A 144,179-nucleotide genomic window follows, 5' to 3' on the forward strand; every position below is an offset into this window, starting at 1 on the left:
ATTATATATCAACATTAGAAATAAAATAAGAATGCTGTTGATGTTAAGAAGTAAAACTAGTAACAACGTAAAATCATATACTTAATATATATAAACTTTAATTCAATAGTGAATAATGCTTTTGTTAAAAATGCTTATTTATTTTAATTTACCTGAAAGGCAGAGAGAGCAAGCTTGGGACCTGGGTGTCATCTCAGCCATCTGTTGAGGAGAGAGATAGGAACACCGTGGCTGCATCCCTCAGAAGGTCAAGGATGCCGCTGATATCTCGAGGAGAGAGATGTCAGCATTCCTTGGAAGGCCAAGGATGCCAGGAACAGTCCTCTCTTGCCTTAGGTAGTGGGAAGGCTCAAGCCACCCAGGCCTTGTACTTCTTGTTCCAGGAAAACACCCAAGATAACTCACAAGAGGTTCTTACCCTCCTCTTTAGAGATCATCTAAAACAAATGGGCAAGGGTCTTTTGGTCTCACAAGATGTTCCTCTCCTGCTAATCAGAGATAGCCGGATGCATACCCCAACATAGGCAAAACTGTGCTGATGTGAACAAATAAACATTTGTTGATGCAGCAGTGTTATCTGAATGTTATCTGGAGAAAATAAAAGCCACCAGGAGAGGCTCCCTTCTGCAGAGAGACTCCCTCTGGCTACCCTGATTTCCTCCATAATCTCTTACCTTTGTCTTTATTCATTGTGCTTCATCCCTCCTTTACCCTGGAAAAGTTGCTGAGCAGATCTTGGCAGATGGGAAGAGGGGAGAAGGAGAGAGGAAGAGATGGAGAGAGGGGTAGGGGAATAGAAGGAGAGAGGGAAAGGGGAAGAGAGAGAGAGAGAGAAAGAAATCTTTCATCTGCTGGTTCACTTTCCAGATGCCCACAATAACCAGGGCAAGGCCAGGCTGAAACCAGGAGCTCGGAACTCCATCTGGGTTTCCCATGTGGGTGGCAAGGACTTATGCACTTGGGCCATCATCCTCTGCCTCCCATGATTCATTAGTGGGAAGCTGGATGAGAAACAGGGGCTTTGACTGAAACTGGCACTCCACTATGACATGAAGTTGTCCCAAGCAGTGGCTTAACTCAGTGTGTCATCATGCCCACCCTAGAGAGTATTTTTAGTGTCACTGACCTCAGAAAGATTAAGTACAATGCTGTAGTTAGCAATAATGTCAACAGGATGGTAACTATCTGTGTTATATCTTTTTTTTTTTTTTTTTTGACAGGCAGAGTGGACAGTGAGAGAGAGAGACAGAGAGAAAGGTCTTCCTTTTTACCGTTGGTTCACCCTCCAATGGCCGCCACAGCCGGTGCGCTGCAGCTGGTGCACCATGCTGATCCAAAACCAGGAGCCAGGTGCTTCTCCTGGTCTCCCATGGAGTGCAAGGCCCAAGGACTTGGGCCATCCTCCACTGCACTCCCTGGCCACAGCAGAGAGCTAGCCTGGAAGAGGGGCAACTGGGACAGAATCCGGCACCCTGACCAGGACTAAAACCCGGTGTGCCGGCGCCGCAAGGCGGAGGATTAGCCTATTGATCCACAGCGCTGACCCCATGTTATATCTTAATGTTAGCCGTCGGAAAGCACACCGGACACCGGAGTAAGGGAAAGGGTTTATTGGGGAACACCCTATAGACCGGAGTGAAGGGGCAGCGAAGGAAAAAGAGAGAGAAAGAGAATATAAGAGAGAAACAGAGAGGAGAGTAGCTAGCAAGGAGAGAAGATAGAGCAGCGAAGAGGAGAGAGGAGAGCAGAGCCAAGAGATCAGAGGAGGAGACTAGAGAGAGGAACCCAGAGAGAGCAGGAGAGAAGGGCAGGAGAGAAGGGGCAAGAGAGAGCATGTGTTCAGGAACAGGCCCTTTTAAAACTTTGCCTGAGGGCAGGTGTCGCTCCCCCTCTTCGTGGAGGAACAACACTAAACCCTGCCTAGGCTTCATATCCAAGTCACGGCACCATTATGTCGCTCCCCCTCTTCGTGGAGGAACGACACAGGACCCTGCGCTGTTCTTTTGTTTGCTCGGCCCTCCCCGGGTTTGCTGCTGTTTCTTCCCGGGTTGGCTACTGTCCCTTCCACCTCCGTGGAAGGGCGGTTCCCCCTGCCACTTTCCCCACTTCCGCGGGGGAGCGGCACACCGCCGGCCGGCTCTCTCGGGGGCTGCACAGGTGTTCCTCAGGTGTTCCTGGTGCATGTTGTCTCTCTCCTCCTTTATAGTCCTCTTCCACCAATCCCAACTCTGCTACCCACACGCCGAGTACGCTGCTCTCCTCCAATCAGAAGCAGGTCCTGCAGCTTGTCAAGTTGGTGAAAGGCAGCTGTGTAGAAGCTGTTACTCCCTTCTTAGCACCATATTGTGGGAGAGCAGATGCATAGAATAAGTCTTGATTCCAGTAACAGTCTAGTCCGAGTTGCTCCCCACAGGCAGGCAGGGAAGCAGGAGCAGCGAATCCCATTAGGATGGGGGTGGAGCCTGGCTCAGGTAGCTGGGGCCATGTGGCCACCTGGCTACAACTGCACCAGTTTCCTAACAATCCAGATGATAGAATGCAATGTTTGGTGATTGGAATGAGTGAAATGTAAGTAAATTCGTCTGTGTACTTACTTTCATGGCTCTTATGTACAAACTGCTTCAAAAAGCCCATGGAAAAGTGAAATGAGAAGATAAGATTTATTTCTTACAAACATTTTGAAATCTATATATCGTTTTTTCATAATATGAATTTTCCAGGAAATTTCTGACAACCTCTCATATGCAGATTTCAATTTTTTCACCAAAATTCTTTAAAATTCCATTTTCTATGAATGTATCAAAATATTTTCATCTATCTGTAAAATTTTCATATTTCCATGATACCGTTATGATAGCATCTTTAAAACTGATACTATCTGAAAAGTCTCATGTCTCTGTCAAATGTCCCTTTAAAAACAACCATGCAAGCTATCAATTAACAGATATGTGATGTCAATGTTATAATGAAAATTAAATTATAAAATTAAGATTCAAAAAATAATATAAATTTGATTTTAGTATGTTGTTAGTTTTTTAATGTACCCAACTGCTTATTTCCTTATTCTAATTCCCTGGGACCATAACAGAACAAATTGATTATAATATTAGTGTTTACATTTTTATTCCATTTCCGAAGGATTAAGCTCACTCAACAACACAAAATTATTTATGCAATCTCATATCAATTAATAAAACAATTAGATCCATTTTCACATTTAGATTATGGATTAAGACATCATATGGTACTCTAGACCTATAACATATTACTTTTAAATGATACTTCATATAAAAAGAAAGTGACTGTGCTCTTTTGTCCTTTCAGATTGAAGAATTCTGAAGTTATTTTTCTCTTAGTATTATAATTATGTAAAATCTATCTGAAGGAAACTGTTATGATCAATGTTTCTTTGTTTAGTGACAATATTGAGTATCATGCATATGTCACTATATTTTTAAGGACACTGCTAAAGAACATCCTTTTGTATAATATGGGAAATCTACTGAATCTTCACAATGTAAGTTACTGTCCAAAGTTTGGTTATTATTGCCAAAAAATTCTTACACCAAGGCTCTAAACAGATCTGCTTACATCATGAATCTGTGTGATTGGTCCATGTCCTTGCCCATGCAGTACCTGTGACATTGTGATTGCTATTATTTTTATTTTATTTTATTTTTAATTATGTATTTGAGAGGTAGAGTTACAGACAGTGAGAGGGAGAGACAGAGAGAAAGGTCTTCCATCTGCCGGTTCACTCCCTAAATGGCCGCAGTGGCCGAAGCTGCACCGATTTGAAGCCAGGAGCCAGGATCTTCTTCTGGGTCTCCCATGTGAGAACAGGGCCCCAGGACTTGGGCCATCTTCTACCACTTTCCCAGGCCACTGCAGAGAGCTGGATCATAAGTGGAGCAGCCAGGACTAGAACTGGCGTCCATATGGGATGCCAGCGCCAGCAGCAGATGATTAACCTACTGTGCCATAGGGTCAGCCCCTATTGCTATTATTTTAAGAATCATTATTAAACCAACCAACTACAAAAAAAACCTCTACATTTGTCAACTTTATATCAGAAGCATTAAAATTTGGCTGGCAATCCTCAACTTAAAAATTTGAATTAGAATATTTCAACTCTGTGATGGTTTAAAGCACACCTATACAGTCATTTTGTTTTTCACTTTCAGCATAGTTTTCAAGTTATGTGAGGTATTCAATGCTTTATTACAAAATCAGCTTTGTGTTAAATGATTTTGCCCAGCTGTAGGTTACTGAGAGGTCTGAGCATGTTTAAGTAAGCTAGACTATATCATGATGTTTAGCAGATTAAGTGTATTAAATACATTTTTTCTCATGATTTTTTAATTTAAAATGGAAATATTGGGACATAATACATATATATATATTTATATACATTCAAATACATTTACACATTTGTATATCTATAGTAGAATGTGTGTGTGTGTATGATTGTGTGTAAACACACATAGACAGTAGATTCCATATGGAAAAAATGATATATGGGTGGTGACTTGGCCTGGTGGTTAAGACTCTGGTAAGATGCCCACATTCCATAGCAATGTTGTTTGTGTTTAAGTCTTGGTTTTCTCCAGATTCCAGCTTCCTGCTATTAAAGACAATGTGAGGCAGCAGCAGTGATGGCTCAAGAAGTTGGGTTCCTGCCACACATATGAGAGACATAGGTTGGGGTCCCAGGCATTGGAAGAGTGAAGCAGTAAATGGGTGCCAAAATGTCTGCCAGTCTCTGACTATCCAATAAAACAAATGAACTTCTTAAAGAATTAAAAATGTATATTATATGTACATGCAAATATATGTATGCATACATACACTTATTTTTGCTTCTGAAAAGATATGCACATTTCAAAGAACTCATTCAATAGCTATGACAAACAAAATTGTTAGTTAATGATATTTAATGGAATATGACTTAGTAAACTGTGCAGAAAATTAGTGAAAGTTTAAGAAATGAAAATAGATTTTCTTGAGATAATTTAATTTGCTATTACATTAGTGATTAATTGGTAACTTTAACTTGATCTCCAATTTAATCTTAATATCACATTTTGCAAAATACTTGCTAGTGTACAGTTGTCAACAATTTAAAATTTACTGAATCACTTAGGAATTTTTATGTTCTACTTAATAAAAATGCTGAAGAATAATAAAATGTAGAAAGTCACAGCTGGGAGTTGAGCCAAGATGGCAGAATAAGGAGGGAGCTTACCGATAGTCCAGGAGAAGACAGATTAATACAAGTGAAGATAGTGTAGTCTAAGGGAAGAATTAGGGAAAAATGGCAGAGGAAACTCTTCTGTAATTATAGGGACATGGTGGATCTACGTGGAAGGCATGGGCACCCACAGCTTGGAACCCAGCTGTTGATAACCTCTGCACCAGTGCTGGAAAGAGAGGTGAGATGAAACCACAAGTAGCCAGAGATAATGGTGGAAAAGGGGCAGGAAGAGCATAGAGGGAACAAGGCTTGAAGCCCCATGGGTAAAGTACACCAGCCTAACTAGAGAGAGAAAAAATAAAAGGGATGGTACGTACATGATTCTTTCCACTCACCTTACAAAGGCATGCGAGACAATAGAGCAGGTGCCATTTTGGACAGATGTAACAGCTGTACCAGCTCAGGGCTGCACCTGCCCTAAACCAAGCAGACAAATATGACAATGGTGACAAGTAATAACAGGAGACTAAGACCTAGTGAATGTGTGGAGATATGGACTGGGACTGTGAAAAAAAAATTGAGGGTGTGTGGGAGACCTCATGGTGTGGCTGAGACTTGAGTAGTCTCAGTGGGAGATGCCACAAGCTCAGGCAACACTGGCTACCCAGTGAGAGACACTGAGGGGGATTCTGGCTTAGGTGGCCCTGGCTACCTGATGAGAGAATGGCAGGGGAATCTGAGCTTACACTGAGGACTACACAGATCCTTTATGTGGTCCCTGGGACAGAGCAGATGAATATTATACCCACTGGGCTAGTGCTCAGGCACTGATAACCATAGAGGAGAAGAGCTCACTTGAGCAGAATTACTTCCCTTCTGACAAAAAAAAAAAAAAAAAAAAAAAAAGAGAGAGAGAGATTTATCACGCCAAACCTGGGTGTGTCACCTTAAGCACACCCTTAACCTTGAAGAACTGAACAGAGCTCTCTGGCCACACCCACCATTTTTTCCCTAGAGACTCCCTAGAGAGTCACTGAAAGTAGATAGTCCAATTATAAATGCCAAACAACAAATGCAACAACCAAGGAAACAAGAATAGGAAGACAACATGATGCTCCCAAAAGAACATGACATATCAATACAAGATTATAAAGATGAAGAGATAGAAGAAATGGAACTCAAAAAACTTGTGATAAGAATATTTAGAAGTAACCAAAACCAAATGCATGAACTACTGAAATCCATGCAGGACATAAAAGAAAATCTCTCTCATGAAAATGAAATCTTAAGGAGGAATCAAAATGAAATGAGGAATTTAATAGAACATGAAATTGATATATTGAAGAGTAATCAAAATGAAATGAAGAATTCAATAGAACAAATAAGAAACACAGTTGAGAGCCTTAAAAACAAAATCAGTGAGGCAGAAGAGAGAATATTGGACTTAGAAGACAGCACAGGAAAGTATACAGTCCAACAAAAGACAAGAAGAGAAAATTAGAAATCTAGAAAATATTGTTGGGAATCTACAGGAAACCTAACATTCTGGTTCTAGGAGTTCCTGAAGGCATGGGGAGAAAGGATTAGAAGGCCTTTTTTAGTGAGATAATCGCAGAAAACTTCCTGGGTTTGGAGAAAGAAAGAGACATCCAAGTACAGAAAGCACATAACTCCCAATAAACATGACCAGAAGCGATCCCCACTGACACATTGTAATCAAGATCACCATGTGAAACATAAAGAAAAGATTCTAAAATGTGCAAGAGAGAAATGCCAGATTACTCTCAGAGCATCTCCAATTAGACTCAGATCAGACTTCCCATAAGAAACCCTACAGGCTAGGAGGAAATGGCGAGATATAGCCCAAGTACTAAGAGAAAAAAACTGCCAGCCCAGAATATTATATCCTGCAAAGTTCTCATTTGTTTATGAAGGTGAAATAAAGACCTTTCATAGCAAACAGAAATTAAAAGAATTTGTTGCCACTCGTCCAGCCCTGCAAAAGATGCTTAAAAATGTGTTACACACAGAAAGACAGAAACAGTCATCAGTACAAAAGAAGTTAAAGGAAGAAAATCTCTCAGTAAGAGATCACAGGAAGTTCAAAGCATATATTAGAAATATTTTTGGGAAAATGGCAGGGCAAAGTTACTACTTATCAATAGTCACATTGAATGTTAATGGCCTCAACTCTCCAGTTAAAAGACTCAGGCTGGGGAACGGTGCTGTGGCACACTTGGTTATACCTCCGCCTGCGGCACCGGCATCCCATATGTGTGCTGGGTTGTAGTCATGGTTGCTCCTCCTCTACTCCAGCTCTCTGCTGTGGCCCAGGAGGGCAGTGAAGGATGGCCCAAGTGTTTGGGCACCTGCTCCCACATGGGAGACCAGGAAGAAGCTCCTGTCTCCTGAATTCAGATCAGTGCAGCACCTGCCATCACAGCCATTTGGGGGGTGAACCAACAGAAGGAAGACCTTTCTCTCTGTCTCTCTCTCAGTGTCTATAACTCTACTTGTCAAATAAAAAAATTAGAAAAAAAATTTAAAAGACTCAGACTAGCTGAATGGATTAAAAAACAAAACCCATCTATTTGCTACTAATAAGAAACACATCTCTACAACAAAGATGCATGCAGACTGAGAGTGAAAGGTTGGAAAAAGATATTCCATGCCAAAGAAACCGAAAAAGAGCTAATATAGCCATCTTAATATCAGACAAAATATACTTTAACATAAAAACTGTTAGGAAAGACAAAGAGGGGCGCTATATAATGATTAAGGGATCAATTCAACAGGAAGATGTAACTATTATAAACGTATATGCACCTAATTACAGGGCACCGGTTTATTTAAAAGACATGTTAAAGAACTTAAAGTTTTTAGAACTTAAATATTTAGACTCCAATACAATAGTACTGGGGGAATTCAATACTCCACTTTCAGCAGTGGACAGATCAACCAAACAGAAAATCAATATGGAAACAGAAGATTTGATCGACACTATAGACCAAATGGATCTAAAAGATATCTACAGAACTTTTCATCCCACACTTGAAGAATATACATTCATCTCAGCAGTGCATGGAACTTACTCTAGGATTGACCACATACTAGGCCATAAAGCAAGTTTCAGCAAATTCAAAAGAATCAAAGTCACACCATGCACCTTCTCAGACCACAATGGAATGAAACTGGAAATTAGCAACTCAGGAATCCCTAGAGCATATGCAAACACATGGAGACTAAATAACATGCTCCTGAGGGAACAGTGGGTCATAGAATAAATCAATAGAAAGATCAAAAACTATTTGGAAGCAAATGAACAACACAGCATATCAAAAATTAAGGGATACAGCAAAAGTTGTGTTAAGAGGAAAGCTTATAGCAATAGGTGACTACATCAAGAAATTGGGAAGGCACCGAATAAATGAGCTATCAATGCATTTCAAGGATCTAGAAAAAATACAGCAAATCAAACCCAAAACTATAGGAGAAGAGAAATAATTAAAATTAGAGAAGAAATCAACAGATTTTAATCCACAAAACATTCCAAAATATTAGCAAAACAAAGATCTGGTTTTTTGAAAAAATAAAATTGACACACCATTGGACCAACTAACTAAAAAAAGGAGAGAGAAAGCATTTGATAAAACGCAACAAGGTTTCATGATGAAAACTCACAGCAAATTGGGCATAGAAGGAACATTCCTCAATGCATTCAAAGCAATTTGTGAAAAACCCATGACCAGCATCCTATTGAATGGGGAAAAGTTGGAAGCATTTCCACTGAGATCTAGTACCAGACAGGGATGTCCACTCTCACCATTGCTATTCAATATAGTTCTGGAAGTTTTAGCCAGAGCCATAAGGCAAAAAAAAAAAAAAAAAAAAAAAGAAAGAAAGAAAGAATACAAATTGGGAAGGAAGAAGTCAAACTATCCCTCTTTGCAGATGATAGGATTCTTTATTTAGGGGATCCAAAGAACTCTACTAAGAGACTATTGGAACTCATAGAAGAGTTTGGCAAAGTAGCAGGGTATAAAATCAATGCACAAAAATCAACAGCCTTTGTATACAGAAGCAATGCCACGGCTGAGAAAGAACTGCTAAGATCGATCCCATTCACAATAGCTACAAAACAATCAAATACCTTGGAATAAACTTAAGCAAGGGTGTTAAAGATCTCTACGATGAGAATTACAAAATCTTAAAGAAATAGAAGAGGATACCAAAAAATGGAAAAATCTTCCATGCTCATGGATTGGAAGAATCAATATCATCAAAATGTCCATTCTCCCAAAAGCAATTTATAGATTCAAATCAAAATACCAAAGACATTCTTCTCAGATCTAGAAAAAATGATGCTGAAATTCATATGGAGGCACAGGAGACCTTGAATAGCTAAAGCAATCTTGTACAACAAAAACAAAGCCAGAGGCATCACAATACCAGATTTCAGGACATACTACAGGGCAGTTGTTATCAAAACAGCATGGTACTGGTACAGAAAGAGATGGATAGACCAATGGAACAGAATAGAAACACCAGAAATCAGTCCAAACATCTACAAATAACTTATATTTGATCAAGGATCTAAAACCAATTCCTGGAGCAAGGACAGTGTATTCAACAAATGGTGTTATGAAAACTGGATTTCCACGTGCAGAGACATGAAGCAAGACCCCTACCTTACACATTACATAAAAATCCACTCAACATGGTTTAAAGATCTAAATCTATGACCCAACACCATCAAATTATTAGAGAACATCAGAGAAACCCTGCAAGATATAGGCACAGGAAAGACCCCAGAAGTACAGGCAGTTAAAGCCAAAATTAACAACTGGTATTACATCAAATTGAGAAGTTTCTGTACTGCATAAGAAACGGTCAGGAAATGAAGAGGCAACCGACATAATGGGAAAAAATATTTGCCAATTATGCAACTGATAAAGGATTGATAACCAGAATCTACAAAGAGATCAAGAAACTCCACAAAAACAACATAAAACAACCCACTTAAGAGATGGGCAAAGGACCTCAATAGACATTTTTCAAAACAGGAAATCCAAAGGGCCAACAGACACATGAAAAAATGTTCAAGATCACTAGCCATCAGGGAAATGCAAATCAAAACCACAATGAGCTTTCACCTCATTGGTTAGAATTGGCTCACTTACAGAAATCTACCCACAACAGATGCTGCCAAGGATCTGGGGACAAAGGGACACTAATCCACTGTCGGTGGGAATGCTAACTGGTAAAACCACTATGGAAGACAGTTTGGAGATTCCTCAGAAACCCGAAGATAGCCCTACCACATGACCCAGCCATCCCACTCCTTGGAATTTATTCAAAGGAAATTAAATTGGCAAATAAAAGAGCTATCTGCACCTCAATGTTTATTGCAGCTTAATTCACAATGCTAAGACATGGAATCAACCTAAATGCCAATCAACAAAAGACTGGATAAAGAAATTATGGGATATGTACTCTATAGAATACTGTGCAGCAGTAAAAAAATGAAATACTGGCATTTGCAACAAAAAGGAGGAATCTGGAAAACATCATGCTGAGTGAAATAAGCCAGACCCAAAGGGACAAATATCATATGCTCTCCCTGATCAGTGACAACTAACTGAGCTCCTAAAAGGAAACCTGTTGAAGTGAAATGGACATTATGAGAAACAATGACTTGATCAGCCCTTGTCCTGACTGTTAAGGAACAACTTACTACTTTATTACTTTTAGAATTTTTTGTTCTATTTAATACCATTGGTTGAGAGTTCTATTTAATACCATTTGTTGAGAGTGACAGAGAGAGAGAGAAAGAAAGAGACAGAGAGAGAGAAAAGAGAGATTTGCAATCCACTAGTTCATTTCTCAAATGCCCACAATAGCCAGAGCTGGGGAAGACTAAAGCCAGGAGCCCAAAACTTCATATAAGTTTCCCTTGGTGACAGGGACCCAAAGTACTTGGTGACCTGCTGCCTCCCAAAGTGAGCATTAGGAGGAAAGCGGATCAGAAGCAAAGAAACAAGGGCTCATATTATGCAGTGACTTAACCACTTTGCCACATGCCAGTCCCTGACATGATGTTTTTAACTTAAATACTAACCAAATTTTAAAATGTCAATGAAAAATTTTAATAAAATTATATTTTCTTATAGATGATGTATTTTTTTTATTTGACAGATAGAGTTATAGACAGTGAGAGAGAGAGACAGAGAGAAAGGTCTTCCTTCCATTAGTTCACTCCCCAAATGGCAGGGACAGCAGGTGCTGCGCCGATCCTAAGTCAGGAGTCAGGTGCTTCCTCCTGGTCTCCCATGTGGGTGCAGGGGCCCAAGCACTTGAGCCATCCTCCACTGCACCCCCGGGCCACAGCAGAGAGCTGGACTGGAAGAGGAGCAACCGGGACTAGAACCCCACACCCAAATGGGATGCCGGCGCCGCAGGCAGAGAATTAACCAAGTGAGCCATGGCGCTGTCCCTAGATGCTATATTTCAACATGAAAAGAAGTATACAATATTTTTGTTCCTTAGAATAAGAAAGACTTGATAATGCTGGATTGAGTAGATCTGCTTTAACAGAAGCCATGAAGAAGAGGTAGCTAGGCATCGTAAGCAATGTAAAGATAGGTGTCATGCTAATTAATGGCTGCTTTACACAGTGATCTGCCATCATAGAGACTCAACAGGCCAGTTCACTGCATTGGTTTTTGATGTGCAAAGCCAGGGCTTCAGCAGAACTCAGCTTATGAAGAGCCTTGGTAGCTCTGCCAACCAAGAGTTGAGTCACTGGAAGCAGAACTGCCCTAGAATCTATGGACTCCCATGTCAGAGCTGCAGAGCTTGTTGGCGCTAAGCTAAAAAGCCCTTCACCCAGCTCAGTTTCCAAAAGCAACCACTGCTGTTGAGTGGATGGCCAAGTAGGGTCAGCAACACTGCAGGCATAGTTAAACTTCCTTTTATAGATACCAACTTCCTCCTCTTCTCCCAAGACAGCTAGGGGATGAAAGTCAACAGGGTGCCCTCCCTAAGGAGGTTCACACCTCTTTATGATGTCTCTTCCTGCACTCCATGTGAAGAGATAGATAAACCTGGGCATCATACCTGGCCAGGCCTTAAAGTCCACCTGATTATTGCCCCTTCTGTCAGTTTCTATTGCCTCTCAATGGGAAAATTTGCTCATGGTTTAGATAGCACCTTCTTGGGTTCCTAATAATGACCCTGTCATTTATTTTACACCCTGTGAGTTTGCACTGCTTGTTAGTTTTCTCCAGAATTGAAATGGTGAAATTCTTGATGGCCATGCACATGAAATCTCGGATGGAAGCCGTTTCTGCAGGCTGGCACTGAGTCCCCCTCCAGAAGCCATCTCCTGCTGGAACCCTGCTTGACTGCCATTCCCAACCATGCCCCTTTTCAGCATGAAGCACCCAGAGTGGTGACTGCCCAGCTTCCCTAGCAGAAGTTAGGGTCCATTCTTCTGTGGGGGGAATGTAAGCAGTCATGGTGGTCCCAAAGGAAACTGAGAGTGCTTGTTTTTTTTCCCAACAGTTACCTTTAGCAAAGTCAAAAGTGCCTGCCTGCCCACTTCTTGGGAGCTTCCAGTGTTATCATGAGAATAGCAAGGTAATGATGACTCCATCTCCTGCACTCAGTTTACTATAAACAAGTTACCTATCCCACCCTTCTGATGGCTCTTTGCTTTATTTTGAACAAGCCAGATATGATAAGAGATTGCAAATCAGATTCTTTTATGTGTTTTATCCCTGCCTTGTAACTGAATGAAAAGGGTTTTGTTTTTGTTTTTGTTTTTGTTTTTTTCCCTAAAATTGTGCTTAAGAAACCCAGCACCACTGGCCCCTTCAGGTTTTTCCTCTCTTGGAGCCCCCCTCCACGCTGCTCTGGCTGGAGGCCTTTGACGCTATTGAATCTTGCTTTTAAATCTCAAAATAAAAAAAAATTAAAAGTACAGTAAATAATGAAGTTTTAAACCGTACATTATTATATGGAATAGCACAAACTTTCATGTGGAGGACATGAATATATTAAACATGTAAGCTCCAGTGACAATATATTTTGTCTTTAATCAGAATGTTATAGAGTATGAGATATTTGAAACATAAATAAGAAACAATCATCATAATAATAATAATAATAAATACTATTTCTGAATACCTTTTGTTAAGAAGAAAATATTCATGGCTCTTAAAACTGTACATGACCCCTATCACAAGAGAATACAAGACATCAACAAAGCATTTTTCAAAAGGTTTCTGTAGAGTAAAATCTAATTCATAAAATTTATAACTACAATAAACTTTGAAATGCAGACTTTTACAAGTACAATTCAAAAATACTGTAGCTAGAGGAATATAGAAAGCCACAAAGTGTAACCTCTGAGTAATTGCAGACATATGCTTTGATGACTACAACGAGCATTTCAGATTTGATATGAAAGAGCAACCAGCTCTGTGTCGGGGCCTAGGAAAACGTGAATAGCAACACTTGGAGACCCAGAACTCAGAAAATGAAAGACAAACAGAACAATACAACCAGAAAACACTCCAGGCAGCTTCTGGGTGAAGGTTTGTAAATATGCCTGAAGAGAGACACATACTTTCCATGTCAGCCAACTTTTATTCTTGTTAAGCATTCAGCACAGCGCATATAGTGTTTTCAGCTTTTTTTAAATTTACAACTGGGTAAATAATAAAGTAAGTTAACTTGACTGCTAGACTTTCTGAAAATGTTTTGGTAAATATACTGTATCTTTTAAAGTTAAATTATATTTTCAATACAAATTCTCATTTTATTATTTCCCTCCAATACTTTATAAAGGGAATGACTTTCCTTTTCTGACGAATTGAAAGTCTGTTTTTATAAATAATGTCAGAATGCATTGCTTCTTGCCCTTTTGGCTAAGATGAAGTATAATAATGTCAGAATGCTTATAACATACGCATGATTGTTATATTTTCTCTTCTAATTCATCATTTTTGATTTTCCTAAATGACCAAATTTCAATAAAAGAAATTTAAACACAAAAGATTTAGTAAACAATGATGTTACCTCTAAAATTGTTTGAAAATGTTTTTACTATATTTAATGGATTATATTTTCAAACTTTATTGAGTCTTAATACTTTTGCAAGTACATAATAAAATTAATGATGTTTATTCTTTAAGTCAATTTGTTTCCTCTTTTCTATTCTCAGTACTTGATTATACACATTCAGGTTTTAAATCCTTTTATTTTTCTTCTGAAATCCTTCATTCACTGTCTTTTCCATCTCAGATGAGCAGAAATTCCGTAGTCCATATTCAAGTCCATGTCTTTGACTTATCTGAATCTCCTGCTGAATCATGTCAGTTCTGTCTTCAAAATATATCCAGCATAAAATATATCCACCTTTACCATTCATGACCAATATGCATCTCTTGCTTGGATCATGGTGAAAGCCTTATATATGGTCTCTGTTTCAACCTCTTGACTGGTATGTTTTATCATCAACAAGATAAATTCTCAACATGAAGAACACAGAAATCCTCTTATAAACTCTGATCAGGTTGCTCCTCTGCACATAACTCTCCAATGCTTTCTCATGGCAAAATGAATGTCAATGTCTTAATAATAAGTGGGCTACAAGGCCCAACAATAACTGGTCTTCTTTTAGTTTACAACTTAATCTGCCATCCTTCCCTTTACCATTCAGCATGAGGGCTCAATGAATTCATTGCTGGTGCTTGAACAAGGCACATACGTTTGTACGTCAGGGTTCTCACATTCATGGGTTTTAAAGAAAGGATTATACAGTTATACAAAGTGGTAATAAAGTTATACACTCCCATCAGTTGTATACAAGATTTTCAGTATCTATACATCTTAACCACATTTGGTTTGCTAGACTTTTTAAAAATTATTTTAGCCATTCTAACAGGTGCATGGTGATATATCATTGTGGTTTCATTTGAGTTTCTTTGTGACTAGTGATGTCAACCATATTGCTTTATTCATTTCAGTGATACCTGTATTTCATCTTCATGGAGTATCTATCAAAATATCCATTTTAATCAGCGATATTATTGTGTTTTAAAAGTTCTTTGTGGGACTGGCACTGTGGCACAAGGGTTAAAGCCCTGGCCTGAAGCGTCGGTATCCCATATGGGCGCCAGTTCTAGTCCCGGCTGCTCCACTTCCAATCCAGCTCTCTTCTATGGCCTGGGAAAGCAGTAGAAGACAGCCCAAGTCCTTGGGCCCCTGCACCCATGTGGGAGACCTGGAAGAAGCTCCTGGCTCCTGGCTTCAGATCGGCGCAGCTCCAGCCATTGCAGCCAATTGGGGAGTGAACCAGCGGATGGAAGACCTCTTTCTCTGTCTCTGCTTCTCCTCTCTCTGTGTTATTCTGACTTTCAAATAAATAAATAAATCTTTTTTAAAAAAGTTATTTGTATATTAATAATACAAGTTATATATCAGATATATGATGTGCAAATATTTTCATGTCAACTGTAAGGAAAGATAGCTTTACTTTGTCTTTTTCAATTTGTGTGTTTGCATCTATTTTTATTAGTTTTTCACCTGCTGATAGTTTGTGAGAGAAATAGATATGAGATTAAGTCAAAGTAGCTCTTCTGAATTGTTACAATCACTATCCATCATTATCTGATGTCAGACACTGAAAAGCACTGCCTTTTGTTTGTTCATTTGTATTCTTTTTGCATTGTTTTACTTATTTTTGTTTATTCCAGCAAGATGGACTGTGTGATCCTTGTTGCTTCAACTTGCACAGAAACATAATTCCCTTCAAATCTTATTAATAATGAAAAAACGTATCATACACACACACACACACACACACACACACAACAGTAAGCATGCTAGCCAGGTTTAATGAAAAGAATACCCCTACCACATCAGGCAGGCATCTTAGGAAAGAATTGAGAGTCCAGTCTGCATGCAGACGGGACTTGTTATGGATATGAGCATGAGCCTTGCATTTCTCCTCCCCTCTCCTGTTATGGGATATTGCTGGTGGAGGATTTTCTCAGAGTGGAATTCCTGAAATTAATACCACATCTTCATTAGTGCATATTATAGGAATCTATAGCCACCTTAATGCAAGGCAAGGAAGAATCCCATAAGCTGCTCCTGAGAGAGGGCTGAGAAACCTCTACCAATTGTTTGGACAAGGGGAATACTTTCTTTTTTATTTTTTTAAGGGATGGATGAATGGAGGGCGAGAGAGAGAGAGAGAGAAACACATAGTCTTATAGGCTAGAATGGGTGAAGGTCCACCGTCTGCATCTTCTTCAGGCTAGCATGTGGTCATAGATCTGGCTGTGGGTATTCTCTGCTGCGTGTCCTGTGGTGTTCAGAGATGGCCCGGGAAATGACAGTCTGGCAAGGTCCAGAGGGCTGATCACATCTTACAGCAGAAGAGGCTTTGAAGCCCTGCCTCAAGACCATCTGGTAGAGACAAAATGAACAGTGCATTAAAGACACACAGTCCAAACAGAAGCATTAAGAACATGGGAGCTATGGAGTCAAGGAGAGGAAAGAGCCAGAGTTACCAATGACCCAATGCTGCACCTGAAATTCCAACCCTGTTTGGCCTGATCTTAGAATTTTTTTGTATAAAACTCTCTAAATTTCCTTTGGTGTCAGAATTCCAGGTATTACACCATCTCCTACAACACACTGAATTAATAGTGCATATGTACCTCCTCAATCTTATCTCTTCTCACATTTTAGATTGTCATATCGGTATTTGGGGAATTTTTTCTGTCCCTAGGGGAAGCCAAAGGCTTCTTAGATTTATGGTTTTCAGGTCCATCCCTTCTGTGAAGAGCATCTATATGTTCTTGTGGTTCACTAATGCAAAAATCTTTAGGTATAGCTAAACTGCAATCTTACTGTTTTATTCCCTGATACCATTTACTAAGAGCTGAAGCTGAACTTTGCATTTGTTTTACCACTTTTTGGTAATTTTTCTGCTTATTTTACAGTTTGTGAGGGTGAGGGTTTTGTCCTGTTCACATCTGCAATAGTAGCATACAAAATGCTGCTGGGCACCTGCAAGAATGTGTACAAATATCTATTATATAAATAACATGAAATTGCTATATTTTTAAAATTCATAGTTCTAAAATTTGTTACTTCATTATTCCATGATTACTGAAGTGAGGAACTTCTAATTATTCCATTATTTTATGTACTATTTCTAACTTGCTTGTCTGAAACAATAGACTATAGACTCTTCAGAGACCATAAGTCCATTGTATTTCTATCAATCTTTTGAAATTATTTTTAGAGATATATTTATTTGGAGGAAAGTTAGAGAGATAGAGATTTTCCATTCAATGGTTCACTTCCCAGAAGACCTCACAGGTCCAAAACTGTGGCAAGATTGAAGTCAGAAACCAGGAGATTCATCTGAGTCTCCTATGTGAGTGGTAGGAGTCAATGAACATGGGCCATATTCTGCAGTTTCTCAGGCAAGTAGCCAGAAGCTGTATCAGAACATGAACATGTATCAGACATGAACTGGAACCCACATGGCATGGTGGCATCACAGGTGGCAACTTTATCTGCTATGTCACAATACTAGCCCATTTCAATGTGTATTTTTTATTAAGTGTCACTTCTGTTCTTATATGCTATGTAATAACAGACAGAACATGGGCACTGGAGTCAAATTGCTTCTTCATTTCCTAGATATTTGTTCTTTTCATAAGCTAATTAACACTTTTGCACCATAGTTTCCCAATTTATTCCAGAGAGGTAATAATACATGATGTTCTAGAATTGTAAAACTTAATTAAAATTATAGTAATACCACCTGAAACATGGAGCATAGATACCAAGATTCCCAGTGGATGCCTAAAACCAGAGGTAGTGTGGAATTACATACATGTATAGCAAATTATATATAACAAATATTTTATATATTAGTTATATATAATGTTCTGCATATTGTATACATATATTGGAAATCATATTATGTTATATATACACAAACATATACATATCACCAAATTTAATTTATAAATTAGGCACAATATGAGATTAATAACAATAAGTAATTGTAAAATAGAATAATCATAGCAAGATACCATAATAAAAGAGATGCAAATGTGATCTCTCTTTCTTTAAATATTTTATTGAACTATAGACACCCTTATTGTGACAATATAATATATTAGTCTACATGATGAGTTGAAGTAAAGTGAATGAGGTAGGTGTGTAACATAGCAGTAGGCTACCATGTAAGATTTATTCAAACATAGCACAAGAATACCACTTTTAATTCGTTAATCCAGAAAGCTACTACATAACTTGTAGGAGGGTGGCCCATACAGTGTGGAAACACTGGCAAAGGGGTGATTCATTTTGATCCTGGCAGGTTAGAAGAGGATGGTGTAATATTTCATCATACTACCCATAATGAAAGCCAATTTATTACTGATGAATTTTTTATTTCCAGAATTTTTCATTAATTATTCCTGGATGATGATTGACCATTGTTAAGTGAAATGACAGGAAGCAAAACAACAGATAGAGTGGCCAACATTTGCTATGTTTCCCCACAATTAATGCTTTTTAAACATACAGGAAGAGTTCACATTTTAAAGGGAAGCTATAGATAATAAATGCTAAAATTAAGCATTTGAAAATTCAAATGACTACAATCTCATTTATTACATCTTTGAAAATATGTCGATCAAGTTCCAAGATGGCGGAATAAGGAGGGAGCACACCATTGGTCCGGAAAGGGAAGGTTCGAAGAGGGGTGAGAATTTGTAGTTTCGGGGAAAGGGAAGCTCTTCTGAAACAGGGGAGACAGGGTGGACCTGCGAGGAGGATGTGGACGCCTGAGGAGCAGGACACCAGCAGGAGTGTGTACGCACCAGCGCTGGAAGCCGAGGTGAGACAGGGCGCCCGCCCAGCACTGCTGTAGCAGCGGCCACTGCCCCTCCCCCAACCCACCCTGGGATGGACACTGAGACACGCACGACTGAGTGGGGGAGGAAATAGAAAACGGAACAGAGTGAGTAACGCCTGCGGAAAGAGTGAGCGATTCAGGGGGTCTGATTGAGGGACTGAACAATCCAGGATCCCTCCCCCAAGTCGGAGCTGCAGTGGGCGGGAAGCAGCCATCTTGTTTGTTTACATTCGGGCTTAAAGGTGAACTGCCTCTGCTCCAAAGGAGGAAGCAGCAGGGGCAGAGTCCAAAGGTGGTCTGGAGCTACTTGACACTCCTCACGCAGGAGGTACAGTGAAAGAGAGTGGCTGACCAATGAACCCCAGGCACAGACACGTAAGGGCGAACATAGGAACAAGGAAACCTGACACCAGTCCACTCAAGTTACAAAAAATAAATAAATAAGTAAGTAAGTAAGTAAGTAAAAAATAAACAAACAAACTCTAGAAGGCAGAGCAGCCTGCTTACACTGGATATTGGTTCAGACTCACAGCAGCCCATAGCAGGGGGAAATCAACCTGAAAAACCACCCAGACGGAATGCCAAAAAACAAAACAAAAACACACAATAAGAATATAGAAGAACATATGAACTCGCCAATGGAGCAGGCTAAACCAACCATAACAGAGGCTGAAGAAGAAGAAGAATTTGAAACCATGCCAGAAAAAGAATTCCGAAAATTAATAATCAGAATACTTAGAAATAATGAGAAACAGTGTCGAGAGCTGAACGAAAAACAAGCCCAAGGATTAGAGATCCTAAAGAGAAGCCAGAATGAAATACTGGAAATGAAAAACTCAATTGACCATATAAAAAACACCGTGGAATCCCTCGGAAATCGAACAGATGAAATAGAAGACCGAATATCAGAATTCGAAGACAAACTTCCAGAAATAATACAGTCATTTCAATCGCAGGAAGAAGAAATTAAAAAATTAAAAAATACGGTCGGAGACCTACAAGATTCAATCAAACAGTGTAATGTTCGGATAATAGGAGTCCCTGAGGGGGTGGAAAGAGAGAATGGATTGGAAGGTGTCTTCAATGAAATAATATCAGAAAACTTCAAACAAAGGCAGCTGGATAACAACATGCAAATTCAACAGATAGCCAGGACTCCGAACAGGGTAGACCAGAAGAGAAATTCACCACGACACATTGTGGCAACACTCAGCTCAGTGACACACAAAGAACAAATCCTAAAATGTGCCAGAGAAAAATGACAAATCACATTCAGGGGTAAGTTAATCAGACTCACCCCAGACTTCTCATCACAAACACTACAGGCAAGGAGACAATGGCATGATATATTTCAAGTTTTAAAAGACAAACAATGCCAACCTAGAATACTATACCTTGCAAAGCTATCATTTATGAATGAAGGGGAAATAAAGATCTTCCAAGACAAACAGAAACTGAAAGAATTTGTATCCACACGTCCAACCCTACAACACTTGCTCAAAGACGTGCTGCACACAGAAATACAAAAACAAGAACTTCACTACAAAAAAAAAGCGAATGTAGAGTAATCTAAAAACAAAGTTCAAAATATATAAATAGCTCGTTTAGGAAACATGAATGGGAAAAGACAGTACTTAACAGTAATCACATTGAATGTGAATGGTCTTAATTCTACTACCAAAAGACATAGCCTTGACTAAACAAGTTCAGAGTTGGTGAACTCAAGGGGCTTCCATCGCCTAGACAGCTCATAGCAAGAGTCTCGGGTGATTGCTGACATAATAAATAAGAGTGCCAATTGTTAAATCAACAACGGGAGTCACTGGGTACATGCTCCCCACGTAGGATCTCTGTCCTTAATGTGTTCTACTATGAAACTTAAAAACAACACTACTAGTCAAACAATGCCCTATACCTTGTGCGGTTGTGTGAGTGCAGCCTGTTGAAATCCTTGCTTAATATATACTAAGTTGATCTTCAGTATATGAAGGTAATTAAAAATGACTCAATGAAGGGCAGGATGGGAGAGGGAGAGGGAGAGGGGAGGGCCACAGGAGGGAGGAAGGTTGGAGGGGGAAGCCACAACAATACAAAGCTGCACTTTGTAAATTCACATTTATTAAATAAAAAAAACCAACTATATAACAAACAAAAAAAGAAAAATAAAAAGACTTTAAAAAAAGAAAATACTTCTTCAAAAATATGTATTGTGTAAATCAATGTGTATTGATTTCAAAATGCTTTGTACCAAAATAAAGCTTATCTCTAAATTTTCATTTTCTTTTTTTGTTGTTTTTCAAAAGTTCCTTTTTCTTTTTTTTTTTTTTTTATTTTAGTGGGCCAATGCTGTGGCGTAGTAGGTTAAAGCTATGGTCTATGACTCCCGCATCCGATATGGGTGCTGGTTTGAGTCCCAGCTGCTCCACTTCTGATCCAGCTCCCTGCTAATGCACTTGGGAAAGAAATGGAGGATGCACCAAGTCCTCGGGCACTTGCACCCACATGGGAGACCCAGAAGAAGTTCCTGGCTCTTGGTTTCAGTTAGGTTCAACTTCTGTTTTGCAGCCATTTGGGGATTGAACCAGGGGATGGAAGCCCTCTCTCTCATTGTCTCTACCTCTCTCTGTAACTTCTTTCAAATAAATAAAATAAATCTTTATAAAAAATGTATTTAAGGTATACAGATTTATTTGTATTTCATATTTACAGATTCAGGAACATAGTGACACTCTTTACCCTGCCCTCGCTCCTGTCCATGCTCCCACCCTTCCTTCTCCTCCCTCACTTACTCCCATTCTTATTTTTTTTTTTTTACAAAGATCTATTTTCAGTTAATTTAACAGCCATAAGATTAACCTTACACTAAGTAACGAGTTTAACAAATAGTATGAAGAGAGAGAGAGAGAAAAAAAAGCACTGCTCCTCAACCATTAAGACAGGGCTGCCAAAAATCATCACATTTCAAAGTGTCAATTTCAGATCTATAGATTACTTTTTAGGTACTCCATTAGTTACCACAGATCAGGGAGAAAATATGGTATTTGTCTTTTCAGGACTAGTTTATTTCATTCAGTGTAGTGGTTTCTAGTTGTATCCATTTTGCTGCAAATGACAGGATTTTATTTTGTATTGCTGCGTGGTATTCCACAGTGTGTATATACCATAATTTCTTTTTCAGTCATCAGTTGATGGACATCTGGGTTGATTACATATCTTAGCTATTATGAATTGAACTACAACAAACATAGGGGTGTGCTGATTTCTTTTGGTTTGAGTAAATTCCCAGGAGTGGGATGGCTGGGTCATACTGTAGGTCTGTATTCAGATTTCTGAGGTATCACCATACTGTGTTCCACAGTGGCTGCACCATAGGGGTCATGTTGACTTCCTTAATCTTGTTTTTTTGAGTTTCTGTATTTATTTTTAAGCATTTGTAGAGATACTTGTTGTTTTTTTTTTTTTTTCTCTGATGGCTTTTATCTTTGAACCATACTGCTGTGGCTTAGTGGAGTGTTTACTGTTTCAGTGAATACCTAGAGGTGTGTGCTGGATGTGGCCAGGGAGCTCTGGCCAGTGCTCAATGATCAGGCAAGTTTCTAGGTGACACCAAAGTTATGTGTGGGAGATATCTTGTTAACAGAAGGGAGGGTATGGTTACCTCTATTGGCATAATCACAGCCTCACAGCCTCTATTCCAAGGTGACCAATTACTGGGTATTATCCCTCAGTGGGTGGAACACTCACCCACACTTCTACTTGAAATGCACAAAGGATCACTGCAGTTCACAGTGTGAACTCGGATCCCAATGCAATGACCCACCAAGGCAATCAGGGAGCTCTGAGCATGTAGAGCCACCCACTGTGATTGCTCAGAGACCCAGCTACATACACTCTGTGCCCTCTCATGCAGTTACAGTCTCAGTATGCAGGGATCTCACCATCATAGGGCGCAGAGGATCCACTCTTCCCCTTAAGCCTGTCCCATCTACAGACATGCTGAGATGTTCCCAGAGCCAGCTGCCTGGGAGTGCTCCTCCTAGGTGGTTTGAGCCCCAGAGCCCTGGAGCCTGTGATATGTTCAGAAGCTTGAGGGCACCTCACAGTCATCTGTGTGCCCAGTCCCCTGTCAATCCTCCCAGCCAGACTCAAAGTCAGTGCGGAGTGCAGATTTTTCCCTCTGGAAAGATCCCTATCACACATGTGCACAATACCTGTCTGCTGCAGCCATACTCATTTTCATAATCGTTCTGGGCATATACAAGACTCTCTACAGCTGCTACTAATAGTGGAATGGCTCCTTCTCCCCATCTGTTGCCAGGTGGGAGCACCAGAGTTACTGCACTTGCCTCTGCTGGTGAGATAGCGACTGTACTGCCAGTTTCTGGTTATTTGGCCTGCACCAACTGCTCCCTACTTATATTCAAAATGATGCCCACCCACTCTCTGCTGGTGGTCAAGCACCATTATGGGGGAGGAGGGGATGGAAAAAGAGAGATGTGCCTCTTCTCTTTCTTTCTTGGTGAGCAGTCACCCCATTACCCTCAGGACTCTGTGCTAGACTCAAAGACAGTGTCGTCTGCTAGGCTGTCCCTCCAGCAGTATCACCAGTGGCATGGGCCGCTGCAGTTGGATCTCACCTTGCTCTCCAAAGCTGGCCTTTCTCTGGATCAGGACTTCTGGGGTCATTTGTTGTGTCCATGCTCACTGCTGCACATTTGTACCTTCCATACAGATCCATGATGTCTCTTCTCCTCCTGCAGAACCCCCACTGCAGTTTTCACTCAAACTCTCCCGGGAGAATACACATTCTCCTGTTTTCTTTTCTTTCTTTCTTTCTTTTTTTTTTTTTTTTTTTCACTATTTTCTCCTAGCCTAGAGCAGACTGCTCTGTTTCTAGTCAACCATCTTGGATTCTCAATTTTATCTTTCAAGGAAATTTTTGAGGTATCTTCACACGCTTCCACTTTAAATCCATTTTCACCATGGCTTCCCTTTTTTGCAATGTGAAAAGATCTATAACTATTTGGAAGGTAATACTATCCTGTCTCCAGAGCAAATAGATACTCCCTGTATTACTCAGTCACTGATTGAAAATTAATCTTTTTTTAAATTAATTTTTTGGCAGGCAGAGTGGACAGTGAGAGAGAGAGACAGAGAGGTCTTCCTCTTTCCATCAGTTCACCCCTCAATGGCCGCTGCGGCCGACGCACTGCGCTGATCCGAAGTCAGGAGCCAGGTATTTCTCCTGGTCTCCCATGGGATGCAGGGCCCAAGCACTTGGGCCATACTCCACTGCACTCCTGGGCCATAGCAGAGAGCTGGAATGGAAGAGGAGCAACTGGGACAGAATCCGGCGCCCAGACCGGGACTAGAACCCGGTGTGCCGGCGCCATAGGAGGAAGATTAGCCTAGTGAGCCACGGCGCCGGCCCGAAAATTAATCTTAAAACCCAATATTTAAATTATACATGCCTACATAAATCATATATACAATATACGATTTATATAGGTAATATATAATATATAGGTTATATATATATATTTATATGGGTAATATATATATACATGCTTATACTATTGGAATGACCTGTCTCAAGAATTAAATACTGCTTTTAACACTTTTGAATTTTATTTTGTCACTTTCTATGTGGATCAAAACTTTATGAATTGGAGTAGATGAAGCACTTAAAGTGCTCAAGAGAGAGGATGTGTAGTGCATTGCTAGGAGACCGCACCACATCCTCCATAATCACAACAGTAATTATGTGCTTCCTGGTGCAGGGCATTAAAAATGCTGCCAGTTATGTCTCAGCATGCCACAGAATTAACTCACAGTCTTGATCATCTATTTCAAGCAGCTCATCTGCCAGGCTGACCTATACTGTAATCAAACAAAATTGTGTATTTTTGCTACATTTGCACTTTATTTCCAATTTTCAGACCTACACTTCTCATTCATTTTCCAAAACAGCCTTGCTGTAAGATTCAGTAAATGAATTCTCCTACATGTTACAGTTGAATGAAAAGCATAAAGTTTTTGAAAGTTGAAAATCCCAGTAAATGTAATACATGTATGTTTTCTGTATTTTGGTTGAAATATTACATCATCTTAATCTGTATTTCCTACAGTAAAGATGGAATTAATAAAGCATTTCACTTATCATTTAGATTGTTCAAGGAATCTGGTAAATTTTGACCTATAAAAATCAAGTCCAATTTTTTTTAAATGATGCATTTCAGTGCTAGCAAGTTTAGCTCAAGTTAGAATTTTGAAGCCCTAAATGTCCTGTCAGATAAGAGATAAGGCTATTTTCTTGTAAGCATGTCATTCCTACTTTATTTCAGGAAAATATTCAAAACCCCCCTTAGCAGTTCTGTATTTGTAAATTAATTTGTAAAATGAAATCTACTTGTAAAATGAAGACCTAACTCTTAGGGTTGATAAGATGTTGATTTGAGAAACATGTGAAGAGCTTAGTACAGTGTCTAGAATCACATAAGTGGTCAATAAACAAATATTATAATAATTCTATTTTTCTGATGAGGAACACCTTACACATGATATGCAGTCTCTCCCTTTTATATCATATATATGATTATTTAAACTTTTTATCAGCTGGTAAATGTCAAGATGTAAACGGAATCCTTGCATTTTGGAAATAAAAAGTATGTGTGTAAAAATTATATGTATATGGTAACTTACATAAATTTCTACCACTTCCCTATAGATATGTGTTGCTTTACACTTAATACAGCATTGAGTTATCAATCTACATTATATAAAATGTTTAATGGGCTTATAGAAAAGATCTGACTTTCATGCTTGAAATAGACCTCCTTACTGTGGCTGATCATAAATCACACAAAACAGTATATCCTTTAAATAGAAAGGATAATATAAGGGCAGTAATGTTTAACTTTATAAAATACTAGAAACTTCAGACAAACTCATACTTACAGACAGCAGATCTATGATTTCCTAGGATTGGAGAGAAGTTGGCAAGACATGCAAACGAGGATTTCAAAGTAACAACATGAGGAAAATTTTATGGTAGACGTACATATGTATAATAATGATGTTATCAATGGTTTCACAAATGTATATATTTTAAAAGTATATTAAGATGTTTGTTGCACTGTAATTTTTGAAACTTGTTGCCAGGAAGCCTCTGGGGTCTGTTTGTGGAGTGTAAATTTGGGTCTTCATCTGTGGGGCTGGCCAAAGCACAACAACTCACCTAAGAGCAGGGGTTATCACTCTTGCAAGGCTGCACCGAAATTGTGGCAGTGTTCTCACTCGTTATCAATCTTATTTTCTATCATTGTGGCATAGTCATCTGAACTCTTTACTTGAATGCTGACATATAGACACTTTATTTGCAACTACTGATTCTAAGCTCATAAAGCACCTATACTGTGTTGGAACAACTAAAAAATTGGTTATACAAGTGTTCAGTTCAGAAACAAGTGGGAATCATCTCAAATACAGCAAGTGGCGAGGTCCTTGAAAGATGGCATTTTGACGTGAGAGTGACACTACAAAAGATGGCAGTGCTCCAAGAGAAAAATCTCATAAAGCTATCCAGGGCAAAAATCAGTTCAGTGATCAGATGGATCACAGCTATGATGACATTTCTACCACTGTTAGAAGTTTTACGGTCAGTTGATCTATTAATTTATAGAAAGATTTGGTTGTACCCGAGAAATGAGAAGAGTCTGCAGCACAGTTCATTTCTAAAATTCTGAGGAAGTCCATCTTCATTCATTTTACCAGTACAATCTGTAAGCAGAGATGGCTGGAATATAGGTACTTGTCTTCCCGTAAGAAAAAGGGGTTTCAGGTGAGAGACAGAGTTGCGGTAAGCAACGCTGCAACATTAAATGAGGTAGTACATCCATCTGGCCAGATGGGCTGCTCTTTAGACATATCAGAGAGAGAGAGTGCCCATTCTACATTCTACCTGCGGCTTATGTGGGGATGGGGTCCACTTCTTCCCAACATTCTTTCCCCCACTCTCTTCTTCTGGTTAAAGGATTTCCTGACTGTGAAATACACGAAATTTCTCCAACTTTGTTTTGTTCCCAGTGCTTTCAGACTGCGGAGCCCAAGTGGCTTGGGGCAGCAGGGATTCTCTGGGGGTGTTTTTCATGGAGGCAGACTGGGATCACATAGAAAGTTATCTAGGATATTGGACGGACTTTGTGATGTGAAATTCTGGGCTCTTCCCAGATGTCCTTCTGAAACAGACACACTCTTTTCTTTTCCTTCCATCACCCTTCACACACATAGACTAATGGCTGCCTTTCAGTTTAACAAATACACGAAGTGAATGGCCTGGCAGTCTACAAAATGCCTGCCAATGACTGAAGATGGGAAGAGGGAAGTGTAATTATAATTCTCAATTGTAATTTCTTCAGACCAGGATAACTGTAGTGATGTTTTATTTCATTGGTTCATTTTCAGATGCAGAAAAACATTATGCTTTAATGCACTCTGCATAACTCTACCACTTTTTGGGTAGCTGTCTGACTTACCATGGTTAATGTATTGAATTTTTAGCACATTATACAACAGGAACTGGCAGATTTCATCAGCATGGTAATGCAACTTGTTTTCAAGGTGACAATTGTAGCTAAGAAAACATTTGTTATAAAGATAAATATTTTCATAAATCAGGTATTTTGGTCAAGCAACTTGGCTTGGAATATACTTAGTGAGGGCCCAGTTGTGATTCAACAGAGTAAGCTGCCACTTCTGATGTTACTTTCATCACCAACGTCCCATATCAGAGTGCCAGTTCAAGTCCCAGCTGCTCCATTTCTCAACTAACTTTTGGCCAATATGTCCATGAAGCTGCAGATAATGGCCCAAGCAGTTAGGACCCTGCTACCCATATGGAAGTCCCAGAAAGTATTCATGTCTCCTGGTTTCAACCTGGCCTAGCCCTGGCCATTGTGGCCATCTGGGGAGGGAATCAGCAGAAGAAAGATTTCTGTCACCCTTTCCCTCTGTCTTAAATAAATGAGTAAATATTTTTATTAAAAAAATAATGTAGAAGGGAGATACACACACACACACATACATATATACACAACAAAATAAGCTTGAATATTCAAAAACTTTGTTTCTATCCAGAAAATAACTAGTAATCCAAAAGCAATGGATATATATTGGGGCACTTTGTCATTCATTTCACTGTATATTTCTGTATTGAAAAATATCCTAATTATTTCAATTTAATTTATATAAGTTGAACCCATGAAGTAATGAATATTTCTAGTGTTCACTTTCTTGTGATTCAAAAATATTCTTTTTTGTTTCATAAAGTCATCTTAATTGACAATGACAAAATTAAATATGTATGTTTAATAAATATATTAAGATGTATGCTTCAACTTTCTGCAGTTTCTTGTATTTTCATTTTGTTCTAGTAAATTTTTCATTAAAACAAAAGACTGTGGACAATATTACTCAGCAGAGATTTTTTTTAAAGATTTATTTATTTATTTGAAAGTCAGAGTTACACAGAGAGAGAGGGAGAGAGATCTCTTCCATCTGCAGGTTCACTCCCTAATTGGCCGCAACAGCCGGAGCTGTGCCGATCCAAACCCAGGAGCCAGGAGCTTCTTCCAGGTTTCCCACATGGGTGCAGGGGCCCAAGGACTTGGGCCATCTTCTACTGCTTTCCAAGGCCATAGCAGAGAGCTGGATGGGAAGTGGAGCAGCTGGGCCTCGAACCTGCTCTCCAGGCCAGGGTGTTAACCTGCTGCACCACAGCGCCGGCCCCCCAACATCAGAGATATTTTAAGAAAAGCAAATGGGATACTACTACATATTGCTTAGAATAACTTAAGCTCATGACTGGCCATACCAAGTGTTATTGTTGTTATTCCACAACAATAATTCTCACACCTTTCTAAAATGAGAAATGATGCAGCCACTTTGTAAAACAACTTGTCAGTTTCCTCAAACGGCAAATGCATGTTACAGCTTTTCCTATGCTTTCACCATACCCCAAGTTGAAACATAAATTTGCAAAAAAATGAAAGAATAATTTCAAAACTGTACAAAGTAATTATATTTGTAGTAACTCTGAACTGGAAACAACCCATTTTCTATTATGTCGTGAATAAACAAATTTTATATACCCACTAAATAAAACAATAGTCAGCAACATAAAGGAAATCACCATTGATGTTAGCAACAACACTAAGTGAAAATAACTAGAATGTGTTAACGCATACTGAATGAATTATTCATATGAAATTCTAAGAAAATGCAAACTAATACACAGTGAAAGGAAGCAGATCAGTCCTTTCCTGGGAGCAAACAGAAAGGTGTGGAAGACACAGAAATGAAAGGGCAGTGAAGAAATTCAGTGTGCCAACAGCGATGTTTATCAACTTGATTTTTGTTATGATTTTATGAGTGTGTGCATTTAAATTATACATGTAAAGTATATATTGTTGGTCAAAACTTCATTATTCTTTAAAAGTACTCAGTAATTAGTGTCTTCTTCCCTTTCCAGCAACATTAATGATTACACAACATTAGTGTCTATAAATAAGTACATGATTTGTAAATGACATTGTATGTTGTGCCTCTGTTGAAATTATTGTTCTTCTGCATCATAATTTCCAGTATTGAGAAAGTACTATTTATCCTTTTAGCATAGAACTGTTACTCCCCTGGAAGCCAACGATTTTCTGATATTTCTCCAATATTTCTAGTATTTTATGTATTTAGGGAAAGCCAACACAAACTCTGAAATTTTGTCAGTTCTTTAGATGTCTAATTCTACATCAGTGTTTACACCCAATATTAAAAAGTGAATAATGTGATAATACAGAAGTACACAAAGCAAGCATAAAGCTCAAGCTTTCATGTCCACATGTAACTATCATGTGGAAAGATTATGGCTACATTCAGACCTCTGTTGATTAATACATGTAGTCCGTATTCTGCGTGGGAGTAGTAAGGAATGGGAAAGCCAACTGCTACCAAGGTAAAGTTTATATAATTGTTATGACAATGATACAAAATAGAAATTTCTCACTTTATATATTATAAAATTGTATCCATCTATACATACTTTTAACAAGTCTTATTTATTCATTTACTTATTTATTTTGTCTGAGGCAGAGAGAGAGAGTGAGAGAAACCTCCAATATTCTGCTTCACTTCCCAAACGCCTGAAATGACTAAGGTTGGGGTAGGCCAAAAGTCAGGAAGTCAGGAACTGGAAATGTAATCTAGGACTTCCATATGGTTGGCAGGACCCAACTACTTGTCCAATCATTGCAGTTTCTTAGGTCTACTTTGATGGAAAGCTGGCATCAGGAGCCAGAGCTGGGGTCTGAGATGAGATGATGGCAGCCAACCAACTACACCTACTTACTAAACATTTCTCTCCTGAATTGTGCATACTCTAAGAAAAAATATTTTCCTTCGTGGACAAAAATAAGCTATGGCATTGAGAAGGGAATTTTCAGTACAATCTTTCTTTCTACTGTCAGCCAGAACAAGGGCCAAAATAATCGTAAATGATAAAAGAATAGACAAACCATGTAATTTGTGGAGGACAACTCTAGTTCCTTGGAAATTGCTTTATGATTGAAAAGTAGATGAAAATGCTAAATGATCTCAATTTTCCTTTAAATTTTTATGATTTATTTATGTATTTAAAAGGGGGGGTGGCGCTGTGGCATAGCGGGTAAAACCACCACCTGCAGAGTTGGCATCCCATATGGGTGCTGGTTCAAGACCTGGCTGTTCCATTTCTGATCCAGCTCCCTGCTATGGCCTTGGAAAGCAGTAGAAGATGGCCCAACTCCTTGGGTTTCTGCACCTGTGTGGGAGACCCAGAAGAATCTCCTGGCTCCTGGCTTTGGATCAGCGCATCTCTGGCTGTTGTGGCCAATTTGGGAGTGAACCAGCAGATGGAAAACATCTATTTCTCTCTCTCTGCCTCTCCTTCTCTCTCTGTGTAACTCTGACTTTCAAAGAAATGAATAAATCTTAAAAAAAAAAAAAGATTTATTGGGCCAGCGCTGTGGCACATTGGGTTAAAGTCCTGGCCTGAAGCGCCGGCATCCCATATGGGCTCTGGTTCTATTCCTGGCTGCTCCACTTCTGATCCAGCTCTCTGCTATGGCCTGGGATAGCAGTAAAAGATGTCCTAAGTCCTTGGGCCCCTGCACCCACATGGGAGACCTGGAAGAAGCTCCTGGCTCTGGGCTTTGGTTTGGCGCAGCTCTGGCCATTGTGACCATCTGGAAAGTGAACCAGTGGATGGAAGACCTTTCTCTCTCTCTCTGCCTCTAAGTAACTCTGAATTTCAAATTCAATTTCTTTGAAATTCAGAGTTACAGAGAGAGGTAGTGACAGAGAGAGGTCTTCCATCCACTGGTTCACTTTCCAGATGGTCACAATGGCCAGAGCTGTGCCAAACCAAAGCCCAGAGCCAGGAGCTTCTTCCAGGTCTCCCATGTGGGTGCAAGGGCCCAAGGTCTTAGTCCATCTTCCACTGCTTTCCCAGAGCATAATAGAGAGCTGGATCAGAGAGGAGTAGTCAGAACTCGAATGGGTGTCCATATGGGATGCCAGCACCACAGGCAGTGGCTTTAACTACTATGCCACAGTACTGGCCCAATTTTCCTTTAATTTCAAAATTACACAGTGCATCTTCAAAACATTTGTGAAAAGAAAACTATGATTGGCTTTCTAAATTTATTTTGTGCCACAATAAAATTATCTTTAATTCCAATTTTATGCACACTTTCTGACACACCCTCATATAATCCTGTAAGAGAGGACAAAGTAGGCATTAGAACTGGTGTGAAAGTCAGTGAAACACAGCGGGATCTCACTAGGGAAGAGGTACCATCTCAGTCAAGGTAAACATTTGAGTCTCTGCTGTATAATCAGGCATCAGTGCATTCTGAGTGTTGTTTCCAGAGTCAATGCTGGCACTCCAGAAATTTTTCTTATTCATATTATAATGATCATTAGGGTATTCATTAAATAACATAATTATTCACACAAAAAATGAATTCATGTCACACTTTATAAAGCATAATTTATCTTTAATTAGGGATAATCTGTTATAACTCAGTTTACTAAAGTATTAGCCTTTTATTGATATAAACCAGCTTTCTATTAAGCCCCCAAGTCTAAATTCCCCATTCCATAATAAAAGCTGTTCTAAATGAACAGCTTATTGAATAGAGTGTTCACATCCCTACATGTCAACTTCACAAATCATTATATGCAATAAAATAATATATTTTAAAATTAAATTAAATTTTAGTTCTTTATTTTCATTTTATTTTAAAGGTAGCGAGAGAGAGTTAGAGACAGACAGAAAGCCAGATCTTCTATCTGCTGGTTCACTGCCCGGATGTCTGCAGCAGTTAGGGATGGACCAGGACAAAGCGACGAGTCTGGAATTCAGTCCATGTTGGTGGGGGCACCCAAGCACTTGAAGCATAATCTGCTGCTTCCCGGGGTGCTCATTAGCAGGAAGTTGGATCAGAAGCAGAGGAACAGAGACGCAAGCCAGGCACTCCCATGCCAGATGTGGTGTCCTAAGCAGCGTCTTAACTGCTGCACCAATGCCCAGATGAACAAATTACATTTTGTTTTAAAAACAAACAAAAAGAGCAATTCAACAGTTAAAACTGTATGCTGCTAAACATTTGTATGCATTTGTTAATTAAATGGCTGATAGTGAATTTATGTACATCTATTGTATTTAAATGTTATCATAAGAGTTCCTCCCCAGAAAAAGGTGCATTTAAACTTCACCATGAAATTTGAAGTCTTCAGAAAATCGCCTAATAAATCTTTTAATGCTTTCCAAAGCAGCATGAGTTAGTGACAGAGAGAGATTGAAATCTGGAATTCTGATGTTAGTTTTTAATTCACCTACTGGGTGATCCTGGGTAAGGCACTTAACCTCACTGGTCAATCATCTGTAAAATTAGATTGGTAGAAACACAGCTGAAAAGAACTGTAAATAAATATAAGTAGCTATTAAAGAATCAGTTCCAATTTTTGCTGACAAAAAAGGGAATCTAATTGCTATTGTTTAGCATGAAACATCATCCCTGAAGCTAGCAGTTAATAGAAGCATTATGAGTCATGGATCTTTTTGTGAGTGTTTGCAAAGTCATTAATCTGACACAAAACTGATGAATTAAATAAAAGACTATATTGATTAAAAATGAGTCACAAAAAACAAATGGAATTCAATACTAAGACAGAACATAAGTTCCCCAAGTATCAAGAATGCTACAGTCTATAACCTGAAGCTATGCTTGTGCTATTGCTATAAATATGATTTAATGCTTCTTGTACTTAGCTGGGGTGAGTTAGAATAATAAAGTGAATATACTATAGCAAGGCATTAGCGATGACTGTCAAGATTACAGAAAAATAAATTTAATCTCTGTCCCCACAAAATAAACAATAAAGAAAAATGCATTCTTATATTTCCTTAGAACCACTCTTCCAAAAAAAATTTCCTGTGCAAGTACAGTGGACGTGCAGGGAAAAAAGAGAAGTGTGATCCAAGGTGCCTCTAAATAGAATTGTATATTAGTGTTCACTGAGCATAATTCTGCTTTTAGTCAACTCAAGTATTTGCATTGTCTATGGAAAATCCAAAAACTGTGTTGTGTATTTTCTTGTAAGGTTTTAAAATATGAAAACGAATGCATTGAGCAGAGTGGTTCAGACACCTGCGACCCACCCAGGAAAGCTTGGCTCTGGCTTCTGATTCCTGCTTGCCAGTACAGACCCTGGCAGACAGTGATGATGGATTAAAGTGGTTGGGCCCCTGACACCCACATGGAAGATCTGGATTGTATGGTCCTTCAAAGGCTTCTTCTCAATTCATCCTTGGCCACAGAGGGCATTTAAAGAGTGAACTTGTGGGTGGGAGCTCTGGGTCTCTCTCATTCTGTCTCTCTCTTTCTCCACCCCCACCATGCCTATCTCTTGCTCTATCCCCCGTCTCCTTCTCAAATAAATAGAAACAAATACTTTAAAATGAAAGGATTGAACCAGAAGAAAAAAAATCTGATTGTTTTTCATGGTTTAAGTCATGTCTTCCCACATCAACTTCCTATAATTTATTACTATTACAACGTAGCATTCTAATTTACTAGTATAACATGAAAAATGCATAGGATTTAGTTATACTAAGGTTACTAAAGCCAGAATAAGGACAAATCCTCTTCTTTCTCATATACTTCTCTTAAAAATTTCAGAAAGATATTATTACTTATCAGAAAAAAATCCTTACTTTCCACAATGAAACATACCAAAATCCACATTAGTTAGAAATCTAACATTTCTTTTTTCAAATGGCAACATATTCAACACCTCATACTTTCCTACCATTTAGCACTATAATTGTCCTGATTTGCATGTTTTTCATGATACAGGTTTTAGCCACAATAATGCTGGTTGTGAGTTAACAAGTAGGAAGTAGGAGTGAGACTATGGATGGACTGGTAAAATTCCATCACCATTGAGCCTCCAGAAGGGACAAACCTTCTATAAGCTTTCCTGTCATTGGAGATGGAAACCAAGCTCAGGCCAGAGTCTTAAGTACTCAACTATCACACTGTAGACAAAGCCAACAGTACTTTGGTAACACTCCATCTCCAAAGCAATTTACACCTTGTTTAATACAATGGTCTTCAACTCCAGACATTTAAGGAATATAGAATCCTAATTAGGAATGCATTTGAGATTATTTACCCATAAGTTAAAAAAAGGGAAGAAAAAAAAAAAAAAACTGTCACCACAGTAATACAGCATCAATTCAAACACAATATAATCATTTAAACAATATGAGGAATAAACCAGAGGGTGAAAGATTGGAAGATGTCTCTGTATCCCACTCCCACCTCCCTCTTTGTTTCTTCTTTTCTTTTTTTTAAAGATTTATGTATTTTTTGAAAGGCACAGCTACAGAGAAAGTTAGATCTTCCATTCTCTGGTTCACTCCACAAATGGTCACAATGGCAAGAGCTGTGCTGATCCAAAGCCAGGAGCCAGGAGCTTCTTCCGAGCCTCCCACGTGGGTGCAGGGTCCCAAGCACTTGGGCCATCTTCCACTGCTTTCCCAGGTCATTAGCAGGGAGCTAGATAGGAAGTGGAGCAGCCAGGACTCAAGCCAGTGTCCATATGGGATCCTAAGCCAATTGCCAGCCTCTCCCTCTCCCTCTCTCTCTTTCTCTTTCTCTCTCTCCCACCCTCACTGTCCCTCCACATTTAAAATAAAGAAATTCTAAATTTTCCACTGTAATTATAATCAGCAAATACTATACTTGTTTTGAAATCTATAGTATTATACATTGTTTGAAGTTCTGTATTTTTTAAAGAAAAATTCAGCACAACTTGATTTTGGGAATCTTAACTGTTTTGCGTGATGTAATAGTATGACCATGTATTTTCTTACAAAACTAGCTTAAAATTCATTATCTTTGTGCTTAAGAGTTTAAGAAGAGGTTAAGTACAAAAATAGCCCAATGAATGATTTCCTGTAAATCATAAACCAAACACTTGTCAGTTTATTAGATAAAGCAGGAAGATACAGGAGCTCAGGGTTGCAGGCAGATGGGTTCAAATATCATCCTCTTCCTGACTTTTTAGAAGTAGTCTATATCTCTCAACTTATAGCATTATTGTGTTAATTAGACATAAAAAGATGACTGAAGTATCCCAGTATAGGTCACAAAGAAGACATTATGTAGATATTACTGACCCTCTTACAATTAATGCAAAACAAGGTGCTCATTTAATGAGTTTTGCTTAAGTTCTCAAAAAGGCTTATAAAGCAGTAGAGCAAGCCTGTACATGAAGATTAGCACTTTGTATCCTTCTTTTTGGCTTATTGCAAGTATTTGTTGGCCAACAAGAAAAGCTTGAGAGAGCCTGGGGCCATAGCCACTTCCCAAGAGCATTCTAAGGGCCGGAGTTGTGGTGTAGCTGGTAAAGCCACCACCTGCAGTGCCGGCATCCCATTTGGGCACCTGTTTGATTTCTGGCTGCTTCACTTCCAATCCAGCTCCCTGCTAAGGCCTGGGAAAGCAGTAGAAGATGGCCCAAGCGCTTAGGCCCCTGCACCCAAGTGGGAGACCTGGAAGAAGCTCCTGGCTCCTGGCTTTGGATTGGCATAGCTCTGAACATTGCAACCAATTGGAGAGTGATCCAGTGGATGGAAGATAACTCTCTCTCTCCCTCTCTCTCTGCCTTTCCTTCCCTCTCTGTGTAACTCTGACTTTCAAATCAATAAATAAATCTTAAAAAAAAAGAAAACTCTGGTTGTTACTGGTTTTCTACCATAGGGAGAAAGTCTAGTGAGTCCTAAAGAGAATAGATGGCTATATGTGTTTGTTTCTATGTTTATATGTGTGTGTGAGTGTGTGAAGGAGAAAACATCAATTATCCCATTAGTCACTTGTATCTGTTCCCTCCCTGAGATTTAATCATTCACTATTTCTTTAAATTTGTGAACCTGGCAGTTAAGATACCCATATCTCACATTGAAGTGCTTGGATTTGATTTCCAGCTGCAACTACTAACTCAGCTTCCTACCAAGGCAAAAATGTGGGAGGGGCAGCAGTGATGACTCAAGTGTCTGGGTTCTTCTCCTGCATGTGGGAGAACTGGATTGAATTCTTAGCTTCCAGCCTTGCTCTCCATGACCTTGGTAATGCAGGTATTTCTGGAGTGAACCAGGACTATCTCCCTCCCTCTCTCTCTGCTTCTCAAGTAGAGATAAAATAAAACAAAATAAAATTGGTGAAACAACAAAACCCTGGAATTTTAACATAGTTCAAATTCAGTTTCTATCACTTACCAAGGTTAAAACTCTATTTCTATTATGTTTATGGTATACGAACTTGGAATAGAACTACATTTATGTACTGGCTAAATTTTTACCCAGATTCTGACACAGAAAATGACAACCTCTTGGAATCCATCTTTAATATTTGACAATAGCTATATCAGCCTCATTGCACTGTGTTTTGTCAAAATCAGACATTATTCCTCTCATGATTTCAACTACTAATAATTTTCAATCCCTCTTTCCCTAGTTACATGAAGGTAGCCAGGGGGCTTGTTTCATAGATATGTGTGTAAACAAATGCAAATACTGTTAGACAAAGCCCACTTAACTAATTGAAGCATATGACTTATGACCTTCTGGGTTAAAATTTTCTCTCCTTATGTTTTTGTGACATCACATGTAAGGAATGCAATCTTTCTGTTTTGCTCACAGATGAAGACAGCCTGTTATAACCCCACATGCATTATGAAATGCATCACAAACTCTTAAAATAATTTATTCATATTTAGTATTTCTTTTGTCTAAATGTAAAGTGCTCAGTTCAAGGATATTAGATTTACATATAAGTATTGTTCATTAATATTATATAAAATGTTTCTGTCAGGTAAATTGTGTGTTTCGATTCCCTTAAGAATATTTTTAAATATTTATTTATTTATTTATTTGAAAGGCAGAGTTCAGAGAGAAAAGGGGAGAAAGGTATCTCACATCTCCTGCTTCACTTCTCATATGATTGCAATGGTCAGGGTTGGGCCAGCTGAAGCCAGGAGCCAGGACCTCAATCGTGGTCTCTAACACAGATGGCAGAAGACCAAGCACTTGGGACATCTTCCACTGCCTTCCCAGATGCATCAATAGGAAGCTGGATCCAAAGCAGAATACCCCAGACTTAAACTGGTACTCTAATATGGGATGTTGGCATCGCAAACGGTGACATAAGCCACTGCACCACAATGCTGGCCCCTCCCTGATTAGTCCTGACTTATTTTATTTGTACTGTAGAATGTCAAAATTTTCCAGTAGCCCTAGACAAAATTAGGGTATTTTAAAACACAACACCACCTTTCCATGAAAATACACAAACTAAACTCTAGATTCATTTAGGTGTTTCTATTGTCTCAAAATAACAGGAGTATTTCCAGCTCTGCTTCCCAAACGCAATCTGTATAGTTGGCTGCTGCTGGGTAATTAATACGGAGCATTCTATTTAAGGAGTCAAAAAGAAAACACTTATTTGACAGCTTGCATTTTTTGGTTCACCTGCTAATTAAAAAAAAAAAGGAAAAAGGAAGGCTCAGCATTTTGTTAAGGATGGCTGTCATTTTGTAATACTTGCACAATGTGCAAGATATTTATAGTCATTTATAGTACCAAAAATAAATTACAGGTTATACAACCTCACTGCCATCAATATGCTTAGAGATTAAGATTTTTGATAGCATGGCTATTCTGGGGAGAGTTTTGTGTAGGGAGCAAACAAAGGACTATGATACCAAGACTCAGTCATACTTTTGTAATTGACAACATCTGAAATATTGGAAAAGTTATTTTACTTATCTAGGACATGAGCTTCCCTCCAATGTAAGCCAATAAATTTTAAATAGATTATTGTTAGTGTCATTTCAGCAATATATTTCTAGAATCCTAATTTGAGGTGTCTTGATGACATCATATGATATTTATGCTTCCAAATATTAAATAAAACAAAATATAGTTGTCATTACATTCAAAGAGCATAGTGTGATCTTAATGAAATCTTTCATGATTCAAAATTCCCTTCAGAATCTGACTGCTATTCAAAAGAACATTCTAATATCATTGATTAAAGGATCATGGAAGAGGAATTGTTGGTTCAATATTGTTTCAATTAATTTAAAGAATCATGAGACTCTTAACTGTGACATACAGAGTAAACAATTTTTACATGGGCAGGAATTGGTATTTTCTTTAAAGAATGTATGTTTAATTCATACCTTTTCTTGACCTACAACTAAGTCTGTATGCTTGACTAAATGAAAATAATTAATTTTTCCTAATTTAATCTTTTACTGAGAATCAACTCTAGAACAATCCTCTTGTAGATGATTCTCCTAAGAGAGAGAGACAACCCCAACCTCTCACTCCATAAATGTTGCACACTACCTCCTTCTACTAAATTATTACAGCAAACATTTGGATGCTAACAGTGGTCCTTCAATTTTCTACCTATCAGAAAAAGTGCCTGATAAGCTGGAAACATTGCATTTTCCAATTACAACACATGAAATTTTATCTGCTCTGCCTGCACTTTGCCAAACAGCATGTTAAGCTGTCACCAGCTATGCTGGCATCTCATAGAAGAGCTGGTTTGGGTCTCTTCTTCCAATAATAAGCCTAAAGAAGCAACAGAAGGTGGTCTAAGTGCATGGGTCCCTGCCACACACCTGAGAGACCCAGACAAAACTGCAGGATCCTGACTTCTCCCAGCCCAGCCCCAGGCATTGTGGCTATTGGGGAAAGAACAAGCAGATGGACATCTCTTTTTCTATCCCCACCAGCCCCCGTAACTGTCTTTCAAATAAATAAATAAATCTTTAAAAAATATTTTAAAAAATAGAATTTTCTCTGTTCATCTGTCCTAGTTCTGAAGAACATTTTAAAACATCTAAGATCAGTAGAAAACCTTTCTGACTTGAACTTCAAGAATTATTTCTTAAAATAGCACCTAAAAATAGAACCATGACAGAAATCAATAAATGTTGTACTATATTATTAAAAACTTTTATATAAAAGCTGATAACTTAAAAAGAAATTATCAGATGGATGATTTTTAGATGGTAGCTATGACATATAAAAATTTGTTCCAAATTAATAAGAAATAAATAACTATATCATTAAAAGAGACAAAACATACCAGTTCACTTTAATCAAACAAGGAAACTAAATGAAAAATAAACATGAGAAAAGATGCTTGACCTTGCTATTAAAGAAATAACAGTGAAAAGTGAAATAACATAAAATGTATGAATATAGATGTGATTTTGTAAAATAATCTGACACTGTAAAATAATCAATTATACAAAAAATGACTTGGCACATTTAATAGTCTTGTAACTCAAATCATAAAGGAATTTGACTAAATGGAAATTATTTAGCACTTACTTTGTAGAAAAGTGATAAATCAAGAGACTATGAAATATAGAATAAAGAGAATAAGTTTCTATTGTGTATATGGAAATGAGATTAGCAAGGCAATAAAACAAATTAGAATATAAAGCTCAGCAACAATTTGAAAGTGTGCATGTATGAGAATACCTCAAAAAGTTTGTGGAAAAATGTATTTAAATATGAATTCATTTCAATAATACATAGAAATGCATATTATGGAAAAAAGGCATGAGTTTTAAAATCTTTATGTCAAAATAATCTCATATTTTAATTCTAATTTCCATAATGTAGAAATATAAACTTAGCACTTACAATATGATGCAGGGAAAGTTTTTCATATATATGAAAATTAAATTATATTAAATGTAATGTCTTATCTCCCAACACTTATAATATCAAGTGTTTTGCATTTATAAGCTAAAAATTATCTCAGAAGTTGTGACCTAAGTAAAAAATAATATGGAAAAAGGAAATTCAAAAATATATTTACTGGTCATTAATTATTCTTATAACAGTTAGCAATAAAAAACATGTGTGGGGCCGGTGCTGTGGCACAGCAGGTTAACACCCTGGCCTAAAGCACCAGCATCCCATATGGGTGCCGGTTCAAGACCCGGCTGCTCCTCTTCCCATCCAGCTCTCTGCTATGGCCTGGGATAGCAGTAGAAGATGGCCCAGAAGAAGCTCCTGGTTCCTGTCTTCAGATTGGCTCAGTTCCAGCCGTTGCGGCCAATTGGGGAGTGAACCAGCGGATGGAAGACCTCTCTCTCTCTCTCTCTCTCTCTCTCTGCCTCTGCTCTCTCTGTGTAACTCTGACTTTCAAGTAAAATAAATAAATCTTTAAAAAAATAAGAAATATGTAAAAGGCAAGTTTTCTGATATATGTATATATTTACCAATAGATAAGTAATAAAAGCAAATAGTTGGAGAATTATAGAACATCAAATGTGAACGATTGTTCAAGCTTCCAAATTGTCACAAACATATTAATTCACATGAGTTTTTCTTTTTCATAACACATAAAAGAATTAACACTAACATTTTTCTGAATATAGAGGGGTTTTCTGTCCTGTATTTATGGGTGCCACAAATAACAATATAGCATTGCCTCAGGCATGTTTTATGTAATATAATTTATATCCTGGAATTATAATCTTAGTTTTCCTTAAGGAAAATTCAATTTTTTATAAGAACTTACTAAAAAGGATATTAAGATATTTATTTTTGGCGTATTCTGAAGTAACACAAAAATTCCCAAGTTTGTAAATTTTTAGGATTTTTTTCTTCACAACACATCCAGATCTTTCTTTCTTCACATAATGTCACAGTTCTTTCATTAAGATGCTGGCATTTTTTAAGCTTTTTCTTTTTTGCCTAACACTTTAGAAAACATCTATCTAACTTTCAACATATTTTCTATTCTCACAAAAGGAAAGAATATCTACTGTAACATAATATTGCATATCTTATACAATCAATTTAAGTCCAATAATTTAAAGAATGAGCAACATTTCAGTTGATTCAACAATTTAACAACTTCCATTGACTTCCAAAGGTACAGTTTTGACACTTTCAGTTTTATTAATTTATAAGAAATGCTAAAATAATTCAAGACCATGTATCTCTATGAATTTATTTTGCAACACTTATTGTGTTTTGAATTTCACAGTTCATAAGAAAAATCACAATTAACAATTTCCAATCAGTCACTCACAGTTTTTCCCATTTTGATTAATAAATTTATCTCAAAAATCATGTCCTTATTATGTAGCATTTCATCTAAGGAAGATAAAATGTTATTTTAGTTATCTTGAAGACTGATAGATAAGAAAAATATCTTGCATTTTGTCAGAAATAATTGTAAGGTAAGAGCAACAAGCTTTTGGCAAACAAAGTATTCTTAAACTTTTCTATCAAAAAGTTACTGCCTGGAACAGGAAATAGAAATGCTCCTGAAGTTGGCAGTGTAGTAGGGACCTTTGATGGAGCATGCCTATGAACAATATCATTCTTAATTGTCGTATTTGACTTATTAAGAAAACAACAGTGTGCCTGATTGTGTAGATCTTGGTAAGCACAGACATAACCACTTTAGTGGCTGGGAGTCTGGTTCCTGAAGCTTGAGTTGGAATTTCAACTGCTATTGATGGGCAAATGTTGGACTTGACAAGATTTTCTTCCTTCACAGAAAAACCATGAGTATGCAAAATGTGTTGACAAACAACATGTTGCCTGGGTTAAATATTATGCATATATAGCACATAGCACAGATCTTGATATAATATAATGCTCAATAAAATATTATTATAATTATATTTTCTCTTTAGGTTATGATAAAATTAAATCCACACACTACATATCTGACAAATATAGAGCTAATTCTTCCCAAGTTTTACAATATGTCTTTCTATGCTGGGCTTGTTTCACTTAATGTAACGATCTCCAGTTCTATCCATTCTGCTTCAAATATCAGGGTTCCGGTTTTTTTTGTTGTTGTTGATTCATATTCCATTGCACATATATACCACATTTTCTGATTTAACCCTCTATCAATGGAAATCTATGCTGATCCCAAATCTTGGTTATTGTAATTATGTTGCAATGAACGTAGAAAAGCAAGTGTTTCTTTCATATACCGATGTCACATCCTTCAGATATTTAATCAGGACATCTGGATAGATCTATTTTAAATTCTTCAAGGACCTTCCATACTGTTCATCACAGTGACTGTACTAATTTGAGTTGTGAACAACAATATTCAAAGGTTCTCTTTTCTCTACATCTTTTCCAGCATTTGTTATTGTTTTTTTGTCTTCTTAATAGTTGCCACTCTAATTAGAATGAAAATATATTTCATTGTGTTTTTTGATTTTTATTTCCCTAAAATCTAGTGATACTAAAAATTATTTTTTTTTAAGATTTTTGTTTTATTTATTTGAAAGACAGAATTACAGAGAGGTAGAGACAGAGAGAGGTCTTCCATCCGCTGGTTCACTCCCCAGATGGCCGCAACGGCCCGAGATGCACCAATCCAAAGCCAGGAGCAGGGAACTTCTTCTGGGTCTCCCACATGGGTGCAGGGGCCCAAGGACTTGGGCCATCTTCTGCTGCTTTCCCAGGCCATAGCAGAGAGCTGGATCGGAAGAGGAGCAGCTGAGACTAGAACTAGCATCCATATGGGATGCCGGTACTTCAGGCCAGGGCGTTAACCCGCTGCACCACAGCTTTAATGTGCTACTGGTCATTTGTAATTCTACTTAAAAAATGTCTAGTCAGACTCTTTGCTCATTTATTAACTGGATTACTGTTTTTTATTGTTGAGGTTTTTTAGTTCCTTACATATTCCAGATATTAATCCTTTGTCAAATGAATAGTTTGCAAATGGTTTCTCTCATTCTGTTGATTTTCTCCTGTGCTAATAGTTTTGGTTGCTTTCTTTTTTCTTTCTTTTCTTGCTTTGTAAAAGTGTATTAGTTTGGGGCGGCGCCGTGGCTTACTTGGTTAATCCTCCGCCTTGGGTGCTGGCATCCTATGTGTGTGCCAGTTCTAGTCCCAGATGCTCCTCTTCAGATCCAGCTCTCTGCTATGGCCTGGGAAATCAGTAGAAGGTGGCCCAAGTCCTTGTGCTCTGCACCCACATGGGAGACCAGGAGGAAGCACATCCTGGCTTCGGATTGGGGCAGCGGCCATTTGGGGGTTGAACCAATGGAAGGATGACCTTTTTCTCTGATCGCTCTCACTGTCTAACTCTGTCAAATAAATAATAATAATAATAAAGTGTATTAGTTTGATATAATTCCATTTGTCTATATTTTACTTTGTTGCCTGAACTTTTGTGGTCTTATCCAAAAATCATTTCCTATGTCAACGTCTTGAAGTGTTTTCCTTCTAGTAGTTTCACAATTTCAGAATTTACATTTAGATCTTTGATTCATTTTGAATTGATATTTTGTATAGTGTCAGATTTAGGAATATTATTTCAATCATCTCTGTGTGAGTATTTAATTTCCTTCAGTACCGTTATTAAAGGGATTCTTCTCTTTGCAAACTATTAGCTCACTGTAGATGCGTGGATCATTTTGGGGGTACCTATTCCATTCCAATGATTATGTATCTGTCTTTATGTCATTACCATGCTGTTTGATGACAATAACTCTGAAGTAAGTCTTGAAATCAGGTGTTTTGATGCCCCCAGCATTGTTCTTTCTGTTCAGGGTTGCTTTGGCTACTTGGGAGATTTTGTCCTTCCATATGAATTTTAGGATAGTTTTTTTAAAATAGATTTTGAAAAAATCATTTTTATTTTGATAGGGATTGTATTGATTATGTTAAGCACTTTTGGTGATATAGACTTTTTAATTATATTCTTCTAATTCTGAGTAAGGGAGATTATTCCTTTTTTGTATCTTCTTCAGTGTTTTCATTAATGTTTTATAATTTTTGTTGTTATTTCTCTCCACAGAGAAATAAATTATTTGTTATAAATAATTTTGTTAGTCTTCTGTAAAAATTGCACTGAATTTTAGGTGCTGGTTTTGTACTCTGCAACTTTGTTAAATTCTCCCTGTGTGGGATAAGGTTGAATTCCCCCTGGGTGGCGTTTACTTTCAATATTTTATCAGTCATTTCATCTTCTTTCCTTTGCAGGCTCTCAATAGAGTATTTTCATATTCCTTTGAGTGCAAGGGATAATGTTGCCTTGATTTTTCACATTTCTTGCATCTTTAGTTAACATTTGGGCATCTATTGAATTAGTTGTTTTAGCGTTTTTTAACAGTTAATTTTTATAGTGAAAAGTTTTTATAGAAATTGTATTTGTTTATTTGAGAGGCAGAGAGAGAGAGAGAGACGGAGAGAAGCCCAGACGGAGGTATCTTCCAATTGCTGTTTCACTCCACAAATGCCCACAACACCTAGGGATCAGCAAAATCTAATCCAGTAGCCATGATCTCAATCCAGGACACCATGTGGGTGTCAGGGACCCAACCACTTGAGACATCATCTTCTGTATCCTACGATGTTGTAATCAGAAGCAGAAATGGAACTTAAAACCAGGTAAATTAATGTGGGATGCCAAACCATGCAGATTTGTGCTGACCACTTTTTGACAAATCCAGTGATGTTGGAGAATATTTTTTAAAACATATAAGTATATATTGAACTGTTTGTTTCATTTAGTTTCTTAATTTTTAAAAATAACTTACGTTGATAAAGTCCTATGAATTGGTTAGTGTTATAATTTGTTGTTCTGTCTAATATGGTAGTCACTGGCCACTCTTGGCTATTTAATTAACATTTTCATTAAGCAAAATTAAACAAAATTAAATTTGTGCTTCTCACTTGGTAGTGACATTTTGAGTGTTTAATAGCCATTTATGGCTAGAACCCATAATATTGTAAAACATGAATACAATATTTTTAATTTGCCAAAAGTGTTGTTGAGTATCTCTGGTTTGTTCCATTAAACATCAAGGCCCAAGCTTTCTGTGAATGTTTAAGAACAGTAGTCACTTTGTTTACTTATTTGTTTATTGGCCTAAATATTTAAATACTTACTTGAATTCTGCTTTGTTCTACACATAATTTAATGCACTACAGAAAAATATGAATAAGAAACTGAAATAAGTGATAAAAATATGAAGTAATTGTAAAAGAGATAAGCAGAAATGTAAAATAAGTTATCAGTTGAAAAACCACACCTCATTGAACTTGCTACAAGTGTAAAAATTTAGAATTACGGTTTCTAACAATGAATTCAAAGAGGAAAAAGAAATATTCAAAATGTTTGGGCAGCCATACCTCTTGCCCCCAGAAGAAATATAGGTATTCAAGTTCTAAGACTGACTAGGCACTTATTTTTGTGGTTTCTCATAAAATGAACATATGTTAGGCAGAAAACCATAGCCTAGATCAAGCTCTAGGTTAGAATGATGAATTTTTTGAAACTACTTTATATAATCTACATTTATGAGTTCTGCTGGAATCACCCTTTCCACATTTAAAATAATAAATTCTGGTGCCAGCACTGGAGCATAGTGGGTAAACCCACTGCCTGTGATGCCAGCATTCCATATGGGCACTTGTTCATGTTGTAGCTACTCTGCTTCCAATCCAGTGCCCTGTTAGTGCCTGGGAAAAACAGGAAAAGATGGCCCAAGTGTCTGGGCCCTTGTCACCCATATGGGAGACCTGGAGGAAGCTACTGGCTTCAGCCCAGCTCCACCCTGGCCTTTGTGGTCACTTGGGGAGGGAACTGATGGATGGAAGACCATTCTCTCTGTCTCCCTCTTTCTGTAACTCTGACATTCAAATAAATACATAAATCTTTAAAAATACTAAATTCTATAGGATAACAAATGAATGGCAACATTTAGCAAACCAATAGGAAAGTTCTAAATTCATAGATAGACTTTAGAATAATTAGTGCCATAGTCTGTCTTTATGTATTTCATATACATATAATTTGAAAACTCCTGTTATAAATTGTTATTCTACTAAAAATGAATATTCACAGAAGTTTGCATATAATATAGAGTTCATATAACTTGCACTTATGTGTTCACAATCCAATTACTGATTATTTAAGTAACGGGAGTGAGTTAGAATGTCATGTTGTTTTAAATAATCCTGTAGAGAGTAATTCACACTCATTGACTATTTAGAGATAATTTATCAAAGAGCTCAAGATTATGCATTTGGAAATGTCTCAGAACATGGGGCTTTTTTGTTCTTGTTGTTAAAGATAAGATCATATATATTACCTTGAACTAGAAGAGAGATTGTTTGAAAATTATGTGTGCCTAGACAGAAAATCAAATTACTTATCAATAGAAATAAACTGAGAGTCTAATTATGGATTAGAACTTTTGTAAACACTCAATTATCATGTGTTCACTAGCATCTGTGCCATGAACAATTTGGCTGACAACCAGTGTTTAAAGAAAATTGATTGATGCTTCAATGTCTGATTCTGTGGAGGATTTTAGAGGAGGTCAAAGAATTTTGATTTGACTCTGTTTACTTTATTTAAAAAAAAAAACGATTTATTTATTCATTTGAAAGGCAGAGTTACAGAGGGACAGACAGAGAGAGAAAGGTCTTCCATCTGGAGGTTCACTCCCCAGATGGCCACAATGGCCGGAGCTGAGCTGATCTGAAATCAGGAGCCAGGAGCTTCTTCCAGGGCTCCCACTTGGGTGCAGGGGCCCAAGCACTTGGACCATCTTCTACTACTTTCCCAGGCCATAGCAGGGAGCTGGATCAGAGGTGGAGCAGCAGGAACTCAAACCAGAGCCCATTTGGGATACCGGCCCTGCAGGCCGTGGGTTTACCCACTACCTCACAGTGGCAGCCCCAGCTCTCTTCAATTCTTCACTTTTCAATAGAAATAATTTCAATACCTTTGCAGAAATTATGAATATATGCAAGATAGCTAATAAAATAATTCTATTGATCCATACAATATTACTATAATGAAATATCTGAGACTGAGTCACTTCATGAAAAAGTTTATTAAGCCTCTCAGTGTTTTACAAATTCAGAAACCCATATCTGGTCTGCACTGTTGCATAGTATTCTAAGCCTCCACGTGCAGTGCCAATACCCTATATGTGCACTGGTTCATGTCCTGGCTGTTCCTCTTCAGATCCAGCTCTCTACAATGGCCTGAGAAAGCAGTGGAAGGTGGCCAAGTGTTTGGATCCCTGCATCCGTGTGTGAGACCCAGAAGAAGCTCCTGGCTCCTGCTTTGGATTGGCACAACTCTGGCCATTGCAGCCAACTGAGGAGTGAACCAGTGTATGGAAGACCTCTCTCTCTGTCTCTCTGCCTCTGCCTCCCTATAACTCTGCCTTTAAAATAAATAAATAAATAAATCTTTTTTTAAAAAAAAAAGTATTTAGGAAACTAGATGTGCTAATTAAATCATTCTGTTTTAGATATGGGTTTATATGTGTTATAGTATATACACGTGACAACTAAAGAAATACACTCGACTATATCCTTGACAAAAGTTATCAGGTATTCACAATGTCCATGCTCACCACAGATCTGAGGTCTCAGAATTATGTTTATTTTCAAATAGAAATTCAGTTGAATACATTAGGAACTATTAGCCGGCAAGGTGAAACTCAGGGATTAGGTAGTTTGGAAACAGAAAATTGACAACATTAGAAGCAACAAAATATGGTATACACAGATAGATAGTCCATCTCTCATATTCCCATTCCTGAGAGCAGCTCTTGCCTGGTGTTCATGAAAATATTTTTATTCTCTAAGATGATATGGTTAAGACAGAAATTCAGAGTAAACTTGGTGGTAAACAGTCTGGACTCAGGTAGAGATCTGGCTCTATCAATTATTATCTGTATCAGTGAAGCAAATTGCATTGCATGGCTTCTATATATCACTCATTACTGGTAAAATAATGCAAGGATGCTCTGGGAAGTAATGGGTTAACACATTTGTTTTTTTTTTTTTTTTTAATTTATTTATTTATTTGAAAGTCAGAATTACACAGAGAGAAGGAGAGGCAGAGACAGAGAAAGAGTCTTTCATCCACTGTCCCACTCCCCAGATGGCTGCAACAGCCGGACCTGTGTTGATCCGAAGCTGGGAGCCTTCTCCAGGTCTCCTGTGCAGATGCAAGAGCCCAAGGACTTGGGCCATCCTCTACTGCTTTCCCAGGCCACAGCAGAGAGCTAGATCAGAAGTAGAGCAGCTGGGACTCGAATCGACGTCCATATGGGATGCTGGCACTGCAGACAGCGGCTTAACCTACTATGCCACAGCGCCGGCCCCAACATTTGTATTTTAAAAATATTTATTTTATTTATTTGAAAGGCAGAGCTACTGGGGTGGGGGAGGAGAGAGAGAGAAAAAGAGAGAGAGAGAGAGAGAATGAGAATCTTTCATCTGCTGATTTACCCTCAATGGCCACAATGGCCAGGGCTGGGCAAGACTGAAGCTAGGAGCCAGAGAATTCATCTGGGTATCCCATGTGGGTGCAGTGGTCCAAGGACTTAAGCCATCTGTTGCTTTTACAGGCACATAGCAGGGAGCTGGATCAGAAGTGGAGCAACTGGGACTTGAACTGGGGCCATGTGGGATGCCAATATTACAGGCAGTGGCTTAACCCATTAAGCCACAACGCCAGCCCAAAATTAATACATTTGATTTACTAATAATATCCAAAATAAAATCTCCAGGAATGTCAATTATTATCCTTATCAATGTTTAAGTATAACTTTGAAGTAGTTCCATGCAAGTCGAGGTAGTAGAGTATCATAGTATATGACAGGAGAGACTGATCTGGGCTTGAATTCTGGTTTTGCCATGAGAAAAAAGATGATTTTGTCAATTTAGGCTATAGTCTCTTCATTTATAGAGGTAGAAATAATTCTAATTATTTCTTAATGGATTTTGAGATTTAAGCACACAACAATACACACATGCATGCATACTTACACAAATATATACATAATTTACGAAGCAAAGTTTGAAATAGGGCAAAATCTTTAAAAAAAAGATTTATTGATTTATTTGAAAGTCAGAGTTACACAGAGAGAGAAGGTTTGGCCGGGGGGGGGGGGGGGAATCTTCCATCCACTGGTTCACTCCCCAATTGGCTGCAATGGCTGGAGATGTACCCATCCGAAACCAGGAATCAGGAGCTTCTTCCAGGTCTCCCATGTGGGTGTAGGGGCCCAAGAACTTGGATCATCTTCTATTGCTTTCCCAGGCCATAGCAGAGAGCTGGATTGGAATTGGATCAGCCGAGACTTGAACAGGAGCCCATATGGATTGCCAGCACTGCAGGCAGCGGCTTTACCCATTACACCACAGTGCTGGCCCTGAGCAAAATCTTGATAAATGTAAAGTATTATGCTCACCACTTTTATTACAAGCTATGAACTTCAGTCAGCTCACTGTTTTACTGTTGCAGAGTAAATGAAGTATAATGCTGCTCAAATGAAAATCAAATTTAAGGTGGAATAAACTTTATTTGAAGTTTAATTTCTTTTCCAATTTATGAGGATATAAAAATATAGACTTTGTCTGCAGTAATTTTCATGTTCTGATGTACTCAAATACTTTTGCTTCCATTCAAGATAGAGAAATGCATGATTGAATGATTGTAATGCCAACTTTACAGATGCATAGAGAGGTAGACAGATAAGATCAGTTATAATTGCGTTTCAAAATGTCCAAACATCACTTCTAATTTTAGGAGATTTATTATTATTTGGAATATCTCTTCAAGCATATCTAAAACATTTGGCTTTTAATTTTTTTCTACTGTAATACCCAAAGCTAAAACTAAGTGAATTATGCATGATAAAAGAATTGCTTTTAATTGGATTACTTTGATTCTAATAAGATGAAGCAAAGAATTTAATAATCTCAAGCACTGAGAAGGGCATCGAAATGTCAATGAAGTACCTATTAAATAAAAGATAAACAAAGCACAGATACCATACAATGTGTTGCCTGATGTTGATAAGCAGTAATAATATTTGCCAGTGAATTTCTATTTGTTTTTCAAAAATACAGTGATTTTAAGAAATATTAATTTAGTCACAAGTTGTTATTTTGAGGGTGCTTTGGAAGAATCAAAATGTGTTAGCTGAAAAAAATTAGGACGAGGCAGACAAATATCCCTCTGCAGCTCTCGAAGTTATCCAAGCAAGCTGCCATTTAGATATAAAAAGACTTGGGCTCAGAAGCTTTACCAATAAAACGTATTTCTTGTTTACCATACGTGCCATTATAGGTTGTTGGTGAATATTTCTGCTCTTTATAAAAACTCGTTAAATCGAGTTTTTGGAGAATTTATTTTGACACGTACTCTACAAAAAGTGCAGTATGAGAGTAAAGGGCCAGAAAATCGACCATTAAAGATAAAACTCTTGGGTCAGGAATGATAAACGTTTCCCATGCTCACACTTCACTGGCCAGAGATAATCATAAGGTTACATGTAACTCCAGTGCAAATCAAAGTGTATTCTTATGACAAGTCTTAATTCAACAAGTCAATTGTATAAAATTCATACAATTGTGCATCAATCTATTTTTCTGTCCATGCATAGTGAATAGCATTAGATTTTTTTTTCCTTTTTATATAATTGGCAATTTTGATAGTATTTTCTAAACCTGGGCTCAACCAACACTTGAGAGATTGAAACATCAAATGCATTACAGGGATCATTGAACAAAGGAGAATTTTGAGTCTGAGCTGATGTTTCATTTTGAAAACATTAGAATTTGCCAATGTAGTAAGACCCTAGAGTAGTGTAACTCACAATCCATGCCCTAGAATTTCATGCCTACTGAACCAGAGCTTAACAATAAAAAGAGATTTAATTGCTCACCCTAGAGATGTTTTCTAATTCTTTGAGATCAATCATTCATAAACTGAAATTTATTTAAACACAATGTTAGCATGAAAGAGTACAGAATAATTCTTAACTATAAGATGCAATATCTCAAAAACAAAAATTGAGGTGGACATTTTTTTCCCTTTTAAAAATTAACTTACAAAGTTGATAAAATCAAAGTTCATACTTCTACTTTACAAGTTGATCAGATAAAATCTGAAGAACTTCTTAAAATTGTGCTCCCTTTCTCATTGAAATAGTATTTTAAAATATATTATAATGAATAGACATTCCATTTTTACTATGTGGCTAAGTCATAGGCTACAAAGGAAACTTGTGCCCTTGCTATGCTATTGCATTTCTAAATACAGGTACGTTGAGATTTATTTTGCCACAGTAGCGGCCTACTCTAAACATAGCCTGAGAGAAGACTGTCTCATAACACTTCAGGAAATTAATAATGCTTCGAAACACAGATTGAAGCAAGCCAGAAATATAAAGAACATCTTTTGAAAAAAAAAAAGTCATCTCTTTTTCTCAAGAAAAGCAATATTTATTTTGAGTTGGATGAACAATTCTTAGTTTATAGGCAGCTTTTTCATGTAATTTTTGTGGGTCTGTAATTTTTTAGTTGGGATGCTCAACTTGCTCTCTCAAAGGCACAATGCAGTGCTCTGTTTAGTATTTGTTGACCATAAAATTCTATTTAACCCATACTACATCTGAGCTAAATTGGTGATACTGCTCTCTCAATTGTGGTTCTGATATAAAATTTACCAAAAGGTACATGAGGGAGAACAAAGAGAAACAAAATCAGTTAACTATTGCAATAAGAAATGTTCATCTTCAGCTTCTTTCTACTTAATTGTCTTTGACCCTATTGGACCTCCAAGAACTCCCACACCCTGCCCCAGGTATCTATGCCATACCCCTGCATCATTGTGTCCTTTTTGAGTAGAACATGCAATTTCAGAAGTAGACTAATAGGTAAAATATAATTTTTCCCATTTGTCAGCAATCTAAATAAGTTTTCACATGACTCTTAACTTAGATTTCATGGAGATAAAGATGTACTAAAATAATTTACACTAGGCTGTTTGTGACAATAAATGAAATAAGAGACTATCAGGCCAAGGTAGGGAGCCAGGAATTCAATCTTGGCCTCTCAAGTGGATGACAGAAACCAACTACCTAAATCATCATCTGCTGCCTCCCAGGGTATGCATGGCAGGCAAATGGAATGGTCGGGCTTCAACCCAAGTACCAAGTACACTGACAGAGGAATGCAGGTTTTCCAAACCACCTCCTAACCACTGCAAGCATTCACCCACTTTTAGAATTGCTTGTGTATTTAATAAGGAAAATTTGAATATACAGGTTGAGCAATGCAAACGATCCAATATTATCCACAAATATATATCAAAATACTTCAATATTTTGTACTAAAATTCCAGAAAGTATGACATATTGATGATGTGGCAGGTACCATACTTATGTTTAACCAAAGGTCAAGAATTGACTACGTATCAGCACTGCCCCAGAACAGAACCCTTCATACAACCAAGCATGAAGACAGTGTGCTGGAGAAGTAAAATAACATTTAATTTTATATGAGTGAGAATGCCCATGCGTCTATGTCTATAAAGAAATATATATGTATATAAAAATCAAGAGAAATATTACCACAGTTTCTAAAAGAAATTCATCTTGCTCCAGAGGTTAACATGTTTGACATACCTATGATATTAATATGCTATTTATATGAAATGTTAGCTTGGCATTTTGTCACTTTTACAAATAAAACATATTAGAAAATAAAATAAATATCTGTCCTGTTACACAGTTTCTCAGAAAACAATTTGAAATCATTGCTTTAACTCAACTCCATTTCTACCCACTTCCCATTCATTTTCCTGGGTTAGATGTTTGCATTATTTTCAGTTTTTCTAATTAATTTATTTAAATTAAAAACATGGATATCTCACATTTTTATTCCAAGTTCAAATTCATAATAAATAATGAAATAATAACAAAAAATTACTACAGCTATACTACCAAACACTTGTCCTTTCTATTAAATCTCAGATTGATACTTTTTAGTTCCACCATCATTTGTATAGTTAATACAAATATAAGTTTTATTAATCCTTTTACTTTTTGCAGTTTTTAATTTGTTCTGTTGAGGAAAAATATAATCCTTTCTCACCAACATTTCACTAATAATTGTTAAATACATTAACTTGAATTGATTTTTTTGGTTAGATTTCAGTCCTTAAAAATTGAGTTTTTTGAATTGCTGATATATTCTAGATATTAATCCCTTGTCAGGTAAGTAGCTTGCAATTACTTCCTCCATTTTGTCATATGACTTCTTGCTCTATTGATTCCATCCTTTGTTGTGTGGAAGCTTCTAAATTTGATATATTCCCATTTGTCTGGTTTTGCTTTTGTTGCCTATTTTTTTTGGGTTTTATCCAAGAAATCATCACCTATACCAACATTTCAATGACTTGAAACATTTCCTCTTTGCTTTCTTCTAGCAATTTCACAGTTTTGGTTCTTACATTTATATCTTTGATCCAAATTGAGTTAATTTATTTATTTGGTAGGAGTAATTTGTCTAATGTCATTCTGCTATGTATATACATCCAATTTTGCCAGCACTATTTTTGAAAAGACTATCCTTTTACCATTTTATATTCTTGGTACTTTTGTCAAAAACCAGCTAGCTGTATGTATGTGGATTGATTTCTGGGCTCCCTATTCTGTTCTACCAATCAATTTGCCATTATTTAAGCCAATACCAAAAAAATTTAATTACTATAGCTTTGTAGTAGACTTTGAACTTAGATATTGCAGAGCCTCCAACTTGATTTGTTTTTGCTAAGGGTAGCTTTGGCTATTCTGGATATTTTGTGATCCTATATAAATTTTAAGATTTTTGTTTGTTTGTTTTGTAGGGAATTCCGTTGGTATTTTGATAGAGATGGCATTGGTGCTTTGAGAGAAGTTGCATTGAATCTGTACATTGTGATAGATGGTATAGACAGATCAATAACATTAAATCTTTCAGTCCCTAAGCAAGGAATATCTCTCCAGGTTTTTTTTTTTTTTTTTTTTTTTTTTTTTTTTTTTTGAGCATGTGTATCTTGCATCAGTATTTTATAATTTTCACTGTAAGGAATTTTCACTGAATTTATTCCTAAATGCTTGGATTAGTTGTAGTTATTGTGAATGATATTTCTTTCTGATTTCTCTTTTTTTAAAATTTTGACAAGATACTAGTATTGTTACAGGAAAACAGTGGCAGAGAAATTATTATGTTGGTTTCTTGTCTCATATGGAAGAATAATTTCTTAGCAGAAAGGCAAAGAGAAAAGCAAGATTTAAAGATTTAAAAGCAAGATGTATTAGAGTCAAAGACCTCCAACCAGAGTGGCATGGATCAGGGCTCCCAGGAGAAGCAAAACCCAAAGGATTCCTTGGCATTGGGGTTTTTAAGAACAATTTTGGGGACAAAACTGACAGTCAATAAAGTGTGGACAACTCAAACAGAAAACCTCATTTACAATTCTTTATCCTTTATCATCACAAGGGATTCCTTCTTAAGGAAAGAGGGCAGTCAGTTTGTTCTTACTAAAGATAACCTTTTGGGAGGAAGTAAGCATTTTACACCCCAGATTACCTAGGACCATCCTGACTGCCTATTAACCCATCTGACCCTGAACAATATCAGATGTTAATAAAGGAAATGGGGTGAACAGTATTTCAGAACTCTGTATTGCTGTATTGTAAATTTAAAACTATTCTGAAATAAAATGTTTATTTTAAACAGTTCCACTCGAAAACAAAGCAAAAACAAGACAAAATCTGAGAAGAGGTATTGGCAACACATAAATACGATAAGGGATTAGCATCAAAAATTACCAAAAATATATTGTAAGAAAAAGTTATAACGATATACTTTGAATCAAAATGGTAAAATCAAACAACATAAATGTTTGTAAAATGGTACCATCTTCCTAAACCCAGCCTGGCTTACTAGAAGTCAGGTGACCAAATGGCCCAATCACAAGCATCAGCTCCACTCCTACCCTAATGGGATTTGCTGCTCCCACTTCCTTACCTCTGCAAAGCTAAATACCACCTGTTCTCCCAGCACAGGCTGCTGTTCTTTCCTGAAGAGGAGGCAAAAGCAGACAGGAACCCCTAAATTTACACACAAATGTGACCCTTTAAATTTCCCCAGAAGTGCTATCTGGGATGCCACATGTGCTATCGGAATTTGGGGTGCCATACAAATTTCACCATATGCTTACTAATAAATCCCTAATATTAGTAAGCCCAAGAGTGTTCTTGTCTAATATTTAGAGAAGAATTCTAAATACTGGCACAGATAAACCATGCAGCATGGTGCATTTTAGGCTTTTATTTAGTGCGAGAGGTATCTAGGAAAGTGAGGGTTTAGTTTAGGTTGGAGAGAGGGGAAAGTCTGGAAACTGGCGTAGCATCCATAACAAGCAGGGAGCAGGCCAAAAGCCACGTGCAGCAAGCACCTTGAGCTGCTATCCATTTTAAGCTTTTATTTAGCGAGAAAGATGCACAGGAGAGTGAGAGCTTTATTAAGAGAGAGAGAGGTAAATCTGTATTCATACCAAGCACCAGGAACCAGCCATATGGATGAGCACCTAGGCCAGGAAGCCTAGAGCACATGGCCCGAAGGCCATGCACCCTGGAAGCACAGGGCTACAGCAAGCCCCCTCCTGGCAAGAGGCCAGGGAAGAAGAGAAGGGCCAGGACATTCCATGTCCCAGGTTTTTAACCCACTTCCAAAGGGGAGTGGTTAATTAACCTGATTGGCTGGTTGGCACTCAGGTGTGGCCAGGTAGTAGGATGAGGTCACAAAGGGGCGTGGTGAAGGCGTGGTCCTCAGCTCACAAATCTAATCAATTTTAGCCTGTATGCCTGCCTACTTCAGAGGCAACTTGTGTTTCCCCCAGCCAACAGCAAACCTTTTCCCTTACTCTGGTGATTGGTGTGTTTTGTGGTGACATTTCATTGGTGCTGAAACCTGGGACCAGGCTCTTCCATCAGCCTTGCTCTCCCCTCTGAGATGTGAGCTGCTTCAGGATCCTGAATTTCTGCCAACCACAAAATTCACCCCCAGACCTCCTTCTTGGCCGCTGAACGCTCTGCAGCCTCTATGCCCACACCAGCCCTCCCAAATTCCTGAGGTGAACTGGGGCAGCTAGAGGATCCTCTCATGACAACTCTCTATAGGTTGTGGTTATACATGAGTTTGCCCACGAAGTCCTGGTGTTAGGCACCACAACTCCTACAGCCTCATGCCTCTACAGACACTGTGTCCAGGCAACAACAGGTGTGGATGATGACTCAACCCCCTGTTTCCCTTCTATGGGCGATGCCCTGGGCTTCAATGGGTGCATACTTGACAACTCTACTGTCTGTTCCCATTTCTTCCCATTGGACAGCTACAATCTTGGGGAAGCCCAACATCCGCCAGTCTGACTCTTCAGGTCACCATGGAAGCTTCATCCTTTGTTCCATCTGATCCTCCTCTCGATTGTCTCCTAACTCAGCAACCCATCCAAATGGCTGCTTCATGGCATGTTTAACCCCAACATTATTGGGATATCTACCACTTCTATGAGTGTTTAGAAAAGTGGAAGGAGATTTCCTATGTCTAAGCCTGCTATTTCTGCTCCTGTATTCCAGCTCAAGCTCTCTTAACTTCCAAAGCCAAAACTCTGGCTCTCATGTTCTCTCTCACTGTACCTCCCCCTCCGGCCTGGAAATTTTAAGCTCCTGCTTGACCTTATCTCAGAACCAGCCAAGGTCCATGTCTACCCTCCCCCCCCCCCCCACCTTATCTATGATCCTCTCTAACACCCTCTGCCAAGAGAAGCAAGGCCAAGTTTGGGAATGTGCTGGGCTGTCTCCATGCAATCACCCCCAGCTCTGGTCTTCTCCCCCACTCCCTCCTGATCCAACTTTATCATAAGAATAGCAAGGGAGTGGCAATTCTGTCCTTTTAAACTGTTTACTGTAAACAAGTCACCTATCCCACCATTATGATTGCTCTTTGTTCTAGCTGGAGCAAGCCAGACAGGATAAAGGATTGCAAATCAAGTCTTTTGTTGGGTTTTGTCCCCACCAAATAACTAAATGTCAAGCTGACTTCAGCAATTCCCCTCAATTCCTACAAAATCAATTTCTTGGTCCCATAAGCAAGTATTTTCTATATATTTCACTCATTAGCTCTGGGTTAAAGGCTAATTATCCCGTTTGCAGACAGGCAGTTTTGAGATCCAGATTGCCATTAGATACAGTCTGCACATGGCCTGGACTTGTGCAGACAAGTTTCAGCATGTCTCTGGTATCCCCTGTCTTCCTTCTAAAGTTCCCTCTTTCGGGTCACTTCTGTCTGGTCCTCCCTATATCTCAGAGGAGGATTACTGGGGAGAATTTTATTCTCTCACTATGCTTCTATTTAATTTCACCTGCCTAGTCACCAACCTAGATGGCAACCAGTGCTGCCACTCTCTAGCTTAAAAACACCTTTGCTAAGGCTCTTGCCATGATCTCTCTCTCTCTCTCTCTCTCTCTGCCTCTGTAACTCTGCCTTTCAAATAAAATAAATAAGTTTTTTAAAAAAGAGGCTTTAGGAAAGGTGCTGTCTAAACCACAAGCTAGTTTTCCCATGGAGAGTTAAATAGAAACTAACAGAAGAAGCCTGATAATAATTAGGTGGGCTTTAAGGCCTTGCCAGTTATGAGTCCCAAACCTATCTATCTCTTCACATGGGGTGCATAATAAGGGAGGTGTGAACCTCCTTGGGGAAGGCACCCTGTTGACTTCCATTAGCTAGCTGGCCTGGGGGGAGAGCTGGTCAGGAAAAGGCAGGTGGCATCTCTAACAGGAAATGTACAGTTCTGCCTGCAATGTTGCTGACCCTACTTGGTTGTCCACTCAACAGAGGTGTTTACTTTGGAAGCTGGGCGGAGTGAAGGCCTTTTCAGCTTAAAGCCAACAAGGTCTATGCCTCTGATCTGGGCATTCTCAGACTCCAGGGCAGTTTCATTACCTGTTTCGAGCCCTACTGTCACGCAGCTCGACAGTAGCAAGTGCGACGTAGGACTTGTCAGTCATGGGGAAGAAAGGAACACACGGACACAAGACTGCCTTTCCAATGTACGATTTTTATTGCTCACACACTGGGGACACACCAGGGATTTATCACACTACTCATCTGTTTAGTTATTGGGGTCAATATATTCATCAATATCAATATGCTTATCAGTTAACACACTTATCAATAAACTTAGCACAACTACTTAACACACTTATCTACTTAAGTACTTAGCTTGACATAACTACTTAGCTTAACTACTGAACATAACTACTTGTCTCTACAGCAATCAATATTATTATACCACAGATCACAATAAACAACGTTAAGGTAATTTCGAGTACTACCACAATGAACAGTACATGACAGCACAGGTTTCAGTATATGACATAAGCTTGCTGCGTGTCTAGGTTCATATCACTGTCACAAAAGTGTTTCTCCTGTGGGGAGTGCACAATGTCCAGAGTTCAACATCCCAGCAGGGACGGACCTCAGATCAGTCACTTACAGGCAGTGGGCCTGGAGTTCTTGTGTGAACAGTGAAGTGCTAGGCAGTGGGAAGGCAATGAGGTGGTGCAGTGACTCAGGTGGTGCGGTGACAGCTCTGCCACTCAGGCACGGCAGCGAGGTGGCAAAACAGTGAGGCAGCGAGGTGGCAGCTCTGCTGGCCGGGCACAGTGACAAGGTGCCGATGCGGCAGCTCTGCTGGCCTCTTGATCCCGTCCGTCACCTTGTGCCGCGTAGAAAGAAAACTAGTGGGCTGGCTCTTCAGCTCCAGATGTGTTGAGATCCAGAAGTTCACACACACCGGGCCGTTCGTTCGGCGGCAAAGCTGAAGTGTTACAGCAGTGTTACAGCTAGGCTCGGTCACAGCTCCGGAGCTAGGCAGGAACAGCGCAGCTCATGCGGCTCAGGCCGCTCAGGAAACTGCGGCTCGAAGGGCTCAGGAACGGGTGCAGCTTCAGTGACAGCTTGGCGACAGCTCATCTCAGCTCAGCTCTTCTTTCCTCTGCTCCCGGTGGTTTACACGCACCAGGCCATGATCCTCGAAAGGAGGGAGAGTGGTGCAAGGGCTCCCCTTTTTATCCTCATTTTCCCGGCAGTCTTCCAACTCGCCGTCCTCCAACTTGTCCAATCAATACTGTTCCCACCTTGCTTGTGGTTGAACAGTCCAGTCAATACAGTTCCCACCTTGCTTGTGGTTGAATAATCCAATCAGTGTGGGTAGGAGGGTATCGTCCATAGCACACTGTTATCTGACTGATCAGAGATGTCTGTTTGGTATGATTAGGAGCGTCTCCTTAACAGCCATTAGGTATTGCATCAGCTCCTGGCTTATTCTGATAGCCTTAAATTTAAGAGCTAGTGCATGGAATCATATCTCATAACTTGGGACAATTTTAACAGTCAGACTAGGGAAAAGAAAATAGCTTTCTGGAGATGGCTAGAAAACTGAGAGTCATCAATTAAGCAAAACTATTAAGAGGAGGCACGTGACACTTGCCAGTGATGCTCTGCAGCAATTCATGTGCTATCCCCAATCAGTTTATAGTAAAGTGGTTCATAGGACTGGATCATTTTATTTCTTGAGGAAATGTTGTATATTCCAGTTCTAATCAATTATGCTGTATCTGAGGACAGAAATAGTTCATTCCTAAAAGAATTTTGCTTGGCCTGAATATATTACATATGTTTATTAACTTATCAGATGCTTATGGCTTGAATGTGCATGTATACACATGTATGTATGTATGTATGCGTGTACACACACATAAATATAACTTGTGGGTGTTAGTAACTTACGTATGATTACTATGAGTGTGTCATATAGTACAATCATGAATATAGATTAAACAAGATGGTTTTATTTGGGTATTTGTCAAATCTACCAAATAGACTCGCTGATAAGTGTATTTTTATTGACCACATACACAATTCCAAAAATTTTTTAGTCCCTTGTAAAATGATATCAAACCGAAACAGATGCAGTTCCTCACAGAGAGCACTCCCTGCTGATCCTATTCATCATGTATTCCGTAACAAAAGGAAATCAAGTCTGTGTGACAGCTCTGCTGCTTTCTCAAAGCCAGCCAGTGAATTCTCAGTCTTTATTAGCTATTTTAATTGATTTTTACCTATTTAAGTAATTTTCCTTACAACATCTATCAAGATCAATCTCTTTCAACCCCATTTATTTAAAAAATGAGTAATTGTATGTGTTAGCTTAATTGCTACTTTAATTTGTATTGTAGTTTTGAATTGGATCTAATAGATGGAGCAAATTAATTAGTGTTTGTGTCAAGAAATCTAGTGTGATTTTTTATTCTAGTTTGTTTGTCATAACAAAAGCAATAGCAATACTCATAATTCATTTGATAGACAATTTTCCTGTCATCCTGTCTGTTTTTTAGCCATTTGACTGCAACACAACTTATTGTTTGGTACTTGGGAGTTTTATGATAAAATTTTAAAATTTGAACTATAATATTAGAGTTTTTTATTGAAGGACATTTCTTAGCTTTATATTATATAAATTATGTCAGTTTTACCTAAATCACATTCATTATTTAATGGTTCAGATTGTCAACCTGAAATACTTATATTAACAAGAGATTAAAACACTATCGGAAAGTGTCCATGGACTTAAGTTAGCATTTACTATTCAAAAGTCTGTAAATTAGTAAGTAACTAAACAGTTTTATGCATTAGTAATTTGCAAATTAAATTTGGAAATCCTTGTGCTCAATGCAAGTAAGTACTTAGGGAGAGAATGGTTAGAATCATATATGTGATGAAAACAATGGGAAAGATCAAAGCCATTGTTGGAAAGTTTGGAGTAGATATTGTGGGGAGCAACTCAGACTAGACTGTTACTCGAATTAAGACTTATTCTATGCATCTGCTCTCCCACAATATGGCGCTGGGAGAGGAGGAAACAGCTTCTACACAGCTGCCTCCAGTTCAACCAATAAACTGTAGGACCTGCTCCTGATTGGAGGAGAGCAGCATACTCGGCGTGTGGGTAGCAGAGTTGGGATTGGTGGAAGAGGACTATAAAGGAGGAGAGAGACAACATGCACCAGGAACATCTAAGAGGAACATCTATCTGAAGGAACACCTGAGGAACATCTGAGCAGCCCCCGAGAGAGCCGGCCGGCGGTGTGCCGCTCCCCTGCGGAAGTGGGGAAAGTGGCCAGGGGGAACCGCCCTTTCACGGAGGTGGAAGGGTCGGTAGCCAACCCGGGAAGAACCAGCAGCAGACCCTGGGAGGGCCGAGCAGACGAAAGAACAGCGCAGGGTCCTGTGTCGTTCCTCCACGAAGACGGGGAGCGACAGATATGAAAAAATAAACAGAAATGATGTTGCATGGGGATACAGTGACATGAATTTTGCTATGCACTAAGTGGTTGATTGTGCAAGTAAGGTTTGTGATATAATGAAAACAATTTAATCCAATGGCTGGCGCCGTGGCTCACTTGGCTAATCCTCTGCCGGCAGCATTGGCTCCCCAGGTTCTAGTCCTGGTTGGGGTGCCGGGTACTATTCCCGGTTGCTCCTCTTCCAGTCCAGCTCTCTGCTGTGGCCTGGGAGGGAAGCAGAGGATGGCCCAGGTGCTTGGGTCCCTGCACCTGCATGGGAGACCGGGAGGAAGCACCCAGCTCCTGGCTTTGGATTGGCGCAGAGCCGGCCGTGGTGGCCGTTGGGGGAGTGTACCAACGGAAGGAAGACCTTTCTCTCTGTCTCTCTCTCACTGTCTATAACTCTACCTGTTCAAATAAAAAAAAATTAATCCAGTAACTAGTCTTCTTAACTGCCTCTCAAGGTGTTAGACTGATAGACTATATGAAGGAATCGGTAAGATAAGAATTGAATTTCTTTACTATTTCAAAATATATGTATAGGAAACACTTCTAAATTATATTAACTTTCAGGGCTGGTGCTGTGGTGCAGTAGGCCAAGCCTTCATCTATAGTGCCCGCATCCCATATGGGCATTGGTTTGTGCCCTGGCTGCTCCTCTCCTGATCCAACTCTCTGCTTATGGCTTGTGAAAGTAGTGAGAGACAGCTTAAGTGCTTGGGCCCCGAACCACATGGGAGACCCAGAAGAAGCTTCTAGTTCCTGTCCACATAGGTGGAGCTCTAGCAGATGTGACTGTTTGGGAATGAACCAATAAATGGAAGACCTTTCTCTCCATCTCTCTCTCACTGTCTGTAACTCTGCCTTTCAAAATAAATAAATAAGGAAATCTTTTAAGAATTATAATAACTTTCATTATGATGCAGTAGGTGATCATTTCCTGATAAGTTCTATCCTATCCTTACTACGGAATTACTGAAATATTTATCAAGCTGGTATTTAGAGTTATTTGCATATATGAATACTCTTAATTGCATTTGCATATATGTCATAATTATTCAACTTGCCATAAATTAAAAGATAAGATTATGCTATTTGAGTACTTCAGAGGAATTGTAGAATTATGGCAGCATTTTAGAGAAAAACATATTTTAACCTACAAACACAATATTAATATTCATTTAAAATTGTTTTATTATAAAATAGTTTCTATTCACCAATCTATATACATGGTAATGCTTTTCATTTAAAAGGGGCGCTATAAAAGAATCACCTCAATGCAATGTGTAGACTGGTAAGTAAAATATTGATGCACTTAAAGTGGGATCTATCCAAATGCCTTTCCCATTCCAGCAAACAATGCCAACAGTTATCAGGAACCACCCATTTTTATTTTAAAGATTTATTTACTTGAAAGGCAGAGTTACAAGGAGAGAGAGAAAGGGAGAGAGAGAGAGATCTCCCACTCGCTGATCTACTCCTCAAATGTCCACAATGGCCAGGGCTGGGCCAGGCTGAAGCCAGGAGCCAGAAGCTTTTTCTGGGTCTTCTATGTGAGCTCAGGGGCCCAAGTACTTGGACCATCTTTCAGTGCTTTCCCAAGTGCATTAGTATGGAGTCAGATCGGAACTGCAGGAGTTGGTACTCAAACCAGCACCCATATGGGATGCCAGCACTGCAGATGATGGCTTAACCGACTGTGCCACAGTGCCAACCCTCTTGAATCTTTTATTCAGCGTAAATGTGAAATAAAATACATTTAGAAGTGAATAAAACAAAAATATAAATACTAATAATTTGTTAAACCTGTGTACCCTCCAATTAGGAAAGAACAAAAACTGTATGAGTACCATCCCTTTTGTGATCCTTCTCCATCATGGGCTCCCACCAAAGTTATCATCATGCATTCATAGTAATGCATGTTTTAGAGTTTTATCACTTCAATAGACATCCATTTAGAGGTTGGTTTGATTTTGTTGAAATTTTTTAAAGTAGAATCTGCATAATGGAGTTTTTTTTTCCAGGATCTGTGTTTTTTGGTCTGTATTATGCCTCTTAAATTTATCTATGTTACTATGTATACCCATATATCATTTTTTATGGTTTAGAATGCCATTTTATGCTTAAATAACAATTTATCCATTCTGGGTATACATCTGAAATGCCAGACATTTGGCTATTTTTATGTAATTTGCCTATGGTTCTACTTGTCAAATTTCTTAGTGCATGTAGGCAAGTTCTTTTGTCTTTATCTATGTGTGATGTTGCCAAGTCATAAGGAATGTACACTAGGATTAGCATATAATCGGAGTCTACTTCCTAAAGTGATTGAGCAGATTTATCTACATTAGGATAGAACTACCAGGAACATACAAGATTTCTTATCTAACTTTTAATCAATCCTTCACTTGAGTTTTTACATTTTTCTATACTAAATCAGATTTTGCAGTTATATACCAATGCATCAGTTTTTAATTAGATTTTTCATCTTTAATTTTCATTTAAGTGTTTCCTAATATTTTTTAAAATCTATTTTCTAATGTAAAAATATTTAGTGTCTTAGATATCCATATACAAATAGATACACAGTTCAGTGAATTTTTAAAACTAATACACTTGTGAAACTAAAGTCAGATCATGGAACAGAATATGAGCAACAGTGCAGAAGCAGTCTGTTCCCCTTCCAGGAGCTGCTATTGGCAGCCATTTTAGTGACTAAGCAGTGACACTTCACCTCTCCCCACACCGACACAGTCATCAGTAAGTTTTCAGTACCCTCCTGCTAACTCAGCAAGTTCAGGAGAGTCACTTTGGTCAATGCGATAACAAACATGATTTAATCAGAATCTTAAAGAGCGCTTATTGGATTCAGCTTTGTTTTTGCTCTTAGCTATTGACATGAAATCCTTCCACAGATTATCATGTTAGAGAATGCAACGCATGAATGAAATCATAGTCACTCAAGTTTCTCAGCTGAGACCATCCTAATTTAGCCAACAATAAGTTTTCCTTGAGGAATTTAAGAAAGCTCAGCACAAACACAAAACAAACAAACAAAGAAACAACCTAGCCACGGTCAAACTACTTGCCTACTCACTGACTAGTGAAATAAACAAATCCTTAATCTGATCAAATGTTTGTCCCATATTCGGGTGCCTAACTCAGGTTCTATCCCAGCTCCTCACTGTAGCTTCCTACCAATGCACAACCTTGCAGGTGCAGATTATAGCTCAATTATTTGTGTCCTTGCTACTGATGTGGGAGACCAGTAGGGAGTTTCAGCAGAGGGAAGCTTGCTCACTCTGGCTCTTTCTCTGTCTCTCCCCCGCCCCAATTAAAATGTAATACTTTATCCATTTTAGTATTTTTTTTGTTCTAGTACCATTGGTTGAACTCTGTAATTAACACACAATTATTCTTAGGTGTTTAAATTTTAACTGAAAAGTGATCCCTGTTAGGAATTTGGAAAACATTATGTTGAGTGAAATAAGCCAATCCCAAAGGGACAAATACCACTTGTTCTCCTTGATAGGTGACAACTAACTGAGCACCAAAAAGGAAACTTGTTAAAGTGAAATGAACACTATGAGAAGCGGTGACTTGATCAGCCTTTACCCTGACTGTTGATGAACAGCTTAATATGTTATCCTTCTTAGTATTTTTTTTGTTTGTTCTACTTAATACTTTTGGTTGAATACTGTAATCAATACACAACTCTTCTTAAGTGCTGAAACTTAACTGAAAAGTGATCACTGTTAAATATAAGAGTGGGAATAAGAGAGGGAAGAGGTGTGCAATTCGGGACATGCTCAAGCTGACTTACCTCAAATGGTAGAGTTAGAAACATACCAGGGGATTCCAATTCAATCCCATCAAGGTGGCATGTACCAATGCCATCTCACTAGTCCCAGTGATCAATTTCTGTTCCCAATTGATCATAATGATAGGACTAAGAACCAAAGGGATCACATAAACAAGACTAGTGTCTGCAAATACTAGCTGATAGAATCAAAAAGGGAGAGAATGATCCAACATGGGAAGTGAGAGACACAGCAGACCCATAGAATGGCAAAAGTCCTAATAGCACTCCGGCCTCATAATCAGCCCTTAAGGCATGTGGATCCGGCTGAAATGCCCATGAGAGTATTTTAGGCATGGAAAGCCAAGACACTCTGGGGAAAAAAAAAAAAAAAAAAACCCTAAATGAAAGATCTCTGTGAGTGAGATCCCAGTGAAAAGAACAGATCATCAAAGAAGAAGGTACCTTTCTCTGAAGGGAGGAGAGAACTTCCACTTTGACCATGGCCTTGTCTAAATATGATCAGAGTCAGTGAACTCAGCGGGCTTCCATAGCCTTGGCAGCTCATGACAAGAGCCTAGGGTGATTACTGATGCCATAAACAAGAGTGTCAATTTGTTAAGTCAATAACAGGAGTCACTGTGCACTTACTCCTCATGTAGGATCTTTGTCCTTAGTGTGCTGTACATTGAGATTTAATGCTATAACTAGTACTCAAACAGTATTTTTCACTTTATGTTTCTGTGTGGGAGCAAACTGTGGAAATCTTTACTTAATGTATGCTAAACTGATCTTCTGTATATAAAGAGAATCGAAAATGAATCTTGATGTGAATGGAAGGGGAGAGGGAGTGGATAAGGGGAGTGTTACGGGTGGGAGGGACGTTATGGGGGGGAAGCCATTGTAATCCATATTCTGTACTTTGGAAATTTATATTCATTAAATAAAAGTTAAAAAAATAAAAAAAATAAATGAAAATGCAAAACAAATAAACATGTTTCAAAACACTAAACAGTATGACTTTCTTCCTCCCCCCCCGACCCTTTTTCAACACACATAACATTGAAAAGCATTATGTAAGTAATAATTTTTTATTTTGCTTCCTATTACTAAATGAGAACTTTTAAAATGTCACCATTAAGCGTGATGTTCATGACAAGATTTTTTAAAGTAACATCCCTAGCTAGATTAAGGGAATTTCTTATTGTTGCTAATTTGCTAGAATATATTCTCTTTCTCACGAATGGCTACTAAATTTTATCAGGTGAATTTTTTGCAAATATCAGTACAATGATAATAACAGATTCCCTTACTCAGATTGAAAACCGTGCCCTCTTTTGGTATTTCCAGGGCAAATTTACAGAAGAGTATTGTTATTTGTCATTTTAGTGTTTGGAGAAATTCTCCAGTGACATAACCATGTGTTTGAGACTTCTTAATGGTAGATTTTTTGTAATAGATTGACTTATGTTTTTATATATATATGACTATTCATCTTTTAATAATCTACTTATACCAATAATACACTTTTTTTGCAGAATTTTTCATCCATAGTGTGTCATCCATTGTTAATAATATTGTTAATAATATTGTTAATAATATTGTTAATAATTCCTCTCAACAGTGTCCATAGGTTTCTAGTGAGGTGCTATCATACACATTAATTTTTTTAAAGATTTATTTTATTTATTTGAAAGACAAAGTTACAGAGAGAGAGGAGAAGCAGAGACAGAGAGGTCCTCCATTCGCTGGTTCACTCCCCAAATGGCTGCAACCACTGGAGCCATGCTGATCCGAAGCCAGGAGCCAGGAGCTTCTTCCGGGTCTCCCACGTGGGTGCAGGGTCCCAAGGACTTGGGCCATCTTCTACTGCTTTCCCAGGCCATAGCAGAGAGCTGGATCAGAAGAAGAGCAGCCGGGACTAGAACCAGTGCCCATATGGAATGCCAGCACTTCAGGCCAGGGCTTTAACCTGCTGCTCCATGACGCAGGCCCCGCTATCATACATATTATTGATATTAGCTAGTAGTTTTACTTTTCCTCTTCTCTCCCTCCCCTTCCCCTCACTTAACTTTTATTAGGGTTTTATCATGCTTTCATTGTAGTAACCTTTTGTTCAGTGGATATTCTCTGCTTTCTATTTGTTGTTCTATTGTGTTACCTCCTTTCTTCTAATATTTTATGTTAGTCTCCCCATTCTCAGTTCTTGCACTGAATGTTTTTCAGAAATTTTTCTTTACTAATGCAAGCAGTTTAGGGAACAGCTATTCCTCTAATTATTACTAAGGGGAATCCTTCTGATGGCCACTGCAGCAGGTGCACTGCGCTGATCCGAAGCCAGGAGTCAGGTGCTTCCTCCTGGTCTCCCATGCAGGTGAAGGGCCCAAGCACTTGGGCCATCCTCCACTGCCTTCCCGGGGCACAGCAGAGAGCTGGATTGGAAGAGGAGCAACTTGGACAGAATCCAGCGCCCCAACCAGGACTAGAACCCGGGGTGCTGGCACCGCAGGTGGAGGATTAGCCAAGTAAGCCGTGGCATCAGCCTGGATGCATTTTTCAATGTATATTATTGGATGTGTGTATATATAAATACATACATTTTTATTTAATTTACTTGAAATGCATACAGAGAGAGAGGCAGAGAGGCAGGCAAGCAGACACAGGGAGATAACCTCCATCCAGTTTACTCCCCAAATGCAGTCATGACTGGCCAAAGAAAAGTCAGGAGCCCAGATCTCAGTGTGAGTCATCCATGTAGATGGCAGGGACCTGAGTTTTTGACACATCACCTGCTTCCTCCCATGGTACATTATCTGGAACCAGGACAGAGCTGGGTGTTGAACCAGGCACTCCAACATAGAAGTAGGCATCTCAAGCAGTGTCTTAACTGCTCAACCAATGCCTACCTTAATATCCTTAAGGCTGTGATATTATACCAGTAAACTGACTCTTAATTCATCAACCTGAGAGATGAATACCTTAGTAGAGATGTGGCTTATGCACCTGTCTTAATTATTTTTACCTTTAACTTCATCATTAATTTAGCTATGCATGAAGACTTGCATACAATTTTTTCTCTCCTTTAAATTTTAATCTTACATTTAAAATTGGATTTATATTGAATAAATTTCTCATAGAAGCAGCATGTAGTTGGATTCATCTACTTTTTATATTTTGTTACCATTTCATATCTTCAGTCTTAACTTTTATAATGGGATAATTTGTTGAATTTACATTTAATGAAAATAGAGATATACAGTGTAAGTGCACATTTCTGAACCTAGATATCAAGGTATGACCATTCATTTGCTTTAGTTCTGAAGTAAATATATATATATATATATATACACATATATATATATATAGTTTTTAGGCAGAGGCAGTGAGTTACTAGGTAAGACATGACATCACTCTCTTTGTGCTGCCACATTAATGATGGAGGCCCAGAGTTCGAGTTTTCTGGAGTCTTGATCATTACAGAAGAATCACATCACGTATAGCAGAACTGTAATAACCCATGAAGTTGGCACTTAGGCTATCACTTCTAGCACTGGCATCTCATATCAAAGCACCTTGGTTTGACTCCCAGCTTTAACTCCTGTCTTCGGCTCCCTGCTCATGTGGACCCTGGGAGGCAACAATGAAGAGAGTTCACGTATGTGGGTTCCTGCCATCTATGCAAGAATATCGAATTTTTGCCCCCAGTCCAGGCCCATTCCCCATTGTTGTGCGCATATAGAGGAAAAAAAAGTGCATGGGAGCACTGTTTCTTGTTGTATCTTTGTTTCTTTTCCTCTCAAATAAATAATTTTTTAAAAAATATTGTTCTAAAGGTTTAGGGAAAGAGAAGAATGAATGCTTGACAGATGTGTATCAGGATAAACATTTAAATGATAAGTGTCCTTTTAAACCTCTGATGTGTTGAGTAATTTGAACCTATCTTTTCTATTGTATTAGATGAAGTTTAAAATTTTGATCTCAATTATAGAGCCATTCAAATTTTCCTATTTTATGTTATATTATTTTTGTTTCACTTTTATGGCATCCTTTCCATTTTATTTATTTGATTTGTGGCCATAAATTTATTTATTTATTTTTTTATTTGACAGGTAGCGTTAGACAGTGAGAGAGAAAGACAGAGAGAAAGGTCTTCATTTCATTGGTTCACCCCCCAAATGGCTGCTATGGCTGGAGCTACGTCGATCCAAAGTCAGGAGCCAGGTGCTTCCTCCTGGTCTCCCATACGGGTGCAGAGGCCCAAGCAAATGGGCCATCCTCCACTGCCTTCCCAGGCCACAGCAGACAGATGGACTGGAAAAGAAGCAACCAGGACTAGAACCCAGTGCCCATATGGGATGCCGGCGCCGCAGGTGGAGGGTTAACCAAGTGAGCCATGGTGCCAGCCCCAAAATTATTTATTTTTAAAAATGTATTTATTCGGCCAGCACCACGACTCAATAGGCTAATCTTCTGCCTGTGGCACCAGCATCCTAGGTTCTAGTCCCAGTCAGGGCGCCAGATTCTGTCCTGGTTGCTCCTCTTCCAGTCCAGCTCTCTGCTGTGGCCAGGGAGTGCAGTGGAGGATGGCCCAAGTGCTTTGGCCCTGCACCCCATGGGAAACCAGGAGAAGTACCTGGCTCCTGGCTTCGGATCAGCACGGTGCGCCGGCCGCAGCAGCAATTGGGGGGTAAACCAAAGGAAAAGCAAGACCTTTCTCTCTGTCTCTCTCACTGTCCACTCTGCCTGTCAAAAAAAAAATGTATTTATTTATGTTAAGGGCAGAGTGACAGAAAGATAAATCTTTCATCTGTGCATCCACTCCCCAAATGGCCACCACAGATTGGGCTGGGACAGACTGAAGCCAGGAGCCTGGCGTCCTATGTGACTGGCAGGGACCCATGTATTTTGGCCATCTTCTGCTGCTTTCCTAGGTGCCCTGGCAGGACACTGGATGGGCAGCAGAGTAGCTCAAACTTGTACCAGAAGTCTGATACCAGAGGCTTTCGTCTGAAACTGCAGCATAACCTGCTCTGCCACGGTGCTGGTTCATTGTTGTTCAGAACACAATCTCATAATCATTATAATATTTATAGATTTATTTTGTATTTATGCTAACTTCTGATAGCCTCTTCTTCTTTTTCCTTATTGAATAGCCTTTCAAGACTTTTATCCAGGGAGGCCGCTCTATGGAGTAGTAGGTTGAGCTTCTGCCTGCAGCACCAGCATCCCATAAGGGTGCAGGTTCGAGTCCCGGCTGCTCCACTTCTAATCCAGCTCTCTGCTAATGGACTGGGAAAGCAGTGGAAAATGGCCCAAGTGCTTGGGTCCCTGCACCCACGTGGGAGACCCAGAAGAAGCTCCTAACTCCTGACTTCAACTGGGCCCAGCTCTGGTGGATGTGGCCATTTGGGAAGTGAACCAGCAGATGGAAGATCTCTTTCTTTGTTTCTCCCTCTCTCTGTCTGTAACTTTGCCTCTCAAATAAATAATATTTTAAAAAAGATTTTTACCCAATAACAATTTCCAAGAACTAACAATTGCCTGGGTTAGTAAATGTGGTCTCATTTGTCTCTTGGGTACAGATGTTATCATCATGCTTCAAATCAGTATATTGTCTAAGTTCAACATAGATGAACTATGATGATTCATAGTTATAAAAGTATTTATCTTACCCACTAAATTTCTCAACATCAGGGTGTGTTTAAAATCTTGGTGTCTGACAAGATAGTATCATGATAAAAACATATAGCCTTAATGATCTGATCATTTGAGATTTGATTCTGCCTTAAGAAATCACAGCTCAAACTATGCCTATATGTGAATCTCTGGCTCAATTTGTGTTGTTTTTTTTTTTTTTTTTTTTTTTTTTTTTTTTTTTTTTTTTTTTTGTAGTCTAGGATATTCTAAGTGGAGTATTTGATTTAATCTGTGTTACTATTGCCCGGCATATCTACCAGAAACAGATGTTGATTCTCACTGACCAAAAAGTATTCCCAGTAAAAGCTTTTCATGGAAAATCAGCATCCAATAGCAACCTAGATATTATTTGAGGCACTTAAATATTTGGGGTTGGAGTAGTGAAAAGAAAAAAAATGGTGAAGAGCAGTAATGGACTACCAAAGACTTCACACATATAATCTGTAGACAGGGATTACTGCATTAATGTATTTAAAAAAATAAACAGGGCTAGTACCGTGGAACAACAGTTTAAAACCCAGGCTGCAGCTCATGTGGGCACTGCTCTGCTTCTGATGCAGCGCCCTACTAATGCACCTGGGAAAGCAGCGGATGATAACATGAGTCCATGGGCTCCTGCACCCAGGTGGGAGACACAAAAGAATCTCCTGGCTCCTGGCTTTGGATCAGCTCAGCTCTGGCCCACATGGCCATGTGGGATATGAAACAGCAGATAGAAGAGCTCTCTTTCTCTCTGTTTTTACCTCTCTCTGTAACTCTTTCAAATAAATCTTTAAAAAAAATAAAACACTGAATGAAAACTTGGAAAAGGCAAAAATAAGGGAGCATATTAAATAACAGGATTTTTAAGTTTTTCAAAGAAAATATAGCTGAAAAATTAATAAATTACAATATAGACCTCAGTAAGTTTGTTCATTACCCTGTTCAAAGATGTGTATAAATACACACACACAAATACATAAATCCATAAATAAATAAAAGGAGAGAACAGAAGATGTGAAAAATAATATGGGAAGTACAAAACCATGTATGCTTACATCTAGAGAGATAAAACAGTATAGAAAAGTGATAATTTAAGAAATTTTAGTAAAAGCAACAATCATCAAAACTAAATTGTGATGGGAGTGACAAATGTGGGAGACTTTGAATAGAAATTGATAGAATTGCACATTTTGATCACAGAAGGATAAAGAATACATGGTAAAATAATCAAGGGTCTAATTAATTTGCTAAATGTGTAGATAGTTTGTTATATTCAAATAACTAGAAGCAGAGGAAAAAGCTATTTAACACAGAGAAGGAAACTTGGTTAAGCCCTCTAACCTTTAAGCAATTTAATCAGTATATTAAAACAGAAGAAATGTCTCTGACCAGATTTTTGCCCTGCAGCGTTTCCACAGTTTGCAGACTATCCACACTAATGCATGTTTTTTAAGATTCAGAGCGAGAGAACATTCTTAACCTCATTAGATGATGTTTCCATAACCATAATACCAAAACCACACAACATAATGACATATTTGGAAATGACAATTTAGAAATCCTGTTGTTAACAGTTCTGGCACTACCTGATAGATAGAATCAAGAAATGAAATAACAGAAAGAAGTAGCTATTTGAAGAAATAATGCTATAATTATTGCTTAAATATAATTAACAATGTGAAGAAATATAACCATAGTTATTAGAACTTACAGAATTTTATCAGTTGCCAATCTTATTTTCACATTAGTGATAATGTGAAATAATACAATAAAACATAACATCCAGATGATACAATAAAAAATTACATTCCCTTGCAGTACTGAAAAAAGTTTCTAGACATGCATTAAGATCACATAAGTCAATTCTTCGCTGGAAAAAAGAGGAAAGAATTATTTTAAAAAAGAAACACTTAAATGTCACCGCAATTTATCTAACTCTCACAAAACATATAAAGCAACTGTCAACCACAAAGATAGGTCTTGGGGATTCCAGCAATTCAAATAATAACCTACAGCAGTGGAGGGCAGGGATAAAAAAGGAAAGAAAGAGGGAGAGAGAGAGAGAGAGTGAGAGAGAGAGAGAGAGAAAGGAAGGGGAAGGAAGGAAGAAGGAAGGAAGGGAGAGAGGAAGGAAGGAAGGAAGAAGAAAGGAATGGAGGGAGGAAGGAAGGAAGGAAGGCAGGCAGAAAGGAAAAAAAGATAGAAGACTGATGATACAGAGACATGGTTTCACTGCAGAGATCACTTTTACTAAGATGTCTGGAGACAGATGGGAACAATGAAGGAGCGTGGCTTTCAATACCAGTCATGCAGCTGGTACCATCACAGTCCCAAACTCTACTTTGCAAAGACCCCCGGCAGCCTTTGCCACTAAGGACTTCAACAGTTCTTATAACAGGTATGGCCATCCGAGGATTTCACAGTGGAGTCTCCTGAATGTTCATTTGTCTGCTTCCTAGTGGCCTACCGCACTGGAGACAGCAGCATCTAAACCAAAGAGGTAACCACCAGGACATTACAACCCTGGAAGCCCCAGAAGGGAGACGTTGCTGAGTCCTTTCTCCCAAGGAGAGGAAGCCATCATTGTGCCACTCAGGATGGGGTTACTATTACGTCAAATCCCACACGGACTCCAGATCCTAGAGCCATGACTACTCAGTAGGAGTACATGAGCCAGACCACAGCCCAGCAGTCATGTAATAGACATCTACACCTCAAACATCACACGAACAACCATTGGATGTTAGCCTATTCCCTAGACCCTGTGAAGCCTCTAAATTCCGGCTCCACTGCCACGACTTGGATGCCCATGCTTTGGATAACAGAGCCACTGTCACAATGAGGTAGCTCCTGGCCCAAACTCCAGGGACATTGTCATTATACCCATCCCTATGCACAGATCCTAGAATGCCAGAGCCACTACCATGAAATGTATATAGATCCTGGTGCTAGTGTATGAGGGGTCTTCAAGAAGTCATTAAAATGTGTATTGTGGAAAAATATTCATGGATTTCAAAATCTGCACTAAAATAAACTTTTTTATTCACATTTCCAGAAATTTTCTGAAATCTCCTCATAGCTTTGCATGTACCTGCATTCCGGACCTCAATGCACTGACAGCTCTCAAGTACCTACAACTTGCACATGGTACCAGAGCTCAGGTGCCACATGGGTTCCTGTGCTCTAAATCCTTAGCTAACGACTACACCATGGATACCACATATGATACCCCAATGCCACCATGAGAACGCTTGTGAGTTGCTTCTCTGGTTAAGAGGGAGTCCTCTTCCATATATTCTCTCTGGGGAAAAGGCTGTGGTTAAGAGAACTTCAACAAGCTTCAGCAGCCAGAACCCTCAATGGCTTCACAGTCAATGTACACACCACAGTCATGCCCCTGAAGAATCAACAGTGATGACTTCAGCTGAAGGAGTAGCAAAAGAAGTTCCTCATATAAAAGGGAACCACCAAATGGATATCATCAGATTTCTCATCAGAAACCTTGCAGTCCAGAGACTGTTGAAGATGTATTTACCCCAGTACTGACAGGAATAAAAAGTTCTGACAGGCAAGACCTTTACCAATCTAAGGTGTGGAAAACATTAGACTTAGTGAAATAAGCCAGGACCAAAGGGATAAATGCCATATGTTCTCCCTGATCTATGATAACTAATAGAGCACTTAAAAGGAAATCTGTAGAAGTGAAATTGACACTTTGAGAAGCAATGACTTGAACAGCACTTGTCTTGATTGTCAAGGAACATTTTTTTTTTCTTAATGGAGAATGGGACTGGGAATTGGAGAGGGAGGGAACAAGGAGAAGGTGGGCTGGGAACGAAGGAGACAGGGTGAGTTGCAGGGTCTTAGTCCACCCGAACGAGGATGGACTGGGTCCGAGGAAAGGTAAGTGCGCCGCTTGCCTGTTTCCCAGCCTCCTGAGCCTGGAGACAATGAGAATCAAGTCAAGCAGGAACTCATTTATTGCACTTGTAGCAAAGCCTTTTAAAGCACAAAACTGCAGAGTCATTGGGGCAGGGCATAAGGACCAACCAATCACTTAAAGGTCATTTTACGGGGCGATTTTTTATAGGACTAGCCATATGTCTATACACTTGTCATTAGTTGTTGTCACTTCCCCTGATGCTGCGTGGCCAATCAGCTTTGGTGGAAAACAACTTTGGGTTCCACCCACCTTACTTCCTTCGGGCACCATCTTTGAATTGCCTCATGTGCCTAATTTCCCCTCAGTGAGTGTGATGGGAAGAATCACTGTATTCACAAAGTTGTATTTATGAAATTTGTACTCAGTAAATAAACGGTTTCCTTGAAGGGGGGTGGAATGAAATACAAAGAATGGCTTTCTCCAAATAACAAAAGTTAAAAAGGTTCATTACTAATAGTTCTTTCCTACAGGGATTTCTAAAAGGACATCTCCAAACTGGAATAAAGAGTCTTTAATTAGTTACATGAAAGCATCAAAAATTATTCTTAAAAATCATATAGTCAAATTCAGAATATACTTTTATGGGGGTATATATATCACTTATATATAGTACAAAGTTTTAAGAGAAATATATTAAAATAACTATAGATATAATTATTTATCAGATATACAATATAAAATGTAATCTGTGATACGAGATGCACAAAATGTGAGGAAGTGATAAAGATGTATAGAGCTCTTGAATGTGAACACAATTAAATTGTTATTAGATCAGAATAGACCATGATGAATATACGATGTTCTATGAAAACATAATAATAATTATAAAGCAAAAACCTATAGCACACACACAAAAGATGAAGAGAAAATATACCAGTACAGAAAATCCTAAAACCACAAAAGGGTAGAAGAAAGGAACAAAAGGATCTATGAGATAGCTATGTGGCCATGTGTGTTGAGTAGTCATCTGCAACACCAGCATCTCATATGAGCACTGGTTTGAGTCTCAGCTGTTCCAGTTCCGAGTTAGCTCTCAATTAATGTGTCTGAGAAAGCAGTGGAAAATGGCCCACATCCTTAGGCCCCTGCTACACATACGGAAAACCAGATGGAATTCCTGTTTTATGGTTTCGGTCTAGAAAAGTCCAGCCATTGCAGCCATTTGGGGAGTGAACAAGATGGAAGATCTCTCTCTCTCTCTCTCAGATAAAATGAACACAGAAAAAATAAAGACAGAAAATACAACTCAATGATTTACTTACTATAAAAACCAACTTAAGTTTTACAGCAAGTATATACTAAAAGTGAAAACATGGAAAATGATGTCTTGTGTGACTGAAACCAAAAGAGGGAAAACACCTATTACATTTACATTTGAGTCAGTGAACTTCAACGAAAAATAAAAACTGTAAAAGAGAAAAAGGAGGCCATTGCATGATGTTAAAGAAGCCAGTTCATCTGGATTATATAACAATTGTACACATAAGTGCAAAAAATTAGAGTTCCTAAATATATAAAGTATATTAATGGGCACTATGCCAGAAACAGATAATACAACAGTAGGAATGGACTTCAATACCTCATTTTCAACAATGTTTAGATCATCCAGACATAAAATCAATAAAAAATGTTGGACATGAGCTACATAGTAGACCAAATGAACTCAACAGACCCATACATGTAGAAATGTGATACACAGCCTTCTCAAGTGCACAGGGGACATTCTCCAGGGTCTGTTATATTAGGTCACAAAATAGTTCTTAACAAAAAACAGAAGACTGAAATCATATTAAATATCACTTTGAACACACTAACTGAAAATCTGAAAATTCACAAATATGGAAAATTAAACTTCATATTCATAAACAATCAGTGGATCAAAGATGAAATTAAATGGAGATTTTTAAAGAATTAAAATTGATGAAATTGGAAATATAACATACCAAAACTCATGGGATGAGGCAAAAGGAGATCTAAGGCCAACAAGTATATGAAAAGTTACTCAACATTATTAATCATTCAAAATGTGAATCAAAATCACAATGAGATATCACCTCACACTTGTTATAATGAATATTATAAAAAAGACAATAAGTGTAGATGGGGATATAGAACAAATGGAATCCTTGTATACCATTTGCTGAGGAGTTAAGTTGGTACAGCCATTATGGAAAACAGTATACAGGATCCTCAAAAGTTTAAAAATTGAACTATAAAATGATCCAGCCATCTAACTTCTGGGTCCATGTCCAAAGGAAATGAAGTATGTCGAAAGTCATCTACATCACTGCAGCTTTTTTTTTTTTTTTTTTTTTTTTTGACAGGCAGAGTGGGCAGTGAGAGAGAGAGAGAGAGAAAGGTCTTCTTTTGGTTCACCCTCCAATGGCTGCAGCTGGCGCACCGCGCTGATCCGATGGCAGGAGCCAGGTGCTTATCCTGGTCTCCCATGGGGTGCAGGGCCCAAGCACTTGGGCCATCCTCCACTGCACTCCTGGGCCACAGCAGAGAGCTGGACTGGAAGAGGGGCAACCAGGACAGAATCCGGTGCCCTGACTGGGACTAGAACCCGTGTGCCAGCGCCGCAAGGTGGAGGATTAGCCTAGTGAGCCGTGGCACCGGCCCATTGCAGCATTTTTTAAAAATGATTTATTTATTTGGTCAGCGCCGCGGCTCACTAGGCTAATCCTCCACCTTGCGGTGCCGGCACACCGGGTTCTAGTCCCGGTCGGGGCGCTGGATTCTGTCCCAGTTGCCCCTCTTCCAGGCCAGCTCTCTGCTGTGGCCCGGGAAGGCAGTGGAGGATGGCCCAAGTGCTTGGGCCCTGCACCCCATGGGAGACCAGGAGAAGCACCTGGCTCCTGCCATCGGATCAGCGCGGTGTGCCGGCTGCAGCGCGCCGGCCACGGCGGCCATTGGAGGGTGAACCAACGGCAAAGGGAGACCTTTCTCTCTGTCTCCCTCTCTCACTGTCCACTCTGCCTGTCAAAAAAAAAAAAAAAAAAAGATTTATTTATTTGAGAGTCAGGTACAGAAAGAGAGAGGGAGAGACAGAGAGAGAGGTCCTCCATCTGCTGCTTCACTCCCCAAAGGGAAGCAACAGCCAGAGGGTGGCAGATCTAAAGCCGGGAGCAAGGAGCCTCTTCCAGGTCTCCCACGTGGGTGTATATTGGGTTTTTTACTCCTATGTAGCCTATAGTTTAGAATTTTGATTACTTATAGATGGGAAATTAGTCGTAAATTTGAAGCATCTTGATGTTGTTGGACTACCCCAGACTTGACCTTTCCAATCAGACACAGAACAATGGATCTGGAAGGCCGAAAGTCTGCCACAATAGGTAACCTGGTGCAACGACACCTGGGTTCTTCGTTCCCTGTAAATGACATATGTGGAATAGTGCACCTATTCACCAGATAATTCACAGCCCTTCACCCCAGATGCTTGGTAGAGAAATTTAATAGTTTTGTTTATAGCTTGCTTCTTTCCAATAGGTTTAATGAATTTCAAACTATTTGCTGAGTTTCAGTGCTATTGTATCTGTATACATATGACATTCATGATTAAACCATTGTAGCTCAATAAAACTGAAGAACAAGAGACATTCGGGGCTCTTGCATTACCCTGTGGAGAGTCCCTGATCTCTGCTTTTCCTCTCTCTGTGTTTCTTGTAGCTCTTTCTTCACCCTTCACTCTGCCCTTCAGCTGCCTCGCAATTATCAGCTGGTCTGCAATAGGGGCAGGGGCCCAAGTACTTGGCCATCTTCCCCTGTCTTTCCAGGCCACTAGCATAGAGCTGAATCAGAAGAGGCACTTCCAGGACACTCACTGATGCCCACATGGGATGCTCGCACTGTACATAGAGACAACCTACTCTCTCGGCACCAGCCCTCATTGCAGCATTATTCACATTAGCCACAATATGGGGAAAACTAAGTGTCCTTAATGGGTGAATACAGAAGAAAATGTGATATATATGTAAATATACATATACATATGTATATATATATGTATAAACACAACTTGCTATATGTGATACAAATAAACTTGGAGGTCATTGTGCTAAGTGAAATAAACTAGACATGGAAAAGCAAATATTGCATAATCTCATTTATCTGAATTAAAATCACAGAAATAGAGAGTAGAAGAATAAATATTTGGTGATGGGAGACTGTGGGACATGGGAATTTGATCATGAAAAATACAAACTTGAACTCATAAATAAATTTTAAAGATATACCAATTGTATGGCTAAAAATAATGTACATTCTACTGAAAATTTTTACATTAGATCTTTAATATTCTCACCATATATATAAAAATAAACCTTGTGAAGTGCTTGGGTATGTGAATTAGCTTGTTTGTGGTGATCATTTCCATTGTATGGAAGGAAGGAAGGAAGGAGGAAGGGAGAGAGAGTGAGAAAGAGAGAAGAAATAGAAAAGTGAAGAAAAAGAAGCAAGCAGCAGTGATGATTATGTATTATTAACAAGTATCATTCTGAAATCCTAAAGCTTAATGTCCAAAAGAGGAATAAAAAGTAAATACAATTAGAATGGGGGGGGCAGTCCCCCATGAATATTTTTTGTCTCTGCAAGGACAAGGCTTTCTGAGCAAAAAGTCAAAAAGTACTGGCCACTGTCATTAAGGGACGATTGAGTGATGATTAAAACTAGGAAGTTACAGGCAGCAAATTTCCCAGGAAAGATTTACAGATGTACTCCCTCTAGAGTACTTCATGAACATTCCAAAGGATAAAGGACCTAGAGAAGCCGGGGCTTGCTTAGTGTGGATTTCCTTAGAGTGATGAATTCTCTCTCTTTGCTTCTCTAGAATGGAGGGGCAGGGGTGGAGGCTGCCATCTAGGCACTCTGGGTTAATAACATGGGGCTCCTCTACAGGTACCTTGGATCTGTGGAGTGGTACCTACTCACCGTCTTCCTCTAAGGGGGAGGCATGTGATAGGGGAGCAAGTACTAAGATAACCTTCGGAATTGGCATCTCTGATTCAGAAATTTCATGTTTCCTATCTTCTATATGTATTTAGACGTATTTGCAAATAAATTCATATATGTAAAGTCTTGCATCTATTAAAAATGGAATTATAATTGAGAGATGTGTGACTTTTTCATTATGCAAGCAGCCTAGAGTGTACTTGCACAAAGTAAGATGACTGTGACATTGCTAGGCAATATGGTTTAATGATACAACTGTCATTTGTGATATCTATTGTTGACCAAAATATTGTTAGTTGATGCATGACTCTATAAAACCCACATATAAATAATACATTACTAAATGTGTAATTTATAAGCCCAAACTATTATGTATAAAGCCCTTTCATATTAACCACATTTAACCAAATTTCAAAGGTGCTTACTCTTTGAAAAATATTATATTAAGGCAGAATATTTACCAGATATTTTCAGTGACTAAAGAATAATGCTGAGAAAATTGCTTTTAGCAATGTTTTTAAAACAAGTTTAGAAATGTTGCAAAGCAAATTATCTAAGTATGAGAAAATAAAAACAAAGAAGGTAAAAAGTGTATGATTTTTTCCCTAAATAAAATGTTGTTAATAAGCAGCATCTGTGTCATGTGGGAGCTTGTCAGAACTGCAAAATCATAGGATACATATCAAATACTGAATCCAAATATACAGTATGCCTATGGTACTTATTTATACAGTAAAGTCTGAAAGGCATAAAATTAGATATAAATTAGGCCCCTGTGAATAACATCAAAATAGAAAAAAGGAGAGTCAACAACCAAAACACCGAACAGGAGGAAACTGGATCCCACGTGTATTTAATTGAATGTGAGAGATCTCAGCAAATTGAAATTACCATACAAAGTTCAGATCAAGGATCATGTTAAAAGGTACCCTTTGTGAAATGCAGATAAAGACTGATAATAATATTAATATGGAATCTTTCTCTCTCTCTCTTTTTTTTTTTTGTTTGTTTGTTTGTTTGAGCTACTGAGCATAGAACTATCTGTGCCATTCATTTAAGCATAGTGATGCTTAGGATGGTGAAGATGTTTAGTTGACAGTTCTCTCTCTCTCTCTTTTTTTTTTTTTTTTTTGACAGGCAGAGTGGATAGTGTGAGAGAGAGACAGAGAGAAAGGTCTTCCTTTTGCCTTTGGTTCACCCTCCAATGGCCGCCACAGCTGGCGCGCTGCGGCCAGCGCACCGCGCTGATCCAAAGGCAGGAGCCAGGTGCTTCTCCTGGTCTCCCATGGGGTGCAGGGCCCAAGCACTTGGGCCATCCTCCACTGCCTTCCCGGGCCACAGCAGAGAGCTGGCCTGGAAGAGGGGCAACTGGGACAGAATCCAGCGCCCCGACCGGGACTAGAACCCGGAGTGCCGGCGCCACTAGGTGGAGGATTAGCCTAGTAAGCCGCGGCGCCGGCCGGAATCTTTCTCTTAAAGAACAGAAGCAGAAAATAGTTACAGGTATCAGGGACTTCAGCTAGAAAGATATGATAAAATGCATCAGGTATTAATAATATTAATAGACCCAATGGTTATAGATGGAAAAATGTGGTTGACAGTGTATTTGAGAAAAATAAGTGTATAAAGTTCTGTAGCATTTGTAATTAACAAAAAGTACTGGGACCTGCACTGCAGTGCAGTGGGTTGGGCTGCTGTCTGCAGTGCCTGCCTCACATATTGGTGCCAGTTCAAGTCCCGGATGCTCCAATTTCAATCCAGTTCCCTGCTAATGTACCTTGGAAAGCAGCAGAAGATGGTCCAGGTCCTTGCATCCCCTGACACCCACATGAGAGACCTAGGGGTAGCTCCTGGCTCCTGGCTTCAGCCTGGCCCAACCCCAGCTGTTTTGGCCTCTTGGAGAGTGAGCTAGCAGATGGAAGTTCTTTCTGACTCTTCTTCTCTCTCTCTTGTAATTTTGTCTTTCATATAAATAAATACAATCTCTTTAAAAATACCTGAGAGACAAGACACAGTAAATTAGTGTCAGGTGGGATAATAACTAATCGATTGCAGCCTTTCTTAGTGACTGAGCTGATATTTAGAAGCTATGTTCTCAGTGTAGGTGAAGATGAGTTGTAGCAGTTTGAAAAATAGCTGCTTTGAAGAGTCATAATTACTCAGTTACTCATCTTATGCAGTGCACTCCACAAAACAAAATCCATAGTAATACATTGAGACACCAAATGCATGATGAAGGAAAAAATCATCTGGAAAGCGAGTTTTCACAACCAAGATTCTCAACAGTAAAATATTCTATGGAAATATAAGCAGGTAACACCATCGCCATCATGAAGCTGAGGATGCACACGTACCAGAATTCTCCCTGGTGCGCTCTCTTCTGCCGTCCACGATGGGGTGCGTCACATTGTGCTCTGCTATTGGGTGCTCTCCTTCATCTCCTAACCCCCAACCCCTGATCAGTGTCCTGTGGAAGCTAGGACGAATTACCACAAACATGGTGACTTTGAACAACAGAGATTTACTCTCCCCCACAGTTCTAGAGTCTAGAATTCCAAAAGCCAAGTTGCAAGCAGAACTTGAGCACCTTTACAGGCTCTAGGGAATGATCTTCCCTTGCCTCTTCCAGCTTCTGGCGTGCATCTGCACTGCTTACCTTCCTCTGCTGTAGCCACTTTACTCCAGTCCCTGTCTCCACAGTCTCGCTGCCTTCTCTCCGTCTCATTTAATGACGCTTATCATTAGGTTTTGAACCCACTTGAATAACCCAGAATCATATCATTTGAAGATTCTTAACTTAATGATATCTGCAAATACCTTTGTCCTTTGTGGGAACATTCAAAGATTCTGGGGAAGAGGGTTGAGAAGTATGTTTTGAGAGTCGCGGTTTATCTCACTACATCACCCCTCCCATGTGTACTGTTCTATAAGGGGATGAAGAAATTCAGGAAGTTCAGAAAGTTAGGAAAACCTAAAAGTAACATATAAAATTGCTTTCTGACTTCTGTTAACTCACAATCGATTTATACAATGAAGTATGAACCAACATACCAGCCCCAAACAATATCATAGATATAATTCTCATATCTAATTATTCTGTATCCTTCAATGCATCCAACAGTGCCATTAGTTTATGTATATTTCAAACTAGAAGAGTTCCTTGGATTCAAGAAACAGAGAGTGAGCTTTCTGTGACCATGTGGTCAATTGCAAAGACATCTGGATTTAATCAGTAGGACTCCATCCTACTGACCCAATCCAATCCAATTGCTTCCCAAAGACTCAGTCTTCAAACATCAAAATTGGCATAAGTTTGCTCCATGGTAGCACCATGAACAACACACTTTCAGCATGAAACCTTCAATGCACAGGCTTTGGATGAAGTTAGTGTCCAAACCAATAATGACACCATAACATCAACTCCATCTATTGAAAATTGTTCCCAGATTCATAAAGAGCATCATCTATCATTCTGAGTCCATTTGGTACTTTATTTACTGATACCTTAGTAGGAAATTAGGAGAGGTGTCACTAGGAGCAACCAGCTAGAAGCTACTTCAAATGATAAATCTGATTTAATTTTTATAACTAGGAAGATGTGTGATTTATGTTATTATTTTTGTTTTCTTCTGTATCTTGATAAGTTTTTGATACAGATAAATTGAATTCAGAGAAAGCAATCATTAACAATAAAAAGAAACCCAAAAAGTTTATAACTCTTTGAAGTTAGTTTCACTGCGTTTTACAAATTTAAACACAAAATTTATACCATTTTAGTTTTTGTTCCTATAGCTGATTGTAAGTATTAAACATTATTCCTGGAAATCATTAAGTATATGTAAATACAAATGTATCAACAATGTCCAAGTTCACTTCCATTATCATTGGTCATTTGTCAGCCTTACAGTGTAGCCTGTGTAATTTCTTTCCCATGAAGTAAAACACTTCATAAAGTAAAACAGAATACATTTGTCTTTTCTTTCGTAATTTGGATATATACATGACTGATGTCTCTGGGTTTTGAACACATTCATCTTTTTTTAATACTTTCCTTAGGTAATAAAACTGATTAAGATATATCATATGATCAAAATAAAGCAGCCATAAAGTCACGCAGAACTGAGCCCTGCCCATTTTAATGCCTTGACATAATTTTATATCTACATCTTTATTAATATTTTAGACATATTATATTGAAAATGCAATGACATATCCTAATATATCAAGTTTATGATCAGTTTAGCTCTATCAAAATGTTTCTATGCTCGATGGCATTAGATACTCATTCTGTATGTTTAAACTGCCTCAGAATAAATTATTAAGTAAATAATATAGTCTTTGAAAATTATTTTGGGGCACATTTAGATCATAATCTAAAATCATTCCTTGGGACTTTGCTTATTATGGGTCTGATAGCATCCATTGAAGTGTTTTATCTATTATGGCACCATAAAAATACAAAGAGAATTTAGCTCTAACTGTATTCAGATGAATTAAACAATCTGATTTATTGTCATGGAAGGAAGGAAAAAATAGTTCAGGGAATAATGCCTCAGTACAATGGGTGGAAACATACTCTCAATATAGTGAGAGAAAAAGTAAAAGGAATTACATCTCCACAAAATACATAGTTCCAGAGATGCTAAAAGAAGCTCCAAACACACAAGGATCTTAGTGAAAAAACCTGCATAGGGAGTTAAATTTGATCCTGATGCTTCCTATAGCACATACCACCCAGTGTGACATTCCCAGTTCTGCTGTCTCATCTCTACTGCCTGGAAGCAAGGTTTTCCTAGCCATCAATAGGTCTCTGGGAATAAGTTAGGCACTTTGAGTTTCTAACATTATGCATTTCCAGAAATAAACTCCAGGGACCAGCGCGGTGGCGTAGCAGGTTAACACACTGGCCTGAAGCACCTGCATCCCACATGGGCACTGGTTTGAGACCCAGCTGCTCCACTTCCAATCCAGCTCTCTGCTATGGCCTGGGAAAGCAATAGAAGATGGCCCAAGTACTTGGGCCCCTGCACCTCTGAGGGGAGACCAGGAAGAAGCTCCTGGCTCCTGGCTTTGGATCTGTGCAGTTCTGGCCCTTGTAGCCAATCTGGATGAAAGACCTCTCTCTCTCTGCCTCTCCTTTTCCTGTATAATTCTGACTTTCAAATAAGTAAATAAATCTTTTTTTTTAAAGAAATAAACTCTAGAGTTGTAAAAGAGCCAGTGAATGTCCAAGAAGTCTCTATTTTACCCCACCAGGGAGTTGTCAGTGTTCTGGAAAACCCATGCTAATATTCAGTGAGATACCATAGATGACCTTAGTATCTGTATGCCATGAAGACTTCAGAGTAGGGCCAGCGCTGTGGCATAGTGAGTAAAGCTGCCGCTTGCAGCGCTGGCATCCCATATGGGTGCCAGTCCAGGTCTCGGCTACTTCACTTCTGATCCAGCTCTCTGCCATGGCCTGGAAAAGCAGTAGAAGATGGCTCAACTCTTTGGGCCCTTGCACCTGCATGGGAAACCCAGAAGAAGCTCCTGGCTCCTGGCTTCGGATCGGCGCAGCTCCGGCCATTGCAGCCAACTGGGGAATGAACCAGTGTATGGAAGACCCGCCTTTCTGTCTGCCTCTCCTTCTCTCTCTGTGTAACTCTGACCTTCAAATAAATAAATAAACCTTAAAAAAAAAAAAGACTTCAGTGTAGGATGCTACAGCTAATCTTTAAGTAACAAAATAATTGTATGAATACGTACTTTTATATTCAAATTTCTCTACTCAGTTTCTTCCTCTCTCTAATAAATTCACTTCTGTATACCAGTGTTATTCAAATCACTGTACAAGGTGCAGGTGGCTGGATCTTGGTACAAGATCTCTAATACATGGGGTCTCCTAGAGCTCAAGTCAACCTGAAAAGGGCTGGTGCTGTGGCATAGTGGGTGAATCCACCACCAGCAGTGTTGTCATTCCATAAAGGTATCAGTTTGAGCCCTGGCTGCTCCATTTCTGATCCAGCACCCCTGGGAAAACAGTGGAGGATGTTCAAGTGCTTGGGCCCCTGCACCCATGTGGGAGACCAGAAAAAGCTCTTGGCTGTTGGCTTCAGTCTTGCCCAGCCCTGGCTGTTACAGCCATTTGGGGAGTGAACCAGCAGATAGAAGATCCCTTTCACTGACTCTATCTCTCCCTCTTTGTAAGCATACCCTTCAAACAGATAAATCTTAAAAAAAAACAAAATCCACTTGAGAAGCTTGGTGTGAGACTACACAAGTCAAAAACAAATGCATACAATATATATCCTAAAACATATCTAATTTAAGCAAGTATAAGTGCATTATTTTAAAGCTTGTGCCTACCTTACAAAAACAGTTTTACTTACATGGTTTACTAGGAATGTGATCCAATGTCACTCAGCTATGCTGACTGTGATAGATAAATAAAATATTGTGTACTAGACACATGTTGAGATTTACACTGAATTCTGAAAGAAATATGGAGAAAGCAATGAATACTTTGCTCCCTTCAAGATCATGGGAATTTTTAAAGTTGTCTTCATCCTGTTTTTGTTGTTGTTGTTATTTTGTTTTGTTTTGTCTTTTTTTAAGATTTATTTGAAAGGCAAAACAACAGAGAGAGAGAGAGAGAGAGAGAGAGAGAGAGGGACAGGATAGAGAGAGCAATCTTCTCTCTGGGGGTTCACTTCAGAAATGACTACAACAGCCAGTTCTGGAGCAGCCCAAAGCTAGGATCCAGGAAAATAGCGGGAAGAGCACAAGCACTTGGGCCGTCTTCCACTGCTTTGGCAGGTGTACTAGCAGGAGGCTGGATAGGAAGTGAAGCCACCAGGACTCCGAATAGTGCTCCAATATGGAATGCTGGATCTAAAGCAGCAATGTGCCACAATGTTGGCCTCTTGTTAGTTTGTTTCAAATTATCATCAGAATCATAGCCTTGGCAGTTCATGACAAGAGCCTAGGGTGATTACTGATGCCATAAACAAGAGTGTCAATTTGTTAAGTCAACAACAGGAGTCACTGTGCACTTACTCCTCATCTAGGATCTTTGTCCTAAGTGTGCCATACATTGAGATTTAATGCTATAACTCGTACTCAAACAGTATTTTGCACTTTATGTTTCTGTGTGGGAGCAAACTGTTGAAATCTTTACTTAATGTATGCTAAATTGATCTTCTGTATATAAAGAGAATCGAAAATGAATCTTGATGTGAATGGAAGGGGAGAGGGAGTGGGAAAGGGGAGGGTTGTGGGTGGGAGGGACGTTATGGGGGGAAGCCATTGTAATCCATAAGCTGTACTTTGGAAATTTATATTCATTAAATAAAAGTTAAAAAAAATTATCGTCAGGATTCCCTTCTCAGTAAATTAATTTGACAAGATATGTAATTATTTAACTTGAAGGAGAAGATGCTAACATACTAAACAACCATTTTATTTACTTGTTTTTGAATTTTATTTAAGGTAAACATCTTCATGTATACAGATTTAGAAACATGGTGATGTTCCTACCTTATCCTCCCTCCACTCACCATTCCACCCTTCCTCCTCCTTCCTCTCTTAATTTTTGCAATGATCTACTTTCAGTTTACTTATACTCATAAATAACCCTAAACTAATAAAGAGTTAAACAAATAGTAAGAAAAAAAAAAAAAACAAGACAAAGGCTATAAACAATCACCAAATTTCAAAATGTAAATTTCAGTCCTATACATTACATTTTTGGTACTCTATTAGCTACCACACGTCAAGGAAAACATGGTATTTTGGGAACTGGCTTATTTAACTAAGTATAATGGTTTCCAGTTGCATTCATTTTGTTGCAAAATCCAGTATTTCTTTCCTTTTTATGGCTGAGTAGCATTCCATGGTATATATATACCAAAAGTTTTTTATCCAGTCCTCAGTAGTTGAACATCTGGGTTGATTCCATATTTCATATTTCATATTGTGAATTCAGTTGCAATAAACATGGGGGTACAGATAACTCATATGCTGATTTCATTTTGTGTGGGTAAATTCTCAGGAGTGGGATTACTGGGTCATATGGTAGATCTATTTTTAATTTTCTGATGTATGTCCATATTGTGTTCCACAATGGCTGTACTAGGTTACATTCCTACCAACAGATTAGGGTACTTTTTCCCCTACATTAGGGCTCTTCCCAAAGCCTTCATCAAATACAAAAAAAAAAAAAAAAAAAAAAAGGCCAGGGGAAGATGAAAGACCAGTGAAAACTTGCTTCTTACTTTCTAGCTCCCCTTTATCTATGTCTCCTACTTAAATGCTTTCCCATGTAGAGGCAAGATTCTGGGACAAGTATAATAGATGCAGCACAGGAGGTCTCTGTCCTGTGCAACAAAACTAGGGTCTAATCCAGGAGCCAGGAACTCAGTCCAGGTCTCCCACATGGGTGGGAGAAATCCAATTATTTAAATCATCATAGCTGCCTCCCAGAGTCTATATTAGTGGGAAGCTGGAGTCAGGAACCAGAGATGGGTATTAAACCCAGCTACTCCCATAGCAGACACAGGCATCTTAACTACTAGGCTAAATACCCTCTCTAGTATTGTCAGTTTTTGTTGTTCTTATTATTAGCAGTGTAGGTAGTGTTAGCTCAATTCTTCTTTTAAATTTCATTTTTGTAATGAATAATAATATGCAGCATTTTTTCTTGTGATTAGTTATCAAATATCTCTGTTGAATTATCCCAATTTTCAATTTTTATTCTTTGTCCATGTTTATTTAACTCTATGTTATTATTTACTATGGAACTTGTAATTCACTTTATTACATTTACAGTTGTTTGTTTGATACCTGATTAGCAAAATCTTGCCCCAATCTGCAGCTAATAGTGTCATTGTAAACAGTGTTTTTGACATAGAAGAATGTATTAGTTAACAGCAAGAAAGAATGTGTGGGACAACATGGATAAATCTAACATGTGTCAAGCTAGGTGAAGGAAGCCACACTCATAGGGTGACATTTGGAATAAAGGCTCAATCTGGAGGGACCAAAAACAGACTATTTTAATCCAGAGGCTAGCCTAGTAAGAGAATTTGACTTTAAAGGGGAGCAGTACAAGTATTTGGGGTGATAGAACTCTTTCCTTTCTTGCTTGTGACAGTGTCAATACCAATGCATAATCCAAAGCTTGCAGAATTTTATACAACAAAGGTAAATTTTACTGTTTATAAATTGCACCTTCTTAAAAATAAATGGCATTCTGTAATATAAACTTCACTTACCAAGTGCAATAAGGTTTATAGTTTCAAAAATTAATAGTAGTATTTTATCAATACTAATTAAAATTTGGTGCAGGAATTTGGCACAGTGGTTAAGGTGTTGTTGGGACACTCAGATGGCTGGGTCTCCGTCACCCATTTAGTTGATCTGGACTGAGTTCTCAATTTCTTGCTTTGGCTTTGCCCTGCGCTGGCTGTTGTGAGCATTTTGGGAGTGAAGGAATTGAATATGTCTCTCTCTCCATCTCCATCATCTCCATCTCCATCATCTCCATCTCCATCATCTCCATCTCTCTCAAATAAGTTTAGAAAAAAAGTTTTGGGGGGCTGGCACTGTGGCATAGCAGGAAAAACAGCCACCCACCATGCCAACATCCATATAGGTGCTGGTTACAGTCCTGGCTGCTCCACTTCCAATCCAGATCTCTGCTGATGTGTTAGGAAAAGCAGTGAAATATGGCCCAAATCCTTGCATCCTGCACCCACGAGGGAGACCCAGAAGGAGTTCTGGTTCCTGGCTTCTGCTAGGCTCAGCTCTGGCCATTGTGGCCATTTGGGGAGTGAACTGGCAAATGGATGATTTCTCTCTCCATATCTCTCTCTCCCTCTTTCTATATAACTCTACCTTTCAAATAAATGCATAATTCTTTTTTAAACAAGTTTTTTTTAGATAATTAGAATGTAAGGACTAGTTACTAAATAATGGAAAACTAATTTCTAAGTAATGCACAAGTTCATAAAAATTAGAAAGAATTCAAAGCATTTATCTTTATAGTAACATAATGTATATTTTATTTTTATTTCTTCCCTTCCACTAACAATTATAAATAAAAATAAAAATCCACACATTGCACTTATAAAACATGTTTTCTATCCTCTCGTGTCTTTCATGTGGCTTATATGAAATATATTCAATCTGTTATTCTAGGCTTTAAATGGAATTATCATGTCAATTATTTTTTTCACTATACTTTTAGCAAAATATTTCTAAAATATCTTAAATACTGTGTTAATGTTTAAACTTTCAGAGCAGGAGCTGGTGTTGTTGTATAGTGGGTAAAGACAATGCCTGTGATGCTGGATCCCATATGGGCACCAGATGAAGTCACAGCTGCTCCACTTTTGATCCAGCTCCCTGTTAATGGCCTAGGAAAGTGCTTGGATTCTTGCAATCACATGGGAGATATATAAGAAGCTCCTGGCTCCTGGCATCAGCCTGGCCCAGCCCTGGCTGTTGTGGCCATGCAAGGCATGAACCAGCAGATGGAAGACTCTCTCTCTCTCTCTTTCTCTCTCTCTTCCTTTCTCCCTCTTTCCCTCTCTTCCCTGCCTCTTCCTCTTACTCCTCTCTGTAACTCTGGCTTTCATAAAATAATTAAATCTTTAAAAAATAAACTTCCAGAGTAAAAAACTATTTTAAAATTGATATCACCTTTTAAGGTATTAAATATATTCTCTCAGATTTTGTGATGCAGCATATAGCTTAACCTCAGAACTGTACTAAACTAATTGTATTTCTATTGAAGATAATGCTGGTTAAGTTAAATAAAAAATATGTTAACTGGAAATAAATCACTTAAGTAAAAAAACAGAAAGAAATACTAGAGAACTAGGAGACTCGAGAGGGTTTAGACAAGAACGGCATCTGTATATATTGCAGGAAGCAGGTCAGTCAGCACTTTTCATGTCCTTAACTACACATTAGCACTAAACTCTCCGCAACCTTGAGTGTGCTGCCCATATGAACTGGATGCTTCTACTTCTGGATTTAATTTTAATGTATTTGGAGCTTCTATGGGTCACTTCCTGAAAATTCAGTGTTCTGCAAAAGAGGATTTGATCATGCTTTATGCCTACAACCTATGTCCTAAAATCTTTATGCCTTTAGTTAATCTTCGATGTAATCCACCAGACCCCCAAACTATCTTAAGTAAACCTCTTTGTGAGCATTCTTACAGAATTTTATTAGTTCAAAACTTTCTACAAAATTAAGTACTAATTCTTTTGCATTGCATTCAAGCACTTTTACGATCTGTACACAGTGTAGGTCTACCCCACTGAATGCTTCTCACTTATCATCTTGCTGTACTGAATTCATTGCAGTGACTTTAATGTGCTCTGGATTTTAACAGCTCAATATTTTCACTTCTCTGTTTTTACGTGAAGTGTGAATCTTTGCCTCTCTAACCTCATCTTTTCCTTTAAAATAACTTAAGTATCATCTAAAATGTATCCTTAAATTTCCATCAACCAACTTCCAACAATATCAATTGCTATTTACTTTTGCTCTCTCAGTATCTCACATATATGAGGCTACTTCAAAAAATTCATGGCAAATGGAATTAAAAGACAAATTTATTTTAATGCAAAAATTGAAACATGCATTATTTTTTCCTAAAGCACATTTCCAAACACCTTTTTGAAGCACCTTCATACTAGTATTCCTGTGCTCATTACACAATGTTTAAATTATCTATTAACATCTTTCTTGGAAGACCTTAATTCCTTGAAAGCAGGTTTTATATTTTATTAAAGTTTGCATTCTTAGTACTTAGTAAAATATTCGACGCATAATGGCATTCAAGAAGATTCCATATTCTAATTGAACTGTAGAAATAGAACCAAAATACTCATGCATAGATAATTTTAGGTCTGACTTGAAAATGTTTACCTAAAGATACTGACAGGAGTTGGTGTTTGGATCAACAGTAAAGTCACCACTTGGGATGCCCTTGTTCCATATCAGAGTGTCTGGTTTGGGTCCTGCGTCTTCTGCTTTAAATCCAGCTTCCTGCTAAGTAGACCCTGGGAGGTAGCCAGTGATCATGGCTCCAGTATTTGAGTTCATGCCACCCATGTGGGAGACCTGGATTGAATTCTGTGTTCCTGAATTTGGCCTAGCCCATTGCTGACTATTATAGGCATTTGGGGAATGAATCAGCAAACAGAAAAATCTGTCTTTGTGGCTCTGTCTTACACACAAAATAAAAATTTAATAAGTGAAGTGTTTGACAAAAGGTACTGATAAAAGAGATTCATTCTGGCTTTTGGAAGAAATCGTCACATGTTTAAAATAGCAAACACAAGATCAAGTATATGCTCAGCTACTTGTAAAGATGTATAGAAATCCTGGAGAGTGTTGTCTGATGGATTTAACTGAGTAAGATATATCTAAAGGGCAGAAAAAAATAATTCAACAGTAATTCACAAAGGTGAAAAACCAACATTTTTTTTTTCTTACAGGCAGAGTGGACAGTGAGGGAGAGACAGAGAAAAAGGTCTTCCTTTGCCATTGGTTCACCCTCCAATGGCCGCCGCAGCCGGTGCACTGCGGCCGGTGCACTGCGATGATCCGATGACAGGAGCCAGGTGCTTCTCCTGGTCTCCCATGGGGTGCAGGGCCCAAGCACTTGGGCCATCCTCCACTGCACTCCCTGGCCACAGCAGAGAGCTGGCCTGGAAGAGGGGCAACCGGGACAGAATCCGGCGCCCCAACCAGGACTAGAACCCAGTGTGCCGGCACTGCAAGGTGGAGGATTAGCCTAGTGAGCTGCGGCGCAGGCCCAAAAACCAACATTTTTAGTCAAAGCCAAATGCATATTGATTGAGAACCAAGAAAAGGTCATGGTGAGAAAACCATAAAGCAAATGGAAAATGCTGATGACAGATAAATGTTATAATTTTTTTAAAAAAGACAAATGGTAAAATTCTAGAACTTAAAATTCCCCAAGAATTCTGAACAGCAGCCCTTGATATAATCTCATTATTAAAATATTGATATGTGTATTATATTATTCAGATAATTAATTGTTTAGGAAGCAAACTCTATTTCTTCTCAACCTGGCTCCTGTCAGTTTCTGACAAAATTTCACGTAAGAAGGAGGACTACTCCTTTAGTTCCTACTCCTGTCAGCATCTCACCGGCACCAGACAGACCTCTGGCCAGGCAATTGATGATGATATTTTTCTTTTCCCTGAGCCAGTGTCCACGTGCCTACTCACGGATCTCTGTACAGCCTAACCCACCACCCATCCCAGTCCCACGCCAGCCCTCTGGGTTCCTTCTCTTGTCTTCCAGATTTAGGTAGTCCCTGTTCCTCTCTTTTTTTCCCACAACTGAAGAATTGTTTCCTACAGTGTCCCTGTAGATGACTATTTTTTCTGTTTCTGCATTTTTGATGTCTCTATTACATCTTTAACAAAATCATTTCATTAACTTCTATGTTATAGTAATGGGTGATTCTATTTGTCCATCTCCCAACTGATTAATATAACTTCTTTTTTTTTAAAGCTTTATTCATTTCTTTTGAAAATCACAGTTACACAGAGAGAGAAGGATAGGCAGAGAGAGAGAGAGGTCTTCCATCTGCTGGTTCACTCCCCACTGGCTGCAATGGCTGAAGCTGTTGCCATTTCGAAGCCAGAAGCCAGGAGCTTCATTCTGGTCTCCCATGCAGGTGCAGGGGCCCAAGGACTTGAGCCATCTCTGCTCTCCCAGGCCATAGCAGAGATCTGGATCAGAAGTGGAGCAGCAAGGTCTTGAACCAGAACCCATATGGGATGCCGGCACTGCAGGCAGGGGCTGAAAACACTGCGCAACAGGGCTGGCCCCACTACAACTTCTGTATTGGCTCAGTTGATAAATTTGATGAAATTATCCAGGATTTTCATTAGACAAAATGAGACACAGTGATTTTGGTCACTTAGCAATTGGCTGAAAAGCTTTGCCAAGAGACATGTTTATATGTAATTGGAGACTGGAAGTTATATCTTTGGGATCATGATCAGACTTTATGCTTAGTTTTAAAAAAATTTTAATCTGAAATTTCATATCATTGTTGATTATTTTCAGTATTATTCCTAAAAATGAATAATTAAACTTGGTGTGATTTCATAATTACTATTCACATTAAGCAAACACTGAATGATAATTGACTCAAGATATTTAAGAAGGAATTTCTGAGTGAATGGATGGTCTGGATCTCCCCTAAAGTCTAATGAAGCTAATTACAATTTTGAAAACATTTTTTGATATTTCTTTCTTTGTTATTATTAGCATCCTAGAATAGAACAAAGTAGTCATCACCAGCTGTTCTTGGTTTTGTGATAGAGGGCTTGTTCTAGACATTGTAATTCTTCCTAAGACATGGAGAGAAAGAAGTGATGAATGGTGGGTGTGAGAGTGATCACATGTACTTTTTCTTAATTAAAGCACCTCATATCATCCAGAATTACAGGGACAGTTGACCATTTCGCTTTTACAGTGGACCATAAAGTGCTTTTTGAAGGGCAATAAATGGAAAAGCATCAATGAGGTAGCATTTAAAATAATATCCATCTCAGTCCCAGAACATGCGTGTGTTGGAGATAGCACTCTGCACTCCACATATTTACTAGGAATTGGCAAAGGGCAGAGAAGTTCACACATTCCTGCCTTCCTGGCATCTTGATGTGGCGACATGATTATAACACGCTAATAGAATACAAGGTAAATTCATACATGTTACCTCTTGATCAAGGTGTTAAGAAGAGGAAGTATATTTTCCATGTTTCTTTTTCTATTCTACTATACTGATGCAAGGGAACCAAGAAACATTGAAATTGTCTTACTGCAAATGATAAGTTCACAAGAAGGAAGGAACCTGGGAACCAGAGAATACCTAGTTGTGAAGAAGAGGGAATGGTAGAGCAAAACTACCTATGGGGACTCTACATCTGTGAAACTTATCTTGTATTGTTTATGAGACGTTAGACAACTTTTTGACTGAATTTGTTAAATTAGTTACAGTTACACTAGCAGTATTGACCTCATATTTGTATTTTACAACAGTGGTTTAAGATTTTGTATAATTATATTTCTAAAATAAATCTTCATTATTATATGTCTTTAGACTCTTTGAAATAGGCTGTTTAGAGAGACCGTTAGGAGCACTGTGAAGTTTCTCTTAATTAATTTGAACCTACTGGGATCTTTAATCCCATAGTACATTTCTGAAATCCAAATAATGGTAGAAGACATGTTTTTGTTGTTTTTTTTCTGGTTGTTTTTTCCAAATCCTTTGGTGGAGAACCATCACATTTTCTAAATTCAATTAACATCTGACCTTAATGGATGTGAAGCTATCTACTGTGTGAATTTTCATAGATTCTATTGAGGAAGTTAATTGGCTCATTGTGAGATGCAGTCTAAGACCATCATGGGAATATTATATAATAAAGGGTATTTTTATCTTACTTTTAAAATATGTATTTATTTCAAAGGCAAAGTGCCAAACAAACTGAGATGTTCCATCTGCTATTTCACTCTGCACATGCTTGCAAGATACTGGGATAGGTGAGGCTGAAGCCGAGATCCAGAAATTCCATCTGGGTGTCCCATATTCATGGCCAGATTTCAAGTATTAGTGCCATCATTCACTGTTTCTGAGGCACATTAGCAGGAAACTGGGTTGGAAGAAGAATAGCCATGACTCCAACCAACACTCTGATAAGGGATACAGGTGTCTGAAGAAGTGGCTAAAATCCTGTTTCACAATAGATGTTTGTATCTTATTCCTTTATATTCTTATAGATACTAAATTGATCTTATACCTTACTCCTTATTCATTACTATGCCTTATTCAATACTAGGTTGAGGTATTTCAGATAGGTGTATGTACAGTTTGATTTTCTTGTTGCCTTATGGCAGTCTCAGGACAGTAGGTTTTTCAACACAGAAATAACGAAGGAATGAATGATACAGATGATAGATATAGATATAGAAATGTGGCATAAAACATTATTACTGGACTGTTATAATAAAATATCTCTAACTTTATATTGTGTTCCCATACTTTAGAGCACTTGTAATAAGCAAAATATTTTTATAAAGTTTTGTAAATGTGAGGGTCTTTGTTTCATGTTTGAAAATTTATGATATTACTTTTGAAGGCAGCTTTTCAGCTTTTTTTAAACTTTTATTTAATAAATATAAATTTCCAATGTACAGCTTTTGCATTACAGTGGCTTCCCCCCCGCCATAACTTCCCTCCCGCCTGCAACCCTCCCGACTCCCGCTCCCTCTCCCATTCCATTCACATCAAGGTTTATTTTCAATTATCTTTATATACAGAAGATCAATTTAGTATATATTAAGTAAAGATTTCAACAGCTTGCACCCACACAGAAACACAAAGTGTAAAGTACTGTTTTAGTACTAGTTATAGCATTAATTCACATTGAACAGCACATTAAGGACAGAGATCCTACATGAGGAGTAAGTGCACAGTGACTCCTGTTGTTGATTTAACAAATTGACACTTTTGTTTAAGGCATCAGTAATCACCCTAGGCTCTAGTCATGAGTTGCCAAGGTATGGAAGCCTTTTGAGTTCGCCAACTCCAATCTTATTTAAACAAGGTCATAGTCAAAGTGAAAGTTCTCTTCTCTCTTCAGAGAAAGATACCTCCTTCTTTGATGGCTCATAATTTCTGCTGGGATCTAACTCACAGAGATCTTTCATTTACATCATTTTTTTTTTTTTTTTTTGCCAGAGTGTTTTGGCTTTCCATGCCTGAAATACTCTCATGGGCTTTTTAGCCAGATCCGAATGCCTTAAGTGCTGATTCTGAGGCCAGAGTGCTGTTTAGGACATCTGCCATTCTATGAGTCTACTGTGTATCCCGCTTGCCATGTTGGATCCTTCTCGCCTTTTTTATTCTATCAGTTAGTATTAGCAGACACTATTCTTGTTTATGTGATCCCTTTGACTCTTAATCCTATCATTGTAATCAATTATGAACTGAAATTGATCACTGGGACTAGTGAGATGGCATTGGTACATGCCACCTTGATGAGACTGAATTGGAATTTCCCTGGCACGTTTCTAACTCTACCATTTGGGGCAAGTCCGATTGAGCATGTCCCAAACTATACATCTCCTCCCTCTCTTATTCCCACTTTTATATTTAACAGGGATCACTTTTCAGTTAAACACCTAAGAATAATTGTGTGTTAATTAAAGAGTTAAACCAATGGTATTAAGTAGAACAAAAAAAAATACTAAAAGGGATAAAGTATTGAGTTGTTCCTCGATAGTCAGGACAAGGGCTGATCAAGTCACCGTTTCTCATAGTGTCCATTTCACTTCAACAGGTTTCCTTTTTGGTGCTTGGTTAGTTGTCACCAATCAGGGAGAACATATGATATTTATCCCTTTGGGACTGGCTTATTTCACTCAGCATGATGTGTTCCAGATTCCTCCATTTTGTTGCAAATGACCGGATTTCATTTTTTTTTTTTTTTTACTGTTCTGCTTTTTTTTTTTTTAAATGATTTACTTATTTATTTGAAAGGCAGAGTTACATAGAGAGAGGAGAGGCAGAGAGAGAAGGAGTGAGATCTCTTGCATCCGCTGGTTCACTCCCCAGTTGGCCACAACAGCCGGAGCTGAGCTGATCTGATGCCAGGAGCCAGGAGCTTCTTTTGGGTCTCCAACGCGGGTGCAGGGGCCCAAGGACTTGGGCCATCTTTTACTGCTTTCTCAGGCCATAGCAGAGAGCTGGATGGGAAGTGGAGCAGTCAGGTCTCTAACAGGTGCCCATATTAGATGCCAGCACTTCAGGCCAGGTTGTTAACCTGCTGCGCCATGGCACTGGCCCCAGCTTTTCAGCTTTTAAAATACATTTCTACTATTATTTTAAAGCTTCTAGCTCTCCTACTAAAGTGATGTTTGAAAGTTCTTTTTAATCAAGCAAAGGTAGAGTAACATTTTTTAAAAACGATTTATTTATTTATTTGAAATGCAGAGTTACAGAAATGCAGAGGCAGAGAGAGAGAGAGAAGTCTTCCATCCACTGGTTCACTCCCTAAATGGCTGCAATGGCGGTAGCTGCGCCATTCCAAAACCAGGAGCCAGGAGCTTCTTCCATGTCTCCCACGTGGGTGCAAGGATCCAAGGACTTGGGCCATCTTCCATTGCTTTCCCGGGCCACAGCAGAGAACTGGATCAATAGTGGAGCAGCTGGAACCCAAACTGACCACTACATGGGTGCCAGCACTGCAGCCCACCCTGAATAACATTTTCAATAGATCATCTCCAGCTCTTTGATTCAGTACTTGGGGAATAATTTTAAAGTGAACTGAAACTTAAGGACAAGGGATCCAGTGTCATCATCTTTAAAGAGAGAGATCTGAAGCTTTCTTTGGATATATCCCAGCTGTATGTATGTATTCTCCAGAAGTTTGTATAAAATTATGTTTTTATTGTGTGCTCATTAATCCTGTCTTGCTTTCGCTAGGGTAGAAGGAAAAGTGTCTCTGTGACACAAACTGGAATCCCTAGAGGATCAACAGTATCACCACCAGGCCTTCTGCATCAGAAATTCTGTTGGTAGAGACTCGCTTTGTTTTAGCAAACCATGCAGGTGATTCTGATGCATGCCAAGTTTGAGAGGAATTGAAGTAATGAGGCTGAAGTAAACCTCCTAGGAAAACATGTGTGCTAAGCAGAGTAAGTCTCTGAAAAGCACTCCAGTTCAACAGTGGTCATGGGTATTATTTAGTACATATTTTTTAAGGTTCCTAAAAATACAGCTTGAATTTTGCACATGTTTTTAAGAAATGAATTAAGAAATGGCCTTCAGGCAATACTGGAGTAGTGAAAGAAAGAATTTGGTTAATCATGTCCTTATACAACAAAAATACCTGGCCATGTGTAAAACACAAATTTTTGACCACTAGGCATAGTTATTTTTGCAACAGCAGATTTGCACAAGATCTTTTTGTACATCACTATGGATACTCTTCATACTTAGAAATGACATACTTGTGAGTTTTTCTAATGTACAGATTTTGTAACTCAGCACCATTCCTATTTGTGCCTGCAAAAATTCCACTTTATAAAAGATTGTTTTCTTCTCTTCCAAGCTTGTTTCCAAATATTTTCAGCATATTCATAAAATGTAATTTATTTCCTTAATTGATTATAGTGCCCATAAACAGAGTCTGTAATATTTTCCTCTTGATTAAAAAAACACAAAGACAACCTATAGACAAGAAATACATTTTTTATTAAAAATTTTAATAAAGATATAATCTGAATTGGGTCATTCAAAGTATATCATTCAAAAAACAACTTAAGAACATAAATGCTGTACATATGGTACATGGGTTTTGTTTCTTTCTCGCTTTGTCTGGGAAGACTATTTCCTCAGGAAAGTACTAAGTATTGGAAATCAATAGTTGAAACCATGAGCATCAAATATACCTTATTTCAAATACATTTTATCTCTAATGCCCTATGAACATTTAATAAGTATGCAATATAAGGTGGAAAATATAAAAGGAAATCATCATGCTCATTCATTCTAACATATGAAAAAATCCACTTAAGAAACATTTATTTTTGTTGTATAAGGAAAATCTATTGAGATTTTCATATATTACATCATCTGCTAGTAGGCAAATGAATGTAAGTTTATGAGCTCATAAGCTCATCATTTGTGCATTGCACTACGGCTCAAAATTAATTGTGTGTTTATTTCTTCACATTTGCATAAACATAACAGAACTTGTAACTCCCTAGAACAAACAAAAACTTGGCTTTATTGCTTTTATCTGGTCACTTGAAACATGATTTTCCTCTTTTAAGAAAATTACTAAAATTGATTTCAATGTGAAAGCATTTCCAACAGTCCACAAAATTGCTAGGTTACAATTGATTATTTAATAAAACTATTTGATGGCTTCTGGGAAGATTATTTCAAAGCATTTAGTGTTATGTGGGTGATTGAATTTGCAATGAAATGCAGTAGTAAACTGAAGTGACCGTAACAGGGGTTCTGGCATGGCTCCACTGACTAATTAGTACCATTTGCTGGCTAGCACTGCAGCTTTCACACTGGAAAATGTATTATTAAGCATTTACATGAATGCACTACTTTTGGTTTAAAATAGATATACTTAAATACTCATTTTAATTTGAAGAACTTTAAGAGCTTTTTAATTTAATCTTAAAGTAATCAAAAGCCTTTATCTTTTAAACAAATGTTTCCTTAGTATCACTGTTAGTTATGATATCATTTTCATACAAGTGATATATGGAATGATGTATATTTCTTTTGACTTAGTCTTCTTAATACTCAATTTACCTGTTAGAATTAGAATCCAAATAGATGAACAAAGCAAACCATCAGAGAATCATAATACTGATGGAATCGATTTTTACTGAAAACATCATTTTAGAACCAAAAAGAAATTGTAATTTTATATCCAGAATGTCTTCTACTTTGCTCTGTCAAGAGCCACATGTGTTTGTCAATAGTTTACCAAGCACTCCCATGACCATTATTCAATTTAAAGTTAAAACCTGAACATCTTTAAGTGGATAACAGCTCATTGATGATCTATAATATTGACAACAGTTAACAGGATACCAGCAAGTAGTCATGATATAGTAAGACTGTAATAAGATAGGCATAGATTTTAAGCACTATGTCTGTCTCTAACTACACAGATTGATAGTGGATGCCAAGAAAATAATATTTTAAAAGAAATTCATAAATAATAGATAGTCATTTTATTTCATCTTTTTAAAATTAATTTTTTATTTTATTCTAAATATTTTTGAAATTTATGGACAATATTTTAATACAATATGTATGATTTTAAACTTATTTATTTAAAGGAAACAGATTTCATGTATTTTACATATAGTTTTTCCCATTTTTAGTTTAATTTTAATTACTTTTTAGCAAATTCAATATTATTTGTAGATGCAAGTCTAAGAATATAACATTTCCTTCCTCTTTCCCTCCTTTCTAGCTTCTTTTTTTCTTTTTTTCTTCAGTTTTTGAGATGACATATTTTATGTTTACATTGCAGTAAAAACAGCTTAGTCTTCACCAAATAAGAAGTTTAACAAGTAAAAATCAAAAAGACACTAATGTAGTGGGAATATAGACATTGGCTACAAACAATAATTGAATGGAAAAATTATTTCACCCATATACAGTACTTTTTGGCTATTAGTCATTCATAATTTCGTTCAGGGTAGAGAATCAATGGCTGTGTAACATATAAATTTTTCCTATGTGGTTTCAAGATAACAATTAAGTTCATTTAGTCTTTTTTTTTTAATCTGAGAGGTCGAGTTACAGAGAGTGAGAGGGAGAGACAGAGAGAGGTCTTCCATCCGCTGGTTCACTCCCCAAATGGCCGCAATGACTGGAGCTGTGCCAATCCGAAGCCAGGAGCCAGGAGCTTCTTCTGGATCTCCCATGCGGGTGCAGGGGCCCAAGGACTTGGGCCATCTTCTACTGCTTTCCCAGGCCATAGCAGAGAGCTGGATTGGAAGTAGAGCAGCCGGATCGGGACCTGGAGCCCATATGGGATGCTGCCACTTCAGGCCAGGGCAATAACCCGCTGTGCCACAGCACAGGTCCTAAGTTCATTTGGTCTTTAAGCTCTTTCCTCTAATGGTTTATGCAAAGGAAAAATTTTATGCAGCTTGCAATACAAAAAATTATACATTATATTTTTACTCTATAACAGATCAGGGAAATATATGGTATTTGTATTTTCGTGATTGGCTTATTTCATGAAGTATAATGATTTATACTTGCATCCATTTTGTCGGGAAAGACAGGATTTCATTCTTTTTTACAGTAGAGTAATATTCCACAGTGTTTATGTATCACACTTTCTTTATTCAGTCATCGGTTGATGGGCATTTGAGTTGATTCCATAACTTAGCTATTGTGAATTGAGCTGCAATAAACATGGGCAAACAGACAACTCTTTCAGATGCTGGTTTCAATTTGCAGGACTGAGATTGCTGTGTCATATGGTAGACCGATTTTCAGATTTCTGAAGACTCCATACCATCTTCCAACAGTGGCTGAACCAGTTTCCATTCCCACCAATAGTGGATTAGGGAACTTCCTTTACCAGATCCTCAGCAGAAATCATTGTCTGTTGATTTCTGTATAAAGGCCATTCTAACTGGGACGAGGTGAATCTCATTGTGGTTTTTGATCTGCATTTCCCTTATGCCTTTGATCCTGAGGATTTTTCATGTCTGTTAGTTCTTTGAATTTCCATATTTTTCTTTAAAGATTTATTTATTTTAAAGGTACAGCTACAGAGAAGCAGAGAAAGTGAGAGAAAGAGAGAGAGGGAGGGAGAGAGAGAGAGACATGGAGATGGGGAAGAGAGAGAGAGAGAGAGAGAGAATTTTCCATCTGCTGGTTCACTCCCCAGAGGATCACAATGACCTGAGCTGAGCTAATCCTAAGCCAGGAGCCTCTTCCAGGTCTCCCACATGGGTGCAGGGACCCAAGCCCTTGAGCCATCTTCTACTGCTTTCCCAGGCCATAGCAAAGAGCTGGATCAGAAGTGGAGCAGCTGCAACTCAAACTGGCAGCCATATGGGATGTTGACACTGCAGGTGGTGGCTTTACCCACTATGCTACAACTCTGGCCCCTGAATTGCCACTTTTGAAAAATACCTGTTGAAGTCCTTTGCTCACTTTTTGACTGGATAGCTTGTTTTGCTGTTAAGTTTCTTGATCTCTTTATACATTCTAGATATTAATCCTTTATCCCTTGTGTAGTTGGGAAATATTTTCTCCCTTTCTGTCAGTTGCCTCTTGAATTTGTTAAGTGTTTCTTTTGTAGTACAGAAGCTTTTCAGCTTGATGTAATCACACTTTATTTTTGCTTGGATTGCCTGTGTTTCTGGGGTCTTTTCAAAGAAGTCTTTGCCCATGACAGTGCCTTGCAGAGTTTCCCCAATATTCTCCTCTAGTATTTTATGTTTTCGGGTCATAGATTTAGATCCTTGATCCATTTTGATTTGATTTTTGTACAAAGTCTAAGGAATGGTCTTGTTTCATACTTTTGCATGTGAACATCCAATTTTCCCAGCACCATTAGTTGAAGAGACTGTTCATTCTCTAGACGTTGATTTTAACTTTTTTTGTGTGTCAAAGATTAGTTAGTTGTAGATGCATAGATTGATTTTTGGTGATTCTATTCTGCTCCATTGGCCTACATGTCTATTTTTGTGCCAGTACCAGGTTGTTCTGGTTATAACTGCACAGTAATATGTCTTGAAATTTAGTAATGTGATGCATATATACAATTTTAAGAACATAACTTCCAGCCGGCGCCGTGGCTCACTAGGCTAATCCTCCACCTAGCGGCACCAGCACACCGGATTCTAGTCCCTTTTGGGGTGCCGGATTCTGTCCCGGTTGCCCCTCTTCCAGGCCAGCTCTCTGCTGTGGCCAGGGAGTGCAGTGGAGGATGGCCCAAGTGCTTGGGCCCTGCACCCCATGGGAGACCAGGAGAAGCACCTGGCTCCTGCCTTTGGATCAATGTGGTGCGCTGGCTGTGGCGGCCATTGGAGAGTGAACCAATGGCAAAGGAAGACCTTTCTGTCTCTCTCTCTTACTGTCCACTCTGCCTGTCAAAAAAAAAAAAAATACCTTCCACCATCCCTCCCACCCAATTCCTACACTCCTTCATCCACCCTTCCTTATTTTTCTTTTAATTATTGTAATGACATTCTTTGCATTTACTTCATCCTCATTTTACTTTCAAATGTTGGTACCTGTATTAGGATATCCTGTAACATATTACTGCATATAGAATATTGAAAATAGAATATAATTTTTTTAAATAAAAATATTTTCACATTTTGTACTCACTATATTTAACTATATGTATTTCACATATAGTCAAATAGATGCTTGGTAAAATGAACTCCATGATGCTTTTTAAATTAAAGAAGCTATTGAAATAAGATAAATCTTATTTCCTTCTAATTATATAGAATTAAAATTAGACATTGTGGTGATACTTGCAGAATACAGTACCCTAAATCACACAATCTATGACAATAATGAAAGAAAATGATTTTTAAGTTTGAGATATTAAAGGTGCAACTTTGTAGTTTATAGTGATATATTTAGCTAGATTGACCTCTCAAAATGTAAGTTAATTTTGCAATCATACAATGAAGTTTAGAATTCTGCTATTCTTAAGGAAAACCATTGCTTTTAAGAAGTAGTCATTATTTGATAATTTATTTTTAATAAAACAAAAGTAGAATGTATATAATATTTCACAAAAAGTTGGCCTATTTCTTAATCTAGCAATATATATTTTTGTGACAACATTCATTCTTCAGAGTCCCCTTGGAGATCTTGATTTTGTTAATATGTTGAATTGACAAATTATGTAGAGTATATTTCAATAAACATTTGAAACCATCTTCTCAACAAAGATACATAAAGGAATTGAAAATAAAGGGATATCACAGCAAAAAAAAATAGAGGAGACACATATCTGTAAAGTTTAACTAATGTCAAAATCATTAATACAGACTCAAGCAATAAACTCAGGGACATTTAAGCCAGATAAAGGAAATTAGATTTTACATTATGGCTAGAGTTTGAGAACATTCCTTAGAAAATATTCCAAAGGGGCCAAGCAGGTAAATCCACACCTAGCAAAGCCAGCATCCCATACAGACACCAGTTCAAGTCCTGGCTGCTCTGCTTCCAATCCAGCTCCCTGCCAATGGCTTGGGAAAAGCAGCAGAAGATGGCCCAAGCACCTCAGTCCCTGCCACCCACATAGGAGATACAGAAGAAGCTCCTGTTTCCTGGCCCATCCCCAGCCGTTGTAGCCATCTAAAGAACTAATCAGTAATCCGAAGATCTCTCTGTCTCTCCCTATCTCCCTGTTACTCTTTCAAAATAAATAAATATGCCGGCGCCGCGGCTCACTAGGCTAATCCTCCGCCTTGCAGCGCCAGCACACCGGGTTCTAGTCCCGGTCGGGGCACCGGATTCTGTCCGGGTTGCCCCTCTTCCAGGCCAGCTCTCTGCTGTGGCCAGGGAGTGCAGTGGAGGATGGCCCAAGTGCTCGGGCCCTGCACCCCATGGGAGACCAGGAGAAACACCTGGCTCCTGCCTTCGGATCAGCACGGTGCGCCGGCCGCAGCGCGCCAGCCATGGCGGCCATTGGAGAGTGAACCAATGGCAAAAGGAAGACCTTTCTCTCTGTCTCTCTCTCTCTCACTGTCCACTCTGTCAAAAATAAATAAATAAATATATCTTTTAAAAAACATTCCAATAAAAAAACAAAAACAACCAATTTCTTCTTTTCAGTTGTTTTGCAACTGATGAAAAAAAGATACAGTTCTCCCTGAATCCTCAAATGTGCTAAAAATATCCTGATGAATGATGAATTTATAATTTACATTATCCTGTGTCTTTTATCTTCCAAAATACCAAAAGTAAATTATTAAAAGAAAAATGTAGGAAAAAGTTAAATATAATTTACATAAACCCTACTGGCTGATGACATGATTCTATATATAGGGGATCTAAAAAAACTACATGAAGAGGCTATTAAGTAGCAGGATATAAACTTGACACAAAAAATCAATAGCCTTTGTATAGACAGACAACACCGTAACTGAATAAGAATTTTTTTTAAAACAGATTTACTTATTTTTCTGAGAGGAAAAGTTACAGAGAGGCAGAGGCAGAAAGAGAGAGAGAGAGAGGAGAGAGAGAGAGAGAGAGAGAATCTTCCATCTGCTGGTTCACTCCTCAGAGGGTCACAACAGCCTGAGCTGAGCTGAATCGCAGTCAGGACCCAAGAGCTTCTTCCAGGTCTCCCATGCAGGTGCACGGGCCCAAGCACTTGGGCCATCTTCTACTGCTTTCCCAGGTCATAGCAAAGAGCTAGATCAGAAGTGGAGCATGGCCAGCGCCATAGCTCGCTAGGCTAATCCTCCGCCTGCGGCGCAGGCACCCCAGAGTTCTAGTCCCAATTGGGGCACCGGATTGTGTCCTGGTTGCTCCTCTTCCAGTCCAGCTCTCTGCTGTGGCCCGGGAGTGCAGTGGAGGATGCCCCAGGTCCTAGGGCCCTCCACCCCCATGGGAGGAGCACCTGGCTCCTGGCTTCGGATTGGCGCAGTGCGCTGGCCTTGGCAGCCATTTGGGGGGTGAACCAATGGAAAAAGGAAGACCTTTCTCTCTGTCTCTCTCTCTCTCTCTCTCTCTCTCTCACTAACTCTGCCTGTTTAAAAAAAAAAAAAAAGAAGTGGAGCAACTGGGGCTGGAGCTGCACCCATATGGGATGCTGAGGATCACCAGCTTTCAGGGAAATGCAAATCAAAACCCCAAAGAAGTTTCACTTCACTCCACTTAGAATGGCTCTCACACATAAATCAGCAAACAGCAGATGCTGGCAAGGATGTGTGGAAGAACGTACCCTAATCCACTGTTGGTGGGGATGTAAACTTGCACAGCCACTGAGAAGGACAGTGTGGAGATATATCAGATATATCCGGAAGCTGAATATAGACCTACCATTTGACTCAACCACCCTGCTCCTGCGAATTATCCAAAGGAAATGAAACCAGCATACTCCAATGTTTATTTCACCTCAGTTCACAATAGCTAAGATATGGAATCAATTCAGATGTCCATCAACTTAAGACTGGAAAATATTATGGTATATATATATGATATGGAATACTATATAGCAGTAAAAAAGTCCTGTCATTTACAACAGAATGGATGAAACTGGAAAACACTATATTTAGTGAAATAAGCCAGTCACAAAAAGACAAATGCCACACATCTGTGGTACCTCATAGAATACCTCAAAGGTAATCTACAGGAGCGAAACTGACACCTTGAGATGCGATGGTTTTGAACAGCTCTTGCTTGAGGAGCTATGTTTTTCTTGTTTGTTTGTTTTTGTTTCTTTTAATTTTTTTTCTTCACACTAATCAGTGAATTATGTGGGATTAATTATATGAGTATAAAGTCAACTGAAAACTGACCTTTGTAAAAAAGAAGAATGGGAAAAAGAGAGGGAGGAGAAAGAAGTGAAGGGATATGGATAGAGAGGGGGAGGGGAAGAATCACAATGTTCATGATTTGGTATGCATTAAATGAATAAAGTTTGTATTCCTTAAATAAAATTTAAAAAATTAAAAATTTTTTAAAAACTAAAATATAATTCTAATGCAAATACAAAATGTGCATGTACCAAATATTTTGTTTTAGTGACTAATAAAGGTCAGTGAACTGGGCTTATGTACACCACGTAGATGATTTTAGAAATAGTTTTGAATCACAGAAACCACCAGTGCCCTCAAGCAGAGTTTTCCCTCGACAGTTCTATAATCTGCAAGTTTAGCACTATGACTGGAAGGGAGTGGATACGTGGGGTAAGATTTTGTATGGCCTTGACTTGCAAGAAAAGAATTTTGACTTTCACACTGAATCATTGGGGAAAAAACTTATCAGAGCAATGGCATCAAGTAATTTTTAACTTTAAAGGATCATTATGTCTGTCATAATGAAAATTCATATAGGGATCTAGATGTGTGCAAGAAAACTTGGACCAGTGGGGTGTTCATAGAAGTGGCCCAAAATAATTAGAATTTGGATGTAGTTTACTTTTAATTTTATTTATTACAGTTATTTGAAAGGCAGAGGGACAGAGAGGGAGAGAGACAGATCCTCCATCTTCTGGTTCAACCTGAGTTTCCCGTGTTCATGAAAGGAACACAATTACTTAAGCTCTCATCCACTGCCTCTCAAAGTACACATGAACAAGCAGCTGGCACCAGAAGTGAGCTGGAACTTGAACCCAGGCACTTTGATATGGAATATTAGTTCCCAAGTGGCATCTTAATGACTGCACCAAATGCCCAACACCTGGATGTGGTTTTAATAAGAAAGAAGCAAATTGTTCTAATTAAGTGCATGTGGAGTGTGAGGGAAAAAGTTTGAACCTGAAGCAAGTAGAAGAGATGGAATTGTCATAAACTCAGAAGACTGAAGGAATCCCAGATTTAGAGAACAAGATCACAAGTTCAGAATTAGATGTGTCAAGTTTGAGTTGTGTCTTTATTCAACTTTATAGGTAAAACTAGCGTGCTTAACTCAGAGCAAAAAAAAGGAAGCATCCATGTAAAAAATTACGATTCTTTTCTTAATGTGAAAAAATGGGTCTTCAAAGAGTTTGTGAAAAATGTGTGTTATTAAAAAACTGCATACATTTCTGAAGTTTTTTTGCAAAAATGAACATTTTAATTCTATTTCCAATGAACTTTTTTAAGCTCCTGCATATGCAAAAATCTTCCCTTTACTTTAGGGCTCTTTTTTGTTCATTCTTACTGTAGATGTTTGGACCAAATGTTCATAAAGAAAGAATATTGTAATTATTTTATTTAATAAATCAAGAAATTAATTGTGAATAAAAAAGAGATTAAAAATTTTAAGACACTGACTATCTTCTTAGAATACCACCTTATATATGTAATGTTGGTTAGTTGTAATTTTGAGAGAATTGATTAAGAAATGGAATACATTAAGCTATTCTCCCCTAAACAAAAGTGACTCAGGTTAACTGAATATTTGATTTAATACTTCTGAAATTTAATGGAATCAAATATGGTTGAAAAAATTAATTAATTTCCTATGTTTTCACATGCACATGGAATGGAATTACTATGCTTCCTTTGTAACTTACTATATTTATTTAAATCATGAACAATTATTCTAATTCTTTCAAAGTATGCATTATTCAATTGCAGATGTTGTGTGCCACTATAACACTATAGGTAAATACATTCTAAAATTAAGGAATAATAAACAATATCATTTTTGTTATTGCTATTATGTCTAATCTACCGATATACAATATTACAAACTTCATTGGACATCAGATTTTTAATTTTATCACTATTGCAACAAAATAATTAGGTTTTTTTTTATTGGTTGAAGATTTATGTATTTATTTGAGATGCAGAGTTACAGAGAGACAGAGGCAGAGAGAGAGAGGCTTTCCATCCTCTGGTCACTCCCCAGACAGTCCCAATGGTCGGAGCTGTGCCAATCCAAAGCCAGGAGCCGGGAGCTTCCTCAGGGTCTACCTCATAGGTGCAGGAATACAAGGACTTGGGCCATCTTCTACTGCTTTCCCAGGCCATAGCAGACAGCTGGATAGGAAGTGGAGCAGCAGGGACTCAAACCAGTGCCCATACAGGATGCCGGCACTGCAGATGGGGGCTTTAACCCACAGTGCCACAGCGCTGGCCCAGTTATTTTCAAATAAACTAAAAAGTATAACATAAAATATTCTAATGTGTTATGCTAAGTTAGATAAAATAAATTCTTATTTCCCCTAGGCATGCTTGTTGCAGAATAAAATGAGATTTTTCAAAAAAAGAACAAAAATGGTATGGGTTTTGAAAGAACAAGAATGATTCTCCTTAGTGTAGATATATGAAATACCACATCAATTAGTACTGACTCCCAGAACCTGAGTGACAGCATCTCATAAATAAGTATAAACATGCATTAATGTTAATAATACATTAATCCATACATTAATGCTAATAATAAAACCAATATATCTTATAATACATGAAAAGGAAATAATAGAAAAAACAAAGCTTATATACAAATGAGCATATTTATAACAAAATAATGATGGGATGCTGATGATAGTTATCCTAATTTCTGCAGCTGATCACAGAAGGTGGGTTTGTAACTATGTTGTTCCACTGCCCATTCTTCATTCGCTTTGTTTTCAGCAAACACCTCAACTGGCCTGAGGGTTTTTTATTTATATATTTACTTATTTATCCAAAAGGCAGAGAGACAGAAAGACACAGGAGAGATAGAAAGAGAGAGAGATAGAGAGATTTTCCATCTTCTAGTTTATTCCCCAAATGCCTGCAATAGCCAGGGCTGAGTTAGAACCAGGAATCAGGGATTCTATCCAGTTCTCCCACATGGCTGGTAAGGACTGAGGTACTTGGACCATCACCCACTGCTTCCCCAAGTACTTTCTCATAAACCTGGATCAGAAGTGGAGAAGCCAATACTTGAATTGGAATTCTAACATGAAATGCATAAGTCCCAAGTAGGGGCTTAACCTACATGTCACAATGCCTGCCCCTAGCCTGGGTTCTTTACTTAGTAGGGTTACCCAAATCTTCATACCTGAAGGGACTTGGCCACCTGTAGTGCTGCCTGCATAGAGTTGCCATAATCTTCCATTGACCCATTACAAGGTATGATGATACTGAGAGATTCCCTAAAGGATCTCCTGTGCTTCAGACACAGCCATCCAAATTTCCACTATAGAGTAAGCAATCTGAAATCCCCCTTGCTTGTCAGAATCAACTGTCCCGGTCAGCACAGTTAGTGCCTTCTTTACATGTTCATCAAGAGTCATGAGATGTCCCAAGTAGCTAGGCAACAGTTTTAATTTCCAGTTCAATGGAATCATTGTTTCTTCTGGTGGAAGAAACTTTCTTTAGAAGTAAAGACCTCTAGACCATCAGAACATATGGCTGTAGCAAGCGGAAATAAATATTTTGTTAGTAGATCTCCACTTCTAATGTCTATCCCTTTATTCTTAGCCCTCAATCCTGTAGATACTGATTCTGGAAAAAAAAAAAAAAAAAAAAAAGCTTCCTATATTCGATCCTAACTCAGAACATAAGCTTCTTGGACAAACTTGCCCCAGGCCTGACAGTTATTTTCACCCAGCTAACACTGTTACTGGAGTTACATCCTTAAATATTGTCTCCAAAATCCAGATAGGCCTTAGATATTGTGACTCTGTTTGGCTATGGAAGGGGCCAGATGCAGCAATTATCCATAATCTTAGAAGGAAATCTCAACATGGCCCACACCTTTTGACTCCTTGAATATTTGCAAGATTTATTTCATACCCTCTGATATGCAAATGTTTAAGCAGTATATCCAGAGTAGTTGCTACTTCATATTCACTAGCTCCAGCCAGCACAATGTCATCAATATAATGCACCAGTGAGAGAGTTTACATAAGGAAAAGACGACCAATTTCCTTTCAATATAGATTATGACATAGTACTGGAGAATTTCTATTTCCCTGAGGCAAAAATGTGAAAGCGTTTCTGGTCCTGACAGTTGAATGCAAACTGCTTCTGGTGCTCCTTATTGCCAGGGATGGGAAAAAAGGTATCATCTAGATCAATAGTTGTGCATCAGGTACAATGAAAGCACAGTGGCTACATTATTGCAATTACGGTCACCACTTGGTTCAGCATCCAAATAATTTGCCATTCTCCATAATCAGTTTGTTTTCTTCATAGGTCAAATAAATTAGTCAAATGTAAATATGTTGGGAGTTAGCACCCTTTCATCTTTCAAGTCCTTTACGATGGCAATAATCACTTCTATCTCTCCAGAAATGGAATATTGTTTTCACTTTACTATTTTTATAATAGAGCCAGTTTTAGTAGCTTTTCATTGGCCTTTCCCATCACGATAGCCCTCACTCCTCAGGCCAGCGGATAAATGTGGGAACATATAAAACCCTGATATGATCAATTCAATGATATTCAAGTTTCATTGGGTGCACTGCATGAAACAATCTGAGCAAAAACTACATTTGTTATCTGACTACCATAAGCCCTTACTGGTGGGCCACAGAAATGCCCTGGAATTTGTATCAGTTCAGAATCAGTGTCCAGAATTCCCCCAAAATTCTTTTTGTTTCCTTTTTTTTTTAACTTTTATTTAATGAATATAAATTTCCAAAGTACGACTTATGGATTACAATGGCTTCCCCCCCATACCGCCCCTCCCACCCACAACCCTCCCCTTTCCCACTCCCTCTCCCCTTCCATTCACATCAAGATTCATTTTAGATTATCTTAATATACAGAAGATCAGCTTAGTATACATTAAGTAAGGATTTCAACAGTTTGCTCCCACATAGAAACATAAAGTGAAAAATAATGGATGATTTTTTTAATGATGATGAAATCAGATCAGACCTATTGTCATGTTTAATCCCAGTGAGAGTCAAGTTGGGAATTGATAATTTCTTTCTTTTTTTTTTTTTTTTTTTTTTTTTTACAAAAGATCAGTTTAGTATGCATTAAGTAAAGATTTCAACAGTTTGCACCCCCATAGAAACACAAAGTGAAATATACTGTTTGAGTACTCGTTATAGCATTAAATCTCAATGCACAGCACATTAAGGATAGAGATCCTACATGAGGTGTAAGTGCACAGTGACTCCTGTTGTTGACTTTACAAATTGACACTCTTGTCTATGGCATCAGTAATCTCCCTATGCTCCAGACATGAGTTTCCAAGGCTATGGAAGCCCTCTGAGTTCTCTGACTCTTATCTTGTTTAGACAAGGTCATAGTCAGAGTGGAGGTTCTCTCCTCCCTTCAGAGAAAGGTACCTCCTTCTTTGAAGACCTGTTCTTTCCACTGGGATCTCACTCACAGAGATCTTTTGCCAGAGTGTCTTGGCTTTCCATGCCTGAAATACTCTCATGGGCTTTTCAGCCAGATCCGAATGCCTTTAGGGCTGATTCTGAGGCCAGAGTGCTATTTAGGACATCTGCCATTCTATGAGTCTGCTGAGTATCTCACTTCCCATGTTGGATCACTCTCCCCTTTATTTATTCTATTGGTTAGTGTTAGCAGGTACTAGACTTGTTTATGTGCTTCCTTTGACTCTTAGTCCTTTCATTATGATCAATTGTGAACTGAAATTGATCACTTGGAGTAGTGAGATGGCTTTGGTACATGCCACCTTGATGGGATTGAATTGGAATCCCCTGGTATGTTTCTAACTCTACCATTTGGGGCAAGTCTGCTTGAGCATGTCCCAAATTATACATCTCTTCCCTCTCTTATTCCCACTCTTTTAACAGGGATCACATTTCAGTTAATTTTTAACACTTAAGAATAACTGTGTATTAATTACACAATTAAACCAGTCATATTAAGTAGAACAGACAAAAAAAACTACTAAGAGGGATAATGTATTAAGTTGTTCATTAACAGTCAGGGCTATGCTGATCAAGTCACCGTTTCCCATAGTGTCCATTTCACTTCAACAGGTTTCCTTTTTGGTGTTCAGTCAGTTGTCACCGATCAGGGAGAACATATGGTATTTGTCCCTTTGGGACTGGCTTATTTCACTCAGCATGATGTGTTCCAGATTCCTCCATTTTGTTGCAAATGACTGGATTTCGTTGTTTCTTACTGCGGTATAGTATTCTAAAGAGTACATATCCCATAATTTCTTTATCCAGTCTATCGTTGATGGGCATTTAGGTTGGTTCCAGGTCTTAGCTATTGTGAATTGAGCTGCAATAAACATTAGGGTGCAGACCGCTTTTTTGTTTGCCAATTTAAATTCCTTTGGGTAAATTCCAAGGAGTGGGATGGCTGGGTCGAACGGTAGGGTTATCTTCAGGTTTCTGAGGAATCTCCAGACTGACTTCCATAGTGGTTTGACCAGTTTGCATTCCCACCAACAGTGGGTTAGTGTCCCTTTTTCCCCACATCCTCGCCAGCATCTGTTATTGGTAGATTTCTGCATGTGAGCCATTCTAACCGGGGTGAGGTGAAACCTCATTGTGGTTTTGATTTGCATTTCCCTGATTGCTAATGACCTTGAACATTTTTTCATGTGCCTGTTGGCCATTTGGATTTCCTCTTTTGAAAAATGTCTATTGAGGTCCTTGGCCCATCTCTTAAGTGGGTTGTTGGTTTTGTTTTTGTGGAGTTTCTTGATCTCTTTGTAGATTCTGGTTATTAACCCTTTATCTGTTGCATAGTTTGCAAATATTTTTTCCCATTCTGTCGGTTGTCTCTTCACTCTCCTGACTGTTTCTTTTGCAGTACAGAAACTTCTCAATTTGATGCAATCCCAATAGTTGATTTTGGCTTTGACTGCCTGTGCCTCCCGGGTCTTTTCCAGAAATTCTTTGCCTGTTCCAATATCTTGAAGGGTTTCTCCAATGTTCTCTAGTAACTTGATTCCTTTTATGCAATGCGAAAATTACCTCGGCCAAAGACTGCAGGGAAAGGCTGGGAGAATGATTGACAGTATACATTTCTGACTTCTTCCTGAAAGGTTCCTGGTTTCTCTTTCCTTGAAAAGACTTTGGGTCTGGGGCAGGCATTGCGAAGCAGCAGATTAAGCCATGCATTAGTGACTCGGCATTCCCTATCAGAGCACTGGTTCAAGTTCTGGCTGTGCTGCTTCTGATCCAGCTCCTTACTAATGTACCTGGGAAGCCAGTGGGAAATGACCCGAGTGCTTGGGTTCCTGCCACCTACATGACAGATCTGGGTGGAGTTCAGGCTTCTGGGCTGGGCCAGCCATTGCAGCCATCTGGGGAATGAATCAGCAAATGGAAGATCTCTCTGTCTCATTTTGAGTGTGCAAACAATCTCCACAATGGGAATTGATTGAATGGTCATGACTTTCAGTTTTAATGAGTCAAGTTAGACTTCTGTGCAATTGACCTATATTTATATTATGTAAGTTAAGTATGTAATTCAAGTAAGAATTTATTATATTTTTTTTCTAAAACATGACTAGCAAGTTGCCAAAGAACTGCACAGGCCATTTTTACTGTTGCTTTCTTTCTGTTCTTATTTTATTCATAACCATTTTGCCTTTGGCATTTTATTACTACTATTTAGCCCTTGCCACCATAGGATACAATTAGTCCTGTTTCATTTAGGCTTCCCAATTCAGTAAATGCAATTCACACTGTAATCTTGGGCCTACAATGACGAGTGATCATAGAACTCTAGAAGAAAGCCAAGACTCCCATAATAAATTTATTTCTCATGATATTGATGAAAAAAATTATGTCTTCCAAATTCTCCCAGTACGGTGAGTAGATTTTAAATGAACAGTCTATTCTAGCATGCCAATCTCCTTTGAATCCCTTCATTTGCATCAAACTAAGGTAGAACTGGCATTTTCAATTTTTTCACTGTTGGTCTCTTTTTCTGTCTATATTTCAGCCAATAAACTAAACAAGCTGCTCAAGTCCTTTCTAACTCCCCAAATGACAACACTGTATATTGAATCTCTGCTTAGTGAACTCACATTAATTAACTTATCCTGAAACAATTTTATATTCCTTCCATCATTATCTCATCTTTCCTATCCTTTCTCAGACAGGTTATCTGGATTGCTGTCAGTATAAATAGAAAAATGAAGTAGTTCCTTTGGAATGCAGATTTCCTAACAGATCATACTTTGTATCATACCTTTAGGGACTTGCTGGAATTTAAATATAGTTATATGCCCTGAAGTAAAGATGGAAAATCTTTACTGGATATCTTTATGGATAAAAGAAAATGTCTTTTTTTTATTTAATGAATGCATTTTTACATAGATACAACTTTAGGAATACAGTGGTTCTTTCTCCCATGCCCCCACCCTGCTCCCAGCCCACCTCCCATTCCCTTTCCCATCTCCTTCTTCATTATGGATCATTTTTAGTATGAATTTATATCAGAGGACCAACTCTATGCTAATCATAGATTTCAACAATTTGCCCCTATGCCCACACACAACATATAGAGTACAGTTTGGGGAGAGAATTTGCAGTCAATTCTCATATTGCAATTCAATAGGGACAGAGATCCTACCCGGGAAGCAAGTGCACAGTTTCTACTGCTGTTCCTTTAACACTTTTTTATGACATCAGTGATCACCCAAGGCTCTTGTTCTGGGCTACCAGGGCTATGGAGGTCTTTCATGACCATTGACTCCATCGGTGTTTGGACACGACCATAAGAAAAGAGAATGTTCTCCTCTCCCTTCAGAGAAGAGTGTCTCCTTAAAAGCAAATGTCTTAATGGAGGCCTTCTAGTTTCTTCTGGCATGCAGTGATAATTCCTTCAGGTAGGAATAGAGAAGAAACTCATGGGGCTTCTCTTCTGGGAGTGTAGAGAGCACTCCCACGGCGGGTGTAGAGTTCTATTACACGAGCGAGGAAAACTCATCAGATTTTAGGGTTTCAGTGTCTCCAGCTTCGTCAGGGTCTGCCTACATATTCCTAGTCTACCTTGCAGAATTTCATTCTTTCCCAACCAGTGCATTCACTTGATTAACATGAGTCTAGGAGTTCAAATTGACTTGAAAATCAGAAAATCATAGGAGGAGATTCTCAGTTTGATTTTGAGCAATCAGGTTGGCAGCTCTAGGAACTAACAGTCTCCTTGGAGGTAAAGATAGAAGATTTTAGATCATTTATGTGGCACTTCAACTGGACATTAGAATCTCTGGGCTCATAATTTTCTTTCCCAAAATTGTCCATGACATTAAGGGCAACTAGACAATCTTTTCATATTCGTTAGTTTGCCAAACATATTTGAAAATATATACATAGTCACCCAGCTCCTCATTCTGTGCAAGTTGTTTGGGATAATCTAAGGGTAATATTTGCAAATTTTTTTGTCTCATCCCACTATGTATTATCATTGCTCTCTCTACTGCTAGAAATATAGTTATAAGGGTCTTTAAATATAATCATATTAGAGGCCGGCGCCATGGCTCAATAGGCTAATCCTCCGCTTTGCGGCGCCGGCACACCAGGTTCTAGTCCCTGTCAGGGCGCTGGATTCTGTCCCGGTTGCCCCTCTTCCAGGCCAGCTCTCTGCTGTGGCCAGGGAGTGCAGTGGAGGATGGCCCAAGTGCTTGGGCCCTGCACCCCATGGGAGACCAGGAGAAGTACCTAAGTACCTGGCTCCTGCCATCGGATCAGTGCGGTGCGCCGGCCATGGTGGCCATTGGAGGGTGAACCAATGGCAAAGGAAGACATTTCTCTCTGTCTCTCTCTCTCACTGTCCACTCTGCCTGTCCAAAAAAAAAAAATAATAATCATATTAGAGAATCAATTGTGGGAAACCTAGTACCAATACAGAAACTTCATTCTTAAAATTCTGTCCTCCTAGAATTATTTCTGATATCAAGACATATATTAATTTCATAAAACTGTGGATGCAGAGAAGTCATAAGAGCTGCAGTCAGAAATCAGGAGTCCCAGGAGAGCCAGTGATGTGATTCCAAACCAACCAGAACGTCCAAGGATCAGGAGAGCTAGTGACATAAGCCTATTCTGAGGGCAGATGACTGATGTCTCAGCTCAAGTAGTCATGCTAAAGAAGTTCCCTTTGCTCAATCTTGTTTTATTCAGGTATTCATTTGATTATATGGAGTCAGCCATATTGGGAAAGGCATACTCCTTTATTTAGTCTACAGATTAAAACGTTAACCTATTCCAGAAATGTACATAGACATATCCGGAATAGAATAATTTTTGACCGAAAGTCTTGACACTTCATGCACAAAGCTGACACAAACATTAATCTTTATGCAAGGCAACCCTTTAAGAGATTTGTGTTCTAAAGCACATAAAGCATTAAGATTTTTTCTGGAACTATTGTATCAGATGAAGTTTTTCAAAAAATCAGCCTTCAGTATAAAAATCTCAACTTCATGATCTGTCTCCACCGTAAAAGACCAAACACATATTTTCAGATATTCGAATTTCTTCTCTTTCCATTGTATCACAGTAGTAGACAGATATGATTGAATAGTAATTCAATACATGATTAAAAAAATCTTAATGTTCATGGGTTATCTATATATCCTTTGTTTACTTCTGAATAAAATCATTTAGAATCCTCTTCAGAGGATGGCTTTTGGATACTACACAAGGCTATTGATGCCTCCATTCCAACAGAAAACATTCAAATAATTGCTCTTTATAAAACATATGGAATTACCATTTTTACAAGTCATATTCAATAAACCCAGAATTTAAACAATATCAGATATTTGTTAATAACATGAAACTTAGCCTGTCAATTTACAGAGTTCCAAGATTAAGATCTTCCCAGTCAGGAATCTTGGATATATATATATATATCCAATATATTATAGTATCTTTTTGATGTGTTTACAGTTTGTAACCAGTTTGTAGATATATTTGAATTTATGTATCAATAAATAAAACTTACTTGTGTTCTAGCAATGGAATTTATTACATATCATTTATTATATATTATTACATATATTATATATAATATATATATTATATATATTACATATATGTATTATTACACACACACACACACAGAGATATTGTGGTGGAATGAGAAGGCCATGCCAAGATGGCCGCTGGCAAGTGAGCATCAGTTACTCAGGAATGGCTTTGAAACCCACCTGGCAACAGAGCCTGCCTGGGAACAGGCTGTAACTGGATGGCTTCGGATACTGCCTGGCACAGGTTGTGATTGGTTAGGGCATGGCACTCAGAATCCCACACAGATTACCAAACATAGTGAATCTGTAGTGAAAAGAGCCTGTCACTCCAGGTGTCTGCCTCACAGACAACAGTTGATGACTTAAGGGGAGAGAGCTCTGACAGTGAAAATGACAATGTAGCAAATAATGCAGCAAACAATGTAGCAATGCCTAGTCAGCCACCCCCCCCCCAAATACCCCTGGGATAAACACAGATGACCTTGAGGCAATAACCCACACGAGGTCATCCCATCCGCATCCAGTGAGGATCCCCACATTTGTGGCAGTCCCCAGGCACCCCAGGCTCTCAGGGCAGCCGCTGGACCCCATCCCACCCACATGGCTTGCTGTTAATGTAGGAGTGAACGCAAAATTCAGGCCCTGGATTCCAATGCCTATAAAAAGGCTTCTGCTAACCAAGGGTCGAGGATATGCTGTGTCTTTCCAGAGAATGTGGGACAGCCCATTTGGGTACCAGCCAGAAACGTCAGGCCTGCAACTGACAGCCAGCCAACCAGAACCAGCTGAACAAGACTGAGCCCGCCTTGTTACTGGATACACCTGCCCTATCATCCTACCCTGAGAAACTGCCCATAGCCACATCCATTACTGTTTTATACCCCACTAGCTCTGGTCAGCCACTCGAATGGCCCACAGCCTGTGTGCGGTCATGCCATTCCTGATATAACCATTATTCCTCATTTCTACCCTATCTGAGCAAGCAATCCTGTGGTATCTCGATTTGAGCACTGGTTAGTCAACGATGGGTAAGATCCCCTGGGGGACAACCTAAGACAGGCATAGCCGCATACAGAGACCACATGGAAACAGAGTCAACAATGGTATGGCCAAGAATCATGCCTCCTGTTGCTCAAAAATAAACAAAAAGGGGGAGATGTGGTGGAATGAGAAGGCCATGCCAAGATGGCCGCTGGCAAGTGAACATCAGTTACTCAGGAATGGCTTTGAAACCCACCTGGCAACAGAGCCTGCCTGGCAACAGGCTGTGATTGGATGGCTTCAGATACTGCCTGGCAACAGGCTGTGATTGGTTAGAGCATAAACCGCCCCTTGACCGGATTGGCTGCCTTGGCTATATAAGCAGCTGTAGCAACTGAAATAAATGAGTCTGCAGGCTGCTTGCCTCTGGCCCACTTTAACCTGACTCCCAGGGTCTGTGTGGTGACTCCGTGCCTCTTGCCCCCACCATGTTCCTCCTCTCAGAACAAATCAACCTCAACAAGATATGATTCTCACATTATATATATGCATATATATATGAATTAGTTTATTTAGTTGATTTGTACCACCTTTAAAGTCTCTTTTTTCTCAGTTTTAAATTCTTTACACTTAATGATTTTGATTTCTTTGTAGTAGAGACACAGTAGTTATGCTGATAGTGCTGGAAAGTCTTCTGAAAAAGTGGACAAAAATAAAAGTATATGCAAAGAAAATGTGCAATGTAAGCATCACTATCTACGAAAAGATCAAAATTATTTCAATCTATTTCAGTACAAACAGCTAGAAAAGTATGAAGCTAACAAATGACCATGAACTTTTGGTGATGCTAGTGTGCCATAACCAACATGAAACTAATGCAATGAAGATCCTCTCTGACCAATGAATAATGGAACATAGTTCACCCAACTGCTTACATGCACACAGATTCATCTCGTCTTATTAAGAAGAGCTAGATTTAACCCTCAACCAGAATTACCACTACGAATTCTACCATCTTTTAGCAATTGTGATTCCTCTAATTTTCTCCATTAGCAAAGCATGTGGTGAGTTTCTTTATGACTTAATATTCCTTTGCCTAAGAAATCAGTGCTCTCATTACAAAGTTATTTTAAGTATGGTAATCATTATTTTATTGATGTAAACAAACTTGTCAATCCATGAAGAATTAATCTCTTTGAAAACAACTTAAACTTATGTTGAGAATTATTTTGTTCACATTTTCAAAATTGTTTTCCTACAGAACTGTTAATGAAAACATAATACACTCTAACCTACTTCTAACATTTCATTGATTTATATTATTTTAAAAACTGCTACATGATTTCTATGTTCTGCATAGTTAATACCTCATATCTAAAGATGGGATTATTTTTAAAGGAAACCATCAGGTCAATGACACATTAGAACTGATTTTAATTATTTGACATATATTCCTGTTAATTTCAAATCACTAAAATCAAATATTTTTTTAAAAGAGTAAATAATACTCAGAACCAAAATTAAACAACATTTTTCAAAAAAAAGTGAATTTTGGCCTTCCTTGTCATTTTGAAGTAGTAGTAGTATTAACTTTTCCATTTTTAATTTGCTAAATAAATATGAGGAATTGATATTTAAGTGTGTGGTTTTGTTTGTTACTCACATACAAAATATCAGAGATGAGGTTATCTGTAAACATGAAATCATATTCTAAATATATTATGTCATGCTATTTTGCTTTCTCTAAGATTTGTTTGCCTATTTTTCTTATTGTTAAAGCAAAACATGTTCATTTAAGTAACAGACAAAATGTATATAGAGAAAGTTCAGTGTGTGTCTTCCATATACAAACCTTGAAAAAAGGATAGATTCATGTTAAGAACAAGAACAAACAAACTACAGAATCATAAATTTCCTTTAAGACTTCTGATATCTGGCTGGCGCCACGGCTCACTAGGCTAATCCTCTGCCTGCAGCGCCGGCACACTGGGTTCTAGTCCCGGTCGGGGCGCTGGATTCTGTCCCGGTTGCTCCTCTTCCAGTCCCTTTGCTGCTGTGGCCCAGGAAGGCAGTGGAGGATGGCCCAAGTGCTTGGGCCCTGCACCCGCATGGGAGACCAGGAGAGGCACCTGGCTCCTGGCTTCGGATCGGCGCAGTGCGCCGGCCGCAACGCGCTGGCCGTAGTGGCCACTTGAGGGGTGAACCAACAGAAAAAGGAAGAGGTTTCTCTCTCTCTCTCTCTCACTATCTAACTCTGCCTGTCAAAAGATAAATAAATAAAATAAATAAAAAGACTTCTGATATCTCAGTTTCTCAGGAAACCAATAGCCTGAAACCAAGGAAAAGCAGCTCCTAGATCGCAGACCTGGTAACACAGGCTCCCCTGCAACAGAGCATTGAAAGAAAGCAGAGCCAGGTCCCGGCAAGCAGATGGCAAGCACTGAGACCAAGTCAGCAAGAGCCAGCAAATAATCACCCGGGACAGTCTTATAGACCCCCAACACAGCAGACAAAATAGGAATGAGCGCCCACTTCCGGCTCCTCTTCATGGCTTTCCACTGGATGATAAGGAAAAGAATGATGAAGAACTGGATATGAAAAGAAAGGGTCCTCCCTGCTGTTGGGTTTGGACAAAGGATGTGGCCACCACCACAAAAACCAAAAAAGCCTTGTTCCGTCTCATTCGTGTATACACACATATATATACACACACATATATATATGCACATATATATATCATATACATGATATATATATACATTACTTATATTTTTGATATATAGACATTATTGATATTTCCCAATTTTATGGAAAATGAGAAGCAAACCTTACTGTACCTATGAGCAGGTTATAATTCGCCTAGACTGGGGGAGAGTATAAGAAAATCTTCATCTCTATGAGTGGGACATTAAACAATATAGGATTCATAATGCTATTTCAAAAGAAATAGAGGTCCTTTAATGCTGGGGAAGAGCTAGGGAACATTACTCCCCCCGCCAACACACACACACACACACACACACACACAAGCTCGGCCAAAAATACGGGAAGACTTTGACTGCCATGGCAGACCCATCACTGAGAAAACCCCTCCTAAGACCAGGCACTCAGAGACAGAGGGTTTGAGTAAGATAGAGGTTAGGCCAGGAAAACAGAAACCTCTTTTTGCCTTCCATCACCAGGATAACAAGAACCAAATAACAAGCAACAGCTGTCTACTCCTTAGAGAAAGCCACAGCTTAGAGAGATGTAAATACAGCAGGCACAGAGAGAAGGTCAGAAACTCACAAGGAAACAAAAACATTAAGAAAACCATTCATCACCCTAGGCATAAGGTAGCATTAGAGGAATAACAAGTAATGTTAGATGAATTTGAAGCCCCTGGGCACAGAATATCACCATAGCAACAATGAAACCCAAACTGAGACCAAATCTCAATTAAATTGACTGAAATCCATACACTAACTAGGATTGTAATAGAGACACCCATATCAGCAAATGTATTACTTATCTCATTCTATACCATTCTATACATAATGCCTGACATTCAAATAAACAAGACAAGGCATACAATGAAAACTAAACAAACAAAACAAAAACACTCTGAAGGGACAAGAAAATCAACCAAAGAGATGACAAAATGTTACACTTATCACAAAGTGAGCTTAAAGTAATTACAATTGTATTTTGTCACAGACTTTTGGAAGAGGTAGAAAAGATGAATGAAAAGGTAGGGAAGTTTTGGGAAGATAGAAAATGTCTTTAGTCCCACTGAAGTTTGGTCAATTAGACAGTGAGAAAATTCTTCTCAACACATACATACAAACACGCACACACACACACACACACATATTCTCAAGGCATTGTGCACAAACCGCTGAAAACCCAAGGTTAAAGAAAATCTTGACAGAAGCCAAAGCAATATTAACCACATAAAAAGGAATAGACCTAACAATTAACTAACGTAGTTTCTCATCAGAAACTGTGAAAATAACAAAACAATGGATTGCCTTGTTTTGGATACAAGAATTAAAACCATATATATACATATATATAGTTATAATTATATTAAATTTGATAGGAGGAATAATTATTCATCAATTTTAAGTAAAATACTTCAGTCTAAAAATGCTAAGAATATGAATTACTAAGAGATGTGTGTGGGAAAAACATTAAAGAAAGTTTCTATAAGAGTAAAAAGTTGACACTATATATAAATGTGGATATAAACAAAAATTAGTTCTAGAATGATTTATTAATGTAATTATAAGCAATATTTTACAATTTACCTTCACACAAAAATAATAATTGGACAGAGGAATATCACAGGTATGTAAGAGTCTCTAGCAACAATATCACCAAAGAAACATCAACTTGAACAGTCAGTCATGCACCAAGCCATCATCACAAGAACTAAGGAAACCAGATGAAAGTCTTGGATTTAGGACAATAATCCCAAAGACACAGTGAAGAAGTCAGGAAGCCCTGTGTCACCTCTGCCCCGGCTCTAAAGCAGCACAGCATGGGGAGAGATGCTTTGAGGAAATTAAGTCTAGCACTTTGACTTGAAACCGAGTGTCGACCCACCACAATAAAAAAGCAAAACCAGCCAGGTCCATGGTCTCTGTGCCTAGGACAAAACTGCGCACTAAAGCTCTGGGTTTCTTCTTATTCAGGCTGGCAAGAGACCAGTTCCACCAGCCCTCCCTCAACTGTTAACATTAAGTAGATCAAGATTTTAATGATGCGGGAGCAGGACAAGATAGTGAGCACAGAAAGTTGCTTTGGGGTTTAGTGTCAGGCCTACTGTAGGGAAATCTAGCAAGAAACATAGTCCCAAAACTGCTATCTCCAGGCCGATGCTCACAAACAGGGCATTTATACCCACCCCAGAAACAGGGAACACTTCTCAGGCGTCAGAGAGCATGAGTTTACCTAACACAAATAATAAGATTCTAGAAACTTACCAGGCTGTAGATGAGATCTGCTAATTCTTGGATACAAAAGTCAAAATAGGTCTTCAAAGTACATTCAGCAATTTTCCAGGAAAACATCAATAGTATAGTGAACTAATACAAACTCCCAACAGAGAATGGAGGTAAAAACAAAACAGAAATCTTTGAGCTAAGACATATAGTTAGTAAATACAAAACACAATAGGAGGTATAAATACCAAAATAGTTAAAATGGAAGAATAAAGTAATGAGTCTGAATACGGGCTATTTGAAAATGTACAGTTGTAGAAAAAGAATCAAGACAAAAGAAGAAAAGTTAGAGAACTTTGTGACACCATTAAAAGTACAAATATCTGAGTTACTGGGGCTCAAGAAGGACTCGAGAGGTCCAAAGGGGTAGAAATCATATTCAAGGTGATAGTAATAGAAAAATCCCCTAATCTAGGGAAAGATACAACTGCAGAGGAACATGATCAAAGGTCATTAGTCATAGTCCACTCAAGTTTCCCCAAAACATACAATCAAGACATATGATCAAGCTCTTTAAGATTAAAGATATGGAGAAAACTGAAGATAAAAATAAGAAATGCATGCTAATTAAACTTACTCCCAAATAAGGAAATTAAGAAGGTAATTGAAAAATTTCTTGAAATAAATGAAAATGGAAATGTAGCATACCAGTAGAAACCTATAGGATACAGTACAACAATAAAAGCAATCTACACCTGAATTAAACATACAGAAATACATTAAATAACTTCTTGCTGAAAGAAGCTTTCTTTCAAGAAAGTAGAAAAATTGGAAAAAAACAAATACCAAATTAATAGAATGATGGAAATAATAACACTAATGGAATAGAGATTAAAAACCTATACAAAACATGAATGAATAGAAAGGAGCTCATTTTTTGAAAAGATAAAACTGACAAACCTTTACACATACTAATTTATGAAAAAAATGATAACTCAGATGAGCAGGGTGCATTTGACATGGCAGTTAAGAAATAGCTTGAGCCTCATGCATCCCATATTAAGCAAGTGGTTTTGAGGGCAGCTCTGCTTTCAACTGCACCTTCCTGTTAATGCACACAATGAGAGGTAGCAAGTGACAGCTCAAGTACTTGGGTCCTAGCTACCGACAAAGGAAACCTGGATTGAGTTCCAGGCTCCTTGCTCTGCTGTGGTTCTGCCCCTTCTGTTGTGGACATTTGACAAAGGAATCAGCAGATGGAATATCTATATTTCCATCCATCTCATAAATAAATAAATAAATAAATAAAATAATTAAAAGAAATAATACTCACATAAGTTACATTAGAGCTGAAAAGAGAGAATAGAGAGAATACAACTGACACTGAAGAATACAAAGACAATTAAGATTATTATAATCCATTATTTGGCAACAAATTTGATAACATAGAAGAAATAAATAAATCCTTGGACACATACAGCTTAGCAAGACTGAATAATGCAGAAACAGAATACCTAAACAGACCAATAATGAATAATGAGATTGAATTAGTAATAAATAGTCTCACTTCAATGAAGAGTCTAAGACTGGGTAGCTTCGCTGCTGAGTTCTGCTAAACATTTAAAGAAGAATTACTGCTATAATTCTTTTCATTTCGAAAAATATAGCTGCACAATTTCCATTATACTTGGATTCTAATATTGTCAAATTCACAGAGGCAGAGAGCAGAATGGTGGTTCCCGTTGGCTGGGAAGTGGAGGAAATGGTGAGATATTGGTCAAAGTGTACAAAGTTACAATTACATGAATAAATAAGTTCTGGAGATCTAATGTGTTGCATGATAATTGACTATAGTTAATAATACTGCATTTTATACTTAGAGTGGGTTTTAAATATTTTCATCAAACATGGACAAAGTACAGGATGTATTGAATGTGGTAATTAGCTTGACTGTGGTAATCATTTCACAATGGACATGTATACCACAACATATCATATATCACCTTAAATGTGTACAACTCTTTTCATTAAATATATCCCAATAAAGATAAACTATTTGAAATGCCTTGCTGATTTATTGACAGAGAACTCACAGTCCGCAGCATTAGAATTCATGCCTGAGCAAACCTGACTGAATCCACAAATTTCCCCCCAGGGCATGTCACAGCCCTTCTGTATTTAGAAACACTAGACAACACAAGGCACTATTCATGGCAGTCATATTTTTAACCATCAAAACCATGAACCAAAGGAAAGCAATGAGAAAAATGTGACCCGAAATTTACAGAGAAAAGGATGCTTGCGGACAGGGTGAGAGCTGGAACAGGAAATCAGAACTTTGCCTTGATCATTTTCTGCTGCAAACATTCATTCAGGCACTTCACATTTTTTCACTTCTCTGCACATATGCATGTTGGAGAATAACCATGAAAGTATGTGAGTATTAGTTTTATGTTATGAATGCATTTTAGCCAGTAGCTGAATAATAATGATGAATTTCTGTGTGTGCACCTGTATGTGTGTGTGGGGAGATCGCATGGTGAAGTATATGTGTGTATGTATGTATATCTGCATGTGTATTTTGAGCTCTTACCACTATATAACAAATGTTTTTATTTCTAAAATTATTTAGAATTGCTATCTTTAGTATTTGACACTGGCATAGTTTATATTATCAGATATTTTTAAGTATACACAACTTTTTCACATTTTTCATATATTATTTTTCAATAAGCAATTATTAATTTAATTCTAGTGTAACTTCCTTTGAATAATCTAGGTTTCATATAGGCATGGGTATTTTTGTGATTTGTTTCTTGTTTTGCTCTATTTCCAGAACCATTCCCAGAACATAGTTAATAGCCAATTAATATTTCCATGCAGATAATGGACACAGCTAAATTCCTTGACATTACAAATGATCTTCCTTGAAACATAAAACTTATATATATCCTCCATATCAGTCCTGGTTAGGGTTACTTGTTCATGATTTTATTAGATTGTTTCCTGAATCAGCAAGGGAATTAGCCCCAGCCACCTGAACCTCTTCCCTAGCAGGGACTCCTTTATCGTTTTCTGAAGTGATAACTTCCTTCCTTCTTTCCTTCCTTCCTTCCTTCCTTCCTTCCTTCCTTCCTTCCTTCCTTCCTTCCTTCCTTCTTTCCCTTTCTTTGAAAGGCACAGTTACAGACAGGCAGAGGCAGAGAGAAAGAGAGAAAGAGGTCTTCCTTCTTCTGGTTCACTCCCCAAATGGCTTCAACGGCTGGAGCTGAGCCCATCTGAATGCAGGAGCTAGGAGCTTCTTCCGGGTCTCCCACATGGGTGCAGAGGCCCAAGGACTTGGGCCATCCTCCACTGCTATCCCAGGCCACAGCAGAGAGCTGGATCAGAAGTGGAGCAGCTGGGACTCAACCGGCACCCATAAAAGATCCATCTGGATCTGCCACAATGGTGGTGGGGGCCCAAGCATTTGGCCATCTTCTACTGCTTTCCCAGGCACATCAGTAGGGAGCTAGATTGATGTCTACCAGTGGAGATTTGAACTGGTACTCACATAGGATGCTACCACAGCACTGGCCCCTAAATTGTTAACTTTGCATGACCACAGATGATGCTACCAATATGCAAATAGTCCTTGAATAAAACCATACATCAAACACATCTGAATATCATGTTAATAAGAAAATGATTAAACAGGATATGAGTGTCGTCATTGAATCACAAAAATAAATATACAATGATTTCATAGTTTACTCTCTGTACATTTTCCACTGGGCATTGTCTCACTTTATAAGACTGTAAAAGGAATTCTAAATGATTGAAGTACTGAAATAAGTCATTTGTAGAACAAAAATATTGTTCAGGACCAGTGCTGTGGCATAGTGGGCTAAACCTCTGTCTTTGGCACTGGCATCTCATATGGGAGCTGGTTCGTGTCCACGCTGCTCCTCTTCTAATTCAGCTCTGTGCTATGGCCTGAAAAAGCAGTGGGAGATGACCCAAGTGCTTGGACAAAAAATCTTCATGGGAGACCCAGAAGAAGCTTCTGGTTCCTGGCTTTGGATTGGCTCACCTCTGGCCATTGTAGCCATTTGGGGAGTGAACCAGTGGAAAGAAGATTTCTCTCTCTCTTCCTCTGCCTCTCTGTAACTCTGCTTTTCAAATAAATAAATAAATAAATAAATAAATATTTTTTAAAAAATATGGTTCATATTATTTGTAGCAACTCAATTTTGAAATTTATCATGATTTTTATGACTACATTACCCTAAATTTACCTCAACCTCTGATTCAAGATAGTCTATGCAGACCAGTTCTTTTGTTTCTAGATACTTGAAAAAGTATTAATATTTTTATAAATTAAGTTTTTTTCTGAAGCAACTGAAAAGAACACGTAATATATTTGAACTTATGTAGAGATTAATGTTAACATGGCAAAATCATCTAGTTACATACTTGTATAAAACCAATATGAGAAAGTCTTCCCTATAACTAGAAAACACTGATAATTACTGTGATTCCTGTACACATCCTGCTACAGAAGCACTCAACGTCTAAGACTGTACACAGCAGTGTTAAATAAAATTCCTTGAACCTTGCATAAAAATAAAGTTCTTGACCAGGTGAACCTGAAATACTGATGCATTTTTCATGTAAGGACCAGGTCCCTTATGACCAAGCTAGCTTGTGTTCAATAACCCATTAGAAAGGGATGTTTTTACATGGGTAGAATTTGCTATTCCTATTTCCTCTCAAAGGATTAGTTCTATGAATGTCAACTTCCTAAGAAAGTAGGTCAGTATGGTCAAGAATATTTGATTGAAAAAATACTGTGGTTCCTATTGATCAAGTGAGCCATCTGTGTTTTGCTTTGGGGAGAATGCAAACCTCTGAATTCCAGCTCACTAATGTCAATCTCAAAAAACAAAATAAGGCCCAGGACTATGGTTCTGAGGTTGAACCATTGCTTGTGACACCAGCGTCTGATATTGGAGGGCTTCTTTGAGTCTCAGCTGCTTCCACGTCTGATCCAGCGTCCTGCTAATGTGTCTGGGAAGGCAGAGGAGGATGGACCAAGTACCTGCGTCCCTGCAACCTATATGGGAAACCGGGATAGCATTACTCACTCCTAGTGTGTAGCAGTGTGGACTTGGTTTTTGTGGCATTCTGGGGAGTGAGCCAATGACTTAAAAATCAATCTCGGCCGGCACCACGGCTCAATAGGCTAATCATCCGCTTGCTGTGCCAGCACCCCGAGTTCTAGTCCCAGTTGGGGCACCGGATTCTGTCCCGGTTGCTCCTCTTCCAGTCCAGCTCTCTGCTGTGGCCCGGGAAGGCAGTAGAGGATGGCTCAAATGCTTGGGCCCTGCACCCGCATGGGAGACCAGGAGAAGCACCTGGCTCCTGGCTTCAGATCAGAGCGGTGCGCCGGCCGCAATGTGCCGGCCTTAGCGGTCATTGAGGGGTGAACCAACAGAAAAAGGAAGACCTTTCTCTCTGTCTCTCTCTCTCTCACTGTCCATTCTGCCTGTCAAAAAAAAATTAATCTCTCTCTCTCTCTCTTGTTTTGCCTTTGAAGTAAATAAACCATTTAAAAAAGAAATAAAATGGGAAGAATTATTAGAATCACATAACCTCTATCTAACTTACTGTGATTCAACTGAGAAATTGTTTAAAGAGTTTGAGTCTTCTTCTCATTTTCCTGTGAGAAAAATTGTTCACAGGTTCTGTTGGACCTTATGATCTATATAGAAAATGCATATTTTTAAAAGTTATGTCTATCTACCTACTACATTTAGCACAAGAATGTGTTTGGTGTCCTTGACACAAAGTATTTTCCATCAGTTGGTGGGTGGAATGAAATGAAAGAGGAATGGAGAATGAAGAAACAAATACGACATGTGGAAAAAGTTTTCAGCAAGTCTCTTTATTAGGAGGAACAACAGAGACAAAGGGGTAATGGCTGACATTTTTCTTGTTTTGTTTTGTCTTAAGCCTTTAAGGCATTTGAGTATGTCTACGTGCTGCCTATAGGGAAACATATGGAAAAAGGAGAAACGAGTATATGGGATTTCATTCAAATCAATTGCAGAAGAAAATAAATCACTGTTAGTTCTATTTTACTAAAATAATGTAATAAAGTATTATAGAGAACATTAATTTCAGATGACATTTGGCTAAAAACAAAGCCAAAGAAAAGTAATGTGAGTCATTTTTAGTTTGAAGAAACATTACTATGTGCCTATATGGGTATTAAATTAAAGTGAAGGAAAATATGTGATTTTAATGTTGGTTGGCATTTTACATTATACTGTCTGTAGTTTCATAAATAAAAATAAAATACTTGAATAACTGAAATATTAACTTGTTTTATCATTTACTGAAAATTCATGATCAAATCATGTTTAATAAATGGGTGTTCATTTCTTTTTTACTTTTATTAATTTAAAAAAAATAGAGAATTAGACCTATTTCAAGTTTATTTTTTGAGAGACAGTGATGAAGACAGTGAAAGAAGCAGCTAGACAAACAACTTCCATTTGCTTACAAACTCCCCAAATGCCCACAAAGACAGGGGCTGAGTTGGGATGAGAGTCAGGAACTGGATATTCAGCCCAGCTCTACCACGTTGGTGAAGGAACCCAATTACCTGAGCCATCATGATGCTCCCCAGGCTCTGCATTGACAGGAAACTGGAGTCAGGAACTGAGGTAGTGTGTTGAACCCAAGCTCTAAAATGGGACACAAGAGTCTTAACTGCTAGGTTGAATGCCCAATCCCAAAGATTACAATTTTATAAATTATTTTTTAGGATTTATTTATTTATTTGAAAGTCAGAACCACAGAAAAAGAGGGAGAAAGAGCACAAGAGATTCACCATCTGCTGGTTTACTCCCCAGATGGATGCAATATGGCCAGGGCTGGGGAAGGCTGAAGCCGGGGGCCAGGAGCTTCTTCCAGGTGTCCCAAATGAGTGCAGAGACCAAGTACTTGGTCCATCTTCCATTGACTTCCCAGGTACCTAAGCAGGGAGACAGATCAGAACTGGAGCTTCTAGGACATGAACTGGTACCCATATGGGGCTCCAGGACTGCAGGTGACAGCTTTAGCAAAATGCCAGCCCCTAGAATTTATAAATTTTAATGAAAGGTATTATATTATACTATTGAAGCTTTAGGGATGAATATTCAGGTGAAAAGCAGATTATTAGTAGACTTCTATAGATATAGAGAGATTAAAAGGCATTAGAAATGTAAGCATGGTTCCAAATCTCTCCCTGAGGTATCCACTGTGAATGATCTAATATACTAAATTGTTACACTTGTTTAGATTGCAAAATTATAATGGATAATAATTACATACAATTAGCAAAGGACATCTTGGAAAGAAAGTTGGTTTTGAACTGTGGTGATTTTTGATGTCTTGATCAAGATGAGGAATAACTGAGAAGTTCCACAACACATATTTGGTCTAGATAAGTGACAATCTTCCATTATTATTTTCACAAGTTACTACACATTTTGGGCATTCTGAACATACATCAAAGACAAAGAAATTATATAGCAAATATGTGCTGGAATTTTTTTTTTTTGATAGGCAGAGTGGACAGTGAGAGAGAGAGAGAGACAGAGAGAAAGGTCTTCCTTTTGCCGTTGGTTCACCCTCCAATGGCCGCCGCGGCCGGCGCGCTGCGGCCGGCGCACCGCGCTGATCCGATGGCAGGAGCCAGGAGCCAGGTGCTTTTCCTGGTCTCCCATGGGGTGCAGGGCCCAAGCACCTGGGCCATCCTCCACTGCACTCCCGGGCCACAGCAGAGGGCTGGCCTGGAAGAGGGGCAACCGGGACAGAATCCGGTGCCCCGACCGGGACTAGAACCCGGTGTGCCGGCGCCGCTAGGCGGAGGATTAGCCTAGTGAGCCGCGGCGCCGGCCTGCTGGAATTTAATGATAGTGAGTTACACAGAAGAGATTTATAGACTTGTTTCCCTTAGAGGCACTTCTCACAGTCCAGGATCATGGAGCTAGAGACTCCTTCAAATCCTCTTCCCTTAACAGGCAATCGTTTTATCTTAGAGCAAAGATCTCTCTTTCTCTCTGTCTCTCATTCTCTCTCTCTCTCTTTCATCCATTCTTTCACTCTCCCTACATAACTATCAAATGAGCCAGCCCCCAATATATTACCTGTATTTCACAACTTCACTCTGTGGGGAGCAACTCAGACTAGACTAAGTTACTGGAATTAAGACTTACTCTATGCATCTGCTCTCCCACAATATGGCGCTGGGAGAGGAGTAAACAACTTCTACACAGCTGCCTCTCACCAATTTGACTGATAAGCTGCAGGAGCTGATCCTGCTCCTGATTGGAGGAGAGCAGTGTGCTTGGCGTGTGGGTAGCAGAGTTGGGATTGGTGGAAGAGGACTATAAAGGAGGAGAGAGACAACATGCACCAGGAAACATCTGAAGGAACACCTGTGCAGCCTCCGAGAGAGCCGGCCGGCGGTGTGCCGCTCCCCCATGGAAGTGGGGAAAGTGGCAGGGGGAGCCGCCCCCTCCACGGAGGTGGAGGGGTCGGCAGCCAACCCGGGAAGGACCAGCAGCAAACCCGGGAAGGGCCGAGCACACAAAAGAACAGCGCAGGGTCCAGTGTCGTTCCTCCGCGAATGGGGGAGCGACACACTCTTGCTCCCTTGCATTGTAACTCCATTGCACTTAGGATAACATAAGGCTTCCACATCTCATGAGGACAGGTGTTCTGGGAAGTGACACTAATACACTCTGTGAGTAACAAACTATCTGTCCTGTGGTGTGGAGACCCTGTGTAACCTGTTGAAATGCCTTGCAATGAATAAATGGTGTATTGGGAAAGGACATCGAAGTTCTCAAAATTGGGGTATTCAGTTTTTGCTAAGTGAGGATCCTACTTCTAAATGAAAACACTATTACACAAAGATTCAAGTAACATTAGGCTTTTGGCAGAGATTTCTCATGTTTTGCAAAATTATAACAAACATTCCCCACAATTGAGCTGACTCATTACCATCATCTAACATTCAGTTTGATGAAATATTTTATGTAGTCTATTAAGTCATTTCTAAGGCTGGAAATTACAAGAATACATGTGCCTGATGAGATTTTGGTCTGAGATTAGGAAATGCCTTTGATATCTTTGCTTGAGTTTTACTTGAATTCTTAGGTATTGAATTTTATTCCCTATTCAGAATATTTCTTTCTGTAAAAAGTTTCATGCTGCCGTTGTGGTGTAGTGAGGAAAGCAACAGCCCGGGATGTAGTCATCCCCATGAGCTCTGGTTTATACCCCAGCTACTCTGTTTCCAATCCAGTTCCAATCCGGTTAACACACCTCAGAAAGCAGTGGAAGATGGCCCAAGTGTTTGGGCCCTTGCATTCATGAGAGAGAACTGGAGGAAGCCTTTGGCAACTGGCATCAGACTGACAAGCCCCAGCCTATGCGGCCACCTGAGGAGTAAACTAGCAGATGGAAGATCTCTTTCTCTTTCAAAAAATTAAATAAATCTTTAAAAATAGTAAAGTAAAAATTCTTTCTATTGCTATGTGTCTGAATGTGGAAACATACTGTCTCCTATATATTTTTATATATTCTGTTCTTATCTTCTTATGCTAATTTAGCCACAATCTTGTCACATTCTGGACAATAGTGTTGACAAAACTTTCTTTAATTTTTAATCTACTATAAGGGCTAGTGAACATCAAAAGAATGTACAGGAAGCACAGATATAATATTATAATTTCTGATGTTTAAAAATAAATCTAAGTATATTAGACTGACACTAAGTTAAAATAATTATAACAAAAATTGAAATATTCAAAATAGATGAAAATATTTTATAGCACAATTTCTATTATAAATTTATAAATCTTGGGGCGGCTCCGTGGCTCACTTGGTTAATCCTCCATCCCATATGGGCGCCAGGTTCTAGTCCCGGTTGCTCCTCTTCCAGTCCAGCTCTCTGCTGTGGCCCGGGAGGGCAGTGGAGGATGGCCCAAGTGCTTGGGCCCCTGCACCCACATGGGAGACCAGGAGGAAGCACCTGGCTCCTGGCTTCGGATCAGCACAGCGCACTGGCCGTAGCGGCCATTTGGGGAGTGAACCAATGGAAGGAAGACCTTTCTCTCTGTCTCTCTCACTGTCTAACTCTATCTGTCAAATAAATGAAAACAAATTTATAAATCTGTAATGCAAATTGTTACTTGATTTTCTAATTTGATCAAATTGGCTATAAGAAATTGAAATAGCATAGACCTCATGTGCCATTGGTTCTTTAAATTAAAGACAGAAATGAAGCTGATATGTACTGTTCTTAGTGCTTCTATTCACAAGTGTTGCCCTTGTTATCAAATATTTTAGCCAGTATGAAGGGATTTGATGGTTTCCGGATATGACATCTGTCTCAGTGCTTTCTATGACTCTTTCATGAACCATAGTATTAGGCTCTTTCCCTAATGAGTAGGCATATTTTATATTAGTCCATTTGGATTTTATCTGATCACCTTGGTTTCTTCATGCAAGTTAAAGCTTGGGGCAAATAAGCCTGCAACTTTGCTCAGTGACCAAGCATTGAGTTTGAAAATGGGAATTTTGGACCCAACACTACAAACACAATAGGCATGAAATATTTAATTATTGTTATGAAGCAAAGTAGGGAAGAAGGGAAGTAAAAGTTAGGTATATGCTACATTATAACCATGGTGGGGTACAGATGTGAACACTAATCCTGCCTAAGTCCCAATTTGCCGCTTAACAAAATCATGTCAAAAACATTTACATTTATTAGCCTATTTAATCTTATTTTTCTTACATGTTTCATAGAGCAGATATCGTTGCTTGCATTATATGGATGAAGGTTGGTGAGAAATATTAATAGACAATTAGTGATGGGCATTGTGTCACCACTGTGTCTCATGCAGTAACCTATAAATTTCTAAACAAGGACAAACACTTAGGGGCAGTCTATGAAAACCTACAGTCATGGTTAACCCAAGAGTCTATTGAAACAAAATTATTTGTTATGTGAAATAAGTCAGACACAGAGAAGAATATTCATGTTCTCCTTTACATGTGGAAGTGAAAAAAATTCTCAATATGAACATATAACAGTACTTAGTAGAGGCTTAGCAGGTAGGTAAAATAGAAGGCGGTTAGATAACAAACATTAAATCAAAGTTAGATCGAAGAAGTAAAATTGGTAGTGTCAAACTGTATGTGTCAAATTGTATGTTGACTATAGTTCACAAGAAAATAGTATCTATTTGATGAACAAACACAAGAAGGGGGTTCGAGACTCCTCTTGCAAAGTGAAGTGGAAGAAGGGAGATGTGATTACCTTCACTCTATCAGGATACGTTGTACACGTGTACTGAAATTTCAAAAGGTAGCCCATAAATAGGTACACTGATTGTTTGAAAACATCTTTACTTAGTTTTTTCAAGATTCTTTTATTTGTTTGAAAGTCGGAGTTACAGAGAAAGAGACCATTCGTCCACTGGTTCAATCCTCAGATGGCTACAACAGCCAGGGCAGAGCCAAGCCAAAGCCAGGAGCCAGGATATTCATACAGGTCTCCCAGATGGGTGGCAGGGACACAAACATTTGTGCTATCACCGGTTGCTTTTACCAGGACATCAGCAGGGAGCTGGATCAGAAGTGGAGCATCTGGGACTTGAACTAGGACCTATATGGGGTGCTGGCATTGCATGCAGCAGCTTTACCTGCTACACCACAATGCTGGCCTCCTGAAAATATTTTTAAACTTTCCCCCAAGAGAAATGACCCATGCCTGTTCCAGGATAATGGCTTCTCTTTTCACAGGATAGAGAGAGAGCTCCATGGTGATGATGCCTACTGCTACCTTTCCACTTCCACCTTACCAATCTGCCTTTCAGTTACTGATCAAAAAATGTTTGGTGAAGAGGCAGGAAGAAAATAGGCTGTTGTACTGTGTTATAAAAAACAAAGACTAAAGGTTAGGGTAGAATCACTAAGGTTATATACTTATGGGCTTGCCTGCTGCTGTTGCATGGCGATTTATTGTGTATTATGGGTAAAGGGCAAATGAGCAAGCTTTAAAGCAGGAGGGGTTGATCAGGGGTGATTACATCAGTATATATCAAAACGACTTACCAAGTGGTGAAAAGGACACACTAATTATTACATGGAAACTCCAGATAAGAATTTAAGCTTTGCCTCTTTCCTTTTAAGTCTTGTAAGGGCAGTGTGCCAGATCCTGATACTGACATTTTAAATATTCTTAAAAAAAATTCCTTGAGTTGATTCTCTTCACTTCAGTACCTACTGATTGTTGTATCACAATTTTAATTGAAAGGAATATTTAGATTCTCACCCACTCTGTACTAATACTTCTGCTTTAAGCCATGTATGCAATCCAGTTTGACGTTTCCTTTTGAGTAAATCGTGCTCTTCAGTTAGTCTAACGTGTGAATTCATCCCAAATGCCATACATATTCAGGTTATGATTTTACATTGGAAAAGTACCCACTATCTGAACATAAGGGAACGATAAGGAGCAGGAGTGAGGAGCTCGTCAGGCATGAAGAGTCCTGAGCCAGCATTCTTCCTTGCAGGTTCTCTGTTCAGGATCTCAGCCCTAGGAACCCAGGATGTAGCATGAACTTCACACCACACTTGGCAATGAGCAAGGCAGTGAGATTAGGAAGTGTGGAATTAATGCTGAAGGGCCTCAGCTTCTTTCCCATGACAGTATTCAGTAACCCTGATATTGGCTTATGGGCTGCAGTATCAAGAGCTGACCAGGGCTGTTGTTGTACCTGAAGATATGAATGTAAGTGTTAATAAACTTAAGGTAATGTAGAATAAAAGCATATGTCCTGAGGCCAGTGCTGTGTCATAGTAGGTGAAGCTGCTGCATGCAGTGCCGGCATCCCTTGTGGGTGCTGGTTTTTGTTCGGCTGCTCCACTTCCGATCCAGCTCTCTTTTTTCCCAGCCTGGGAAAGCAGTAGAAGATGCCCCAAGTCTTTGGGCTCCTGCACCTGCATTGGAGACCGGGAAGAAGCTCCTGGCTCCTGGCTTCGGATTAACGCAGCTCTGGCCGTTGCAGCCATTTGGGGAGTGAACCAAAGGATGGAAGACCTCTCTCCCTCTCTCTCTGCCTCTGCCTCTGATTCTGTGTAACTCTGCCATTCAAATAAATAAATAAATCTTCTTTTAAAGATTTATCTTTAAATCTAAATATCTTTAAATTTAATTTAAAGATTTATCTTCAAATCTTCTTTTAAAGATTTATTTATTTATTTGAAAGGCAGAGTTACACAGAGGGTGGAGAGGCAAAGAGAGAGAGAAAGAGAAAGGTCTTTCATCAGCTGGTTCACTCCCCAAACGGCTGCAACAGCTGGAGCTGCACCGATCTGAAGCCAGGAGCCAGGAGCTTCTTCCCGGTCCCAATGCAGGTGCAGGGGTCCACGGACTTGGTCCATCTTCTGCTGCTTTCCTAGGCCACTGCAGAGAGCTGGATCGGAAGTGGAGCAGCTGGGACTCCAACTGGCGCCCTTATGGGATTCTTGCACTACAGCCAGCTGCTTTACCCACTACGCCACAGGCCGGCCTAATAAAAAAAATCTTAAGGAAAAAAATAAAGCAAATGTCCTGTCCAGGAATGATTGCTGCAGTCTATCCAGTGTACCCAATCGAAAGGTCAAGGCAGCCTCCAGTCAACTTTGGGTTTCTTAATGTTAGTATTTGTTTCTTAGTGGTAGTTTTCAGAAAACAAGATAACAGCAGCCGGTGCCGCAGCTCAATAGGCTAATCCTCCACCTGCGGCGCTGGCACACCAGGTTCTAGTCCCGGTCGGGGCGCCAGATTCTGTCCCAGTTGCCCCTCTTCCAGGCCAGCTCTCTGCTGTGGCCCGGGAGTGCAGTGGAGGATGGCCCAAGTGCTTGGGCCCTGCACCCGCATGGGAGACCAGGAGAAGCACCTGGCTCCTGCCTTCGGATCAGAGCGATGCGCCGGCCGCAGTGCGCTGGCCGCAGCAGCCATTGGAGGGTGAACCAACAGCAAAGGAAGATCTTTCTCTCTGTCTCTCTCTCTCACTGTCCACTCTGCCTGTCAAAAAAAAAATATTAAAAAAAAAGTAACAGCAATTAGATCTTGATGTTTCTCAAGGGTTTATGACTTTTTCATAGACATGGCTCAACTATGCCTGTAGGTAAAAATTAACCAGAATTAACCTAATGTTTCTTAAGAAAAAATTTTTATGATAAAAATTATTCAGCTGGCACCGCAGCTCACTAGGCTAATCCTCTGCTTTGTGGTGCCGGCAAACCGGGTTCTAGTCCCGGTCGGGGCGCCAGATTCTGTCCCGGTTGCCCCTCTTCCAGGCCAGCTCTCTGCTGTGGCCAGGGAGTGCAGTGGAGGATGGCCCAAGTGCTTGGGCCCTGCACCCCATGGGAGACCAGGATAAGTACCTGGCTCCTGCCATCGGAGGCCATTGGAAGGTGAACCAACAGCAAAGGAAGATCTTTCTCTCTGTCTCTCTCTCTCACTGTCCACTCTGCCTGTCAAAAAAAAATATTAAAAAAAAAAGTAACAGCAATTAGATCTTGATGTTTCTCAAGGGTTTATGACTTTTTCATAGACACGGCTCAACTATGCCTGTAGGTAAAAATTAACCAGAATTAACCTAATGTTTCTTAAGAAAAAATTTTTATGATAAAAATTATTCAGCTGGCACCGCAGCTCACTAGGCTAATCCTCCGCTTTGTGGTGCCGGCAAACCGGGTTCTAGTCCCGGTCGGGGTGCCAGATTCTGTCCCGGTTGCCCCTCTTCCAGGCCAGCTCTCTGCTGTGGCCCGGGAGTGCAGTGGAGGATGGCCCAAGTGCTTGGGCCCTGCACCCCATGGGAGACCAGGATAAGTACCTGGCTCCTGCCATCGGAGGCCATTGGAAGGTGAACCAACAGCAAAGGAAGATCTTTCTCTCTGTCTCTCTCTCTCACTGTCCACTCTGCCTGTCAAAAAAAAATATTAAAAAAAAAAGTAACAGCAATTAGATCTTGATGTTTCTCAAGGGTTTATGACTTTTTCATAGACACGGCTCAACTATGCCTGTAGGTAAAAATTAACCAGAATTAACCTAATGTTTCTTAAGAAAAAATTTTTATGATAAAAATTATTCAGCTGGCACCGCAGCTCACTAGGCTAATCCTCCGCTTTGTGGTGCCGGCAAACCGGGTTCTAGTCCCGGTCGGGGCGCCAGATTCTGTCCCGGTTGCCCCTCTTCCAGGCCAGCTCTCTGCTGTGGCCAGGGAGTGCAGTGGAGGATGGCCCAAGTGCTTGGGCCCTGCACCCCATGGGAGACCAGGATAAGTACCTGGCTCCTGCCATCGGAGGCCATTGGAGGGTGAACCAACGGCAAAGGAAGACCTTTCTCTCTGTCTCTCTCTCTCACTGTCCACTCTGCCTGTCAAAAAAAAAATTATTCATCACCTTCATAATTGTAAACTTGGAAAAAAAGTAAACACGTGGTACCCCAAACCTTCCACTTTCAAGATAAGGAAATGGAGCCTCAGAAAGATCACATCAGTGATTTCTTAGTAGAACTGAGCAAAAATAAGTAGAACTTAGTAGAGGCAACTTCTCACTTCTAATCAAGTAAATTTTTTCCCCCAAATCAGCTCTGTAATTTAATTTTTTTACTAAATCAACACTGAGATAAGTGTTTATGAAATGAAAATATATTTCAGGACAAAAATATACTCTTCTGTAAGAACGTAACCATTTTTTACTCCTCTCTCCAGGAACACATTATGAGTATAATCCCACACCTTTCTAAAAGTATTGTATATTTTTATAGTATGAGTAGCTTAAGCAAAGGACAATACTAATAATCTAGTGTCACTTCTTAATAAGGGGATTATTTTCAAAAAAAACCTCTAGTACAATTTTTCTTTAAAGATTTATTTATTTTTACTTGAAAGTCAGAGTTACAGAGAGAGAGAAGGAGAGGCAGAGAGAGAGAGAGAGAGTTCTTCCATCTGCAGGTTCACTCCCCAGTTGACCTCAATGGCCGGAGCTGTGCCAATCTGAAGCCAGGAACAAGGAGCTTCTTCCAGGTCTCCCATCTGGGTGCAGGGGCCCAAGGCTTGGGCCATCTTCTACTGCTTTACCAGGCCATAGCAGAGAGCTGAATAGGAAGTGGAGCAGCCAGGACTTGAACTGGCGCCCACATGGTATACCAGGACTGCAGGCAGTGGCTCTACCCGCTACGCCACAGTGCCAGCCACAGAGTACAATTGTTAAAGTGTGTGTGATTTTCCGTCTTCATTGTATTAAAATATCTTGAATTAGAAAAACGATAATCAGATACAAGTGAGAAAAGTACCTTGAAATCAATGGGAATATGTAGATATACAGACAGATAGATAGATGATAAAATATAACCACATTTAACTTGTCAAAATGCTTATGGTTCTGAAGAGAAATTATTCCTTACATTGAAATTTTCTAATTTGTAATTTCTGAAAAGACACAAGTAATCATCTATAAGCTTAAATAACCTGAATTTTAGTCTCCAGAAGGACTCAGAATCATACACATGAAACCATGTGTGTTTAAGTCTGCTTTTGCCTAATAAATATTCATTGACTCTTTCTTCCTTGGGAAAAAATAATCCAATTAATTAGCATGGCCCATTACTGTCTAGAATAAAGATCCCATTTTTGGCCTCAATGGCAGTCATGTGTCCATTTCAGATGGGTCAATGAAAATGAGCTGTTACAGAGCAGGTTATTTCTTCATATATCAAACATTTCAGCCACTCAGTCCTAGAATCCAGTTTCGAAGGTTTTCTTCTGGGCCCACACATGACACCAATTATCAAAATATTCCTTGCAGGAAGGAAACAGATGGTACACTCAAAAAGGTAATTTTAAAAAATGTAATGAGTGTAACAAAGGGACTGTTTGTAGAGGGGAGGTCAAGTTTAAGGGAACCAAAGACAAAAAGATAAAGCACCGAAATGCAGCAAGAGGACTAAGTCATCACTTCTCTTTTGACTGATGAAACAAAAGGAAGCAGATGATACCAGAACTCAACTGGAAGCAAGAGCTGTGATCCCTGCAGAAGGGTCACTCAGAGGATGAGGTTGCAGTTAACTGCTCACAGCCACTGCAGATGATTAGCAGGCTGACAAAAGGGGAGAGTAGATACCCTGGTCACTCTCTCCCCGCAAACACCAGTTTCCTGCCAGTACTTCCAATTAGCTGAACTCAATCAGGATGTAAAGCGAAAAGAGGCTCTGGAGAAGAATTTTGTAAAGATCAGCCTTCCTGGGCAAAAAACTGGGTACAGATGCTAGGAGAAAAGGCTTAACAACCGAACAGAAAATAATCAGCAGCGTCACTATCATCAAGGGTCTTTATTTTAAGCAGATAAATGGGTTCTAACTCAAATCTCCTATCAGACACAGAAGCATAAACACCACACTAAAGGTATGAACAAATTGCTCAGCCAATTTGAATTTTTTTTTTTTTTTTTTGACAGGCAGAGTGGACAGTGAGAGAGAGAGACAGAGAGAAAGGTCTTCCTTTGCCGTTGGTTCACCCTCCAATGGCTGCCGCGGCCAGCATGCTGCGGCCGGCGCACCACGCTGATCCAATGGCAGGAGCCAGGAGCCAGGTGCTTTTCCTGGTCTCCCATAGGGTGCAGGGCCCAAGCACCTGGGCCATCCTCCACTGTACTCCCTGGCCACAGCAGAGAGCTGGCCTGGAAGAGGAGCAACCGGGACAGAATCCGGCGCCCCAACTGGGACTAGAACCCGGTGTGCCGGCACCGCTAGGCAGAGGATTAGCCTAGTGAGCCGCGGCGCCGGCCCCAGCCAATTTGAGTTGGGGAATGTTTCACTGAGAGTCTAATACAATAACTGACTGCTGAAAGGAGAAATGTTATTTGCACACAGAGAAATCAAGGCGTTAATGAATAGCTTAGCTTGTCTTGAATACAAGTAATGGAGTAAGGAATGTATAGGAATTGGGGTATAATGTCCAAAACGGCATGTTGAGATTCAATTTCAACTAGTTTTAGATTAATTCTGTTAATAGTAAGGGGAGTGAGTAAGAGGGTAGAGAAAAGAAAGCATTGAGAGTTGTTGAAGCATTGTGGATGTAGAAAAATACTCTGTAAATGGAAGCTTCTGAGGTTCTGAGGGAATAGTGTAAAATTAATTCATTTTATTTATTCTTACGTAGAGATATTTCAGTTCTAATCACATGCTAATCACTTTCTAGCCTTTGATTATAACAGGATGTATCAGGTTTTGTGGTTCAGATCTATAATTCTGGAAGTTATGGTGAAAAAAATTCAAATTATGAAAAAAATTAAATACATTGTTTTAGAAGAGGTCATGCAATTAAAGAGCCCTAAAATTTAAGCTTCATTAACTTCACAGTAAAACTCTGCCTCATTTAAGATTCACACCAATAGGTGCTATCATAGGTATAGGCAATTATAATAAAAAATGAATTTTATAATAGGTAGCATACCATGTAAAAAAGAAATATCGCTTACTCTTTCTTTATGGAATAGGGATAAAAATGTAGAAGGGTTGTTGAATGTTTTAGACAAATTGCAGCCTGTTCAACAGTTCATTGATTCCAGAACTATTTACAAAATCATACGTAATATTATCATATGTAATATACACTAGGCATTATAGTAGAGAATATGAAGGGGAATATATAGCTAATACTTCTTAGATACCATTAAAATGAAAAAATGAATAATTGTATGTTATATGTTGTATTCAATAAATGAAACTGGTGGAAGAAACAAAATAATTATGTAAACTAGTCTTGGTTCTCAGCAGTTGAAAAATGGGATATTAGGTGATGTCAGCCTTGGCTCTGTTGTTTTGGAAAAGCCTTTGTTCGCTGCACAATATGGAGGTTGGACTGACAGTAAGTAAGTGGGAATGCTACAGCAGCAAAGGATTATGGGGTGGGTAGAAGAGAAAATAATAGAACTGAAACATTAGTAAGGAGTACTGAAAGAATGGAAACTTCATAGAAAGGATCAGCAAACTTCATTTTGGACAGTAGACAGTTTAAATATATAAATGGAAGGGAGAAAGTCCAAGATGAGCACCCCACTTTGGATATCTAACAGGTGTTTCATCATGCCTTAACCAAAGTAGAGAGTATAGCAAAAAGACAATATTGTGGGGGAACACTGTTTAATCTGTGTTGGGAGACATATGCTGTACAGCATCTTTACGTCAAAACATTAAGATAGAGTGGTCTGTAGGTGGCTCAGTGCACACATGCGGAGTTTGCCACCAAAGACTGGGTTTAAGATGGAAGCTTGCTGTAAGCATGAAGGAGATCCCTGAGCAAGAGATCGAATTACATGATGAGATTTATTTATTTTTCACGATAAAGTTTAGAGTCACTCATTTTAGCTTTTAAATGAAGCATTAATGTACAAAACCTCCAGCAAACCACTATATATATATTTTTTTTTTTGACAGGCAGAGTGGACAGTGAGAGAGAGAGAGACAGAGAGAAAGGTCTTCCTTTTCCATTGGTTCACCCCCAATGGCCGCTGTGGCTGGCGCACTGCGCTCTTCTGAAGGCAGGAGCCAGGTGCTTCTCCTGGTCTCCCATGGGGTGCAGGGCCCAAGCACTTGGGCCATCCTCCA

At 38.8% G+C, this 144,179-nt stretch overlaps 1 pseudogene; it reads left to right on the forward strand.

Annotated features, from left to right (window-relative positions):
- Positions 1–23,141: 23,141 nt before the first annotated feature.
- On the forward strand, positions 23,142–74,768 carry LOC127482810 (mitotic spindle assembly checkpoint protein MAD2A pseudogene; annotated as a pseudogene).
- The last annotated feature ends 69,411 nt before the right edge of the window (positions 74,769–144,179 follow it).

Source organism: Oryctolagus cuniculus, chromosome 4 (genome assembly GCF_964237555.1).
Source record: "Oryctolagus cuniculus chromosome 4, mOryCun1.1, whole genome shotgun sequence".
NCBI lineage: Eukaryota > Metazoa > Chordata > Mammalia > Lagomorpha > Leporidae > Oryctolagus > Oryctolagus cuniculus.